The 125,770-nt window shown below is 38.4% G+C and overlaps 8 protein-coding genes and 3 pseudogenes across 10 annotated transcripts; 8 read left to right on the top strand and 3 right to left on the bottom strand.

The window, feature by feature from the left end:
• Positions 1-2,493: 2,493 nt before the first annotated feature.
• Positions 2,494-6,124, top strand: LOC145894876 (creatine kinase M-type-like). The gene is made up of 7 exons (XM_082983543.1): positions 2,494-2,631; positions 2,759-2,885; positions 3,648-3,890; positions 4,101-4,312; positions 4,535-4,606; positions 4,908-5,059; positions 5,533-6,124. The coding sequence occupies exons 1-7, from the start codon at positions 2,530-2,532 to the stop codon at positions 5,723-5,725; spliced, it is 1,101 nt and encodes a 366-aa protein (XP_082839669.1). The 5' UTR covers positions 2,494-2,529; the 3' UTR covers positions 5,726-6,124.
• Positions 6,125-15,477: 9,353 nt separating this feature from the next.
• LOC145893888 (E3 ubiquitin-protein ligase XIAP-like) lies at positions 15,478-24,106 on the bottom strand. 2 transcript variants are annotated; one of them, XM_082982261.1, is made up of 18 exons: positions 24,045-24,106; positions 23,532-23,855; positions 23,333-23,465; positions 22,658-22,834; positions 21,995-22,107; positions 21,558-21,601; positions 21,390-21,471; positions 21,278-21,336; positions 20,761-20,843; positions 20,178-20,363; positions 19,901-20,015; positions 19,667-19,820; positions 18,884-18,983; positions 18,018-18,195; positions 17,807-17,919; positions 16,907-17,031; positions 16,496-16,525; positions 15,478-16,351 (listed from the first exon to the last, which is right to left on the bottom strand). In XM_082982261.1, the coding sequence occupies exons 1-18, from the start codon at positions 24,094-24,096 to the stop codon at positions 16,158-16,160; spliced, it is 2,262 nt and encodes a 753-aa protein (XP_082838387.1). In that variant the 5' UTR covers positions 24,097-24,106; the 3' UTR covers positions 15,478-16,157. The 2 variants fall into 2 exon arrangements, with proteins under 2 accessions (XP_082838387.1, XP_082838386.1); XM_082982260.1 differs by having other exon boundaries at positions 23,333-23,855.
• A 5,744-nt stretch (positions 24,107-29,850) lies between these two features.
• LOC145895925 (uncharacterized) lies at positions 29,851-30,846 on the top strand (annotated as a pseudogene).
• Positions 30,847-32,344: 1,498 nt separating this feature from the next.
• Positions 32,345-35,089, bottom strand: LOC145894887 (uncharacterized). Of its 2 annotated transcripts, XR_014401580.1 has the most exons (6): positions 34,133-35,089; positions 33,925-34,080; positions 33,476-33,684; positions 33,314-33,395; positions 32,668-32,731; positions 32,345-32,476 (listed from the first exon to the last, which is right to left on the bottom strand). XR_014401580.1 is itself a non-coding variant. In XM_082983555.1 (4 exons), the coding sequence occupies exons 1-4, from the start codon at positions 34,192-34,194 to the stop codon at positions 33,331-33,333; spliced, it is 492 nt and encodes a 163-aa protein (XP_082839681.1). In that variant the 5' UTR covers positions 34,195-35,089; the 3' UTR covers positions 33,084-33,330. The 2 variants fall into 2 exon arrangements, 1 of the variants encoding a protein (XP_082839681.1); XM_082983555.1 differs by lacking the exons at positions 32,345-32,476; positions 32,668-32,731 and having other exon boundaries at positions 33,084-33,395.
• A 5,008-nt stretch (positions 35,090-40,097) lies between these two features.
• On the top strand, positions 40,098-43,540 carry LOC145895923 (uncharacterized). The gene is made up of 9 exons (XM_082984698.1): positions 40,098-40,230; positions 40,380-40,399; positions 40,737-40,820; positions 41,154-41,285; positions 41,916-41,989; positions 42,178-42,281; positions 42,621-42,635; positions 42,728-42,754; positions 43,485-43,540. The coding sequence occupies exons 1-9, from the start codon at positions 40,098-40,100 to the stop codon at positions 43,538-43,540; spliced, it is 645 nt and encodes a 214-aa protein (XP_082840824.1).
• A 1,346-nt stretch (positions 43,541-44,886) lies between these two features.
• LOC145895922 (ribonucleoside-diphosphate reductase subunit M2-like) lies at positions 44,887-46,098 on the top strand (annotated as a pseudogene).
• Positions 46,099-46,209: 111 nt separating this feature from the next.
• LOC145895921 (ribonucleoside-diphosphate reductase subunit M2-like) lies at positions 46,210-47,995 on the top strand (annotated as a pseudogene).
• A 16,875-nt stretch (positions 47,996-64,870) lies between these two features.
• LOC145895259 (cathepsin D-like) lies at positions 64,871-67,271 on the top strand. The gene is made up of 9 exons (XM_082984032.1): positions 64,871-65,000; positions 65,216-65,357; positions 65,412-65,535; positions 65,598-65,704; positions 65,760-65,944; positions 66,147-66,243; positions 66,383-66,556; positions 66,628-66,732; positions 67,081-67,271. Exons 1-9 carry the CDS (start codon positions 64,945-64,947, stop codon positions 67,240-67,242), a joined length of 1,152 nt encoding a protein of 383 aa, XP_082840158.1. The 5' UTR covers positions 64,871-64,944; the 3' UTR covers positions 67,243-67,271.
• A 2,247-nt stretch (positions 67,272-69,518) lies between these two features.
• On the top strand, positions 69,519-71,925 carry LOC145895288 (cathepsin D-like). The gene is made up of 9 exons (XM_082984067.1): positions 69,519-69,638; positions 69,854-69,995; positions 70,050-70,173; positions 70,236-70,342; positions 70,398-70,582; positions 70,785-70,881; positions 71,021-71,194; positions 71,266-71,370; positions 71,713-71,925. The coding sequence occupies exons 1-9, from the start codon at positions 69,583-69,585 to the stop codon at positions 71,869-71,871; spliced, it is 1,149 nt and encodes a 382-aa protein (XP_082840193.1). The 5' UTR covers positions 69,519-69,582; the 3' UTR covers positions 71,872-71,925.
• A 2,213-nt stretch (positions 71,926-74,138) lies between these two features.
• Positions 74,139-76,623, top strand: LOC145895276 (cathepsin D-like). The gene is made up of 9 exons (XM_082984054.1): positions 74,139-74,266; positions 74,482-74,623; positions 74,678-74,801; positions 74,863-74,969; positions 75,025-75,209; positions 75,422-75,518; positions 75,658-75,831; positions 75,903-76,007; positions 76,357-76,623. Exons 1-9 carry the CDS (start codon positions 74,211-74,213, stop codon positions 76,516-76,518), a joined length of 1,152 nt encoding a protein of 383 aa, XP_082840180.1. The 5' UTR covers positions 74,139-74,210; the 3' UTR covers positions 76,519-76,623.
• Positions 76,624-79,608: 2,985 nt separating this feature from the next.
• On the bottom strand, positions 79,609-81,248 carry LOC145895920 (G-protein coupled receptor GRL101-like). The gene is made up of 6 exons (XM_082984697.1): positions 81,219-81,248; positions 80,851-81,147; positions 80,514-80,694; positions 80,268-80,445; positions 79,986-80,197; positions 79,609-79,928 (listed from the first exon to the last, which is right to left on the bottom strand). Exons 1-6 carry the CDS (start codon positions 81,246-81,248, stop codon positions 79,609-79,611), a joined length of 1,218 nt encoding a protein of 405 aa, XP_082840823.1.
• Positions 81,249-125,770: the final 44,522 nt, after the last annotated feature.

Genomic DNA, 125,770 nt, shown 5'->3' with positions numbered 1-125,770 from the left:
ATGCGTTTTGCATCTTTTGAAAATTTGCAAAATAGTTGGGGTTTCAGACAGGTGTACGCACTGCTTTGACCTTTAGGATCTCACAGATTTCCACTTTATGGTATGGCTTCCGGCCAATCGTTGATCCGTTGGGTACCCAACTGAGTACCTATAAACAGGTTGAAACTGTGTGTACAACTGTCTACAGCTCACATTGATTATTATAGCTTTTTGCACATAAAATATTGGGGATGGTGACATTTCAAAGAAACCACTCGTAACATGCGAAATATCACGCCCACGACAATAATCCAGCCCTGTGATGTCTTTATGGGCCTAAAGTGAAGCATTTAGTATGTATATGTATAACATAACATAGTAGGTATAACACAGTAAGGTTAAAACCGTATTGATTGCAAAAAAACAACCTGTGAATATAAACAGTAACTGTGCGCGCGTATATGTTGTACGTGCGTCTAGCACAAGAAAACGACATGCTTTCCTGTGCGGATCGGGTTAAAACGTGCATATGTATATGTGACCATTCAGAAGGAGGACAAATCGTGATACGTTACCATAGCTGACCGCACAATCGTGTGCTTGTGATTAATCCGCTTGCCATCAGGGTTTCGGCGGAAGTTTATGACGTAACTCACGCGTCTACGAAATCTCAGTCAAACGTTTGCAGATTTTTTTGTGTTCAGCGAATGGCTTTGTGGCGTCAAAAAGAACGTTTGTATATCGTATGCGACCAGTTTTGTGAAAGGGTTAAACCTGAGGTACATTGCGAAAATTTCTTGTGATTTATGGAATCTGTGCAGCTTATCATATAGATCTGTCTTCCCAATATCACAGCTATAGTAAAGTTAGCGACAAAGCCATATTTCAGGAAGTATATATGTGCACAATTCAAGGGAATGTCGGCTTAAGTTTTTTACGAAAACGACAGCAAATTACTTTGGAAACATCATCAAGTGCAAACACTGACTCGACGTTACATTTGTTGCACGCTGTTGATGACATTTTCGTGACATTTCCGTCTGTTTTACCGCGTTGAAGAGAGCACGTTTTGAATTGCTGACATTTGGTGATGACGTTTGTGTAAAACGATCAAACCTTTTCCTGTTCCTCACATATTCTCCATAAAACAGCACAAATTAAAATTTAGTGTTATAATTGCAGTGGCGTTCGTTTGTTAAAAACAGCGTGACTGTGGTGCATGTTTCAGTGGTTTTAGAGCCTATAAAGGCCTTTTTGGTGTTGTTCGTACTCACCACAGGGACGGCATGAGTGCATTCAAACGAACGTAGGTTTACATCTGGCTGTTTTTAAACCAAGGTTTATTAACTAAGCGAATAAAACGAACAAAATTTTAAGGTTTTTTCGTAAAATGTTATCACGCATGACGTTTCGCTTTTTCGAGCTCTTACGTAACATTAACCCGAGCCTACGTCTGGAACTAATCTATTAGCTTGGAACTTAGATTATAGAGGGTAAAGGTATATTCCCTAGGGGGGTCAGGATCTCCGGATGCGCCAATGGCGTGGCATCTGTCAGCTGTCAAGCAAAGGGACTGCAGACTCTGCATGCAGGGCTTTGGAGCAACGCGTCAAATCACCAGATTAGTTGCCAGGTTCGGATAAAAAGGTTGTGTCAAAAGTTTAACGGAACTTGCACAGAATGAGGCGAGTCTAAAGAGAATTTAAGGAAAACGTACTGTATCTGCAAACCGAAGGAGCGACGTGACATAATTCAGTTGCACTATAAGTTTGACATACAGTAGAACTCAGCCATTGCAAAGTAGCATCGTATTTTGATATTATAACAATATCATGAGTGTACTGACATATAAACACAAGATGCTAAGAACTGTTCATATTTTCTATGCATAGAAATTTGCGTCACGCCCACAAAATGATAAGCGCACAACGCTAAGGAAGTGTTTACCCATCAACGCTTGTCTATTCTGTATATTGTTAAAATGTCTGGGGCGGGCAAAATGATAAACATTTGGTCTGCCAGTTTCTCGCAAAGGTGTTGGTTTGTGGAACCATTTGTGAATGGCTTATAGGACAAAATCTTAAAAAAAGCGTTTCTAAGGAAATGTTATGAGCAAATTTATGTGTGCCTTTTATTTTCCATAGATTGAGCTGTATTTGAGCGTAGGCCGTATGGGTTTGGATGAGCTCACAAACAAGTCAGATCAGTATAGAGCAACTGATTAGCTGCAGTCATTCACATTTGCATCAACCAAATCTGACGTATAATCATGTAAACGTATTGCTTTAAACGTCATGATTTCGTGCGTGCCTAACTGAAAACCCAAGTGATTGATTAATAAGCAACCAAAGCTATTTTAATGAAATGCAGCCAGCTTTAAAATAAAATTTTATGCACTTATCGAAGAAGGGATGGATTTTAAACTTTTATTGAAAGTGATAGGAAAGTGATTAAAAATGAAATTTATTTTCAAACTCTGGATGATGATTTTTGTGTCTTTTGCCCCGCAGCGTTGATAGGCGTAAAACCATTTGCTCGAATTGCACGACAATGTCGGAAGAAGCTTTGGCAAGCTTTCCTAATCTTTCAAAGCATCACAGCTTCATGAAACAGCACTTGAGCCGTGAACTGTACGCGAAATACTACGGTCAGGTAAAAGTTACTACAAAGTATGAAACAAATTTCCAATAAAGCTTGTACACCTGCTTGCTTAAACTTCACATACAAACCTGTATTCTAGAATAATTTTCACCAAATCAGAGTAACTATTTTGGTGCAGAAAACCGCTAATGGAGTGACATTGGACCATTGCATACAAACTGGAATAGACGATCCATCATTGGACGTAGGAATGGTAGCTGGGGATGCGGAGAGTTATACGAAGTTTAAAGAGGTTTTCTATCCAGGTTGGTGTGACTTTACAATTGTAAAGTTGAAATTCCCTCGCCGAGCATTCCAATGTCGTGAGCCACTTAGGTTAAACCACTTCGCGAAGGCTGCATCGAGCATTTAAATAATTTATTGGCAGACGCCAAGCAGCCGCTTGAGAACGCACCGTGGAATTCGCTGCCAATATTGACCTGAACAGGAAAACAGTGACGTAAATATCGAAATTTATACTCCGGCGTGTGGGCAGAAATGCTGTCCAATATTCAAGGACACGGCAATAATGTGTACATATTTTTTTAAGTTCGAGACAAAATAATCATTCAAAAAAAAAATTCTTATAAGCCTAGATATCACTCTCTGAGGTTAGTGCGTAGACCCAACAATAAATTATAGTGATTAAGTTAAAAAAAATACAGCTATAATTAATTTTAATTCAAAGTAACATGGTTTGTTCCCAGTTGATGCAAACATCTTTTGATATGAGCAATGAGGTCTTTAGCGTATAACTGTTTGGATTCACAAAGTATATTTTAAGGAAGGGACGCCTGAGAATATTATATTACTGAATAAGGTAATAGGAAGCCGGGGCAAAATTTGCCCTAAAACAGATAATAATTAAGTGAAGGTTACGGACGAGCTTCACGCTTAACAATAAAGTTAAGCACCACCTATTGAGGCTACTGTTCCATGTATTTGGTCTTTAATATATGGTAAACGTACAAGTTTGTCTATGGTTTGCTCATATTGTCATACGTTTTCATAAAACAATGTCCTTGCAGTTGTCAAGAGTTACCACAACGGTTACGATCCTTGCAAGGATACCCACCCTCTTCCTGATACACTGGATCCGGAAGCACTCCCTGACACTCCTCTAGATGACAAGTACATCATCTCCTCCAGGATGAGGATCGGAAGATCGATCGGGAATTTTGCATTTTCACCGAGCTGCACTAGGGCCCAGCGAAGGGCGGTGGAGAGCATTGCGAAAAAGGTGTTGGAAGGACTGAGTGGGGAGCTTAAAGGTAAGACGGGATGTTGCTTGTTTAAAGTAGGTTTGTGTACAACAATGTTGTTAACAAATCATCGTAATACACACAAGGATTTAAACGTATTTTGAACGGTAAAACACTTTAAAATTTATGCATTTTTTTATTTAAAGCCAATTGACAACCGCATGCTAAGTACGTATGTTGGGTGTGAGTGTATCATCAAATTAAGTGCGTTCACTACAGGTAAGTATCATCCCGTGTCCGGAATGACGAAAGAGGAGGAAGAGAAACTGGTCTCGGATCACTTCCTCTTCGCAAAACCCGCATCGGATTTCATGCGGAACGCTGGAATGGGACGTGATTGGTCGGATGCGAGAGGCATTTACTACAACCCTGAAAAGAGCTTCCTTGTGTGGGTCAACGAAGAGGATCACTTGAGAATCATATCCATGCAGGTAGTGTTGATGTCTTACTCTTACCTGCTTCCAATTGCACATAAAGGTACATACCCCACGCCATATAGAAGCTCTACAAAATGTAAAGAATCCTGTACTTAAACTGACACCTGAGTGTCACATGCGTTTCGATAAAGGTTATGTTACAAGGATATAAATAAGTATAATTGAGACGTGTTTATTAATAACACTGAGATTAAACGAATGTTTTTGATATTTCAGAAAGGTGCTGATTTCAAAACTGTTTTCAAGCGATTCTGTAACGGAGTCAACCAAATAAGGAAGCAGCTGAATGTGAGTTAACGAGTAAATTGCACTTATTTTACTTCGTATTTGTCCAACGGAAACCTAGGTGTCGGTTACAATTAATGAAACACATATCCCATAATCCTAAAGGCACATGCAATGAAAAATGTACTTAAAATGTGGAAGCAAATCATGCAGTGGCTCATTCCCGATCAGCCCAGGGTAAGAGTTCAAACCTCACCGGAAGCTTGATTTTAAATCTCGCTCCGTTTGTCAGGAAAAAATGGCTGATCTAGCTTGGCTGCAATACCAGTGAACCATATGATAATGTGAACGTTTTCCATTTCAGGCTCTTGGTCACGGATTTCAGTGCTCTCCTCAGCTTGGGTACGTTTGTACCTGTCCCACCAATCTGGGGACTTCCCTGAGATGCAGCGTCCATATCAAACTGACCAACTTGTGCCAGGATAAAAGGTTCAATGATATTGTCAAGAAACTCAGGTATTAAATGCTGGCAATCAACGTAATGTGTTTCTTAATGCGGCCGAGTGGTGATCTTGGCCGCAGATGGGCTCAGGTGTGCCGCGAAATATTTACCAGCTAACAATAATTTATAAAAAGTGTCGACCTATGTTGTTTAAAGTTGTAAATATTGTGAAGCGCATGCAAGTGTGTGTTTTTCAAACATTCACATTTAAATCAAAGCCATTTGTTGACCTAACCAAACCACGCTTCGTGTTAAACGCCGTTGTTGCGCGTTACTATGGAAACCATGCGAACGCGCGATCACTTTTTCTTAATAATTTATGATTTTTTTTAACAAAAGTTACCCACGCAGGATAAAAATGTGTGAAGTACTGCAATTTGGTTCTATCTGCTATTAATTGGAATGCCGTTAAAAGGAAATGCAAACTTTTGGAAAAATAACACAATGATATCAAAAATACATTCCTAGATTGGTTTATCGTTGACAGACTCGACAAGAGAGGAACAGCTGGAGAATATCGCGCCTCTGCAGGTCCGGATATATTCGATCTCTCCAACCTCGACCGACTCGGAAAGACTGAAAGTGAATTGGTGCAGTTGGTTTACAACGCAATCAAGCTGTTGATCCAGATGGAGAAGCGTCTTGAAGCCGGAAAGAGCATTGACGATTTGGTGCCTTAAAGAGTCTGCACTCATTTTCAAAAATGCACGTAAACGGTTTGTTTATTGTTCCGCGTACATAGTTCCTACGCATCGAATTATTGTTTTGTTCTGTAACGATGACAATGTTCCAAATTTGCACAACCCTATTTACCGCATTGAACATTTTTCGTCTGGTTTATGATTATATTTTCGTAGTATTAATGTTAACAGTATAGAACATTGATAGATAATGCATGTTCGTGTTATTGCATGTTATCATTACACAGAGTTTTCCTTTTACAAATGCGTGTATTTCAAAAGGACAATATAATATTATGAGTTAGATGTATGTGTATGCCGTGTCGATTACTGCTTTTATACTAAGATGTACTTGGATGGGTGTTGTCATTCACCGTGAATCTACAATATATACGCGTGATTGAATCTACCCTTGTATTTCAAAAGAGAATCTAATAGAAGTCAGCGGACGGAAATCTCTTTTTTCACAGCGTTCTTCCGCACGCTGTCGCTAGAGATCCGTTGTGTTTGTTTATAGTTGATAATCCGAGATAATCCGGGTTCGAATCCCGGTGTGGAGAAAATATACGTAACCTCTGTAGGGGGGCGGGCGGTTGGCGACATCGGTCAAGGTGACCTACATACCACGTGGAAAACCTGATCGGGATTATTGTTTTTTATTTCAAAATATTTCGGATTCCAGTCTTGTCATAAAATTATGACCGGTGTGGGTGCTTGATGGCAATTTGTTCGTTCGCACAATACCTGAGGTTTAAATGTCGGTTTAATGGGTTGATCAAGGCGCTTTATTGGTTTAGACTTGTGTTTGTAATCTCGAATAAGGTTCAATTGTTAATTCTCCGCTCGTTCTGAAGCATGTTAAGAAACGATGACGTAGGCAACTGACATTTTATTGCAAGGCACAAAACGACAAACATTGCTCTGTCACTAAAAACAAACAATGCGAAAATTGACAACTTAAAAAATCATAAGGTTGTGAGGAAAAATTATTCGCAAAAATTCACTTTCTGAATCAGTTTTTCCATCCGACGGGCGCGCTCAAAATTAAATCATCGTATTTTGTTCTGTTTTCTTGAAATGTTTAACCGTCTTTATGAGACAATAAAGTATGAGACGTCACCAGATTGTTCGTGTTTGCAGTCTGACGAGATTTAACGTCATACATATTTACGGGGAAACAGAATTTTAGATGCAAGGCAAATGTTTGTAGAGCAATTACTTCAAGGGGTACAATGGATGTTACCAGGAATCTGACGTTTAATCTTTGTTACAACTATTGGTGCATGTTAAATAAAAATGTCATGGCTTTTCGGTTGTGTAAAGGTTAGTTACGTTGTGAATGAAGATAGTACGCAATCGCGATGAGTTGCATGAAAAGATTGACGATCCAGCCGTAAATCTACCCACGCTATCAGCACTCAGAAAACAGTGTCGCAAGTTCTCAAGGATTTACTGTTGGTTGCGCCACCAACGATAAACTTCATCAACGACAATCGTCATATTAATTGGGTTTCGAATGGTTGTTAGATGTCGCAAGTTTCAGATAATTACAGATTTATTTGCCACAGTTGTTTTATCGTAATCCAATAAAAATGTGTTAATCATCAACTTTTACTATATATATACGTTATATGCACAGTTGTGGTTAACCGTCGTAAAAGTATCCTTTTTTTTCAGCAAACAGTAATACAATAATGTAACTTCTCCGCCTAAAAGGTGGACAATGACTCGTTTGAAAAATATTTTATGACTCAATTTTATGTGGCTTGATTCAGCCACTCGTGAAGCGTGACTCACCAAATTTACCCACCCAGAAAGTAAACTTTACAACACCTTCAGGCAAATATCGTTCTGACACATTTTAAAACCTTTAGCTAACTTGATATTAACACCTTACGACACCTTTTGTTTGTTTAACACGACAGGTGCATGACGCTGAACGTTGAACTTATCGTGTAAGCTACAGACAGATGGCCACTGTTTCGACCTAAAAGGTCTCATCAGTGGAGATGTTGTGACTTTCAGACGACTTTGCTGACCAAACTTGTCATTTGAAGTAATTCTGCAGACATTTTGTCTATTCAACATAATGCGTTCCACTTGTGTGTGGTAGCAACACTATTGTTGACACCGTTCATTGCAGAAACAGCGTGATGTATAATTTTACGGATCGCGAAAACAGTGAAAAGTTAATTAGCTCTGGGAGTCTAAAATAATCTTAGTGGTTTCACGCTCGGAAACCCACAGATAGATTTCAACAGAGTCATGATGAGAAAGTAAGCCTAGCTATGGCGCAACGCGAGTATTCATGCGGAATCAAGTATTAAATCCTTGTTAGACTTCAGAGAAATAGTGGGTGATGAAAAATATGAGGCACGAAATTTACCTTACTGGAACATGACTTTCGGAACTTTCCTCTTCTCACATTACCTGTGCAAACACGGCATGCGAACCAGTTCGGTTCAATGGAATTACCAAGAATCTCTTACCCAGTTTCACATAAACCATTATGTAAGCATTTCGGTTACCAACACAACAACACGAGTGTGAATGTGTCAAAAAGCATGGGATTACGAAACAATTCAAGAACTTTTTTTTCATGAGAACTGCATGGATCAGTGCAGCTTGGTGTGGCTACGGACGATCTAGACGGTTAAACTGCGGTTTCGTTTATGTTGTTTCATAACAACAATAATCCATTAAAATTTTACCACACGGTGTCGTTAAGCGATCGGCAGTATCAGACGAGATGCTCGACCCGAACAGAAGGAAGAAAAACCACATTTCGATTCCTGATCAGGACAACCTGCATTACAATGACAACTAAGGGCCTTCAATTACAAACATCGGTCGGTCTAGCATCTGGACCCATACATCAAGAAGAAGTCCTGGGCGGATTCTGTAAACCAGGGTTCGAATTCCGGCGCTATTTTAGCATGGGCAACAAAGCAACTTGGTTTAAAGGTTTGTTTACGGAGCTGAACTACCACGCAAGAAAAATATTAACTCGAACAGCCATTAGTTTTGATACAAAAAAGCTGTGGTTTTTAGTACCAAGAAAAATTTAAATGATGTTTACAAAGTGGCATGGAGTTGTTGCAATGTTTGAAGTTCACGTGATTTCATACGAGGGTTTCGGAGAAATCGGTCGCGAAATGTTTGCAAAGTGTATACAAAAGGACAAAGGTGATTTATTGCTTAACCTTATTTAACCTTAAACCTAGTTAACCGGGCAAGGGTCATACACTCCAACACATTTGCATAGTCGGTTGCGTTTTGCCTCTAATAAAAAAGTGTAAGATCAAAAGAATATTTGCAAAATCAAAGAACAGGAAAGCCGAAATAGATTTACAGATAAACGCAAAATACATGGTTTATTGCATAGTGTTAAATTCTAGAGATGACGATTTGTTCATATATTTGGGTGACTGAAAACTGAGAATAGGCTTTGACCACCAGCTGGTGGTATCATGATGAATTACTAATCTGACGTTCTTCCTGTGAAACACCTTTTGTTTAAAAGATTTTTTTCTGTATTATTCTGACGTATCGCCTGTACGAACGACTAGGCATCTTCACAGAATAAAACAAACACAGTAGCGATCCCAGAGGTCCTCGAGGACGAACAATCGTTCGTACTAGTCGAGCTCCTGTAGCTTATAAGCTGCTATAGTAGAGCGTTGGGCCTGGTTAGCACAGGGTCGTGAGTTCTTGATTTTTCAAATCTCACTCCGCCTTGTCAGGAAAAAGTGAGTTTTTTCTGATTTTCTGCACATTTGCATTGGTTTTGGACCAGAACGCAAACCACGACGGAGCGATGGCGTGTAGTGTTGTTAATTTTGGTTATTTTTCGTATCCGAGAAATTATCTGTGTACTTCTGTTCATGCGATTCAAACGACAACACTCGAATCGAACTCATTGGCTGACTGGTTTCCTCTTTCGCAAGTTTTCCGGCTTGCCACTTGGGTAGTATCGAGGGAAAGCACCCGGGAATGACCCGAGAATCTTACAAAGGGGATTTGGCGCTTGGATCTTACCAAGGAGATTTGGCGCTCAATGATTGGCGCTTGGAGGACGCTTGACTCGACCAATTGGAATTCGCCATCTGTTACCATGGTGGTTGTGACGTAAGCGACATTCTGTGATATGTAATATTTTCCCCTGGGAAGTCAACAGTCTGGGAAAGTATTGGTTAACCTCCATAAACATGACTTTACATAACCATGTAAGAATAAAACCAACCCTACAGCGTACGTAATGTCCTGTTGGTCAATAAATTTATGGTAGACTTTTAAAGCAATTAATCTGCAACAAAGTTAGAGGTCAATATATGGGTGAACACAGGTCGTACGATTGCGAACGTCAACGCATTTGTCTGATGATCTCATTTCTGCCAAATCTACCTTCACGTTTTTCGTGAACATACTTTTGTTAAGCTATCTTTGTGCAAAAATATCCTCATAAAATAACTTTTAGTTCGACTACTTGACGGAATCAGTTAAGACCTGGTGTTACTGTGACGCAAATAATTATAGTTGAAATCCTTTTTGTCGTGAAACGCGCAAATAGTTTTGAAACATTAGAGTTGTCAATGCAGGGCCAGATATTGTTAGTTTCTGATGAAGAAAGAGGGGTTAATTCTGTTAAAGGCACCAATAGACACCAAAACCAAGCCTTATTGAAAGGTGTGAGTTGTGAGAAGGGTTGGTATAACTGAATATCAAAAAAAGTGACGCGAAATCCGAATAATTTTTCGACTAGAAGTATTAAAACTGAAAACCAACATGCTCTCATAACATATTCAACGTTTTATCTCTGTTTCTGAACGCAGTTTTATGCAAAAGCAGAAAAAAGTTGGATATTCTGATACGTACCAGAGGTACTTTCCCGGGGGATGCACCTGGGAAAGCGTCGGTTGGCGCCGAAGAGTCTAGTCGAGTCAATAGGAGTGCATTCTGATCGGATGAGTTGACTATTCATCTCGCAGGTGTTGTTTGTTCGTTCTTCCATCAGTATACTGTATACTATTACCGATTGTTAGTAGATCGTGATTCAGATGTAATTAACCAGCATTAATAGCGTGCCTCGCGTGAATAACTTTGAACGCATTCATCTGCAATGAACACCAAACTTACTGCTTTCTGCAACTTATAAACCATTGAAATATTGAAAACTGGCAAACACTCAAACTTTAGCTGCAGTTATAAGTTATGAATACTTAATACAGTGTTATATCTAACATGAAGAAACACACAAAATAAGTTGCGATCAATGTTTAGTTTAATTACAGTTATAAGACATTAAAACTCTACAGTGGTATACCTAACTTGAAGAAAACCAGAAGCGCTATTTAGTGTGGCAGAAGTTACGACCACGTGTAAAAGACAACACGCGGTGCTGATTCGTGCAAATCACGCGGTGCCGCCACGTGTAAATCACGCGGGCATTTTTTCACAATCCCAAAAATGTTTACACGGCATATCAGTGCGTATAATTACAAGGTGACTGTAATACTTGCAGGTCGATACCAAACCATGTGAGGTTGTTTTATGTTTTATTCAAACGTAACTGGGGTTAATATCGTCAAAGCAACGACGCAATTACGACATTTATTACGCTTTTAAAGCCACGTAGTTAATTCAATTTGGCAGCAGGAAACAACTTTTCAACAAAAAAACGTTAGTTTAACTCCATCGGGGACTTCCCTTCAATAGATTCCCTGCCTCTTCGCACTGTTGTCTTTGGCGTTACGACGGTTGGGATTTTGAATTTGAGCCACAATTTCGCAAACAAGTAAAGTGAGGCAAAACAATAAAAACTATTCTTACAAATTAAGCAACGAAGTCAATTGTAAAATAATTTGATCACATTTTAATACTTGTATGTTTTACAGAGTATTCTATATGGCTCAAAGCCACACCAGCATTTGAACAACTTCGGTGACAAGGTTTCAATCATAGACAACGTCACTATGACATTCTAAAATCGCATTTTTTAATTTCGTGTAAATGGACTGGGTTTGGTGTTTGAATGTGTCGTGGGCACCGGGTAAATTCACAACGGACTAAAACGTTTACGTCGAATTCAAACTCAATAACTGCGCATTTTACCGGTAGTTGACTAACGGCCGTACACCAGTCGGGGAATACCCAGGGGAGTGTTGGTTGGGAAATAACGTTTTACCGCTGCCAGCCTTGTTAGGTCATTTTTACCATATTTTACCATATGCTTTTACGCAATCCACCCATCTGTATCTTGTAACATAAATGTTTGTTTGACTGCAATTTACAGTTATGCGGCTGCAAGGATAACACAGTGTCGTATCCAACATAGAACGTCGCCATTTGCAAAAGAAAAGAAGATGATTTTTCCACGTCTTTACGATACTGAATGACATCTCCGCGAATTCTACTCACTTACTGTGACCTAATTTGTAATAGCCATAAAATCCACATATTTTGAACTAAAATTTGAACAAAATACCAAAGACACAAGAAAGCGAAATGTTCAGTATTTACTAAGTTGAAACAGGTTCTATAGCATATGGTTTAATGTCGTCCCTTTTAATTGATTCCGGGATGTTTGCCCAAGAATCGGTTAGAGTGAGATCAAAGCAAGTTCCACGATAAAGTTCAGGTGTTGCCTGCGTTTTTACAATTACAGACTTTATAATTATAAGTGCAGAATGCAAGGGTTAAACACGTCAAAAGCAACGACAGGATTGCGTCATTTACGAATTCAACGCTACTTAATTAATAAACCAATCAAGGCAGCTTAGTTGCCAGGAAGTAACTTGTCAAACAAGGAAACGATACTTCGGTTCCACTGGAAAATTTCCTTTCACGAAAGCAACTTTTCTATTGCACTGTTGGTTTAGGGGTTTGGGAATTCATTAACTTACGTAAGGTGATTAAATTACAAACAGCCCGTTCCGCATAAAGCAAAACAAAACTTGAATGCGCTCTCTTGGGTTGGCACGGTTGTCCAATATTAACTTCCAGCATAGAAACCGTTACGAATATATTGCCAGGAATCATTTAATAAACCGTACTCATAGTCACGGTTGGTGTTTATTGTTGCTGTGTTTTTTGTTTATCTATTGTAGCATAGCAACATTTTAATCGCACTTCTCTATTATGGACAGAAAACCAAGAATCGATGACAAGTTTTCTATTGCGCAATGTGTGTTACGGCTCCTTTTGTTTTGTATCAGGTTGGAAAACAAACGACGTGTTTTCAGTATTGCCTTTATTAATTTCCCGAATCAATCAATTCATGAGCATGAGTTGAATTCCTGTATCCTGACATAAAAAGTTTACAAAACAAACCACGTTTGACCTTTCATGCTTAAACTTCCCCAACGCCCCGTTCAGTGGTACAGATCGACCCGGGGAAACCCCTAAAGGTTTTCGTCCCAAGTACTGCCCCCTATTTTTTCCCCCAACAAATCAACAAGTTAGTCAACACTTAACCTTAACTACACAAACATAATCTGCGACACAAACTCCCACACTGGATAAGACTTAAAAATTTGTTGTGTTCGGTTTTTTCATCGATACTTCGGTAACATTGGGGCGAGGTTGGCCGAAAGGACTTCATACAAGGATATAATTAAAGATTGATCAACAATTGTTACCAAAATGAGACTTCTAATATGAATAGTATAAACTTCCGGAGCTACGTACAGATGGCCTCTGTTTCGACCTATAAGGTCCCATTACCGTATATGACCATCACCTATAGCTCACAAAATGAGATTGCCTGTTTATTCCCGTTTTCAAGACGTGGCATATTCTATGATTTTATATGGCTTGGTTTCCGTTTAGATAAATTTCCCACACTTTTCCGTTGTTTGGTGGCTTTGGATCGCCCGAACACCTAGAAAGCTAATTTGCCGACATTTGCACTTAATTCGGGATTTTTGGTTCGTGAACGCAGAAGACACAAATAACTTTTCCGTTACGAAAACTTTTACAATTCTTTCCGAGACATTCAGTTCCGCCTTCCACAAACAAGTCAAAAGTCCAATTTTGATGTCATTTTCCAAGTTTCGGATGACGAGGTTGTTTCGGCGCAAGACACGCACTTACACAACCCTATTCTCCTGCTATGGTTTCGACGACAGTCGCATTGCTTTCGTGTTTGGTAATTGTCTTTTTAAGGTTTAGCTATTGACGACCAGTGGGCGCAAGTAGGTGGGCGTAAAAAAAGATCGTAACATAATAGTGACGTCATTTGGTCTGTAACATCTAAAAGAGCTTCCTACATTGAGGGTCAGGATTATCAATGTTGTATAGGTAAAGTCACAATACATTATTTGCCTTTGTTTCGAAATTTCGTTACAAAACCGTTCCGAGAAACGAAATTTCGTTACCAAATAGGAAAAATCGTTCTGGGAACATTATTTTCATGCAAAATTTTGTTACAGAAACACATGTTTATGTTCCCAAAATCACAATTTGGTATTTCTCCGTATGGATGGACCTATTTTGGTGCTCAAGGGATGACGGTGATTGTATATTTACCACAAAGTTTAAGTCTTTCCTTGGCCGTTTAGTCGGCAAATAATAATTAGTACACGTCGCCGTCTGGATTTATTAACCTACAGTAAACACTCCACTGAGCAACAAAGATTAATCAAACGTATTCTTGGTCATGGTTGGCTGTCGCTATGTACACATTACAAACAAACAAGACATAACGTAGCAACAGTTTCAATATTTGAAAGCCAGCAAGCAGCTACGTTGTTAGCAATCAGCCACGTTCCTATTTGTACTTCGTTGCCGAACAAAAAACCAAGAATAGACGACAACCACCAATCTGTTGTATGGTGAAGGTTGCGCCAGGGCTTCTCAAACTGTCGGTGGTGTCCAATTATGAGATCATGTATGTCTCACGAAGATAAAAACTTTTTGGGATTGTTGCATAATTTCACGTGTAGCATGTTATCCCGTTAGAATCGACCAGGATTTCTACCGACCGATGTTCCAATCAAGCATAGAAAGCTGGTTGAATGATATTTGGTTTATATATGTTACAGTTGTGGTCACCACTATAATACTTCCACATTTAAATTGCCGGAACATGGAATAATGATTGAAAAACTTTGGTTGTGTTAGAATCCTATGAATTTCGGTGATTCACTTGCACCTACGCTTTTTCAACTCCATACCATTTATGGAGAGGACGGTATTGTCGGATGACGTCAATCTGTCTGTAATTCTATGTCTGAAAAAACTTTTGGTTTAGTTTCCATAATCAGACAACTCAGTTGGTAGAGCGTTGGGTCTGGTTAGCCCAGGGTTGTGAGTTCAAACATCAACGGGAGCTTGATTTTTCAAATACGCTTCTGCTGGTCAGGTAAAAAATGGCTGATCTAGCTAGATTGCAATGCCTGCATGGGCTGCGAAGACTGTAAACCTAATGATTTCCATAATATTTCTGCTTGCATAACTTCTGAACGTTTCAACTTTCTGCAATTTCTTCTGCAAACTAACTTTTAGCTCGAAGCTTTGTATTGAAAAAGCTCTTTCTGGTGAGGTTTGGCGCTTCTTGGAAAAGTGATGCTTAACTTTGTTTTGAACCACGATGTCGGTGCAAGTGCCAACGTAGGAGGGTCTAATGCCATGTGATTCATGCATAGTTTCTTCTTAACATTATCTACTATTGTCAACGCTTCTAAGAGCAATTTGTTCCATATTTCTGTATATTGCAGCTGCTTGAAAACGACTTCCACGATTGTAATGTTTCGTCCACTTTTATTGACAAGCGACGACGAGTGGTTATATCGATATTAGGCGCACCCACATACACTGTACCCTGCATTACTGGTTGGGTAACTTGCGATCGCTCTCAATGCTTCGACATACATGTATATATATGTGCGTGTTTACGTCCTACTTTATGCCAAAATGTTCTTATTGGAAAAACATCTAATGACGCGAAAATGTCTTGAATCAGTTTAATTCAAATACCATTTTCTTTGATTAAAAATCTCCCTGTTGTTTATGAGATTTCCTTTTACGTCCACTTTTCCAAAGTTAATTGATTGATTTGAGAGAAGATGAACGATCGGCAAAACCACCAGTAATCTGCAGTAGTAAGCTAAATGTAAACAAATGCGAACGTCTTGCCCCGTTTTTATACAAGGTTTCACATATACGTAACAAAGTATGAATTTCAATCCCGCTACTTTGCGGTAAAAACGGATGCATCCCAACATCCACGAGTATTATACACACGATACTCTATGTACAAGCGGCGCATATCGGCCACGACTGTAAGCATTTACTATACATTGGGGCTCAACGTTCGCAGTTTACTCCACCCATAAGTTTAGCGCGAACCAACCTTGCACCCGCAAAACTGGGGATTCTCAACGCCCAGTTTTGCCTGTACCAAGGTTCGTAAGACGCAAGAAAGGTGGCCAGCTTATGTGATGTAGGCGCGGATCGTGTTTTCCACTCGTCTGTTGCATAAAGGGCATCTTTGAGGGTTACAGCTTGAGCAGCTGCTCAAATGACCGCAAGGGACAATCACCAGATCTGAGGGATTCGATTTGCAAATTCTACAAAGCCGTTCCGCTTGTAGTTCCTCGATGCGATCTTGCATGGATGGCGACATTTCTGTAACGTAAGTTTAACGTGGTCAGAAGGGTTAATGTACAAAAGAGTTTTTTGACATTTTGGTGCGATGCCATACAACAAATTAGGAACATAAATTTGTTTGAGTTAAACTTGACAAACTTTGTATATGATAAGTTGCATTACCTTCGTTTGTGCAATCCTGAGCGTTGTTTTCTGTAAAAAGTGAAAACAACAACATGATATTCTGTTACGTCACACAAATCGCCAAACAAATAAAAGCACAATAAAAGGGGTCAATCGTACTTTTCCTATCTTTAATATAGCTAATAAAGGTTTAGGTTAAGGTTGAGGATTAACTGGGCGCCTTTGTTTCGTAACGAGACTAAACTTTTTACGATTCAGTGCCTTCCACAATACCACGGAAACCTGTAAACGTCGCCTGAGGTAATTTTACCTGTTGTTATCCAGGCAGACAGTTTTAATCGTGCGCTTTCTGACAAAATTGATGTTTCTGACCAATCATTATTTGTATTTATTTTGTTGCAAAATAAATAAAACTATTTGGGTGTTTTTTTTTGCCAAACAGGCGATTACCTGAAGATCCGTAAATTGCCTCCATCTCGTCTTCAGCTTCGTTTTCTGAAGCGTTACTGTCTTCCTGCATGACGTCATCGAGGAGATCAGCGACTCTGGTGTACATTTCGTCATGATGGACACGCCTACAACAAATAAGATAACTTACTATACCATACCTTGGATGAAATCTGCAAATTGTCGAACAGAAATCACGCTTTGTTGACCATGCTGGCTTTGTTGTCCAAGAAAACATTCAAGCATCAATTTGTTAAACCACGCCCAGAATTGAATTTCAGAGGTGTTTTGTTTGTGAGGTTGTTACACGAAATTGACTTTTTTTGCAGAATCCGAAAGCGAAAGTGCTTGATGCCGATTTGTTGACCAAAACGATCTGTGGTTGCTATACCTACTGTAGGTATTATATTGATATATTGTGCTTCTGTTGAAGTTGTATTATTTGCCATATAATAAATCGAGGTTCACCTTAAGTGAAAAATGTCTAAGTTTGTTTTCTGTGACAACAAACGCCAGAGAGAACACAATACCACGGTTGTGTAGTGTTTGGTTAGCTATTGATTTGATACGTGATAGGGCACGCGAAAATATGATCCAGTTGCGCCATCCGACCACACAGTTACACCCAATTCCGTAAATACCATCGACTTTGAATGCATGTACATATACATAGTGCAGTATTTTAATCTTCAAAGTGGGATTCAGATTGCTGCACCACAGAGGAAGTATTGGGCGTTTGGGGTTTGGCAAAATAAAGGCGTGGTGGCTCTGATTGTGCCTTTGAATAATTCAGTCGTAATGGATATCACGAAAAAATAAGGTTGGTAAAAAGATACTTTGTTCATCATAAACTTGTTAGAACGATAGTTACCACGCACGCATGTATATTTCAACTTTACCAACGTTTTAATAAGTCTTCTTATAATTCGACGATCGAATCCCATTTCAACTGCAGCTTGTGCAACATCCGACTGCATCAACTCTTCCAAACGTTGCTCCTCTCTTCTTAAGTTTTCCTGTGCAGAAAAATTCATCAAATAAAGTCTGGTTATACGTGGGAAAAGGTATATTGTCTTCTTTCTCTCCACTGTAGGATTTACAAAGCACCCAATACCTGAGGGTCAACTATTTGAACTGGACTGTTGGATCTCCCATCAGAAAGTCCTCTGCTACTCTGATCCGGTGGAGGAACATCAAATCCTCCGCGCAGGAGTGGACGCGGGAGGTTGGGGAACATTGAAACCATTCGATGGACGAAATCCGGACCTTTCTTTTGGAGCAAAAACTCGCATCTATGAATAACGTAATGTTGCTTGAATTAAACTAAAACTTTTCCAGTTGTTTTCACAGGGGGAAAATGCATTGTACTGGAGTTCTCAAGCAAATGTAGTTTCTTAGGAACAGTCGGACTCACTGTTTAAAAATTTATCTCGTCATGTTATTAAATAAAGTGTTTTAACGTAGAAAATGTCTAATACAGAAGAATACATGCATTTCAGCCATACCTTGTGAGTCATAGTGTTATATATAAATATTTAACGAGTTATTAAGTTTTAAATATGCAGAATTTTTACACCATTGTAGTGTGAACTTTTCGTCTACGTCGGCTCATTCGTATTAATTTACCTAGTGTTGCGCTACACCAAATGTCCAGTAAGATTAACAGACATTGCTTTTAAAGTAGATTGAAACGTTAACTAAGCCATATGCTTTTAACACTAATGTGTAATTTTTGCAACGGCGTGTTGAGCAAATCGCCAATTTCCTGGTGAATCCCCATCTTTGTTCATTTCGGGACGTGAAAAGGCGGGGATGCTCCAGACGAAAATGCCCGGGGAAAATCAAATGCAATCTTATATGCAGATTAACAGCAGATTAAATGCGCGACGCTGCAAAGGTTTATGGCGAAACGTCGACAAAAATATTGAAATCGTGTTTTTCGTCTGACAAACACAGAACTATAATGCAAAATAAACTCACGTTGGGAACCACTTCGCGTGCTCGGTCCACGGTTCGTCTTCTGGCTCAAAGTTCTGCAAACCTCCATTGCAATACCAACATTTTACTCGATCTCGTTCCCCTGCGAACATTTGATAATGAAAGTGTTTCCATAATACATGTGTGGGATGTCGAAACTTCCTCCAATGTACTTTCAGTTTGGGAGTGGGTTTATTTATACTTGAAACAGGAAATGAAAGTGTTTCCCAAACAAATATCCGATGATTGCGCTTCGTTTGCGTGGTAAAATTACTTTCCGTTCCTTTAATGTTGAAATATCCATTTCCTCACGATATGTTTGCGCAACACACAACAATACGAACCATCTAATTAACATTTTGTTCGCTAAGAATATGCATTTCTACGTTTTTTCTAAAGCTAGGATTGCATTCACAAACAACCTTTCTTCGGACAGATGGTTGTGTGTATATTTGGCGTATCCCAATGACAGGGCAAGGTGAAGGTTGTACAAATATTATTGAAAGGAAGTACAATTAAAGGAAACAGACGCGACGATTGACGCAAACCCGAGATTTTGTTCGGTTTATATCGTTTGCCTCATTTTCCACTGATGCATTATTCCCCTTGTGCACACAATAACCACATAATAACAAGCAAACGCAACACAAAAGTATGTGTGCATGGGTCTGTGTAACTTCTTACCCAACAAGAATACGAAGCACCAATTTAACTGACTCTAATCATTAGTAAATAGCATATGTTTAAACAAACCATTAACCTTCTTTTCCTGTCCAAAAGACTTACCCAAGTAAAAGAATCCGGCTCTTGCAATTTGTCTTGGTGTTGCGTTGATGTTGTTTATTTCCCAACGTCTATCGAAGGTTTGAAGTCTTGCATCTACATTTCTCATGTGAGGACTTACGGGATAACGACATTGGAACATATTTTCAAGGTCACTCTGTAACATATTAAGGTATATTATTGCAAGTCGCACTTTCAGCGCTAAATGTAATAGCAATTAAAGTTTTGAATCCATACTCGTTCGTTCTCCGATGGATCTGGAGGTTCATGAAACACAATTTGATGTTGGGGTGCTGCAGATCTTTCTGCTTGACTGAGAGGAACATTTCGTTGTTCGGCGCCTTGGACCAATCTATAATATAATGAAACATATGGTTATCTACAGCAGGTGGTGCGAGAGTGACTTATATATGTTTAAATAAATTAGGGATTTTATTTGGAAGTCTTATTGGGAGCAGATACCCAAGTTTAACGTTCTAATTTCAATAACAGAGGTACATGTTTCTGTATCTACCTGCAGTGCGGAAAATGTCTCCTGTGTTCGTTGTTGACAACATCACCGTAATTCCAATTTCTCAAAACACCAGCACAAGAGAAACATTGAACTCGATCGAGGTTTCCAAGATAGAAGAAACCGGATCTTGCAAGATCGTTCGGACTCACTGTCGGTCTTTCTGACGGCCAGTGCTCGTAGGTTCGTCTGTGTTCAAATATGCAAATGTTTCGCAATATGGAAAAGCACTTTTTGAACAAACCAGGAGACATTGGTTTTCAATTTTGCTGGTATCAGTAAATGAATAGTAGCAAAAAGTTGATGAGGTATCGCAACCGTATACTGGAGGGAAGTCGCATAGCACCCTGTCTCATTTTTCGGTTGCAGTTCACTTGACCAAAAATACCAAAAAGAGGAACTGAGGTATGTAACGTTCAGAAGTGCATTTTGTTCAACAGTCATGGCGCAATGAAACCGAAACCACCACTGACGTTTTGGCGTCTGGGGAAATTCTGCGTGTGGGCCTTTACCAATTTACATATGCGTACATTACACTGATATACAGATGTATGTGTGGGATTGGTTTACATAAATAAATACTCACTGTCTTTCAGTCTCTTTCCTTAAGTCGAGATTCTTTAGGAAATTCTCGTGATATGCTGATGGAATGGTGGCGAATTCAATGCTCTGTAAATAGCATTAACGCTTTGTATATAAATAAGGATGCGGAGGCGAAGCTCTGAATAAAGCCTGTGGTCCCAAAAGATTTGGTAAGCCCGCATTTTGTTCTTTTAAGGAAATGTTATGACCAGACAAGGCTCGTCAAAAAGGTTAACTTGTAAGGTCAAGTACCGCTTTTGCCAAATTACAAAATCTTTTTACAAACTACAAAAGTTTATTCTATTTTTATGTTAAATATTGTTTAGGCGATAAATTTCAAAACAATGAGAGCAAGATATATGATCAACGTACACTTTTGTTGACACGGCTATAGCGTTACCATCGCCTATTGTGTGTTTTCCGTGACAATCAACACATGATGAAACACCGAAACCATGATCAATGGAAACGAAATTAACAGTAAAAAGTTTGACGAGGCAGTACATGTTCAATAAACTTACGCAAATTGAATTCGCTGCTTCTGTAGGTTTGGAGATGTATTTTGCTGTCTGCATGGGCCCTAAGTAAGTACTTTTTAGGAATTTATTCTTAAAATAGGATTGAAACGTTTACCTCCAGTGTGTCGTTGATTTTGACGGTGGGCGACATCAATTGGTGCTCCATCACTTACATCTTCCATTAAGTCAGGCTGCAACTAAAATCACAAACATACCAATTTGGTAACAGTAAATTTTGCGGTACGGATTTTGGGCAAAGAAAACATAGGCAATGGACACATACCGAGCTTTGGGGTCTTTGCCACAACCGAGCCACAGTATCAGAACCTACAAGCAAGATATTGCAACATTAGACCGTAGTATATGATAAAACTGTTACGTTTACATATAGTATGTAGAGCGTTTGAATTGTTTGCATAAATAACTTATTAATTATAGCACCGCAGCTATTTTAAAGTTAGCATAGGGTAAGCAGCTTATCTTATAATACATTGCACCATAGAGTTCCTATTAGTAGTTTGTAGAGCGTCTACGCAAATAATTAATTATTTATAGCACCGCAGTTGTTTTAAAGTTTGTATTGGATAATCAGCTTATCTTTAATACATTGCACCGTAGAGATGCTACTATTAGTACACGTATAGTGCACGTCTAAATTGGTTGGTTCCGCTCTAACTCGTATGAGGAAAATGCAGTTTGGCATTTACGTGCAGAACTTACCGACTTCGATATTACCGGAATTTTGACCTTTTATGAACAAACAATCGTTTCTGTGCCATTTCGAACTTTTAACGTCATCACCATACACCCAGTTTTCAACACAAAGTCCACAACTGTAGTAAAATAACAACAAAATCAAGAGGAATTGGTAATATTGACCAAACTTTACCAATTACAAGTCAACCTGTATTTCGCCACATTCACCGTATTTATTTAAAATAGTGTTTATTTGCCAGAAATAAGCCACGATGAACATTCCATACAAATAGTAAGATATAAAAGCTTACAAAGGTCTGAATTCGTATTTCCGATAGCTGGATTACATATATAAGCTAAACAAATTATTTCCATGACGTGTTTGCTAAATGCAAACTGCTGCAACAAAAGCCACGATCTGCAGACATGCTACTGCATGTGACACTTTAAAGTCCAAACATTACGGTCAAGTTACGCCAGGATTTCGCAACGTTATTTCCCTAAAGCTGACGTTGCAAATTGCCTCATCAAATTTTACAGCGATATTAAGCACTATTAGTTTGTTGCAACAATTTAGCGTGCTTACTCCATCGCCTGTCTGGAACCTTTAACCTACTGGGTTTTAAAATGCCGCTTAAGTGTTTGCAGATTGCAAAATAGAAAATATCCATAAAAAAGCAACAGAACCTGAAACACTTGACTCTATCTTTAAAACCGGTGTAGTAAAATCCCGATGAAGCCAGTAGTCTCGGGTTGGCAGGAATGTGTTCTGGATATTTAATGAACGTCGAAAGTCTGTAGGACTCACTTTCCGGGTTGCCAGGTGGAATGTAAATGCTTCTTTGTCCTGGCGGGTCACGTGCTCTGGTTTAAATGTAAACAAACAAAATATTGGTTGATGAGCGACTTCGTCAGGTCGTGGTTGTTGTTCTGCAATTGAATAAGCGGTACCAGAAAAACAGACAAAAAAGTTTGCAGTGAAACTTTGTTTTATTGCAAGTTTGGATCTTGTCATTTCGACATATCTCTGTGGATAGAAGAATAGCTGTGTTTTGTTTGAACTGCAAAGAGGCGCCCCTGGGCCGATAAAGATGTTTGTCTAGCTATGGTGTTGACCTGCGAACGAAACGAGAGAAGCGAGTGAAAAAGGCTCTCTCGCCTTTCTCGGTACCCAGTATAAAACGTGACTGGATATAATCGCTTACAAACGTTTCCCGAAGCATAGCGAAGCGAAGGATGTCTCCTTTAAAGGAAGCTAAACAGATGTTGCGTAATCCCCTTATATACATAGAGTTTATTTGTATGCAACTAATATTGTAAACTGAAATAGCCCTTTATTTTTTACCAGTTTACTAAACAAACCTGTCGTAAATTGCTCCATCGTGAGAAATCAAGTCCAATCCACTTTCGGCATAACTTGAAAATGTGCTTCTCGTCGTTGTTTGTTGGGGTTTACATGAAATATGTGATGTTGGAGTTGCAGGGTTTGCGATATCTGAAAGTTTGAAGAAACGTGTTGTGGATATCATAACAAATAATCCAACAATTTTTATTACTTTACCATTGAATTTGTCACCGAGAATATCTTGAAGTATTTCGAGTTTTGTTGAATACCAATTTCTTCCATGTTCCGCCAAACCAAGTTTCATTAAAACGTCATTGTTTAGAATATACACTAACGTAAATGCCACCATTCTGTCTCGATTTGTATCTGAAAATGTCATTTCTTCGAACTCGCCAAGGGAAAGACATTCTGCAGCGTAATACGAGGCCAGAATTATTTGCAATTTTTCTTCACTTCGGTTTTCAAAAGCTCGTTGTAACGAAGATTTGTCCCATTTCTTGGAAAGGAGTGTGTTTATATTCTCTCTCAGCTGTGCAGTGGCTAATAAGTAAAATAATTCGTTATTTTCTTTGAGATCGATTAACGTCTTGCATGTATTCGTGCAGTAACGGTTTTATTCTTGGCAATCTGTCATGTTTTCGCATTCGTTAACTTATGTATTTTGGTAATATTTGGGTTAGATGTTGTTCAGAAAACGTAACCAACGAAACTAAACACAGTTTGACTCACCAAAATGGTTGTTGTTATGCAAAAGGTCATAACGATTACGGTAATTCCTCATTACTTTGCTAGTGTTGGTATCTGCGGAAACACAAAACCCGAGCTGCTTGGGGGTCGATAAACCGTATTTCTAAAATGCACATTGGCGCTAATGCAGCTAATAAAAATATTGAAGCTTAGCGTCAATGGCGCCAGTAGTATTTGCTCTCTATAGCGTCATTAGCACCATCAGCATCAATAGCGCATTAAGCGCCAAGGTAGGAACACCCTCTGGCTCGTCTGGGGAAACCCCCTAAAGTTTATATTCTTCTGATACTTTTATTTCAGACAAATAAGTTGTCACGAGACTCAGCAGCTTCAACTCGACATCGTTCAGCAGGTTCTCCGTTATTAGTATCCTCATCCCGACAGGGAAACACGATAAAAAAAACCTGGGGAAACACCATGGTATTCGAAAACCGGTAGTTGCACAATGTAGCGCGTTTGGCGTCAGGCGTCAGGCGGCAAATTGCGTAATTAATTGCTATTATTGGCTTTTTGTTTAACATACAGTATTAGACTATGTACAAGTTATGAGCCATAATGAGCTGCAGACAGTTGTGTGCGCTCTATCGGCCTCTTAGATCTTATCAGTGCATCGAAACAATGCGCACAATTATGTACAGATTAGTATTAGTTTGTTATTTGCCAATCCTTACAAATGTTCAGGGATCCCTCTCTGTGTTCTAATAGTTGATGTTTCACAATCACTTGCTAATCATATAACTTAGTGTGAAAGACCTACAGTAATCCCCAAAAGATGTATGTTGATTGTTCAAGTAACGTTATTAGGTGCACTTGGGCCGCGCCCGGTCTTGCAATTCAATTCTAAGACCGTTTGTAAGTAATCGAAATGTATGTGTGTACACGAAAGAGAAATATGACCAGCCCAAAAGTGCATAATCATATTACTTTGTGAAAGATCTACAGAAATCCCGAAAAGATGTATGTTGATTGTTCAGGTAACGTTAATATGCAGTTTCAATTCAATTCTAAGACCGTTTGTAAGTGATCAAAACGTTAGTGTGTACACGAAAGAGAAATATGACCAACCCAAAGGTGAATGGTGTTGCTTTTAAACTGACTGAGACTAGCACGATAATACCATCACCACACCACTTTACTGTGGTTTTACATTAGCATACAAGTTTGTTCAAATCTTTGTCGAATCATTCAAGTTTTAATTAATTATTCGCTAAATATAATAAACCCGGAAAGGCCACACCTGTTCAACCTATTTTCACGTGCTTCGGAGCATTGCATTAACTATGTTCATATGTGATGAACCGTTCACACTTATGCGCACGCAACGGTTATTTTTCAACGGTGGCACCCCCGCAATAGTGTTGAAACAATTATTGCTTCTGTATGTGTGAAGCAGTAATTGTTTTCAACACATTTGCGAGGTGTAAAGTTCTCCCACGCGAAATGGTGCAACCTCCTGTATCAATCACCGTATGTGCAATACAAAGTGCGGATGCCATCACCTCACTTGACGTTTCCCTTGCCCTCGAGGCGGGTTATAATTCCCAGTTGTACTTTGACAAGTAATATGATTTGGTTTTCAAGTTGTAGCTGTAGCTTTACTTTTCTACCCATTTTCGTAACCGACATATTACTGACTATCACAATCCACTGACAAGTTTTTGTTATCGCTACATCTGTATCAATCCGTAGGAAAGCATGCGGCCATGCGATATTACTACTTATAACTGTGGATTGCAGTCGATGACACAGGATGGTTGCTCGGTATTATTATTCAGATGGACGGCTTAGGGTCTACAACGTATGTACTAGGTACATAGTTGATAAAAATAAGAGAAAAAGGTCCACAACAGAACTGTGTAAAAATCCATCGTACAAGCCCTGGAAATTACTTATTACGCATAAAACCGCCTTTTGTTGTCAACTATTAGTTTCTTGCTTGTTGATTGGGCATATATCCATGCGTTCCAAACAACGTGTAAAAGAAGAGGTCCAAAGAATCACACAATGCTTACTAAGCCCATGACAACAACTTCGTTCTAGTTCATTAAGATTACTGCTGGGGCCAAAATATACATATTTTTTTGGGGGGTTAGGTGTTTGTGGGACGATTTTGTAAACATCAAGTTCGGTTACCTTCATTACCTTCATCAAAAATACATCATTAAGTGCGCAATGTAATAATCCACAAACACATATTAGGGAAATGTGGAAGTTTAATGTAAATAACTTGTTCTGTCCAAACCGTGTAAATTTAGCTTGTCATAAATCGTGTAAACACAGTCCAGGTCAATCCAAAACATGCGTTAAACCATTTATATTAACATGAATTAAATAAATTATCGAAAGATACAAATCTCATAATATCCACAAGTCGCAAACATTTTTTTCCTTTATCGTCTTGACGACCGCCTAATAATGATATTCAAACATCGCAAATATCGATAAACATAAACTGATCAAAAACGCCGCTACAGCGACATCTAGTGTACATTTTTTTTTAAACAATGACCGCCCGGGGTGCGCTACCTTCCCAAATAAAACGGTTCAAAAACAGAGCCCAACTTATATACAAAGATGAGGAACTTATCGAACTGAACTTTTCTTCGTCACTAAAAAAAGCGAACATAGTAATGAATCTTTGGGCGACCAGAGGATTAACTCTTCTCGGTAACATAACGATAGCCAAGAGTCTCATTATACCCCTAATGACGTATAAGCTGTGCGTTCTACCAGTGATCAACCTAAAAAATGTATTTGTAAAATCGACCGAGCCTTATCTTGGGAAGGAACTAAAAGAGTTACTCTATGTAAAAGCTGATACATAATGAGAACTATATATGTTGGTTCTAAAATTTAAAGCGCTTAGGGAACTATTTTGCGAGGAAACACAAAATGTAACTAGTCTTCAAACTCCATTCTTACACCAAGACAGATTGGAGGCACTCTTTAATTCGACGGTCGGCCCATCTAGTACAATTTTGAAGAGCCCCTTATGCTGTGGGGAATATTTGAAATATGATGCTCTACAAAATTTACTACAAAATTTGGTCTTGACCCAACTACAGTAGATTTTAGTTTCTCAAGCTACTCAAATTATTTCGAAAGTAAAAGCTCAAAGAAACATTTCTGCTGCTTGGAATTAAAAAATAAAAACACAGCTCATAGTAGTGTATGGCACAGAAGCATTTCTGAATCAAATCATGTGTATTTTGTGAAGAAAACGACCACACAGATTACATACAAACGATATAGAACTTTTAAAGACAGATGCGCAATGAATTTGCAACTGTGAATACGTTAATAATCTCCAGTATGCCGATGCCACCAGCGAAACACTGACAGACGTAATATAAGACTTGCATTGGTTGAATTGTGTTAAACGCGCAGATAATAAAATCTGATTTATGCCGCTAAGGCGACATGTGGCGTATAATCTACTTCAAAACGATTGCCACGCGTAGCGTTGTAACCTCGCACGCTAAATGGAACAAAACCTGATAGGGGTTCGTGGCCAGGATATCTTGCGGTTTGGTTAAAAGTCGCATTCTAACAATATTAATATACGGCGTGTCAATTAATAGGCCGCAATTATTTGTGTCTTTCTGTCGGTTTATTTCCCACACTTGGTAAGTTGTTAAATTTAAAAAAAATGCACACAAATTAGTGATGACCTTGTACGTGTTGTATTTCGTCATGGAATTACCGAAAAAAAAGTTGGTTGTCTCGCAAAATATCTCAAGTGTCATATTCGATCTAACAACTGGTTTTTGTCAAATAATTTATTGAAATTCAAAAACAAAACAAGAATTTTAAAATTGAAATTCAAAAACAAATTTGTTGTATATGAAACTCAGGGAATGTTTACATGGTGGTTGTATGAAGGTCACAAAATGTGTCAAAAATATATTAGAGGAAAGAAGTTTCAGAACTGGAAAAAGAAGCGGAGAAAAACGAAATACAATGCGACGAAACAAATACAAATAGCTGAATTTCTTATTAAAAATCTGAGAAGAAAGCAAGAAAAGAAGCGTTAAACGCCAATAGCACATTTTATCGAAAGTAAAAAGTTTTTTGCAAAATTGGGCCAAAAAACTGAAAAACTGAAAAATAAAGTTTCGGTAATTTTTGCATGACTCGAATTTGGATCTTTTATATGGTGCATGTCCATAGCGCCCTCTATATGTCCATAGCGCATAGCGCCCTCTATAACAGGCCTGGACACCGGGGTTAGCACACTTACACCTAACTTGAAAGTCGGACGCAGATTCGACGTAAGCCTGGTTTGTGCGTTCACAAAGGCTATTGTCGTGCGTCGGTGCATCAGTGCTGCTGATGATTTCTACTAGCTGAGTTTGTACTTCGCTGTGTGGGCACTTTTGGCATTATTTGCTGCATAACACATTGGAATTTTTGTAAATAAAATTAATCGTTCAGTGAAGAAGTTAAATAAGTCCAAAATAAATTTAAAAAAATGTGTTAAATGCTGCAATTAACATTTTTATGCGCAACTGGTATGCAGTGCCTTAACAATAACTTGCTTTGTTGCATAAAATCGCTGAGGACGCAGTGCTGTATGTGTAGAAGAAGTAATGTCTTAAAATTAAACTTACGAACGAATCCGGTTAAGCGTGTGTTTTTTTTATTTTTTAAGAAAACACGGTTAATCTCGTATAATGCCATTACTTTAAAAGCTATTCCGTTTCCAGCTTATTTTAGCTTCTTCTGCTAATTTATAAACTTTCTGTAAAAGTATGTTCTTGTGGAAAAAGCCTTTAGATTTGTCAGGAATATCCTCAGAAATCATGAAATACCTCGGCATTGGCACACAATGCCGAAACGACCGACAGACTATAACTTTTTCCGCAAAAATGCATGTTATTTCTAGCACGAAATCCGTTGGATGTGGAGAAAAACTTGCATCAACATTTAAGAACATTACCGAAAGATTATTGCCTTATATAGGTAAACCAGCCAACACAAAACATAAAGAATATGTTACAAGCAGAACGCTTCTCAAACTCTACCTAAAAAATAAGCAGATACCAGCTGCCCTCTGCTTTGCAATCCTACACGTGTACAGTTTTACCAGTTGCGCATAAAAATGTTAATTGCAGCATTTACCACTTTTTTTGATTTCTTTGACTTATTTAACTTCTTCACTGAACGATTAATTTTATTTACAAATATTCCAATGTGTTATGCAGCAAATAATGCCCAAAGTGCCCACACAGCGATGTATAAACTCAGCTAGTAGAAATCATCAGCAGCACTGATGCACCGACGCACGACAATAGCCTTTGTAAACGCACAAACCAGGCTTACGTCGAATCTGCGTCCGACTTTCAAGTTAGGTGTAAGTGTGCTAACCGGACACCGGTCGCGCTCGTTTCAAAACTGGAGGCGGATGTGTTTCAACTGGTTTCTGCGGTCGTGCGGGACTTGTAGACAGTTTTTGGCGTGTTATTGCTCGGATAATCACATGAAATAGTTTTTGCTGTGTTATTGATAGGTTAATGCGTGTGAAACGTAGGAATGTATGAAAATTACGCTAATTTTGAGTTAGCGGACGTTTGCGAGACTCGTCCAGCAAGGTCAAAAAGTTGTGTTTGTGTACATTTAGGTCCCTGTTGGGCTTTCAGAAGTTTGTGCTAAGTTTGTTTATATTAATTATTGCAAAAGAGGTCAGCTGCCTATTTAAACATTTTTGTTTATAGATTATTATGATAATTAAACATGCCAATATTTCCAGTGCACTTAGTGTTCGAATAGAAACAGTAGATGAGAAATTATGGACACCATCACACAGTCAGGTTCTGGTTAGGATGATGGCTGAATGGGTAGATGTTCATCTATGATATTATTGTCACTGTTTCAAAATATCATGTTGAATCACTATTCCTTCAGAAACTTGCATTCATGGGAAATATTTAATAATATCAATACATGTATAACATACATGAAAATTATATGTATGCAGGATTTATTAAAAAAAACATTGGTAGAAAGTGTTGTAGAAGTGGATATGATGCAGGAGATAAAACTACAGTTTTTCGTTTACCAAGAGATAGAGCAGAGAGGTTGAGATGGCTACATGCTATAGCAAGGGACAATATTCCAGACAAACCAGACATTGATGTATGTGAAAGACACTGGCTGCAAGGTTATGAAAAAGTTTTGTCCTATGGCAGGTACTGCCCAGTATTTGCATGTGTCCCTAAAAGTTTATTCCAACCACCACCAGCATACCTAGAACCACAAAAAAGCCATGTCAGGCCAAAGAAATGCTGTAGTTGATGAACTCGATGAATTCACAAAACAGGACAAATTACCTGGTGACATGAATGATTTGGTTGAAGCTTTAAACGTACATTCCTTTTCTGTTTCTACAATTTCATTTGAAAGTGATGATTCTCTCACTATTCAGTCAAAAAAATTTGTAGCCGGCATACCTTTGTTTGTCATCAAAGTTTTCAAGAATTTTGTGCATGGATGTTTCCACCTTGGCATAAAAATTTATATTCCATCTTTGGCTAGCAACAAAATTTTCACATTGGACAGATGGTCAAGAATACAAGAGGCAGTTAATTACCTAAGCAATGTTGAGGAAAGTCATTTAAGCAAAGTTTTCACTGAATACAGAAATTCAATGGCAGCAGTCAGTTGGTAAAATGTGTTTCGCTGAGGCATTTGTCAGAGCATTTGAATATTTTTCTTGAGAACACTATTTAAAGTTGAGGAAAGTGTCTTTAGTTACTCAGTCAAAGCTGAATTATGTTTCTGTGTATCCTCGACCTATTAAGCGCCGAAATGTGCAAACTTGTTTAAGGGTATTTTGTGATGATACTATATTCGCATTGGAAACTCAGTGCAGTCGCTGGTTGTGTGGCAGAAAAAGAATCAGTTGTATTGAAGCGGGTGCTTCGTAACGTGTATTTTTCTGAATGAGCGTCGTTGCCAGAAAACGCTTAATTGTTTCGAGACGCGCAGAAAAAGGCAATACCAAAAGCAAAACTTATCACGCTTCAGTGAATTCAAGGGTGGCATCCGCCACATTACTCCCCCCCAGAAGCGGGATGTTGTTTTTTTGGCGCCCTCTTTTACGAGCTTGCCCAACAGGTACCGGTTTGGAGCAGTCAACAATAGCAGGTTTAAGGCGATCAATCGAAATGGAATGTTCAACACCTGAAATGTTTATCACAAAATACTTTTCGTGACGAGCAGACACTTTAAAAGGACCATCATACGGTGGCGAAAGTGGAGGGCGATATCCATCTTTACGCACGAAAACATATGTGCAATTGCGTAACGAAGGTGGCACAAATACACGAGTTCGACAATGGCGCGACATTGGCTGCGGTAATGTTTGAATCGCACGACGAAGAGTTTGTACAAACTCGGAATACTTGATAGACGTGTCTGCAGCAGCAGGAAAATCCCCAGGATGGGAAATGGTTGAGCCGTAAACGAGTTCCGCGCTTGACGTGGTGAGATCTTCTTTTGGCATGTTACGTATGCCAAGCAGAACCCAGGGCAGCTCGTCAATCCAATTTGGATTAGCCGATCTAGCCATCAGACTGCTTTTGAGTTGAAGGTGAAATCGCTCCACCAATCCGTTAGTCTGTGGGTGGAACGCTGTAGTGCAGTGGTGTTTAATTCCCATGAGCTGGCAAATGTTCTTCCACAATTCAGATGTAAACTGCGGGCCTCTGTCAGACGATATTTCCGTTGGGATCCCGAAGCGGGCAATCCAATGAAATATAAACGCTCTTGCGCAAGTGACGGTTGTCGCATCAGACATTGGAATGGCTTCTGGCCATCGTGTAAAGCGGTCGACGATGGTAAGCAAGTATCTACTTCCTTGTGATGGCGGCAGAGGGCCAACAATATCAATATTAACGTGTATTTTTCTGAATGAGCGTCGTTGCCAGAAAACGCTTAATTGTTTCGAGACGCGCAGAAAAAGGCAATACTAAAAGCAAAACGTATCACGCTTCAGTGAATTCAAGGGTGGCATCCGCCACAGTATCATTTTATGAAATCCAAGCCATGGCGTACATTTCTGGATACATTGTTCGAAAAGATGACTTCAACCTGGATGATACCTACAGTTATTATGAAAAATATGGTTCATATACGCAGCATTTAAACAGAGGTGGCCTCTAAATACCCAATGATATGGCATGTTAATGGTCTGTAGTTTGTTATTTGATGTTTTGACGATTTAAACCAAAAGTCTGCACTCAGCAGTATTTTTGAAATCGTCAGTGACTCCTACATATATAAAATGAAAGCAGATCACTGTGACATACTCAGCAACATCCTTTAAAATGACCTGAGTATTTTGGATCAACATATGCCCTTTTGGGATTTCAACAGCATTTCATTGAAATTTGTAATACTGAAATATTTGTCACCTGTAACAAAAATATTTCTTATATGTAACACTGCAATGTGTAATACTGAAATATTTGTAATATGTATATAACACACTTTTACTGCCTGTCTAATTGACAAATTTACAATCTTTACTATCAAGCAGGTATAATAGAGCTCCTGGCGAAAGGTCATGCTTAGTCAAAAAACCTAATGATCGCAAAGAGATTACCTCATGGGTGCGATTGGAAAATCTCAAATTTTGTAAATCCTTTTTTTTTCATGTCCTGTATGACCTGTATGAAAATTTCTGTGCATTAAACAATGTTTTACCGTTTACAATTTTAGCAAAAAAAATAAACTCAAATAAGTGTGTCTATATATGTGTCTTCATACAAAAGTTTTAGCAGTGAACAAGTTATGCACTACTGCAGTTAGCCTTTTGTCTCGACTTTGTCGATCTGTCCTGCTGTCCTACCTAATACATCACTTCTCAAGGTTTTTTTTGTTAAAGCAGGACAGAGGCTCTTCCTTGAGATCAATATTAGGATTTTGGGACAAAAACAAAAAATAAAATTGAAGAAAGGGACCTAAATGTACACAAACACACCTTTTTGACCTTGCTGGACAAGTCTCGCAAACGCCCGCTAACTGAATGTAAGCGTAAATTTAATATTTTTTTTCGTTTCACACGCAATAACCTATCAATAACACAGCAAAAACTATTTCATGTGATTATCTGAGCAATAACACGCCAAAAACTGTCTACAAGTCCCGCACGACCGTACGAACCAGTTGAAACACATCCGCCTCCAGTTTTGAAACGAGCGCGACCGGTGTCCAGGCCTGTTATAGAGGGCGCTATGTGCATGTCCCACCTGCTAGTGAGTTGGAACTAGTTATACACACACAAGATCCCAGTGTTTGAAAAGTTGTTAGTCGTGGTTTCCAAGGGTGGTTCTATGTATCAAGTAATATCCGTTAGAACCTATGGCCAATATTTAAATGAAACAAGGGCATAAGTTAAAACAGTGACATACTTGGTAAATATACTTGAGATTGTAGTATTGTGCTTGTGTTGCCTAAGATTTCAACGACGATTTTTTTGCCCTCGATTTTGGAATTTCTGAAACTTCTAAACTTAAATTGAAATTCCAATCTTTCTGTATTATTGTCCGAAGTTTCTCTGATGGGATCATCAACTTCAACTTCAGAGCTTGATATTTTAACAGTGAGGGGTTCATTTTTCCTAAAATTTATTTAGACGTTATTGAGAAACTAAAACGTTGACTGTAAAAAATGGCTTAATTGTCTGTGGTTCAACTTTTGGGATTTCCATCCGCAGCTACTCAAAACGTACATAAATCAACATTGGCAAAGAGGACATAAGATCTCGATATCGTATATTTTCAGGACTACCCGAAAACTACATATTGGAGACATTACATGTGTTTCAAATAGAGCAACAAAATAAAGTGATGTATTTTACCGTATTTCAATGGTGCAATTGTAGAAATCCTTGCCATCGTCTTCAGTTTTTTTCAAGTGCGGTTTTAGCAAGAGCATGGAGATAACAAGTTCTTCAGGGCCTTCAAGACGTTCCCTGGCCACCAACAAGACTTGTTTTGTTTCCAAGCACCTATTACTAAACAACAACTAAAATTACTAAACAAGCTGTCACAAACACAGTAACTTACCTTAAGTTGTCGGTCATGTTTTCAAGCTTCTCTGAAGTATAGTAGCCAGCAGGTATAAGCATCAAATAAATTTAAGCAAAACACCTAAACTTGAAGGTTAAATTTACTGTGTACATAAACAAAGGTTTATTGAAACAAGGATTTTCTCACGTAATTACTGATAAAATTAAATACATACATTATTCCAGGCCAGTGCTTTTCAACCACAGTAGGACCAACCGCACTGGGGTGGGTATGAAAATCTTTTGTGTAGATAGCGAACATGGTGCGGATGATGCATTTTTGAACTAAGGTTCAGGTTTGGGCTTCGGGTTAAAAAAATCTGGTTCGGGCAAAATGTTCTGGTTCGTGTTGCATTTTCGGTTTGAGACTGAGATAATTAACCCTGTGTTTGATAATTCATCGGAACAGTTTTTTTTTAATTTACAATCGAAGAAATTTTGAACAGAACACAATATATAATTTATCTACAACAAAAATACCTATAGCAAAATTGCAACAGGCGGTAAACAGGAAATGTATTAATGTGATGTTTCTCACGTGTTCCAAACATTCTATCAGTTTAGAAGTATTTACCGGTCTGTTATTACTCGTTATTTACATACTGCGGTTGCTAAAAATGAAAACTGATTTGATTGGTCGGTCGTACGAAGGAATGTGCGGACAGTCTTTAAAAAGGTTGAAGAGCACTGTTCTGGAAGATGTAAACAGTATAGCAATGGTAGTGGCTATTATTAATCAATAGCGAACGCTTTGCCCGTTTGTGTACACAGATTTTGGAACACATCATTATGACGTAATTGTTACTATCCACGCATTTGCGGTAAAAAGGGTAAGCCAGAAAACGTGAAAGATTTTTCATTTACAATAGTCTATCTCCAAGTTGTTTTTTTACACATTGGGCTCAGCGTTCACAGATTACGCCACCGGCAGATTGTACGCCAACAAACCTGTTAAACCTGCAAAACTGGGGATTCTCAACGCCCAGTTTTGCCTGTTCTAAGGTTCGTAAGACGCAAAAAAGGTGGCCAGCTTACTTTATGTAGGCGCGGATCGTGTTTTCCACTCGTCTGCTGCGTGAAGGGCATCGTGACCGCATGGGACAACCGCAAGATGAGAAGTTCGGCTTGTGGTTCCTGATGCTTGCATGGATGGCGAAGTTTCTGTAAAGTGTGGTAAAAGGGTTTAAGGAGGAAAAGCGTCAAAACATTTGTTACATTTTAAGCTCAAATTGTTGGACCACTAACTGATGAAATCACATTACCTTCGCAATGTCGCATCATTTAGTTTGATGACTAATTATGAGTGATTCACACAGTTGTTTAAGTTCATCTTACAAACTTGAAATTCGTAATTAAACAGGCAAATTTCAATTTCTTTGCTAGTGTTGCATATCAGTGTGTCAAATTACTTGACGTCAATCATCAAGGTCAACTATTATTGCCAAAAACCCATGGTAAAAAAAATATTTATACTTCTCGGTTGACGTAAGTTATTTCATTTGTCATGAATAAATATTTTCGGTGTCGCCATGGACAAACGTAAAATAACAATTCTTTCACTACACGTGAATCGACACATCTCTGATTTTGTTTTCTCTGATAACAAATGTACGGCGAAGCGATGACACCGCGGCTGGGTGAATAACATAATAGGTAACATACAAAAATGATTGCGCTTTGCTTTTTATTCACGCTGCTGAATTACAGTTGCAAGACCGGAATATGTTGTTAAAATCTGGGGTTAAATGACAAATAACGCGTCAAAATCTTCGCATTTTTTGTAATAACCTTGAAATATTAACGAAAATTTCATAGTTCCGACGCCTGAAACTCTGAAAGAGAGAATCAGCAACACCATTACCACAAAAATCAACGCAGAGGTGCTGTCAAGATATGAATAAAAATTTAAAAGTCGAAATTTGTCAATGTTGCTGACATAAATCTGCCCAGAACTGGGCTTTCGCGAGTGGCCCTATATGCTAGACGTACACCCGCAACCCAGTCAATAAATGTCATTGATTTTGTTTTCAAGCTTATGCACAAGAGGCATAATTTTGAACATACCAATTTGTGATGTCCCACTTTAAAACTACTGGGGGTAAAATATATCAACTGTGCCAACCTTTGAAGTCCTCTTGTTATAAAATGAAGTATTTTACATCTGCCACTTTGAAAAGATGCGATCACATCAATTGCGAACAGCGTTATCATCTTCATTAACTGTGATAAAATATAACACTTCTCGCAATTTCTTTTATCAAAAGCGACAAATACCATGTTTAGTGTTACTCAAGCCACCACAAATGGTTACATGAAAAGTAACCGATACTTCACCTGAAACGAATCATAATATAAGTGGTTATTTGGGTTCATGTCTTGTTTTGTTGTTCGAATTTGAGCAATAAACCTGCAGCTTGTTTGTAAACCAAACTACTAAGCATGCGAGTTTATGTGGCTTATAATTCAGCGATGTCCAACCCGCGGCACAATTAAAAGATTTTTGCCCACCTATCTGATTATACAAATGTCAATTTAAATCTCATGCTGCAAAAAAGCTACATACTACAAACAATATTAAGTTCTTGTTATTCAATTCGTTGTAACTTTTACTGCAGTACTTCATACTTTCATTTGCCTAACGTTCACTTGTGACTTCCTGATCGCTTCGATCGAACTTTTTAAAGCGAAAACGGAGCATTCGGTCCCGGGGGAAAGAAACGGGGAAAACCCGGGTACAAATGTACACCCACGCGTCGCTCGCGTGATCAGGAAAATATAAACTCAAGTAAACAAGGCCTTAGCATTGCATTTGCACAGACATTTGACGAGTACCGCGACCAAACTTTAAACTTGTTGACGTTTTCACTTGACCTTTTAAGCGATTTACAACATTTTTTTTGACTTTCGCTCTGTACTTCGTTTTATTCTGTTTAAACCACAAAACCTGTAAAAAAAACTGACACAGCTGTTATGAAAGGTAGTTGGCATTTCACATTTGCGTATGGGCTTTTGGTTGGTGTAAACCGATCGAACCTAGTAAAACTCTGGTATAATAATTTCCTTTGATACAGAATGCTGTTAATGCCTCAGTTCATTGCAGCCTAAAAGTTTCGTGCAACATTGCATTGCCGCCGTAACATACCCATTATTTCACACTACGATACTCAATTTCTCTTTCACACCGGTTTGTACAACTGAATAAAGGTTCGCAAGCAGTGAATTTGTATTTAGTGTATGCTTCTTTTAAGCCACAGGTTTGACGTAAAGCAACTGACCCGTGGGTGTCAAACTGCGGGCAAACACATAAAACTGTGGGTGTTCACGACAGATATCGTCATTCTTTTACGTCACAACTAAGTCCCATCCTATATCTTCCTTTTATCCGGTAGAAAGCAACGAAACAAATTTAAACAGGGCATTTTTCTTTGTTTCACAGATTTACAGCTGCTTTCGCGTTTGTTCAGACAACTTTGAGTCACACATGACCAACCACCCAGAAACTGACGTGATAATACAGAGTGGCGTTGGTGTGGAGATGAGTCTGCGGTGCCTGTAGCCTCACCATATATAACCACTTTACACACCAAGACAGATTTAACGTGAAGCTAAATCGATTTTAGATTGGTTTTCGTTGCAAAACCTCCAGTATAAATTTGAAACTATATGACAGCGCGACTTTCAGTCTTGTCAATCATGCTGGATATCAAGTATTGTCAAACATGCTGGATATGAAATGCCGCACGCTGTCTTTCATATCCAGCGGTCAACGTACGATAAAATAATCATAAAACTGATGACAATTACTGTAAAGAAGGTGTTTTTGTATTTTTGTTCATTTGCATTGAGATTAGACCTGAACGCAAAGACGTCGGCGCGATTAACACGCGAAGCTGCTTATTTTGCGATTTCTTTACACGTGATAAATTTTCTGTTCAATTTGGTGTTAAACCGAACCCGACGACAATACGTCAGCGGTGGGATTCAGACGGTTTGCACAGCTTCGTAATTTGATGACCTACGCGAACCGGTTGTTCCAGTTGTTATGTGTAGGCCTATGTTTCACTTCAAGCATTGTATCCCCGCTGTTACTATGGAACCGGATGCTAAACTATTAGAATCCCACCACCGCAATACGCCAAATACACTGAATGGGGTTTATGGTTAAAGTTATACGTGACCACGGCTGCGCTCCTAAAAATGAGAAATAAATCAAACGTTAACCATATAAAGTCGAAATTGGTTGGGATAATGTTTTTTTCGGTTCTCTTCCCGCAATGCTGCTTTGCATGGAATCGGCAGAAAAACAAACTTGCAAAAATTTCTTGGCATTTATGCAAGTTTAGCTAGAACCTTTGGGTAGATTGGAGGGTAAATAACCGGGGAACACCCAAACAAGCTTCCCGGGGGATCACGAGCAACGTTTTGCGGTCCAGACATAGCTTTTGCCGAAACTGTACAGAAGACCAGGATGCCCACAGAGTCGGGCCACTCTTTTCTAGGCAATCTACTCCACATGAGCTGAATAAGCGCATGCGGCACTGGTTGCATATATTAAATCCACTAAAATACCGATCACTTTCAAATTCTTGCATTGCTGTTTTCAAACAAAGACCAAAAAAGAATTCCTGATATTTTTTCTAGTTGAAAATCGTTTCACAATGTATCTATTAACATTTATATCTGCATTAATCACAGTTTTAAAACGCTTTTTTTTGCAATTACAAGAGGTAGAGTTTTTGGAAGTACCAGGGGTACTTTCCCGGGGGTTGCACATGAACAACCACCTGTTGGCGCCGAACAGTCTACCCACACTTTAAACTGCATTCCAATCATATCAAATAGCAATTTCTGTCTGAGAAGTCGTTAGTCAACCCTGTCGTTTTAAGTCACGCATGCGTGCACAGACCGTGTTTGGATGTTACTGATGGCAAGAAGGAAAAACAAGTCGACTATAGCTTGCATAATGCCACGCACATCAATGTGCAATAAACACCAAACCCAAAGGAAAAACTAACCAAATACTGTGCTGTACCTGACAGGAACAAAACCACAAGTGCTTTCTGATGCTCGTTGACCGCGAGTGTTTAGCAAAATAATATGTTGGAGTTAGACCAAAATAAGATTATTTGCTTTCAATATCACTTAATTTATAAATTAATAGCAGCAGCTTGTAAGTATATAACTTGACACAAAGGAAACGATACTTTAGTTTTGCAGGGGAATCACCTTCCTTCAAAGCTGATTCCTACTGCTTCGCGCTGAGGGTTTTGGCTAAGGTTTTGGGTTTCAATTAACTGACGAAAGAAGTTAAAACAAATTACCAAGGAGCCTGTTTGGCAGCACAAGTTGACGTGGTAAGGGAAGCAAGGAATTGATAACAGAACACTTACACTATACCAAAAGGAGGATTCAATAAAATCACATTTTTATAGAAGAAATTCAGATAAAAAGATAGTTGTCACCACGAGAATCCCAGAATCATCGCCAGTTCAGTCAGTTTTTAAGCAGGAAACTGGAATAATATCGGGTGAGTAGAGGAAGAAAATATCGATGTATATATATATCTGTATAACTGCCACAACATAAAATTTTATCTCGAAAGAAACTTTTCAGCTAATTACCAGAAAAAAATACTAGTAGACCTAACTATGACCCTAGATCCTGGGTCGCATTGGCTTTTGAAAAAGGAGTGCCTGCTCACCCGCCATCTCAGAATCCTAAGACGATTAAACATTCAACACAACAATACCTACATTACGCCATGCCGAAGCTTACTTTCTCATTATGACTATGTGGAAACCTGTTATTGGGTTACGAGCATGAAACCACAAGTATTTTAGACTTCTAGAGCTAACTTACTTTTCACAGTTTTCGCGATCAGTAAAATCATACAGCACGCTGTTTTTTCAATGAACAGCGAGAACAGTTGTGTTGCTACTTCAGGTAACTATAATTTAATCGCAATGAATAACACTAATAATATTGAACAAGCGAACCAGTGGTGCCGATGTTTGAAAAACGTTAACCGGGAAAGTGTTTCCGTGGAGTGGATACTTAAAGCAGAGGCAGTGCGTGATGGTGCCGAGTTTGAAGTTGGTGAGCCTCGCGACAGAGATTTTTCCTCCTAATGATTCAGAACGCGAAACAGCTCGAAATTTTCTATTTCTGCAGATACCAACACTAGAATAGTAATAAGGAAATACAGTCATTGTCTATTGCATAACTACACATTTCCAAATCAACAGGAGGACCGAACTTAATTTGGGTATGTTCATTGAACATATATAAATGTGACAAAATTTTGACAGTTATTTTTATTTCCAATGATGATGGTTTCGGTGTTTTGTTAATGTAATGAGAATGATGTGAAAATGCAAATGCACTGCGCTGTTGAACAGTACATCAGGTGACATGGTTATATCAGGGTGATAAAAGGCAATCTTACGCAAATACAAGCAAAGTTTGTCTTTATGCGCTGCGGTATTGTGTCTCGTTTGGTCCGCCACCTCCTTATAAGAACAAAATGTCACATAATAGTCGCAATTCCGATTGTCGCCTCTACGTATCTTTATTTATTTACAACACGTTTATAATATTTAAAGAGCAGAAACTTCCACACCATCCTAACTGCATATCAAAGGAATTTACAGAAAAATCACCACCAAAAGAAAAGAGATGGAAAGAATGTGAGTATTTATTTATGTAAACCAATCTTACACCAACATCCGAATATCGGTATATTTTACATGTAAATTTGGAAAGACCAACGGCAGAATTTCAGCAGTTAAAAAATGCGTACATACTTCTGTGTTAGACATTTTCTATATTGAAACAATTTCTTAAATAAAAAACGGGATACAAATTTAAACAGTGATCCCGACTGTTCACCAGAAACAACATTTGCATCTGAATTCCAGTAAAATGCAATTTTCTATGTCGTTGCTTCGGAGGTAACACCTGGAAACAGTTTAATTAAAGCAACATTACGTCGTTCTTGGTGTGAGTTTTTGCTCCAAAAGAAAGGTCCGGATTTCGTCAATCGAATGGTTTCAATGTTCCCCAACCTCTTCTATGTTCCTCCGCCGGATCAGAGTAACAGAGGACTTTCTGATAGGAAATCCAACAGTCCAGTTCAAATTGTTGAACCTCAGGTATTGGGTTCTTTGTAAATCCTATAGTGGCGAAATAGAAGACGTGCAACCTGTTTTTTTACATTTTTGGCATGATAAATTTCACACTCAATGCACGATGTGATCTATTCTACATACCCCATGGCACCAGGGGATCATGTTGAGTTTTCTACATGCATTTGAATTGTTAGTACGAATGAAATAAAACAACACTAACCCTGATAATTGCACCGATCGGACATCGAGAATAATTTTTTCAGTTTGAAAATAATTTTTGTATATCATTTAACTCACGCTTTCTTGTTATGCTTTACATCCATCAGACCAAAAGTAAAACAGAGTAGCTAATTTATAAGTCAAGATAGTCTCTACTTGTCTGCTTTGGTAACATAGCTGGCTTTGTATTTAACAAAACGGCCTCCATGTTTGGTAGGACGGAAATTGTATGTGTGTTTGTGTTTGGTGTGTCATTTCCTTGCAAGGGAAACGGGCGAGACGACGGTGCATACACATAACTTACGCCATGAACATTACATGTGCACACTCTCTTGTTATGCTTTACATGTCTCGCTTTGGGATCTTGCTTAACTTATAACCTTATATATTGTCTGATGTAGCTCTGTCTGTACAGCTTACTTCTATTAAATTTAGGAAGACAAGATTAAGTTTCCACACCCACTCCATGCAAATGACGATGGGAAAATGAATATTTGTTTCGTTTACAAGTAAGTAAACTTAATCGGTGAAATGCGTGATGGGTATTTCTACCAATGCATTGACATCTACCATATTCGAAAATTTGTCTATGCGAGAAACATTGTAATGCACAAATGCTTTCTGAATAATCATTTTGGTCACGTCTCACCAATCGTTCGTTCACTAGGGAACATTACAAATGTAAAATACAATGTAGGATTTGGGATTGCGCGCTATTCGGATGTTCCATGATGTTGGATTCAATCATGTGTCGATCGGAATTGGAAGAAACAAATGAGGAACAAATGACAACAACCACAGGTATAAATAAACGTTAATCCTTTTTAAGTTTTATACTATAGACTTTACACTACCGGCATTTTAATCATAAGGTTTCCATTGCATTATTATTTTGCTAGGTTTTGATTATCATTGTGCAAAACAAAAAGTTAAGATATGTTTAGATTTAAATGGATTTAGCAGTGGAAACCGATTTTGTGCATAGCAATGAAAATATCTCAAATTTAACGAAATGTTGTTAATTTGTATGTTCTTTGAGTAAATGACGTTGCACTTATTTAACCAACTGTTGAACATGTATTACTATAAACCTTACCATTTTAAAACTTTAATGAATTTCAATTTATTGTGGTTTTTCAGGTTTGCAACCCCAAGGTAATACAATGAATGAAGGTACTTATTTTGCAAGAATTTTTCCCTGAAAATGCAATGATTAAAACGAAATCAACAAGAAAGTTTGTATGCAGATCTTACTGAGCCCTGTGGAAACGTCTGTAAAATATGCAAGCGATTTCCTATCGATCTCACATTGCAACCATGTTCTCATACATGCTGCTGTGTCCGTTGCGAACCAAATAATTGTCCAGTTTGTGGTAAAAGAGTCCGTGGCAGAATCTGCTCACAGACACAATGACAAACTATGAACACAAAGGTAACCTAATATTCCCATACAATATTTCCTAATCTGCATCAAACATAATTATTCATTGTTATTCTTTGTTATATTTTGCACCAAATTATAATTACAGAGCGTACATGAGCATATGGTATTATATGTGTTAATCGCTTCGCTTGTCCTTGCAAATCCAATGTCGTCGTATTTTGAAAGTTAATCAATGTAGATTTGTTTACGTACTTTTATTCTAATTTGTGTTTAGATTTGTTTAGCCTTGGCTTGGTGCTGAATAATGTGTTTTGTAAGAAAACACATTATTCATTTTGTTTTGATTTTTTTTTCAACGCCAAGAAACTAACTAATCTCTGACAAGCATCCACTTACAAACTTTCACGCAGGATGGTGGAGCAGGCAAGGCGGTACCCCTGCTTTTATCCTAGATTCGATTTTATGGCGGATGAGTCAAAGCGGTGGAGAAACTTTCAAACTGGGTTTTAGCCATTTCATAGCCCACGACCGCAGTAAAAGCAACAATTACAATATCAAATTACTCCGTGTCAAAACACACCTTTATTTTTAAAATAACTTGTGTTTTTGCTTGGTCACAGTGATTTCAAGTCAGAACGCCGATGGTTGTTTGTTTATGATCTGTCGCTGTGTGTGATTGTTAATTTGGCTGACGCAGGTCATAAAAATCACTCGAGCGATTCAAACTTGGTATTCCAAACGAATTGATTGGACGTTCAACAGAGTTCACACTGTGTTTTCGAGCTGGACGATCAGTTTATAACGATGGAAGTTGAAGCCGACTCTGATCAAAATATAACAAAAAATCACACACCAAAAAAGTACAATCACTTTATAACGATGGAAGTTGAAGCCGACTCTGATCAAAATATAACAAAAAATCACACACCAAAAATGTACAATCACTTTATAAGGATGATGTTTATAACTTTTTTTTTTAAACCGAGCATGACGTGCTGATACATTTGGCCGATTGCTAATCTCGAGTGCAGTACGATGGTATGAAAAGGAAAATTGTTAATTGATCTCTTCTCTCTAATCTGTAGAGGGCGTGGACACGGATGTTTGGCTCTTTCGATTTGCCTGGGAACATTTCATGTACCTTTTCAGGCTTCTGATTGGTTTATTTCCATCCGAAGCACCGCACAATGCATTTGGAGCTGAGTAATTGGTACACGGGGGCTGCGTATCGCTGGTATAGGTTTGTTCGCATTAATAAGTGTTTGACTGGTAAAAAATGTGCGATAATATTATTTATTTTTAAATAATGGAAAGAAAGTTCCCAGCGAAAAGAGGGTAGTTAAAAAAAAGAAACTCCCAAGCGTATAACAGGGTAGGTGGAAGCGTTGTAATTAGCTTCGTAATAAAACAACGAAAGAAAAGTTCCCCAGCGAAAACAGGGCAGGTGAAAAAGTAAGCTCGCAAGCGAACAAGAGGGTAGGTGGATGCGTTGTAATTAGCTTTAGGTGCATGCGTTCTAATTAACATCACAGCGACATGCGAACCAAACTTGATATTACAAATGGAAGTTCAAAGAAGAGTGCACACTGCGTATTGTTTAACGATGAAAGTTAGAGCACACGCTGTGCTAGTCTTGACGCGGCGCTGAGGGAAAATTGTGAGTTGTTTTTTATGTCTAATCCGGAGCGGGGGTGGGCACGTGGCGGGAGTTTTTCTTCGACCCGGCTGGGAGCTTTTCACGCACCTTTTCAGACTGTTGATTGGTTTGTGGGGTTATAGTGAAAGCACGCGCTGTTTTATTTATGTTTATTTGGTCCAGCCGAAGCACCGCACAATGCGTTTCGAGCTGGACTATCATGCTTCGTAAAAGAACCAGTTAAAAAGAGAGTAGGGGAAGAGTTATATGCCGCCTTGTAATAGTACAACGAAAGAACAACCACCAGCGAAAAAAGCACTGGTGAAAAAATAAGCTCCCAACAAGCAAGTACATGGTAGCTGCATAGCGTGATGAAGACCAACATAATGGCATGCAACTCTAATATTCCTTGCGAAGTTCAAGTCAACAAAATCAACGAGTTGAAACAAGAAACGGTAAGTTAGTTTACTCTTAAACTTGCTACTTTAGTTTTTTTTGTAAATCTCATGCTGTAGTAAAAACTAAACGGACTTAAAACATAACTACAATTTAGATGTTGTTTATTGTTTTGTAGAGCGACAGGGATATTGGGCCATTGCTTCGTGACAACCCACGACGATTTGTCATCTTTCCTATTCAATATCATGACATATGGAGAATGTTCAAGAAAAGCAGAGGCTCCCTTTTGAACAGTGGAATAGGTGCAAAATTCTTTGCCGCTTCCGACGGGATTGTTAATGAGAATCTCGTAAGTTACTCAAATACTACAAACAACTTTCAACAAGCTTGTATGGTTCGGTAAAATGAATTGTTACAATTAGGTCGAACGTTTCGCTCAAGAAATACAAGTGACTGAAGCCAGATTTTTCTATGGCTTCCAAATTGCAATTGAGAATATTCATTCCGAGATGTACTCTCTTTTGATCAATACTTATGCACGAGACAGTGAAGAGAGGTAGGTAGTTTAGATATTTCATATTAACAATATGATAATTTTTTCAATAAATGTTGCTCTGTTTTGTGAATTACTAATAGGCATTTTTTTTATGTTGACATGTTCTGCAACACCACCATAGTTTTGTAAGCCTAACATCAATCGTCAACCTTTTATCTAAAAATTACATTTGGTTTAACTATATTTTTTACAGGGAGTACCTGTTCAACGCGATCGAAACTATGCCATGTGTTCGCAAGAAGGCTGAGTGGGCCCTCAAATGGATAAATTAGCAACAGTCAACCTGTGCAGAGCGAGTGATTGCATTCGCTGCGGTGGAAGGCATTTTCTTCAGTGATTCCTTTGCTGCAATATTCTGGCTGAAAAAACGAGGCCTCATACATGGTCTTACCTTTTCCAATGAACTCATCAGCCGTGATGAGGTTTGTATAAATTGTAAAGGCAACCATGTCAAGGGGATATGTGGTTGTCGAAAATGCCCATACCCAGCGATGCGGCGTTGACCTTATTTCTGTGTTCATATTGTAATGTTTCTGAGAAATGTCGTTCTGCTAACTTTTGAATAATTTAAAACGTGCTTTTTTGTTTCTTGCAGGGCTTGCATTGTAATTTTGCCTGCTTGAGGAGATGCAGTTTGCATTGAACAGGCAAGTTTCACCTAACACACAGCTCCGCATCCATGCTTTCCAACCTACAATGTTAGTCATACAAACAAAAAAACGCTTACAGAATCCAAAATCCGCACCAAAGTGTAATGGACATAATTGATGCAAATAAATTTATTCGGGAGAAAAGCATGCATCAGAATAGTTTTGTAAATTGCTGTTATTTTATATTACTTGAGCCAAACGTCACTCAAATAACGTAGTTTGTGAAAGGCGAACTAACACACATCATCGGGTTGTAACGCGTCTGTTTGGTTTACAGGAGTTTTTGTCCGAAAAATTGTGTTTAACATGTTTTTACTATTGTGTCTTAAGAAAATGTATTTCGGTGAAATTTGGGCCATTGCTTCGTGACAACCCACGACGATTTGTCATCTTTCCTATTCAATATCATGACATATGGAGAATGTTCAAGAAAAGCAGAGGCTCCCTTTTGAACAGTGGAATAGGTGCAAAATTCTTTGCTGCTTCCGACGGGATTGTTAATGAGAATCTCGTAAGTTACTCAAATACTACAAACAACTTTCAACAAGCTTGTATGGTTCGGTAAAATGAATTGTTACAATTAGGTCGAACGTTTCGCTCAAGAAATACAAGTGACTGAAGCCAGATTTTTCTATGGCTTCCAAATTGCAATTGAGAATATTCATTCCGAGATGTACTCTCTTTTGATCAATACTTATGCACGAGACAGTGAAGAGAGGTAGGTAGTTTAGATATTTCATATTAACAATATGATAATTTTTTCAATAAATGTTGCTCTGTTTTGTGAATTACTAATAGGCATTTTTTTATGTTGACATGTTCTGCAACACCACCATAGTTTTGTAAGCCTAACATCAATCGTCAACCTTTTATCTAAAAATTACATTTGGTTTAACTATATTTTTTACAGGGAGTACCTGTTCAACGCGATCGAAACTATGCCATGTGTTCGCAAGAAGGCTGAGTGGGCCCTCAAATGGATAAATTAGCAACAGTCAACCTGTGCAGAGCGAGTGATTGCATTCGCTGCGGTGGAAGGCATTTTCTTCAGTGATTCCTTTGCTGCAATATTCTGGCTGAAAAAACGAGGCCTCATACATGGTCTTACCTTTTCCAATGAACTCATCAGCCGTGATGAGGTTTGTATAAATTGTAAAGGCAACCATGTCAAGGGGATATGTGGTTGTCGAAAATGCCCATACCCAGCGATGCGGCGTTGACCTTATTTCTGTGTTCCTATTGTAATGTTTCTGAGAAATGTCGTTTTGCTAACTTTTGAATAATTTAAAACGTGCTTTTTTGTTTCTTGCAGGGCTTGCATTGTAATTTTGCCTGCTTGAGGAGATGCAGTTTGCATTGAACAGGCAAGTTTCACCTAACACACAGCTCCGCATCCATGCTTTCCAACCTACAATGTTAGTCATACAAACAAAAAAACGCTTACAGAATCCAAAATCCGCACCAAAGTGTAATGGACATAATTGATGCAAATAAATTTATTCGGGAGAAAAGCATGCATCAGAATAGTTTTGTAAATTGCTGTTATTTTATATTACTTGAGCCAAACGTCACTCAAATAACGTAGTTTGTGAAAGGCGAACTAACACACAACATCGGGTTGTAACGCGTCTGTTTGGTTTACAGGAGTTTTTGTCCGAAAAATTGTGTTTAACATGTTTTTACTATTGTGTCTTAAGAAAATGTATTTCTGTGAATTTGTGATGCAATATATGAAAATTACCGAATTGTACATTTTAGGTTTTCAAATCCGAAAACCCGTTCGATTTCATGGAGTTGATCTCACTCGAGGGAAAAATCAACTTCTTGGAAAAGCGCGTCGGCGAATGTCAGAAAGCTGGTGTGATGGCAAAAGCGGAAGACATGAAATAGATGCAGACTTTGACGCCAGATGCAGACTTTTACGCGTAAACCGTGAAAATATGCGACCGGGAAATATTGCGACATTCGCACACGCGTGAACCGTGAAATATTGCAACATATATTTACTCGCTCGAGTCAAAACAACCTTCAACCTCCGCCACCTCGTTGTTTTCCACCTGTTTTTACATTTGCTTTGCCCCACGAACTTTCTTGCAAGTCTGCCATAAACCATTTATGTAAACAGTAATTATAAAACAAACTGTCGAAAGATACAAAGCTGATAATATCCACAAGTCGCAAACATATCCTCCCTTTATCACCTTGACGACCGCCTAATGATGATATTTGAATATCGCGCATATCAATAACACAAACTGATCAAAAACGCCGCTACAGCGACATCTAGTGTACATTTTTTTTCTAAACAATGACCGTCCGAGGCGCGCAAATAAAACGGTTCAAAAACAGAGCCCAACTTAAATACAATGAAAAAAAAAAAGCGCCCGACCCACATATCAAAATGAAAACCTAAATTGGGATTCGTGCCCAGACATCCTGGGTTCAAATCCCGGTGTGGTAAAAAAACTTGTATAGAAAGATGAGAAACTTATCGAACTGAAGTTCTCTTCGTCATTAGAAAAAAACGAATAGTAATGAACCTTCGGGCGACCAGAGGAATAACCCTTCTCAGTAAGATAACTATAGCCAAGAGTCTCATTATACCCCTATTGACATATAAACTGTGCGTCCTACCAGTAATCATCCAAAAAAAATGCATTTGTAAAATCGACCGAGTCCTATTTAAATTTAAATGGGGCTCATCTTGGGAAGGAACCAAAAGAGTTACTCTATGTAAAAGCTGATACATATTGAGAACTATATGTTGGCTCTAAAATTTAAAGCGCTTAGGGAATTATTTTGCAAGGGAACATAAAATGTAACTTGTCTTCAAACTTCACTCTTACACCCAGAGAGATTAAAGGCACTCTTTAATTCGACGGTCGACCCATCTAGTAAAATTTTGAAGAGCCCTTTATGCTGTATCGTAAACATTGCGAAATCAATCCTGTGCAAAAACCCCAACCACGCATGCAACTGGCTTATGAAAAAAACACAGTAAACCCTTTTATTTCGAAAATTTTATCGACGCGAGAGCAGCGACCTGCTACACCAAAATGGGGAATATTTGAAATATGATGCACTTGCTACAAAATTTGGTCTTGACCCAAATACAGTAGATTTAAGTTTCTCAATCTAATAGCAAGCATTCCCGAGGAGTGGGACTACAAAAAAGACAATTTAAAAAATATCTTGAGACATTGCGAGAGCGCGAAGGCTTTGCATTCTTGGCTACCAACTGACTTCAACCCAAACCACAAGCTGTACAGTATTTTTCTCCTTCGCAGTTACTGTTCGGTATACATCACAACAACACTATTTTTGAATGCTTTTTGAACAGCGCTCTTCTTTGTGACGGTTTGTAATTTACAGATGTAAATACGCTAATAGGCGACAAATAACGGAATTTGTATATATGTTGCAAACAACAAGAGCCATTGATTTAAACATCGCCGAAACACCGAACTAGATTATTACACAAGTGGTCATACCCTGCTTGACGTGTAGCCTTTTCACATGTAACTTGACTTATTTTGCTCATTTCTCGCAATTATCTTTACCCTTGCCTCTAGGGGTAAAGATAATTGCGAGAAATGAGCAAAAGAAGTCCTTTTTTATAATATTAGAAAAAAAACAGAGCCAAACTTAAACCAATGCGATGACACAAAGCGTTCAGCACCACTGCGTAATTTTTAATTTTCGTTTTCTGTTTTTTCTGCACAATTTCCCACCGCACAACCTTTCCGCATGATTGTTTTGAAAATGCAGGATATCGAGGCTGAACCCAACTTGGTGTAGTTTTGTTGTTTAGTTACTAGAGCGTTACGTCACAATGTAATATACTTTCAAGTTTCTCCCTGATATTTTTTTTAATAAATAGCAATCTTCAAAATGAAAAGTTAATGAGAGTTTATTTTAAAGAAAATAAAAAACCTCGAAGGTTGCATGACCGCTAAGAAAGGTTTCTGAACTCACATAAAAAAAGAACAACAGAGCAAATTTCATAATCTCAATCACTACAAGCAGTTATAACACAATGGAAAACGAATCAAAAAAATGGAAATGAAAAGTTACCAAACTATTTACAGATATCAGGATTGTGGAAATCAATTCAAGTGCGTAAATAATCTGAAAACCAATGAAGAAATGGTTACAAGCAGTTGAAGTTGACGAAACATATTGACTAAAAATTGTGCTGATTTTATGCAGGCAAATGTTGTGAATAGCAATGAAACATACCAAAATATTACCTAGGTAGGTTTTAACAGTTTTGAAAAGCAAAGAATAAACAAAAACATACAAGAAAATGTTCTAAGAAAAGAACGCTATGTTTCGCTGGACACAATTATTTACAATGCAACGACATACACGATGAGCTAATTCTACTGACGAAAAGAACATAATTTTAGTCCCTAACAAACAAATATAAACCGCAGCAGGGAATGCATATGTACAAAGGTGCTGATATTTTCGGGAGTTCATCCTAAGAAGGTTCGGCGGTTTTCCTGACGCCTTGGTCCGCATGCATTATATGGTGTCTCGTACAACTGCCTGGCATTGAACCTCGCACTGTTGTTATGTGGGCAGTAACTGTTTGTGTGGGCGTTGTCTCCGGTAGCCCCACAGAATGGACACACATAGCTGGTAAAATAGCAATGATCTTATTAAATTTTAGAATATTGCCAAAGATTTGCTCAGTTTTTTCATGTTGAACTGGTGCGCTGGTTTGACAAAAACCAAGAATAACTTTTTGCCGTTTCACTTTACTAAATGGGAAAAATAAAAATGTTACCAATAAGCATCTGGTCTCGTTGAGCCTTGATTCAAAGACAAAATTGGGACCTGGTCAAAAGTGTTATGAAAAACAGTGGTCTGCTAGACTTACCTTCTCAAAATTGGGCAAGTCACTCTGTTGCTTGAGTCTCGCAATTGATGGCTAGTGTGCACCTCTGTCGGTTCACCATTTCGAAAGCAGAAACTGCACATCAAGTTACTTGTCTGGCTTACCTAAAACAACAAATTTTAAAAAAAGGTAGGAAACTATTATTCCATAGATAACTATTTAAAATTATTATAAAGACGCTATGTCAACATTTACCACTTACACTATATAATTTATATACACACATACACATGGTGAGTATTTTGTCACAAAGCAAATTTATTTTGAATATTATTTCTTTGCACAAATTGTAAAAATTAAATCAAACAACGCTGCGTTGGAAATTTCACTATTCCAATATTTTTCTGGAATCATTATTAAAATATAAATTTTATGAATCAAATCAAAAAAAATTAAATTTAAAACTGAAATACAGTTAGAGAAAGATCTTAAGTGTGATCTGAGCTGGTAAATGTAGCTTGTAACGATTATTTTGAAAGTAAAAGCTCAAAGAAACATTGCTGCTGCTTGCAATTAAAAAATAAAAACACAGCTCACAGCAGTGTATGGCACAGAAGCAGGGAGAGTCATAAAATACTGAGGCTGATATGCAAAATGCACATGCGGGGGTACCGGAGTGCAAGTTGGTGGTTGTTGAAGATGAAGGTTTGAGCAAGTTGGCCTTTAGACACAAAAAAGATTATTTCTGAATTAAATCATGTGTATTTTGTGCATAAACACAGCCACACAGATGATACGCAAAAGATATAGAACGGCATTGGCACCGATAAAACCATAGAGGTTATTATGTCATAAAGCAACAAGGCTACTCACCAATGTCGTGGGACAACATAACGTGGCTGCAGTAAGCTATAATACATATTACAGGGTTAGAACTAATGGTTGATGGTATGTTACGTTTTTTGATGCTGAAACAAAGATACCAGAAAACCAAAAGCAGATCAGAATTACTGGAGCAATTTGGAACATATAAAACTATATATACATATATATATATATATGTCTAAATTATTTTTTTTCAATTTCAAAACCTAATAAGGAGAAAAACTATTGTACTAGCACTTGCATATATGATACAGAAGAAGTGCAAACAGTTCATTATATCCACTAGATCACCTAAAACTTACAGCACAAACTTTGCATAACTTTTTTGCTAACTATCGCAGAGGTATAAAATCTAATTTGTAATGCAGTTAGTATATCCACGGACCGCTCGTCATGGTGAAGCAAACGAACAATGATGGTAAAATGTGTGTAAGTTATATTTCTCCATGACGATTTACCAGTTGGAGCCACTAACAATATTATGTTACCAACTGGATGGACAAGTACACAACTGGTATTCATCACTGCATGAATATAAAACATGTTGCATTCTTAAATTATGGCCAATAAATTTTCCCCTACAATTACAAGTGCCACAGGCCGGTACCAGTCCGTGCATTGGTGGTTGGGGAGCCCTGAACTAAGGTATTGAATGTGCCAAATATTATGTAACTGAGCAGGATGGCATTAGTGTATTGGTAAAAAATAACAACTATATGAAACTATGATGTTTGCATACCGCATATAGCTGTCGTCACATATCATTGGAACACTGGGCAGCCATACAGCCGATGGCGGACCAAACTGCACAGACCTGATAAAGTAATAAGCTCTATTCAATTATTTTACTCATTATTAACCAGCTTTAGTTATATATATACTACAAACTACTCCCTGTTTCCAACTGATATACATCGAAATAAAAAATTCATTCACTTATTTGTCACAAACTTAAATCTGGCAAAACTGACTTGTTGCTTTCAAAAGTGATTTTTTATATATATACCTGCCACCCAAATGCATGTTCTGAGGTACACTATTAACTCTGTGATACGACTGCAGTGAAGGTTGGAGACTTTCTCGACTTGCCCAAGGCCGCATTCGAGGCCTTGTTTGTGTCTGTCTCTCTCTTTGTGGTGGGCGCCAACGACTCTGCTGAACTTCTGGTCTAACATACTTGTACTGGTCTTGCTCAGAAACTGGTGTTGGGGTAGCTAATTGACTTTGCTGATCAACCTGGTAATTGATGTCTGTTTAATTATGCTAAAATTGCAATGTTAATCATATTTGTCATGTAACACAACACAATAAACAACCGTGTACTGAGCATATTCACACCAAAATGTAAATATTACCAACAATACAACTTACCTTGGTCGTGCCGCTGTCTTTGAGACTCATTTCGTTTGTGTCATCCATATTTTTTGAATATACAAAACCACATTAAAGCTACTTGAATTAAATTATTATAATTAAGGAACAAAACAATAGCAATATCATGAATAAATGTTATTTATATTACTGCAAGTATTAGGTTATAACCTAAAACAAAGAGTGCACAAAAAACAGGAAAAAAACGCCAACGGAAAAATTGTCGCCATTTCGTACGATAGGTTTGTCCGCTGTAACACCTTTCCACAGGATTTCAAAATATTTAAACCAAGCGTCCATCAATGACCAAACCCAGCTCCAGTCGGAAATCCTAATTCTGATGTCGATTGAGAGAGCATCAAAACGATTGCCACGAGGAAAACTTTTTGTGGCGACATAAAGAACGGCGGGAAGGCATAGAAATGTCTGTGGTGTTGACTAATCGGATTTTTCAGCCCATCCAAAAACTGGTTCTTCAAAATCGATTAAAAACAGAAGCACTGAATACACTCTAAATTATGCAAAATTAATTATTGCCTGTATACGAAATTTAACCTATGTAGCCTATCTCCTAAAGATAAGGCCCGCTGATAAAAATAAATATGTTTCTTTGGCCTAGTGAAAAGCACCCAAACCATAATTTGACAAACGTTCATCAAAGTGCAACATGTGACTTGAATCTCCATCAGAGACAGCATATGCAACACTGCCGAAAATATCTCCACAAAATGTTTTGACAAATGATTTTCAATCCGTATCATCATGCAGCAAACTGGGCTACGGGATATAGGCCTATAGGCTACTCACACTTTGTTATGAATTATCTTTTGAAGATGGACTTGGCACAATATCACAATTCGTTAAGACTGAAATGATCCATGTTTAGAGGCCAATGTTGACAAACTTACACGGTAGTTAAAGAAATGGAATGTGGTGTAAATGCGGGCATGAATCTACTGTAACATACGTCACAGAAAGCAGTGCTTGTATTGCGTAATGTTTTGCGTGTGTAACATACGTCACAGAAACCAGTGCTTGCATTGCGTAATGTTTTGCGCGCAGCTTTGCACATGTACTGCATAATCCCACAATGTGACCCAAATGATTGAGCCATCGAATATTCTCGAGTAAAGTGATTCATTTAACATCCTGTTTACCACATAAAATGTCCTCCTATGCTTATGTCACATCACACCTATGTTCTTGTATTATATTACTTCAAGCGCCTCATGATATCACGTGACATTATTGACCAATCAGCTCTCATAATGGAGAGCGTTAAAAAGCCCAGGTTAGACCGGTAAATTCATTCTAATCCATTCTAATCCATTCTAATTCATTCTAACTGATTCTATTTGCTGCCATTCTATTTGCTGGCATCCTAACAACGTTGTATTGAAAGTTGTAATGTACCGTCGTAATGAAGAAGATAACAGAAATGAATACAAGTATTCGGGAAGAGATCTTGGTTCTGGGTGCTTTATAGAACGGGGCAGAAGCAGGTTTAACCATCAAAGAGACTCAATAACCGCTCAGGCCATCGAGACCCTGTTAAATATCTCTGAGACCCTTAGAGTTATTTACAATAGTGCCCCGTTTTCGGCAACTCCCTTGAGATCAGAGAGAAGAAGCAGACGTGTTTCACCAGCCAGTACACCAAGATACCCGGCAAACCGACGACGCAGCCCGTACAACTCCAGGCGACCAACACGCCAAACCAGAAGCCCAGGTGACAATCTGTCTCCAACTTCTCAAATATTTTTTGACCAGGAACTCTAGCTCTATTCCCGGCCGCGCAACCACTCAACCTTGGCCCCCCTCTTGGCAAGCGCACTTAGGCGCCGAAGACAATCATCTGGAAGCAAGGAACCTTCTACACCTCCCCCACGCAACATCAGGACCAAATCACGTTCACCACTTGGACCAGCGGACTCGTTTCCACAACAAGGAAGACGCCCCACTCAACATCTTGGAACCCAACAGCACAGCGAAGGAGATCGGAACAACCCCAGCAATTCTGCCCAACGAGAGGTAGAATACCTTCGACAATAACAAAAACGAATAATTCAAAAACTATAATCGCTCGCACACGCATTTAATTGTATATTGATAACCGAATTTTTATTGCATGATCATTTTTTTTAATGTGCATATTGTGTTTTACCCGTTTGAAAGCCTAATAGCTCCCATAAGACCTAGGTCGCTAGGGAAATTTTTATAAACTTACATACTTTAGCGGCAATTATTTGTCCGGCATAACGGCTTGTCACTACCAATAGGAAACCATAATAATTACAGACTGCTAACGCAAAAGCCTGTTGTTTTTGGCAATTACAAATTAACGCAAACGCCTGTTGTTTCGGCATTTGCAACCCATTTTCCCCAAGCCAGCATATTGCTCCAGTCGCCATTTTTTTATCAACCTTTGTGTTGGGTTTGAACCCAACAAACTTGTAACAACCACGTTGAGTAAATTCATAAAGGAAGCCACTTTTTCGCCCGTAAGTAAGCGCACACGCAGTAAAACAGTAACCCCATTATCCCCAAGCCAAACCGTCGCCATGTCAACAAGCGAAGCAGCAATTCCCATAATTTCGCCGCGTAGTGTGTCATCGGAAACAAATCAGTTAATTTCCCCGGCGCACAATCACGATAACGCCGCAAATGAAGCGCAACTACAGCCAATGGTAAAACAAAATTTCCAGCTCGCTAGATTTTGGCCAAATGCCCAAAGCCATACGCAATACTTCCAATATGCCGACAGACAATTTCAGAAAAAGGCAATTACATCCGATTCTGACAAATTTGATTTTTTGTTGAAAAGTTTTTCGAAAGAGCAAACGTCCCAGTTCCAGAATTTAATTTCGCAGGCCTCTGTAACTGATACGCCGTATACTACCCTTAAGAAGGCAATAATTAAGCAAGCTACCGGATTGGGCGCCCAAATTTGGCAGACGGACATTTCAAACCTTATCCAACTCCCCAACGAATTCCCAAGTGTTTATTTAAATCGTTTGGCAAACGCCTGTGCTGAAAACCCGCATACTAATCAATTAGCACGAAAATTAGTGTTAAACGAATTTCTGCAACGCATGCCGACAGAAATTCAAACCTTGATTAAGTCACAAAATCCTGATACTTCGCTAGAAGACATTGGAATTTTAGCAGATCGAATTTCAAATACCAACCCCAATGCGCCAAGCGACCTCACGCAGCCAAACGAAATGCAACGTTTAACAAGTCAACTACAGGAATTGTTAACTACGTTTCAATCTTCAGCGACAGGACAGGGAACGCAAAAACCGCATTATTCAGATCGCCAAAATCATCAATCTTACAACAGGCAAGCACAACCGTTCAGGCGTAACGCATTTCAGCCACGTAATACAGCACCGCAACGCGCGACCGGAAGCTCTTATCAGCTGTTTCAGCAGCCGCAGCAGTACAGTACGTCACAGCAGCCGAGCAAGCCATTTTCGGGATATCCCCCAAATAGACAGCGTTATAACTCAGACTTATGTTTTTATCACGCGCGTTTCGGTCCTCGTGCAAACAAATGCACCCTCCCTTTCCAATGGAAAGGCAATTAACAAGACATCCCTCCTTGTACATAATTGTATTATTAACCATGTTATGGTGCACTGGCACAACTAACCTTGATTTCAATTTGCGTGTTTGTTCGCCGCAACAAGTTGCGGAATACGAGATATTCCCCCGGAAACCTGCCATCGCCACCTGCTCAATATGACCAAAAAATGCCATGTTAATGGTTTCCGCCTTGATAGAAATTTAAAGGAAATTCCAGCCATATCATGTCCCGCTGTAGAAATAATTACTACAGACACTTATTACTTTTTTGGAGCACAAACATCCCACTCCATGCGATTTTGTCCAGCCCAATTATCAGGCACTATTACGCCCGCCTGCTAAGGCAATGCCGACTGCTATTGGTTTTTACCGAAACGATTTAAATGATCAATTACGATCAAGTTTCCAACACCTGAATGCCGATGTATCCCACCTAGAATGTCAACTGCAATCTTATCTCTCGTTGCTACTTGCAACTAACGTGCGCATTAACCTCTCTCTTACTTTATCATTACTCACGGGACAACAGAAAGCAGCCATTACTGGAGAAACTATCACAGAGATAGGCTGCACGTACCGAAATGTACGCCTACTACGCTCCTTACAATATAATAATGTATTTGCCACACGTCCTTTGTTCACCGAATTAGCCTGGCCAGCTAACTCGAAGCAAACCGTTTGGCAGCTGTACTCTAACGGAGAATTACACTCAAAGGTACAGTTTGAAGAGCGCTACCAACCTAATAGGATTTTCCACTTTAACATACAAGGAAAAACCTACCGGTTTATTAATTGTACAATGTCCCACGTTGATACGAATATCAACCAATTAACCCCGCAATTGCTTCCTATAAATAAGTCGATTAAGTAAGATAACTTATCGAAGCTTCCAACATTCTATAGAATGTCCCTATAGGAACCCCTCATTACCCGCTGAGGGATCTAGACTCAATTCTTGCGTCACTGGCACAGACCAAACGGCAGAATGAACGCTTAGACTCGTATTTTGGAGGCAAAAGGACTTCTCCAAAACGTCGGATGTGGCAAACTTGCGCATCTTCAAGCAGCATCCATTCAGTACTTAAACAAACGTTATTAATGACACTCTCCTCTATAACAGACCCATTTTGGAGCAGTATTTTGGCTATTTTAGTCATTTTATCCTTAATTTGGGGTGTCATATTAACAGGCTTTGCAATTAAGCATGTCTGGCTACGCCTATGCCCACGTGTAAGACCAACTATTGCTCATTATATAGCACGGGCTCGGACAAACTTAAATCCCTTTAATATGAATGCACCAGGTAACGAACCTGAAGCAGCAGTACAAAACGAGGCTGAAAATAATCCCTTGCATGAATTGTACCCTGATTTACAAAATGTAAATGCCCAGCAAGAACCAGCCGCACCTCCCACTGCATAGGCGCATGGCCCTATCCATAAATCTTCTCGCATTATTATCACCCCCACGACATGGTAATGACCCTTTGTGTATTTGCATGTCATTGCACATTTGTTGTGACTTTTCCTTGTGCACCATTATAACCGAGATTTCTCTATTAATAACTTACCAAATTTGCGTATTATATCATTTTTTTCTCGCACCTACCATTTGCATTTTACTCGTTCAATCGCATTAACAATTTTTTAATCGCCCACAGCTGATGTTATATTCATCAGCTGCAAATCTGGGGGGAAGTATTTGTAACATACGTCACAGAAAGCAGTGCTTGTATTGCGTAATGTTTTGCGTGTGTAACATACGTCACAGAAACCAGTGCTTGCATTGCGTAATGTTTTGCGCGCAGCTTTGCACATGTACTGCATAATCCCACAATGTGACCCAAATGATTGAGCCATCGAATATTCTCGAGTAAAGTGATTCATTTAACATCCTGTTTACCACATAAAATGTCCTCCTATGCTTATGTCACATCACACCTATGTTCTTGTATTATATTACTTCAAGCGCCTCATGATATCACGTGACATTATTGACCAATCAGCTCTCATAATGGAGAGCGTTAAAAAGCCCAGGTTAGACCGGTAAATTCATTCTAATCCATTCTAATCCATTCTAATTCATTCTAACTGATTCTATTTGCTGCCATTCTATTTGCTGGCATCCTAACAACGTTGTATTGAAAGTTGTAATGTACCGTCGTAATGAAGAAGATAACAGAAATGAATACAAGTATTCGGGAAGAGATCTTGGTTCTGGGTGCTTTATAGAACGGGGCAGAAGCAGGTTTAACCATCAAAGAGACTCAATAACCGCTCAGGCCATCGAGACCCTGTTAAATATCTCTGAGACCCTTAGAGTTATTTACAATAGTGCCCCGTTTTCGGCAACTCCCTTGAGATCAGAGAGAAGAAGCAGACGTGTTTCACCAGCCAGTACACCAAGATACCCGGCAAACCGACGACGCAGCCCGTACAACTCCAGGCGACCAACACGCCAAACCAGAAGCCCAGGTGACAATCTGTCTCCAACTTCTCAAATATTTTTTGACCAGGAACTCTAGCTCTATTCCCGGCCGCGCAACCACTCAACCTTGGCCCCCCTCTTGGCAAGCGCACTTAGGCGCCGAAGACAATCATCTGGAAGCAAGGAACCTTCTACACCTCCCCCACGCAACATCAGGACCAAATCACGTTCACCACTTGGACCAGCGGACTCGTTTCCACAACAAGGAAGACGCCCCACTCAACATCTTGGAACCCAACAGCACAGCGAAGGAGATCGGAACAACCCCAGCAATTCTGCCCAACGAGAGGTAGAATACCTTCGACAATAACAAAAACGAATAATTCAAAAACTATAATCGCTCGCACACGCATTTAATTGTATATTGATAACCGAATTTTTATTGCATGATCATTTTTTTTAATGTGCATATTGTGTTTTACCCGTTTGAAAGCCTAATAGCTCCCATAAGACCTAGGTCGCTAGGGAAATTTTTATAAACTTACATACTTTAGCGGCAATTATTTGTCCGGCATAACGGCTTGTCACTACCAATAGGAAACCATAATAATTACAGACTGCTAACGCAAAAGCCTGTTGTTTTTGGCAATTACAAATTAACGCAAACGCCTGTTGTTTCGGCATTTGCAACCCATTTTCCCCAAGCCAGCATATTGCTCCAGTCGCCATTTTTTTATCAACCTTTGTGTTGGGTTTGAACCCAACAAACTTGTAACAACCACGTTGAGTAAATTCATAAAGGAAGCCACTTTTTCGCCCGTAAGTAAGCGCACACGCAGTAAAACAGTAACCCCATTATCCCCAAGCCAAACCGTCGCCATGTCAACAAGCGAAGCAGCAATTCCCATAATTTCGCCGCGTAGTGTGTCATCGGAAACAAATCAGTTAATTTCCCCGGCGCACAATCACGATAACGCCGCAAATGAAGCGCAACTACAGCCAATGGTAAAACAAAATTTCCAGCTCGCTAGATTTTGGCCAAATGCCCAAAGCCATACGCAATACTTCCAATATGCCGACAGACAATTTCAGAAAAAGGCAATTACATCCGATTCTGACAAATTTGATTTTTTGTTGAAAAGTTTTTCGAAAGAGCAAACGTCCCAGTTCCAGAATTTAATTTCGCAGGCCTCTGTAACTGATACGCCGTATACTACCCTTAAGAAGGCAATAATTAAGCAAGCTACCGGATTGGGCGCCCAAATTTGGCAGACGGACATTTCAAACCTTATCCAACTCCCCAACGAATTCCCAAGTGTTTATTTAAATCGTTTGGCAAACGCCTGTGCTGAAAACCCGCATACTAATCAATTAGCACGAAAATTAGTGTTAAACGAATTTCTGCAACGCATGCCGACAGAAATTCAAACCTTGATTAAGTCACAAAATCCTGATACTTCGCTAGAAGACATTGGAATTTTAGCAGATCGAATTTCAAATACCAACCCCAATGCGCCAAGCGACCTCACGCAGCCAAACGAAATGCAACGTTTAACAAGTCAACTACAGGAATTGTTAACTACGTTTCAATCTTCAGCGACAGGACAGGGAACGCAAAAACCGCATTATTCAGATCGCCAAAATCATCAATCTTACAACAGGCAAGCACAACCGTTCAGGCGTAACGCATTTCAGCCACGTAATACAGCACCGCAACGCGCGACCGGAAGCTCTTATCAGCTGTTTCAGCAGCCGCAGCAGTACAGTACGTCACAGCAGCCGAGCAAGCCATTTTCGGGATATCCCCCAAATAGACAGCGTTATAACTCAGACTTATGTTTTTATCACGCGCGTTTCGGTCCTCGTGCAAACAAATGCACCCTCCCTTTCCAATGGAAAGGCAATTAACAAGACATCCCTCCTTGTACATAATTGTATTATTAACCATGTTATGGTGCACTGGCACAACTAACCTTGATTTCAATTTGCGTGTTTGTTCGCCGCAACAAGTTGCGGAATACGAGATATTCCCCCGGAAACCTGCCATCGCCACCTGCTCAATATGACCAAAAAATGCCATGTTAATGGTTTCCGCCTTGATAGAAATTTAAAGGAAATTCCAGCCATATCATGTCCCGCTGTAGAAATAATTACTACAGACACTTATTACTTTTTTGGAGCACAAACATCCCACTCCATGCGATTTTGTCCAGCCCAATTATCAGGCACTATTACGCCCGCCTGCTAAGGCAATGCCGACTGCTATTGGTTTTTACCGAAACGATTTAAATGATCAATTACGATCAAGTTTCCAACACCTGAATGCCGATGTATCCCACCTAGAATGTCAACTGCAATCTTATCTCTCGTTGCTACTTGCAACTAACGTGCGCATTAACCTCTCTCTTACTTTATCATTACTCACGGGACAACAGAAAGCAGCCATTACTGGAGAAACTATCACAGAGATAGGCTGCACGTACCGAAATGTACGCCTACTACGCTCCTTACAATATAATAATGTATTTGCCACACGTCCTTTGTTCACCGAATTAGCCTGGCCAGCTAACTCGAAGCAAACCGTTTGGCAGCTGTACTCTAACGGAGAATTACACTCAAAGGTACAGTTTGAAGAGCGCTACCAACCTAATAGGATTTTCCACTTTAACATACAAGGAAAAACCTACCGGTTTATTAATTGTACAATGTCCCACGTTGATACGAATATCAACCAATTAACCCCGCAATTGCTTCCTATAAATAAGTCGATTAAGTAAGATAACTTATCGAAGCTTCCAACATTCTATAGAATGTCCCTATAGGAACCCCTCATTACCCGCTGAGGGATCTAGACTCAATTCTTGCGTCACTGGCACAGACCAAACGGCAGAATGAACGCTTAGACTCGTATTTTGGAGGCAAAAGGACTTCTCCAAAACGTCGGATGTGGCAAACTTGCGCATCTTCAAGCAGCATCCATTCAGTACTTAAACAAACGTTATTAATGACACTCTCCTCTATAACAGACCCATTTTGGAGCAGTATTTTGGCTATTTTAGTCATTTTATCCTTAATTTGGGGTGTCATATTAACAGGCTTTGCAATTAAGCATGTCTGGCTACGCCTATGCCCACGTGTAAGACCAACTATTGCTCATTATATAGCACGGGCTCGGACAAACTTAAATCCCTTTAATATGAATGCACCAGGTAACGAACCTGAAGCAGCAGTACAAAACGAGGCTGAAAATAATCCCTTGCATGAATTGTACCCTGATTTACAAAATGTAAATGCCCAGCAAGAACCAGCCGCACCTCCCACTGCATAGGCGCATGGCCCTATCCATAAATCTTCTCGCATTATTATCACCCCCACGACATGGTAATGACCCTTTGTGTATTTGCATGTCATTGCACATTTGTTGTGACTTTTCCTTGTGCACCATTATAACCGAGATTTCTCTATTAATAACTTACCAAATTTGCGTATTATATCATTTTTTTCTCGCACCTACCATTTGCATTTTACTCGTTCAATCGCATTAACAATTTTTTAATCGCCCACAGCTGATGTTATATTCATCAGCTGCAAATCTGGGGGGAAGTATTTGTAACATACGTCACAGAAAGCAGTGCTTGTATTGCGTAATGTTTTGCGTGTGTAACATACGTCACAGAAACCAGTGCTTGTATTGCGTAATGTTTTGCGCGCAGCTTTGCACATGTACTGCATAATCCCACAATGTGATCCAAATGATTGAGCCATCGAATATTCTCGAGTAAAGTGATTCATTCAACATCCTGTTTACCACATAAAATGTCCTCCTATGCTTATGTCACATCACACCTATGTTCTTGTATTATATTACTTCAAGCGCCTCATGATATCACGTGACATTATTGACCAATCAGCTCTCATAATGGAGAGCGTTAAAAAGCCCAGGTTAGACCGGTAAATTCATTCTAATCCATTCTAATCCATTCTAATCCATTCTAATTCATTCTAACTGATTCTATTTGCTGCCATTCTATTTGCTGGCATCCTAACAACGTTGTATTGAAAGTTGTAATGTACCGTCGTAATGAAGAAGATAACAGAAATGAATACAAGTATTCGGGAAGAGATCTTGGTTCTGGGTGAACGAACGGGGCAGAAGCAGGTTTAACCATCAAAGAGACTCAATAACCGCTCAGGCCATCGGGACCCTGTTAAATATCTCTGAGACCCTTAGAGTTATTTACACTACCACGTTTCCGAAACAAAGTTTACTGAGGGTCAAACACACCACAACCAAGTTAGATTCGGTCTGTTGCTTATTACTTGAGTTATGTAAATCACAACAATGTCCACGATATATAACGTAAAAACAAATTCGTCTAATGTAATAATTTATCTGACAATTGTAGCATATCTTAGCAATTTTGTTGCTACAACGTAAGATATACGTAAGAATATAACTTGGAGTTGGAACAAAAACCTAATATTTTTTTACACCACCTTGTTTGAAAGTTTATCAGAACATGGGTGTATAAGTTGTAATCATGGCATATCATTCACACTATTCCTGCCATGCGTTCTATACTGAAATAAACGGTTTCTTTCGATGCAAAACTTCACACAATTAAAAATGCGTGACGCCGTTTTCCCAACATCCTGCTTTCATCCGACCATATAGTTACAAGTAGTTTCGTTACTCGTTTTATAGTTAAAGCGAAACATGTTGCTTACCAGGGTTTAGCCGTTTCACGGCTATTGCTTTATTGAGGCATTGATTCTTTGCATTTTTCCATGTAGACATCGCTTTAAAGTCACCAACCAGTTGTCGCATTCCCTTCTGTCATACTATGGATTTATTCAAGTATTTATATGAACAACCCTTAAGATTTGACCTCGTACACCTCCTCGGAGCAGGTCTCGCACCCACAACACCACTGGTTAATGCTCTTGAATTCTCATAAAAACAAACAATCGCTTTTGTGCTTTTCCTTTTTGTTGATTTTGATTCAAATTCGATTTCTGATATTCTAGACAAATTTAAATTTCTGAGGTATCCTGTAGTTCTGATGTCACACCCATCATTGTGAAAAATTGGGGGAATGGGCAACTGACACGATAACCTCAAGACTTACATTGAACTATTTTGTTTTGCATATTCTTTATTCATTGGCGTTCAAATTCTCCTTGTGCAAAATAAATCGAAGTTAGCTTCACAAAAGATGTTAATTTTAAGCAGGGGACCTCAGACTATAACTTTATGAAAGTGGTACACCATGCACTACATTAAAAGCGAAAAAAAACTGCTTGAAGCAGTTTGACGCCCGCATTGGAAAAACAGCGCAATCAAAAACTTCTCTGAAAAGTGACACAATTTTAAAAAGTAAATGTTTCCAGTACGTTAGTACGTTGACGTTTCGGGTGGAACAAAATGCGTCAAATGCACTTCGTGCGGTTTGCAGGGCTGTCGTGTTATCAGAATATTAAGTAAAGTTGCTTCTTCAATATCGAAACTTCTTCAAAATCGTTCGTTCTATTGTTGTAAAGGAATTCTTCGATATTGTATAGACGGAACTTTGCACAAACAACTATTGCGTGACGCCATCTTTCCGGACTCCTACCATGTCTAAACCATTCTACTCAGTTTCGCTGCTCTTCACTTTTGCAGGGTTGTCGATAGTTAGTTGCTTTCTTGTGTGAGTTTATAACAGTTTTCAACAAGATTGGAAAGATGAAGAAAAAAATTTCGATGTTATTTTTGTTGGCAACACTTTCCAGTGCTCACATGTGAGTGTGCGTCATCTTGAAATCAGTTAACTGTGTTTTACATGTTGACAGTTTTGACGACAGCAAAACTTATTGATCTTTTAAACTTTAACGCATTTGTCGATCAGATTATCTTACCCAAGAAAACCATTTACAAGTGCTTGTGCAAAATGTAAAATATTACTTGTTTGTTGTATCATTCTTATCTCGAGGTCTAATGTATGGCATTTTTGAAGAATAAATCTTCAACGCCACGAGACTTTCAGCCAAAGTTTAATGGAAAGAAAGTCAATTGTCAACGAATTCCAGAAACGAAACGACAAACTTCTGTTTGCCTCAAAGGCCGCTGGTTCCGTGCTTCTGCAAAACTATTATAACGTAATATCTCACGTATAAAAGCACAACTTACCTTAATAGAATATTCTATATTAGTTGTTTTACTTGGGAGAAATTGGAATAGGAACCCCTCCACAAATATTTATCGTCGTTTTTGATACATTGAAGGAATTCGCTTGGGTGCCCTCGGTTAAATGTGAAACAAACAGGGTTGCATGCTGTGAGTATAACATGGTCGACACGCTTTTGCGTTGTCTCAAAATTACAAGTTTTTTTTCGTAGCCAAGCATCACAAATATAACAGTGCTGCCTCTTCAACATATGTTAAAAGTGGAAAGAATATCTCGACGGATGACTTTGCAGGAATTTGTAGTCAAGATGTGATCTCTGTAACACACTGGGTAAGTTTTTCATCATTAAAGGTAAACCTTAATATTTTTTCAGGTTGGGGGTGTGAGTGTGAATCAGACCTTTGTTGAGATGATTGAAACTCCATATGGTCTTCAAGACAATTGGTATGACGGAATAGTTGGAATGAATTTCCCACGTGGGAACTATACACCTATGTTCAATCACATGTTTCAAAAGGGGATAGTTACAAAAAATCAGTTCTCATTCTATTTCAACAGGTAAATTAGTTGTAAAATTGTGCTTGATTTGTTTGTATTATTTCAACAAAAAAGGGCGTTCGTCGCGGTCAGAAACTTGATCAAACTATTCTTTTGAAAAAGCAACAATGTTTGTCTTGTTATTTGAATCTGGGAATCATTAATTGCGTTGCAAATGACAATTTTTTTTCCTGTCCTTCCTATTAAACCTGTCACAATTTAGAGATTTGTCTCTACCAGATGGTGGAGAATTATATCTGGGTGGAGTGAACCCTGCAAGATTCACTGGAAAGTTTAACTACCATAAAGTTGTTGGAAAGGTAAGTTAATTGCCCATTTGCACATCATAAAAACTAACGGAAACCTTTTTTCTCTTTTGTTTCCAATCCACTCGGCGCACGCAAGCTGATATGTCTCACCATGTCTTTCAATTTGATTATAAATTATGTTGACTTTCAGAATAAATGGCAAATTTCCTTGGATGGTATAAGTGTTGGAGATAAGGCTGGTACCAAAGCTTGTGTCGGTGGTTGTCTGACAATGATTGGTTCAGGCAATAACGTTTTTGTTGGTCCTACAAGTGAAGTCGCGATGATCGCCAAGGCTGTTGGAGCTATTAGAACTTCCATTGATGTAAAGTTTAAAATAAAAATATTTGCTACGTGCAGTTTAAGAGCTTACCTAAACTATATTGTTCGTTGCAGATTCAATATGCGGTGAATTGTGGCGACAAGCATCGAATGCCGAATATAACATTCACTCTCTCTGGCATCAAATACGTTCTCACACCCGAGGAGTACGTCATAACGGTTGGTTTAAATTAGTATATTCATCAATTTTTTCACTCCGTGAAAAGCGAAATATTTTTGAGGACAATATCAATTCGACGTACGACACTGCTGCAACAACACTGGTTTCTTAAACCATGCTTTGCATTTAAACGTATAAAGTATACCTTTTTTCCAACCCTATATTATAGGTCTAATAAAAGCTGTGACGACTAAATGCTGAAATTGTCACCATTACTATTGCAAAAGTCTGATCGATACAAGAAACTGTCAACCGCTGAAGTATTGTGTTTATCTCAGGGCGCCTTTATCTAATGTTAAATTGTGCTCACGGTATTACTAAGTAGACATTTTATTGCTTGATGACAGCTTTCGGTGAATTGCTTCTTGGGATTTTTCGGCGAAAACATCATGTCAGAAGATGGTCCATTGTGGATCTTTGGTGTCATGTTTATGAGAAATTACTACACAACTTTCGATATCGCCAACAACCGTGTTGGATTTGCAACATTGGCACCGGATTCTAAATGATCGTAATCAAGCCCAACATGAGCAGCAGTAACCACTTGAAAGCTGTGTCGTTGATATACACATGAAAAGAAATATATAATCAAGTGTAAATAATAGATTTCCATTGCAAGTGTTTTTTCTTGTTTCGCTGATTATGTGTGTGTTGTAAAATATACTTAATCAACAAACTGTAATAATCTTCTGTTCATTTGAGCATGGAGTTGACACTTTTCATTGTGTTGAGATTTTCATCAACTTTATTCCAGTAGAACAATTGCACTTACAGGAAGGTTGCCCGTTACAAAAGTTTCTTACTACCAAAAGTGATTAAACATGCATTTCTTGTCATACCCCCATTCCATACCTGAATATCATTTGTTTACTGAACAGTGTACAGTAGTAAGCTATTTTACCTCAAAACTTTGGTGAGGTGAGTTCTCGCTTTTTCAGTTATCACTGCCACGTCATCCCTTTTAACGCCAGGCTTTCCAATAACTAGAAAACCTTGGACAAAACACAAAAAATATGATTAATGATCACGTGTGGTCAACAACCTGATGGCGTAATAATCATTCTGTATGAAACGACTGCATATATGTAGGCAGCATTTAATAACTCCAACCATTACTACATTGTTAGAACGCTATTTTTCATCATAATACATTTTATATGAGGTTATGTTGAAAATACGAATATCTTTATCTGAAGCCTACCTTGTTCGTGTACGAGTGCTGTAGTATTTCCATATTGGGACGCACGCATTAATTACTGACTCAAATTAGACTTTTAAAGTCAAATGAAGAAAACATTTACAGGAGTTGGTGATAGAATGGCGCGGATTAAACCGTTGGTGTGTATTGTGTTGACTTCTTTCGATTTAAAATTATGCAGCGTAATGTTGAAGAATTCGTCCAAAATTAAATTTTCACTTTGCCTGAGTTTCAGCTCCGCTTTCCCGCAGATTTTCGTTTCAACACTCGGTCTCCCTCTTCAACAGCGTGACGACTGATTTCCTGCTCAGCGTTCAAATATTTCCATAATCATGACGTTGCAACCATGGTTGCAAGTTGATTGACAGCTTCGTGCGCGGCGCTCCTCGCTGGCCAGTCTGGCAAATTTAATGTTGGCTTCTTGACTGGATAACCCTTAAGGTTTTATCGGTGCCCATGACATTTATATTTATTGTTTATGTTCAAGTGCTTTTGTGCAAAATAAAAATGATTCGATCAACATTCGGGTTTGGATGAATAAAAAAAACATTTGGCGAATCCCGGACTTACAGAATACCCGACAAATTTGAGAGATAAACATGACATTTAAATAAGCACAGAAATAATGGCGGTTGGTCAGGTATTTGATTATGATGTCACAGAGAATTGGAGCAGCAATCCGCTTACTTCCTTCATTTACGCCAAACTTCAAAATTTTCGGTTTTATGATTTCTTTTAGTGAATCAACCATGAAACAAACAACGTTTTAGCACATAAAACAGCTGTTTGATGTCTTCTTTGGTCCTGGATGCAACCTACCTTTGTTTCAGAGGTAATCCTTATGAAAAGATTTTTGTTACAGCCATTTGGTCTCCACTTTCCGTTATGGTTTCGAGCTTTACAACGGAGTCGATTGAACACCGGACAACGTTAGTCAGCCCTCCTCAGTTTCGGGGACGTTTTGTTGATGAATCATTCGTTGCCATGCAACAGGACGACGAGCAGTCGCTGCTCTCGCATCTCAGCTCTGTTGAACCAAGTCCACAATGGAGTGCGAGCAAGGTAGTAGGTTATCTTGTTTCGATGTTTTTGTTCGAAGAGAAGAGAGGGCAACCGTTTCCACAAGAGTATGCAACAAATTAACTCATTCCGACAGATATTTGCACTCGATCGCCCACTGGCGTGTTTTTCACCGTACACTGACGCTGAATCATTGATAACAAATGGCGTAAAGCGATAACAAGAGGTGGGTTACGCTAATATAGCGCAAACAATTATTCCCGTTTTTTTCTCGAACGTAACCGTGGCTTGTCGAAGAGGTGTGTTGTGGGTGAAACACAGGTGTAATACACACACTTTTACCCTCTCAACACGGTTTGCAGGGCTGTCGTGTTATCAGAATATTAAGTAAAGTTGCTTCTTCAATATCGAAACTTCTTCAAAATCGTTCGTTCTATTGTTGTAAAGGAATTCTTCGATATTGTATAGACGGAACTTCGCACAAACAACTATTGCGTGACGCCATCTTTCCGGACTCCTACCATGTCTAAACCATTCTACTCAGTTTCGCTGCTCTTCACTTTTGCAGGGTTGTCGATAGTTAGTTGCTTTCTTGTGTAAGTTTATAAGAGTTTTCAACAAGATTGGAAAGATGAAGAAAAAAATTTTGATGTTATTTTTGTTGGCAACACTTTGCAGTGCTCACATGTGAGTGTGATTCATCTTGAAATCAGTTAACTATGTTTTACATGTTTACAGTTTTGACGACAGCAAAACTTATTGATCTTTTAAACTTTAACGCATTTGTCGATCAGATTATCTTACCCAAGAAAACCATTTACTAGTGCATGTGCAAAATGTAAAATATTACTTGTTTGTTGTATCATTCTTATCTCGAGGTCTAATGTATGGCATTTTTGAAGAATAAATCTTCAACGCCACGAGACTTTCAGCCAAAGTTTAATGGAAAGAAAGTCAATTGTCAACGAATTCCAGAAACGAAACGACAAACTTCTGTTTGCCTCAAAGGCCGCTGGTTCCGTGCTTCTGCAAAACTATTATAACGTAATATCTCACGTATAAAAGCACAACTTACCTTAATAGAATATTCTATATTAGTTGTTTTACTTGGGAGAAATTGGAATAGGAACCCCTCCACAAATATTTATCGTCGTTTTTGATACATTGAAGGAATTCGCTTGGGTGCCCTCGGTTAAATGTGACACAAACAGGGTTGCATGCTGTGAGTATAACATGGTCGACACGCTTTTGCGTTGTCTCAAAATTACAAGTTTTTTTTCGTAGCCAAGCATCACAAATATAACAGTGCTGCCTCTTCAACATATGTTAAAAGTGGAAAGAATATCTCGACGGATGACTTTGCAGGAATTTGTAGTCAAGATGTGATCTCTGTAACACACTGGGTAAGTTTTTCATCATTGAAGGTAAACCTTAATATTTTTTCAGGTTGGGGGTGTGAGTGTGAATCAGACCTTTGTTGAGATGATTGAAACTCCATATGGTCTTCAAGACTATTGGTATGACGGAATAGTTGGAATGAATTCCCCACGTGGGAACTATACACCTATGTTCAATCACATGTTTCAAAAGGGGATAGTTACAAAAAATCAGTTCTCATTCTATTTCAACAGGTAAATTAGTTGTAAAATTGTGCTTGATTTGTTTGTATTATTTCAACGAAAAAGGGCGTTCGTCGCGGTCAGAAACTTGATCAAACTATTCTTTTGAAAAAGCAACAATGTTTGTCTTGTTATTTGAATCTGGGAATCATTAATTGCGTTGCAAATGACAATTTTTTTTCCTGTCCTTCCTATTAAACCTGTCACAATTTAGAGATTTGTCTCTACCAGATGGTGGAGAATTATATCTGGGTGGAGTGAACCCTGCAAGATTCACTGGAAAGTTTAACTACCATAAAGTTGTTGGAAAGGTAAGTTAATTGCCCATTTGCACATCATAAAAACTAACGGAAACCTTTTTTCTCTTTTGTTTCCAATCCACTCGGCGCACGCAAGCTGATATGTCTCACCATGTCTTTCAATTTGATTATAAATTATGTTGACTTTCAGAATAAATGGCAAATTTCCTTGGATGGTATAAGTGTTGGAGATAAGGCTGGTACCAAAGCTTGTGTCGGTGGTTGTCTGACAATGATTGGTTCAGGCAATAACGTTTTTGTTGGTCCTACAAGTGAAGTCGCGATGATCGCCAAGGCTGTTGGAGCTATTAGAACTTCCATGCATGTAAAGTTTAAAATAAAAATATTTGCTACGTGCAGTTTAAGAGCTTACCTAAACTATATTGTTCGTTGCAGATTCAATATGCGGTGAATTGTGGCGACAAGCATCGAATGCCGAATATAACATTCATTCTCTCCGGCATCAAATACGTTCTCACACCCGAGGAGTACGTCATAACGGTTGGTTTAAATTAGTATATTCATCAATTTTTTCACTCCGTGAAAAGCGAAATTTTTTTGAGGACAATATCAATTCGACGTACGACACTGCTGCAACAACACTGGTTTCTTAAACCATGCTTTGCACTTAAACGTATGAAGTATACCTTTTTTCCAACCCTATATTATAGGTCTAATAAAATCTGTGACAACTAAATGCTGAAATTGTTACTATTGCAAAAGTCTGATCGATACAAGAAACTGTCAACCGCTGAAGTATTGTGTTTATCTCAGGGCGCCTTTATCTAATGTTAAATTGTGCTCACGGTATTACTAAGTAGACATTTTATTCCTTGATGACAGCTTTCGGATTGCTTCTTGGGATTTTTCGGCGAAAACATCATGTCAGAAGATGGCCCATTGTGGATCTTTGGTGTCGTGTTTATGAGAAATTACTACACAACTTTCGATATCGCCAACAACCGTGTTGGATTCGCAACATTGGCACCGGATTCTAAATGATCGTAATCAAGCCCAACATGAGCAGCAGTAACCACTTGAAAGCTGTGTCGTTGATATACAAATGAAAAGAAATATATAATCAAGTGTAATTAATAGATTTCCATTGCAAGTGATTTTTCTTGTTTCGCTGATTATGTGTCTGTTGTAAAATATACTTAATCAACAAACTGTAATAATCTTCTGTTCATTTGAGCATGGAGTTGACACTTTTCATTGTGTTGAGATTTTCATCAACTTTATTCCAGTAGAACAATTGCACTTACAGGAAGGTTGCCCGTTACAAAAGTTTCTTACTACCAAAAGTGATTAAACATGCATTTCTTGTCATACCCACATTCCATACCTGAATATCATTTGTTTACTGAACAGTGTACAGTAGTAAGCTATTTTACCTCAAAACTTTGGTGAGGTGAGTTCTCGCTTTTTCAGTTATCACTGCCACGTCATCCCTTTTAACGCCAGGCTTTCCAATAACTAGAAAACCTTGGACAAAACACAAAAAATATGATTAATAATCACGTGTGGTCAACAACCTGATGACGTAATAATCATTCTGTATCAAACGACTGCATATATGTAGGCAGCATTTAATAACTCCAACTATTACTATATTGTTAGAACGCTATTTTTCATCATAATACATTTTATATGAGGTTATGTTGAAAATACGAATATCTTTATCTGAAGCCTACCTTGTTCGTGTACGAGTGCTGTAGTATTTCCATATTGGGACGCACGCATTAATTACTGACTCAAATTAGACTTTTAAAGTCAAATGAAGAAAATATTTACAGGAGTTGGTGATAGAATGGCGCGGATTAAACCGTTGGTGTGTATTGTGTTGACTTCTTTCGATTTAAAATTATGCAGCGTAATGTTGAAGAATTCGTCCAAAATTAAGTTTTCACTTTGCCTGAGTTTCAGCTCCGCTTTCCCGCAGATTTTCGTTTCAACACTCGGTCTCTCTCTTCAACAGCGTGACGACTGATTTCCTGCTCAGCGTTCAAATCTTTCCATAATCATGACGTTGCAACCATGGTTGCAAGTTGATTGACAGCTTCGTGCGCGGCGCTCCTCGCTGGCCAGTCTGGCAAATTTAATGTTGGCTTCTTGACTGGATAACCCTTATGGTTTTATCGGTGCCCATGACATTTATATTGATTGTGTATGTTCAAGTACTTTTGTGCAAAATAAAAATGATTCGATCAACATTCGGGTTTGGATGAATATTAAAACATTTGGCGAATCCCGGACTTACAGAATACCCGACAAATTTGAGAGATAAACATGACATTTAAATAAGCACAGAAATAATGGCGGTTGGTCAGGTATTTGATTATGATGTCACAGAGAATTGGAGCAGCAATTCGCTTACTTCCTTCATTTACGCCAAACTTCAAAATTTTCGGTTTTATGATTTCTTTTAGTGAATCAACCATCAAACAAACAGCGTTTTAGCACATAAAACAGCTGTTTGATGTCTTCTTTGGTCCTGGATGCAACCTACCTTTGTTTCAGAGGTAATCCTTATGAAAAGATTTTTGTTACAGCCATTTGGTCTCCACTTTCCGTTATGGTTTCGAGCTTTACAACGGAGTCGATTGAACACCGGACAACGTTAGTCAGCCCTCCTCAGTTTTGGGGACGTTTTGTTGATGAATCATTCGTTGCCATGCAACAGGACGACGAGCAGTCGCTGCTCTCGCATCTCAGCTCTGTTGAACCAAGTCCACAATGGAGTGCGAGCAAGGTAGTAGGTTGTCTTGTTTCGATGTTTTTGTTCGAAGAGAAGAGAGGGCAACCGTTTCCACAAGAGTATGCAACAAATTAACTCATTCCGACAGATATTTGCACTCGATCGCCCACTGGCGTGTTTTTCACCGTACACTGACGCTGAATCATTGATAACAAATGGCGTAAAGCGATAACAAGAGGTGGGTTACGCTAATATAGCGCAAACAATTATTCCCGTTTTTTTCTCGAACGTAACCGTGGCTTGTCGAAGAGGTGTGTTGTGGGTGAAACACAGGTGTAATACACACACTTTTACCCTCTCAACACGGTTTGCAGGGCTGTCGTGTTATCAGAATATTAAGTAAAGTTGCTTCTTCAATATCGAAACTTCTTCAAAATCGTTCGTTCTATTGTTGTAAAGGAATTCTTCGATATTGTATAGACGGAACTTCGCACAAACAACTATTGCGTGACGCCATCTTTCCGGACTCCTACCATGTCTAAACCATTCTACTCAGTTTCGCTGCTCTTCACTTTTGCAGGGTTGTCGATAGTTAGTTGCTTTCTTGTGTAAGTTTATAAGAGTTTTCAACAAGATTGGTAAGATGAAGAAAAAAATTTTGATGTTATTTTTGTTGACAACACTTTGCAGTGCTCACATGTGAGTGTGATTCATCTTGAAATCAGTTAACTATGTTTTACATGTTTACAGTTTTGACGACAGCAAAACTTATTGATCTTTTAAACTTTAACGCATTTGTCGATCAGATTATCTTACCCAAGAAAACCATTTACTAGTGCATGTGCAAAATGTAAAATATTACTTGTTTGTTGTATGGTTCTCATCTCGAGGTCTAATGTATGGCATTTTTGAAGAATAAACCTTCAACGCCACGAGACTTTCAGCCAAAGTTTAATGGAAAGAAAGTCAATTGTCAACGAATTCCAGAAACGAAACGACAAACTTCTATTCGCCTCAAAGGCCGCTGGTTCCGTGCTTCTTCAAAACTATCATAACGTAATATCTCATGTATAAAAACACAACTTACCTTAATAGAATATTCTATATTAGATGCTTTACTTGGGAGAAATTGGAATAGGAACCCCTCCACAAATATTTATCGTCCTTTTTGATACATTGAGGGAATTCGCTTGGGTGCCCGCGGTTAAATGTGACACAAACAGGGTTGCATGCTGTGAGTATAACATGGTCGACACGCTTGTGCGTTGTCTCAAAATTACAAGTTTATTTTGCAGCCAACCATCACAAATATAACAGTGCTGACTCTTCAACATATGTTAAAATCGGAAAGAATATCTCGACGGATGACTTTACAGGAATTTGTAGTCAAGATGTGATCTCTGTAACACACTGGGTAAGTTTTTCATCATTAAAGGTAAACCATAATATTTTTTCAGGTTGGGGGTGTGAGTGTGAATCAGACCTTTGTTGAGATGATTGAAACTCCATATGGTCTTCGAGACGATTGGTTTGACGGAATAGTTGGAATGAATTTCCCACGTGGGAACTATACACCTATGTTCAATCACATGTTTCAAAAGGGGATAGTTACAAAAAATCAGTTCTCATTCTATCTTAACAGGTAAATTAGTTGCGAAATTGTGCTTGAATAATTTCAACAAAAAAGGCGTTCGTCGCGGTCAGAAACTCGGACAAGCTATTCGTTTTAAAGGCTTTTTTTAATCATTGTATGTAATAATCCTGCTTTGGTTATTCGAATCCGAGAATTATTAATTGCATTGCAAACGACCTATTTATTTTCCTGTCCTTCCTATTGAACCTATCATAATTTAGGGATTTGTCACTACCAGATGGTGGAGAGTTATATCTGGGTGGTGTGAACCCTGCGAGATTCACTGGAAAGTTTAACTACCATAAAGTTGTTGGAAAGGTAAGTTAATTGCCCATTTGCACATCATAAAAACTAACGGAAACCCTTTTTCTCTTTTGTTACCAATCCACTCGGCGCACGCAAGCTGATATGTCTCACCATGTCTTTCAATTTGATTATAAATTATGTTGACTTTCAGAATAACTGGCAAATTTCCTTGGATGGTATAAGTGTTGGAGATAAGGCTGGTACCAAAGCTTGTGTCGGTGGTTGTCTGACAATGATTGGTTCAGGCGATAACGTTTTTGTTGGTCCTACAAGTGAAGTCGCGATGATCGCCAAGGCTGTTGGAGCTATTAGAACTTCCATGGATGTAAGGTTTAAAATAAAAATATTTGCTACGTGCGGTTTAAGAGCTTACCTAAACTATATTATTCGTTGCAGATTCAATATGCGGTGAATTGTGGGGACAAGCATCGAATGCCGAATATAACATTCACTCTCTCCGGCATCAATTACGTTCTCACACCCGAGGAGTACGTCATAACGGTTGGTTTAAACTAGTATATTCCTAAAAATTTTTCACTCCGTGAAAAGCGAAGTTTTTTTTATTACAATATCAATTCGACATGCGACACTGCTGCAACAACACTGGTTTTATAAACCATGCTTTGCACTTAAACATATGAAGTATACCTTCATTCCAACCTTATATTATGGGTCTAATAAAATCTGTGACGACTAAATGCTGAAATTGTCACCATTACTATTGCATAAGTCTTTTCGATACAAGAAACTGTCAACCGCTAAAGTATTGTGTTTATCTTAGGGCGTCTTTATCTAATGTTAAATTGTGCTTACGGTATTACTAAGTAGATATTTCATTCCTTGATGACAGCTTTCGGTGAATTGCTTCTTGGGATTTTTCGGCGAAAACATCATGTCAGAAGATGGTCCATTGTGGATCTTTGGTGTCATGTTTATGAGAAATTACTACACAACTTTCGATATCGCCAACAACCGTGTTGGATTCGCAACATTGGCACCGGATTCTAAATGATCGTAATCAAGCCCAACATGAGCAGCAGTAACCACTTGAAAGCTGTGTCGTTGATATACACATGAAAAGAAATATATAATCAAGTGTAATTAATAGATTTCCATTGCAAGTGATTTTTCTTGTTTCGCTGATTATGTGTCTGTTGTAAAATAAACTTAATCAACAAACTGTAATAATCTTCTGTTCATTTGAGCATGGAGTTGACACTTTTCATTCTGTTGAGATTTTCATCAACTTTATTCCAGTAGAACAATTGCACTTACAGGAAGGTTGCCCGTTACAAAAGTTTCTTACTACCAAAAGTGATTAAACATGCATTTCTTGTCATACCCACATTCCATACCTGAATATCATTTGTTTACTGAACAGTGTACAGTAGTAAGCTATTTTACCTCAAAACTTTGGTGAGGTGAGTTCTCGCTTTTTCAGTTATCACTGCCACGTCATCCCTTTTAACGCCAGGCTTTCCAATAACTAGAAAACCTTGGACAAAACACAAAAAATATGATTAATGATCACGTGTGGTCAACAACCTGATGGCGTAATAATCATTCTGTATCAAACGACTGCATATATGTAGGCAGCATTTAATAACTCCAACCATTACTATATTGTTAGAACGCTATTTTTCATCATAATACATTTTATATGAGGTTATGTTGAAAATACGAATATCTTTATCTGAAGCCTACCTTGTTCGTGTACGAGTGCTGTAGTATTTCCATATTGGGACGCACGCATTAATTACTGACTCAAATTAGACTTTTAAAGTCAAATGAAGAAAATATTTACAGGAGTTGGTGATAGAATGGCGCGGATTAAACCGTTGGTGTGTATTGTGTTGACTTCTTTCGATTTAAAATTATGCAGCGTAATGTTGAAGAATTCGTCCAAAATTAAATTTTCACTTTGCCTGAGTTTCAGCTCCGCTTTCCCGCAGATTTTCGTTTCAACACTCGGTCTCCCTCTTCAACAGCGTGACGACTGATTTCCTGCTCAGCGTTCAAATATTTCCATAATCATGACGTTGCAACCATGGTTGCAAGTTGATTGACAGCTTCGTGCGCGGCGCTCCTCGCTGGCCAGTCTGGCAAATTTAATGTTGGCTTCTTGACTGGATAGCCCTTATGGTTTTATCTGTGCCCATGACATTTATATTTATTGTTTATGTTCAAGTACTTTTGTGCAAAATAAAAATGATTCGATCAACATTCGGGTTTGGATGAATATTAAAACATTTGGCGAATCCCGGACTTACAGAATACCCGACAAATTTGAGAGATAAACATGACATTTAAATAAGCACAGAAATAATGGCGGTTGGTCAGGTATTTGATTATGATGTCACAGAGAATTGGAGCAGCAATCCGCTTACTTCCTTCATTTACGCCAAACTTCAAAATTTTCGGTTTTATGATTTCTTTTAGTGAATCAACCATCAAACAAACAGCGTTTTAGCACATAAAACAGCTGTTTGATGTCTTCTTTGGTCCTGGATGCAACCTACCTTTGTTTCAGAGGTAATCCTTATGAAAAGATTTTTGTTACAGCCATTTGGTCTCCACTTTCCGTTATGGTTTCGAGCTTTACAACGGAGTCGATTGAACACCGGACAACGTTAGTCAGCCCTCCTCAGTTTTGGGGACGTTTTGTTGATGAATCATTCGTTGCCATGCAACAGGACGACGAGCAGTCGCTGCTCTCGCATCTCAGCTCTGTTGAACCAAGTCCACAATGGAGTGCGAGCAAGGTAGTAGGTTATCTTGTTTCGATGTTTTTGTTCGAAGAGAAGAGGGGGCAACCCTTTCCACAAGAGTATGCAACAAATTAACTCATTCCGACAGATATTTGCACTCGATCGCCCACTGGCGTGTTTTTCACCGTACACTGACGCTGAATCATTGATAACAAATGGCGTAAAGCGATAACAAGAGGTGGGTTACGCTAATATAGCGCAAACAATTATTCCCGCTTTTTTTCTCGAACGTAACCGTGGCTTGTCGAGGAGGTGTGTTGAGGTCGAAACACGGGTATAGTTGCTTTGCGACCAAGCACAGAAAAGAACCTGTTTTAATTTCGTCATGACGACAATTCAAACAAGAACCAACTCTAACAGGTGAGGAATTCTTCAACAAACTCACGAAGTGTGGTTGGAACTTGTACCTCATCACAATTCACAAGTTCAAGAATACACACACTTTTACCCTCTCAACACTGTGTTTATTGATAACAACAACAAGTAGCACAAACTATGCGCAATCAGCAAACATTCAACAAAACGATTAAATTTTCGTGAAAGTATAAATTAGCCACGAACGAACCAGTTGATATTGAGTGCCAAACAGTAATTGATTGTTAGAAAAAAAATCTTCAAACAAAAAATCTTGCTGCTGGACATTTGATGCAATGTTAACGATAGAATGTGAAATATGATGCGATTTACACAGAGAGTTTGTCCTGCCAAGAATTTTACGACATATTGTTTGAAGTAAAATATAATTATCTTTGATATACAAAATACACAGGGCGAAGTTTATGTACAAGGCGTGTGAGAGAGGGTTTTGAGGGGGTGTTTTAAACTCTTTTTTTTTGTGATATTTGAAGGTAGCAGATTAATTTTTCATCTGTCGATATAGTTTCTTTTGCATGAGTTGATTGCATGGAATGTTTAAAACATCATAATATCATATTTGCAAGTAAACATTGATCCAGAAACAAAAAACAACAAAAAAGTCACTGGAAGCAAAGGAATGTGGACGACGAGTCCGATCCACTCATCACGTGACTCATACTATGGTACATAAAATGAAGAGCCACAAAATACAACTAAAAACCAAACTAAGCAAACGGAGTGAGTACACCAACCAAAATTCACGTATTTTCGTTCTTTTGTTTGGGTCTGACGTCAAAGATATTACTTTGTCCTACTTGTGAGATTTTTAAATGGAAAGTTGTAACTTGACATATCAATTTTATGTTCTAATTACTTTGCCATCTCAAAGTAAATAGGATTCTACACATGGAAGGTTCGCGTGACGTCAGAAACAAGACTCGGTTCTATCCATTCGATGCAAGGAATGCAAGGTTTATTTACAGATCGGTTTCTGCTTCACCCACATGTAAGTTTTCTCGGTTAGCAACCACAACCACATTTTCCTGTTGTTCTTCCTGTGATTGGCGTCTGAAAACGGCGCGTAGGCCATCCCGGACTCTATCATAAAGTAGTTTCGGTGCGTTGGAGTAGATGAGTGGATTTAGAGAGCTGTTGATGGGGAGCAGGATAATTGCTGACACAGCGTACATCACTGGAGGCATAGGGAATCCGCTAAAGTTTACAAATGCCATGATGGAAATTGGAACCCAGCAGAGAAAATCGGTAATTATCAGTCGAAGGATTTTCTTTTGCATTTCTGCCGAAACAAACGGCATTAATGGTATAATATGTCTGCAAATACGAATGTGCTTACCTTTGTTTTGTGTTGCCGCCCTTCCATCTCGTGGCCTCTCGTTCACTTGCCTGGCACTGGCAGTTGATTTCTTATAAATCCAAATATACGTAATTGCAACGAACATGAAGGCCAGGAAGTTAAATGTAATGATGGCGATTGAATATCCCCATGCCTTGTCGTTGGTCGTTACATACAGTTTGCTGATGCAAACACTGCTGCTGCTGTAATATCTACACATAAAAAAATTTGTGGCGATAAAGTTTCACGCAAAAAAAAGACTTTGAGCGAAGGAAAACGAACCCCAAATATCCAGAAATATCAAATAGCTCAGTGTAATTGTAATCCTCAAGAATATCCATAAAATCCATCCAAGAATTCGCATTATTCACTCGCATGAGGGCAGTGTTGAGTACTTGGGAATCGTTGGTTGTGAAGTTGTGTTGGAAAGTTACAAATCGACCCATGAAGTTATTCATGCCTGTATACGCAACGATTTAATGTCATTCGAAAGTGGTTTTACCAGCAACATCTACGACAATATCTTACTAGAAAAGTCGACTGCAACACTGTCAAAAAACGGATTCTCATTCATCAAAGCTTTGGTTTCAAACAAATGTTGAAGTTGAGTTGTGAGTGGAATAAAAGTAATTATAAACGAGAATGCCCAGGAGAGGATAATGGAAAGGATAACAGTTTTTATTTTCGGTTTCAAGGATGCATCGAATGGCTGAAACACAAGAGAAACCGACTGGCAATTGTTTTCCCTTTCTTTACCCTGTTGTTCCAAAGTTAAGAAAAAGTGCAAAATTTCAACAATGATGAGGCATCCGGTCTAACGAAGTTGGCAATAGCTGACTTAACCAAATACAATTGTTTCACTTACGTTTTTCACAGCATACAGTCGGAATATGGTCAACAGAACCATTGTAAACACCGATGTTTCGCTTGAAAGCAAAACCAATATCCCCATAGTGGTGCAACTTCCGCTTGATCTCCACATAAGATCATTGGCACAATAAGATCCGGAGTATCTGACACCAGCGGCTCCCAGCATGATCAGATAAACTCCCATGAGTAGATCGGAAGCGGATAGATTCAAAACGAGCAGATGGTTTGTGCGAAATGCAGCAGATTGTGATTGTGTCGTCGCCAACGTTTTGCCTTCCATCACCATGACAACCTCAAAACAAATTGGAGCAATGTGTAAACACGTGTTCTTATTGCGCCTAGACAAAACTTAGTTTAATTTACCAAATTTCCGACAATGGCGAGCATCCCCATTATCCACACAATGGCTCGTAGAAATGGGTTCGCAATCAACTCGTATCGTGATGAAAATATGTTTTCGTTGATCACTTTTGTATTTGTTGGGCACTCGTCTGACCAATCAGAGCAGTCGCCGACTCCATTGAATTTCTATGTGGAGTAAATTAAAGAAAACTTTGTAGTTAAGTTGGTTATATTGGCGTCCGTAAACAACACATTGCGAAATTACTGTCTTGCATATAATTTGCGAACATCGGAACTATGGAAATTTGACAAAAAATATGTACTGCAAGATGCATGTGTAGTTTTGGGTACGTGGAAGGCGTGTGACGCGCTAATTGGCCAGAAAGCTGGTGACAAAAATAAAAACTAATTAGTAAACTGGCAGTTCTCATCTGGTGGCAAACGTTGAGGTGTGCTTGTGTGATTTGGTGTAAAGAACATGATTTGTGAAGTGGGTCGTAATTGAATTAATGTTGTTTGGTGTTGGTCCTTTTAACATTGGGTGTTTCTATATAATTTTTTACTTTGACGTCAGTTTATTTAATTATAAAAGTAGCCACCTGTGTAGTTTGGGTCCCAACATTTGTTTTGACGGTGAGCCGTTAGTGCAGGGTGAACTGAGCGTTTACTATGGTTGGGGTTGGAGGCCCGGGTTAGTACATGGATCAGATTGGGAGTAAACGGTTGGTTTAGATCAGAGATTCTCAAACATTTTTAGTGCTAAATTATAAACCTTAAGTTCATAAGGCTTAATTTAGACCTATTTTGTGACCGAATCGCACATTTTATCCCGCGACGATCAACTTTAAAAGTTTGGTGCCAAAACAACGGAGAAAAGGTCTTCCTAAATCGGTTCTAAAACTTCCATACCCGCCCTCCCAATAACTTGAGACCTAATTCGGGATCGCTGAATTAATTTCGGTCACAATAGTAACATGCACGGAATCAAAACATCTTTGCCACAGGACACAAAACTTTAAATATTGTTAACATGTGTTTACCTTCTCCTTCTTAACGAACAATGGATCTTTATTTTCGCAATAAAACCTTCCGTCATTTGTGCAGTTTATTTCGTCACTTTGATCATCGCAGTTAATTGTGAGGTCACAAACATCCGATTTGTTGACAGAAATCTGTCGCAAAAGTCTGTAAACTACTTAAACCGACTTTGTGGTTAACTGTGTGCAAAAGATTCAACAAAGGGCATTATGACAAACAATACTGAACAACAGACACCGATACCTATTTGCTTTTTATCGCTAAAATAACGCTTCGAAGTGATTTTTTTCCAAACTCTTGTAATTAAGGTCTGAATTTTTTTGTGGTTTTGTTGACAACAAATAACTTTACTTTGGCTCCATTTAACGCTGGACAGTAGAATCTTCCTTCCTTTGAGCACAATTCTTCTGGATATTCGTCACTTTCATCCTTGCAATCGATGAAACCGTCGCATACTTTGGACATAGGATTATTGAGAAGTCCGTGTTTTGTGTCGCAGTGTTTCCGATGTTTGCAAAGTTGAGGATCTTCATCGTGGTCGAAGGATCGACGTGTGTCAAGATGTTTGATCCGCATATCGCAATCTCGCCTCCCATCGCACAGTAGTTTGTTGTCGAGATTCCACCTCATCCATTCCTGTGTAAAACACATCACGTGGTTCCTGGTATGTTTTTGTGCGAACGATTTGTTGCTCATGCTGGAAGGAATATTTTTGTTATTATTTTAAACGAATCTTTTTTTAGTTATTGTAAGTCTTGTCAGGATTTCCTGGCTGTTACATGAGGTTTTATCATGAGTTTTGAAGCAGGTATCGCCACAAAATCTGTGAATCAGGTGGCGACAGACCAGCAGGGACTGTAAACTTTCGTAACAAACTCAATTTGTCAGGTAACAGTGCCCATGTGGGACACCTACAAACGTCCAACGACACATCGACAGCAACAGACGTCATGACAGCAAACTTGTTGGAGACTTTTTATACATGGGAATGTGAAAACTATGTGATTGTCATGCATTAAGATGTTTATTTTTTAAGTTTTGTTGAAGTTTTTGCTTCAACCAGGTAAAAAACAAAGAAAACAGCTTGACGAACAAACAATTTGTGACCAAACTCTTAAACGTGTGGAATTAGACGACGAAATTGACTTTTCACGCGACTCCTCTTCTAAACTCTCGTTGGAAAGGTTTCGCAGTTTTCTCAGCATTTTACAATATTCTTTCCGCCGTGGTCGCAGTACTTTAAGTATCCACAAAATGGATATGTGTGCTGTTATTTTTGTGCCAATTGTCAAAAATGTGTGTATTACATATCAGTATACTGTACTATAGTACATGCCGTGTTGGGTGGTTTAGTGCAACCCAAATACCACATAAATTCCAGCCATTTCAACGTTGCACAGGAAACGTCTGGGGAACTCGGTACAAACACGAGTTCCAAATGTTAACGACCTTGAAGGTATTTCTTTAGTAATGTAATAGGATTTTGTAAATAATTATTATCACGTTTAAGTGAAGTCTTGCACGGCGAAAGCCATATCTACCCTAGAGAAGCCGAATGCCACGCGCTTTGCAGGAATTAGTTGATGTTTTGTAGCAACGAAGTAGGTGTAGTGTGGTTATTGTGCATGATGTCACTGAATGTTCCCCACCAGTATATAACAACTTCTGTACAACGTAATCTTTGCACAAGCACTTAAAGTGCATATGACACGGTCATGGCAACTTTGCGTAAAACTACTACAACCAACTTATATCCAAAGTTTTTCGGTTCTACGTCAACTAAACAATGTAGAAAACTGCACGGAAACTGGTTGATTTTAGTGGTTGATTGTGGCGAATTGAATGAATCATTTATGACTCGAACTCGTAGGCAACACCACTGCAACGCAAAATGTGGTACTATGACAGAAAAATTGCGTTGCATAATCCGTTAATTTGGTCGGCCTTTCCTGGCGGTTTTTGCCAGCCTCAAAATTCAATAAACCCACTTCTATCTTTTGTTGTGAGTGGACAAAACGACAATGCTAAACTGACGGTTTGTCTCTGTCGTGTTTTCAAAAGTTCATGTATCACGTTAACAATCATAAATGCCTATAACAACAAGAACACCTTGTCCCAGTAACTGTTGTATTTCAGGTAACAAATATTCACGTTTGGCGAAGTAAGCCAAAATCTTTGTAAGTTCGTGTAATAACTGCGTTCGACTGCGTAAACATTGTTGCAAACGTTTGTTTAAACAGGAGTTTGTCCAGCAAGTGAGTAAGTACATTGTGTTGGTAAGAACCTACAAATGTACGTAAACATCTAAACCATTTTCATTAAGTCTGGTAAACTTATTTCCGACTAAACAATAAGTTATGTGTATAAGCTGCAGACAGATGGCCACTGTTTCGACCTAAAAGGTCTCATCAGTGCAGCTGGTGTGACTATCAGACAACTTTGCTGACCAAACGGCCAAGCAAAGACTTCCACTTTGTGGTGGCTATACAGTCACCGTCACCCGTTGGGCACCAAACTAGGTGCAACCTTACGGAGCAAACAAGGTGGAAACACTACGGCCAAGCAAGCTCAACCAATAGTGCCGTCAGGCCCCGTGTCACAATAATCATATGATAAGCAATGTGGAGCCAATAATGTATTCTCAATAAGTTATGCATTCTCACTTACCGCACACGTCCACCTCCCCTGTATGTAGTTGGTTGTTGTGGTTGTGGTTGTTGAACAGTTGTTCTTCACTTCCTCATCCACACTGAAAATATTTGAATGTTTCGCGTTTATTTATTATAATTAAAAATTCCAATTGAATGCAGATGAGATTTACTTGCGACTCCTGCAGCAATTAAACAAACGTTTTTAAACCTCACACATGGGAATTCAGCTCAGAACTGACCTAAAATTACGAAAAGACGCTTAACCTCCAAACACGTACTGCAGGGCAGCTGAGGAACAGACAAACATATTGAAACCACTTTAACCCAACAACTAAAACTGTCAATTTGATAATATGCAAATTTCCTGTGGTTGGTCGCCCATTATTGAAACACTGTTGCGTCACCAAGGTTGCCCGCTTGTAGTGCCCAGATATGCGATGACTTGCATTTAAAGTCTTTTTCGACTACAATACTTTGTATTCAAGTTCTAAAACGCCTTTTTGGTGTCATGACAGTAAACGAATGAGTATTTTCCCACAGCGGCGAAATACATCATTTTAAACTGCATTATTCATGAGTCATGGCAATGAAAACAAGTCAGGCCAATGAAAACAAGTCATGTAGTACTTACAGACACTTACCACACCTTACACCATTGCAAGTCATAGATTTCTGGTGACGCATTGGATGTCAGTGGTTTCAATCCAAAGAATAAACTAATGCTTTGTCACTTACTAATGAAACTTGCCACAATCTTTGGTTTTCCCAGGTTGACAAAAACATTCGTCACTTTTGTCCGGACAGTCGATGACGTCATCACATACACGTGACCTTGCGATGATCATAGGGTCATTTGTACATTGGAAACATGAACGATGATTAAAGGTCCCCAAACTTCGAATATCTCTGCAAATTACACAAGTCAATTCCGTCTTATCTCAACGAAAGGAATTTTTAACCAACCACAACAGTTTACAAATACCTGACATCTCCATTCTCCGAGGTGTAACACAAATCAGATTTATCATCACAATCTGCAATGCCGTCCCATAGAAACATCTGCGGAAGATCGCAATTCCTGCCATTCCGAACACATTTGAATCCATGTCCATTATTCCAGTGTTGGAAAGCTGGACAGTCATTGCAAGGATCGCCATCACAAACAGTCGAACGTTTCCAACAAGCTGAATTTGGACACTGGAAGTGGGAGGGGCAGATGTACTCACATGGGGAATTCCCCCGACAATGAGCAAGCTTGTCGCAGATTTCATTTTTTGAGTTACAGGAAAAGTTGGCTGCACCCAATGTGTTGTAGCAGACTCCATTATTGTCGAAACAATTACAACGTGGTTTTGAACTAAATAAAATTAATAGTTATTTGCATCAACGAAATAAAAGGTATTTTTATAACTACAAAAATACCATATATTGTTGTTGCTACACTGCTGATGGAATTTCCCATTACAAATGCATTCATCACTCATATCAGGGCAATCTATGACCTCATCACAAACACTTGACCTTGAGATGATCATAGGGTCATTTGTACATTGGAAACACAGTCGTTCGTTCAGAGATGAAGAAGTACGAATATCTCTGCAATAACAAATTTGTTTATTGATGCCATACTTTGCCCATAAGCAGGCAGTTAAAGCTGTTCATTTTATTATTATAACCATTAATATAAACAACAAAGTTCATATGACTAAAATTATGTTTTACTCTAAAACGTTTCTTTTTTTTCGTTTTCATTGCAATAGGAAGGATGACGCCAGTAGAAACACTGATCCAATGGCGTTAAAAGAAAATATGATATATAGTAAGATAAGGAACACATTGGGAGAGGGAGGTCTGGGGCAATGCTGGCAAGTACGCATATGCAAAACACAATCAAAAACGAAATACCTGACATTTCCATTCTCCGAGGTGTAACACAAATCAGATTTATCATCACAATCAGAAATGTCATCCCATAGAAACATTTGCGGAAGATTGCAATTCCTACCATTCCGAACACATTTGAATCCATATCCATTATTCCAGTGTTGGAAAGCTGGAATGTCATTGCAAATATCGCCATCGCAAACAGTCGAACGACACTGGGAGTGGAAGGGGCAGATGTCACATAGTGTTTTGCCAACACATTGGATTATTCCTTTGCAAAACTCTTCCACTCTTAGGGCGCATACTTTCTTTGAATCCCAAGAGTCAAACTTGTTGTCGCAACTGTAACAAAAGTAATCTATTACGTCATATAACAAAAGTTTTGGGAGATTTGTGTTAGTTAATGTTTAAACATGAAGAGTCGTCATGGCTGATAATCAGTAAATGTTAAGTTTGGTTTTAAATAAAACAGATTAATGCCAATTAGTCATGCACGACTGGGTATGCAGATATGTGAATAACAAAACGCAACCTACGGCTTTAAAAAAATTTTGCCTTACATCTGCTGAAAAATAACTAACAGAAAGAAAATTGGAACCAATATTATAAATACTGTGAGCCGCAAACAGTTGACCATCCGGCCAGGCAAATACTTCTTCTTTGTGGTGACTATACAGCCACCGTCATCCGTTGGGCACCAAACTAGGTACATCCATACGGAGAAAACAAGGTGGGGAAAACTATTGGAGTCAGGTAATTATTCGTGTAACTCTGTCAAGCAATGCTAAATTTCTCAAATCTTTAGGGAAGATTTCTATTCCTTCGAAAGGATTTCGACAAATGTCAATGAACGAAAAGCAGACGCAGGTGTAAAACCACAGCAAAACCGTAGATAAGAGCAAGACAGACGCCTGACTCGTATCTTAACCTGGGTTCAAATCCCGGTGTGGTAAAAAACGATACCGCCCAGGGGTTCCTACTGAAGCACCCACGCAACCAGTTGCCACAAGTCAACCATGCGGGACAACGGCATTACCGAAATGCGGTCCCACAAACGGAAGAAAACATCGTACTGCCACACTACATACGCAACATCAGGAAAGCAACTAAAATGTCTGTGTGGCAAAGTACATTCAAAAAACCAAGTCCATGCCGTTGTAACAACACAAACTATACCTGTCACGCGATACAACCCGTTCTATCCCGTGTTAAAAACACCCTGAACTCCATCCTCAATAACAAATTTTCATATTTCGATACCCCCGTTTATTTAAACTCCCCTGTCGCTAGAACTCCCCTGTCAAACGATCCATACTCCGCAACCTTTGTAGCACTATTAAACACGTCCCTCAACCATACCATTTGGAAGACCCGTAATCGAATCAAACATGACACCCGCCCGTTGCTTAATATACCCCAATACATGACCCGGACCCTGAAACGCACTATGCACTTTCGCTTAACTGTGCAACGGAACAGGTCAAATGCCGACCTCGAAGGTGTCTTGGCCGACGTCGTCAGTTCCTTTAATCAACCTTCTCTCCACCCCATTCCTACATCAACAAAACTTAATCCAGTATCATTACTTAATTTGTTTTTTTTTTGCTCTTCACGTTTAACATAGCTTACTTTTTTCTGACGTTTTTTTTCTCTTATCCTCTTTACTCTTCTCCCACATTTTTCTTTTAATACGTTTTTTTCTTTTTTTGCCATCGTTTATATGATTTCTGTTTCCATTGCTTTGTGTAAATTTTTGTGTGATATTCGTTGTGGCGGATTGGTTTTCCAGAATACAAAAATACACAGTGGCCATCTGTCTGCAGCTCACAGCATTCATATTATTGGCTCCACTTTGCTTGTGTATAAGATAAGCAACGCCTGCTAAAAATCTTTAACATGACACTTACTAGTGGGTATACACTTTTCGTGCGCTATAATAGTCAATTCCTTTCCACATGTATGGTCATAATGCCACGTTTCACGTAACAATGCCACGTGTTGCGTAACATTACCACGTTTTGGTAACAATGCTCAATTTAAAAACAATGTGTTAAACAGGCGAACATGAAACTTTCAGTTTTCTCGGTAAAATATGAAAAAAGATTGACGATTACGTTTATTTGAAATTTTGTAAAGTCAACGCAAACTGTGATGCGATCGACGTGTTGGCCACCTCTGATATAAGCCTTTACTTATCTTAGATTCACTCTTTGCCCCACCCACTGGCTTCTTACCTCAACAACATTATTGTTACATGTGAGTGTTTCGCAATCAATAATTCCCATGAAATATTAAAGTAAAAACACTTCTAAACGCGTGTGGTTTTAAAACTCTCTTATTTGACCCGACTTTATTATAAACTGTTCAAAATTCGTTATTTTAATAAAAGTCAAACCCTGATAACATCGTCTATTGATTGGTCAACACTAATACAACGAATTTAGGGAACATATTTAAGTGCTTTCACCTCATGTAAGGACTGGTGAGGTTTTCAGGATAAGTGGAAAAGTTGGCCAGTTTCTCATCACTTCCGTCCATGCAATGGGGAACACGATAATAATCATCACAAAACCACCAAGCCCACACCTTCCTCCCATCATCGCAAGTGAACTCTGCACAAAACACATGAACGTAAATCGAATTGAAATCCATCAAAATCTGTAAAACGAACCAATGTATTAAATTAATTTAGAGTTTATGATTTGCAACAAAATACTTACCTTCGCCAAGTTCATACCCTGCTGAAGCAATTGTGATGAAGGAGAGCAGGATTCCAACCACCTTCAACCAATACCTGACAAAAACACAAAGAGTTTATATCTTACAATAATATATTTCTCTTATTCAGGGAAATGACGTCATCATGGAATTTAGTGGAGTTTTACAAACTTTATGTCCAAGGAACACTGCAACGTTAAGTTAACTGGCAATCGCCAAAATTTCGTTGGCTTTTTAGATCAACTGTCGTCACTTTTTTCGTTTTTATTCTCATCCGCTTGTTGCCCAAACGCTTAGAATAAATATTTAGTAGTTTTCGCCAAATCTCGACAGCTCACGGAACCATTCATATTTTTTGATAAAGCTTATTCAAAGGGTTTTATTGTCATTTTAGGAAAACAAAAGTTTAATCTCCACACTGGTTCAACCATATGTCTGATTTAAATACTTTAAACCACGTTTAGTTTACTCCAGCCGATCCGTCGGGATTCCATCGCCTACAAAAAGCGGGCAAATATTGTAAGCGACCGTTTATAACCAGCTGTCAGATTATGACCAGGCATAATTTTTGTGAGATATTAAGAAACCAAAATTTCGCCCCGGGCTCACAATGCGCCTGGAGAAGCGTGAGACACCGTGCAAGTCAATAACACCTGTTAACTCGATCACAGACCAGACCGAGTTTAACCTTACTCCATAAACTGTAGCCCCAACCATGCTAAGACTTGCATAGAAATAACAAATCAAAATTTAAACTTGTGTATAAGCTGCACTGATGAGACCTTTTATGTCGAAACATTGGCCATCTGTCTGCAGTTAAAACACAATTCATATTATTGGCTCCACATTGCTTAACATAAAATTTAAACGTCCACGCTTAGACGGGGTTGATATTTATGTTCATTTTTATCCCGCGCAAAAATTATGCTAATTTATTGTTTTTTCGACAAAAATGTGGCTATATTTCACCATGTATAGAATTTAAATAGCTCACAAACCTTGCTCCCATTTTTCGTCTGTCGGACTCTTTCCTGATCCGTCTCAAATCCTCTCTCTGATCAACCAACGACTTTTGCAGCAACACAAAATGTTTTGAGTTGTTACAGTTTAAGAAATCCTCGCAAAGTAACCAGAATTCAATATTTTTATCTGATATATTGTTTGTTGACGTGGATTCGTAACAACCAATCTACGCATACCTGTATAATGTTGAAAAAGTTGTTCGCAAATTAGCTAGCCTATAGATCACAGCAAAATATCCAACTCCAACGAAAACATTTTCCCTAGGGAAATACCAATATATCAATGTATATTGTTAAGTATGATGCCCAGTCTATATTCATGCAACCTTACTATTGTCCTTAGATTTGCTTTCGTGGTAAACATCCCCAGCGATTAAATATAGACAGGCATTGTTACGCAAATAATATGGATATTCTGCATTGTTCCTTTTACCGTCCCTATTCATTATGACGATATTTGCTTTTTCTTTGCACTTCCTATTGTCCCAACACGAGACTGAGGCTGGGGCACAAGGGCCACACGGTCGGGCATTGCGCGGCTTCCATACGATTGTCTTTCTACAAACTAATATCACGTGACGCAATATTTATTCACGGCGTAATTGTGTTTTGCTTACTTACGAACGCAACTCTGCCTCACTAATAAGAAACTTCTTACTTCAAGTAAATGGGACTGAACTTGGGGTCACAAGTCATGTTTGTTACCCTTCGGGCTAAACTTAGATTTCGTCTGGGACAATTTGGATTTATTCCATCAATGGTTTCATCGACCCGTGATATTTTGTGTTCATATTTGTTGTTCAACAGCGTAGTTAGCGCGAAAAACAAAAATGATGGGATTTGTGAATATAAATTTCATGATTCAGTTAAAAATGTAATCGTGCAAGATATTGTGTAGATTTGATTAAACAAGTCGTTCCCAAAGTGGGCGCAATCGTACGGGGGGCGCTGGAGACCAAATGGGCGATTGGCGGGCGCTAGGAAATAAATGAGCGCTTTGTGACAGGGGAAATTTTCTCTTATAGCGTAAGTCAGTGTTTCCCAACCGGTGGTACGTGTACAACTAGTAGTAGGCGACCGCATTCCAGGTGGTACGTGAGCATCTTTCCGTAATTTGCGGGTATAGTTCGAATTTAATAAATCGTAACTGATTTCAAAATTTCGGATAGTTCATCCCCTATGTTACTTTGTAACACTCAACTAGGTGGTACACAACGAAATTGTTTTACCTCCAAGTGGTACGCAACCACAAAAAGGTTGGGAATCACTGCCCAAATGATTCAGTCCAATCTTTGTATAATATGCTACTGCAAAAAGGGCTTTTCTCGCATGCTGAACTGGAAGTAAAAATGAGGATTTTCGGTGGTATGGTTTACTTGTTGTTAACCAGAGTTTGGTATTCAAATATTAGAAATCAGACAAAAATGGTGTCATTCTACCAACCTCACCCATCGCATTAATTGACAAGCAACAATAAATTCGTTATGTTTTTTGTCTGTTCTGTTGGGCGTTGTTAAATGACTAATGTGTTTGAAGGGCGGTACTTAAAAAAAGTTTGAGAAACACTGGATTAAACAAATCGCTTGCAATGTCAATGAACATATGTTTAACTCAATGCACGCTGGTAAAAACCAATCAAATTGTTTGACGACCATCGAATCCAATATTTTTTTTTAATGACCACTTGTGGTCAACAACCTAATGGCGTAATATAACGTCGTTGTGTCAAACGACTGCATATATGTAGGCTGCAAAATAAATAAATACGAATATCTTTATGTGAGGCCCACCTCGCTCGTATACTAGAGTGCTGTAATATTTGCATGTTGAGACGCACGCATCAACTACTGACTCAAATTAGACAATCAAACGGATGTTTCAAGTTAATTTGCAATAGAGGCACAGCCAGGAAGTGGTCTAACGGGCCAAATTATTGAAATAACTTGCCATTATTCCTTTGATGATCTAAAACATAAGATTGTTGGATTCAAAACAATGTTTATTTACGGACGACGCTTGGAATATAGTTTCCAAATTTTCGGTCAAAATTAACCTGCGCGCCATTTTCAAGGCAATAGCGCGCCCTGTGTTGTGAACACCTGTATAAAGTACAAAGATAATGTTGCTGTTCCTGCCAGGCATATTATGTTTTAATAGTTCGTTTTTCACATAAAACTGTAACTCATATTTACCAAGGCTTCGCTTGCTATCCAGCTAAGATTTCATAGGCTAATGGTTCAGCACACAACCAACACCAAGAAAACGTACCAACACGAAAAAATAACTCTAACTCCGCTTATGATATCACGTGATGTTATAAAAAAGGATGGAAATAACAGTTACAGCAAGTTGTTTTAAGCACTGGCAAATATACGCACTGTTTCCTATCATTAACACAGCGATTGTTCTTGTGGATATGGATCGCTTCTAGAAAAAGGCGCTTTGTGTGATCCACCTCCCTTTCAAGAACCCCGTCCTTGTCGAAGGCAATCCGATGACCTTTTAAGGCAGCATGCTTGGCCAACGCTGTCTTCCTTGCGACTTTTGATGCATAAATTAAGCCCTTCTGCAATGTCCTCGCGAGACAGAAGCATTCGCTCTTCAAGATTTTCGTTTTTTTGTAAACGGTTCATGAGTTTTTTTTGATTTACAATGATTTAAAGTTAGAGGCTCTTTAACATATGCAGATATGTTCCCAGCAAACATGGTGGCCTAATGGTTTTAATGTTCTCGTTTGTGGCACACGCTTTTATTGCAACTACCTATTATCTGCTTTTACAGATGATTGCAACAGAAGCAAATCAACTTTTCTCAAAAGCAAACTTGTCCACATTCTGCTGCCCACAAAATTATTTGAAGTCGGGCCTACATTGATAGCACATGTGATAATAAATAACTGTGACAAGTGTTTGTTAAAATGTTGCAGAACAGACGTGTTTGTGCGCTTTTAGGAATATACAGCAATATTCCACAAAACGTTTTCTGCTTGTATTTTGTTAACCCAAGTACTTATTATGAGTCTCCATTTAAATACCTGATAAATATATGATAATTTTGCAAAGTTGTAGAAATGACGTAGTTTATAGCAACCACTATACATAAACAGAATTAGTCCACACACACAGGGTTTTTTGCTTCCCAATGCTTTGCATGTTTTATCATATAGATGACGTAATGAAAAAACGCTGGGATAAGATAATGTTCACTCAAAATACAAACACCAAGGTCTTCTTCCAAATGGAAATTGTGGGGTTATACATAAATGGAACCCAAGCTGCGCTATAGGCATCCTATTTCTGTGAATACAGTATTATGTTCTAATTGATCACTTCCCGTACGTCTGGTGAATAAATTTCAAATCATCACAGGCATGGCTTTCGTTTGGCAAAAACTGCGAGTTCCAAGCGGAGACAGGCGAGTCGATCTTCTGGTTTTTTTGGTAAAGTGCGGGATTTGGAAGGAATTCAACCATCTTTCTCATGTTGATGATTGCATTGACCACGATGTCCTCGTAGTAAAGAACGATTTTCTTTTTTTTAACAACACTCTCTGGTGGTATGTTAACACTCCCTGGTGGTTTGTTAACACTCTCTGGTGGTATGTTAACACTCTCTGGTGGTATGTTGACACTCCCTGGTGGTATGTTAACACTCTCTGGTGGTATGTTAACACTCCCTGGTGGTATGTTAACACTCTCTGGTGGTATGTTAACACTCCCGGGTGGTATGTTAACACTCCCTGGTGGTATGTTAACACTCTCTGGTGGTATGTTAACACTCTCTGGTGGTATGTTAACACTCCCTGGTGGTATGTTAACACTCCCTGGTGGTATGTTAACACTCCCTGGTGGTTTGTTAACACTCTCTGGTGGTATGTTAACACTCTCTGGTGGTATGTTAACACTCTCTGGTGGTATGTTAACACTCTCTGGTGGTATGTTAACACTCCCTGGTGGTATGTTAACACTCCCTGGTGGTATGTTAACACTCTCTGGTGGTATGTTAACACTCCCGGGTGGTATGTTAACACTCCCTGGTGGTATGTTAACACTCCCTGGTGGTATGTTAACACTCTCTGGTGGTATGTTAACACTCCCGGGTGGTATGTTAACACTCCCTGGTGGTATGTTAACACTCCCTGGTAGTATGGTTAACACTCCCTGGTGGTATGTTAACACTCTCTGGTGGTATGTTAACACTCCCGGGTGGTATGTTAACACTCCCTGGTGGTTTGTTAACACTCTCTGGTGGTATGTTAACACTCCCTGGTGGTATGTTAACACTCCCTGGTGGTATGTTAACACTCTCTGGTGGTATGTTAACACTCTCTGGTGGTTTGTTAACACTCCCTGGTGGTTTGTTAACACTCCCTGGTGGTATGTTAACGCTCCCTGGTGGTATGTTAACGCTCCCTGGTGGTATGTTAACACTCTCTGGTGGTTTGTTAACACTCTCTGGTGGTATGTTAACACTCTCTGGTGGTATGTTAACACTCTCTGGTGGTATGTTAACACTCTCTGGTGGTTTGTTAACACTCTCTGGTGGTTTGTTAACCGGATGTTCATTTTTATGCCAATCTTTCTACGTTGAGTTCTGCGGATGAAAGCAGGAATTGCGTGTAAAGAATGCATGTGTTTTGCGTTATCAGCTTATTAACATAGAACTGCCATGATGCTTTAGATGCAACCTTCTTTGATCTCATCTTCATGTAACATGCCTTTCGACTTTGTCTTCTGAGTCCGGTAGTTGACTGCAGACAAAATCGACTTGTACGGGTTTCTGAATATCATGATAAATAATTTTTCCTATATGTAAGCGAGTTTGTATCTAGAAGGTTGCGTACTTTGACCACATAATGTTTTGTTAGGTATGAGCACTTTCCAACACATTGGTAGCAAATTAAATGATTTCATGTGAATTAAGATTGTATTCAAAGATTAACCAACAACGGACATTGGGGATGGAGTAAATGACCTTGAATAGCCAAAGCTAAAATGCCTATCATCACAAACACCAGTTTTGTTGGCGTTGATGTTGTTAAATTTTCCTTTCTGAAATTGCAGATCATGAATGTTGGGTTGGTTGTCTTTTCGTGCAGAAACCTATGCCGTTCTCACCAGACAAAATCTGTTGTGGAGCTGGCTGGTTTGTGTTTTGCTTTAAGTTAAGAGAGATACTTTGAACTACTAGGTTGAGAACCTTTATTCAAACACGCAACGTGTACAATGGCATCTGTTCATCTGTCCAAGCCATTTATGAGTTTTGATGGTTTATATAGAGACAACAGAATTGCTGTGATACATTATCAACTTTTTTTGCTATTTGTTGTTAATTTGCTATTAGTTGGTTTGTTTATGGTCATTTGTTTGTTTGAATGTCTGCATGCTTGTCTCATTTTATTGCTGTTGATTTTCAGGTTGTAGTTCTGTGTGTTTGTTTGTATTTGTGGCTTTTTAATCCCAGTAGTGACTTTTTTTTATTTTAGTAGACTGGTTAGGGCTTCAAATTTTTTTAACACTTTCTTGATTCAAGGATTTTTTGCATTAATTAATAGAGATCAGTAGTTGCTATGCATAGCCATCAGAAAATGTGAAACTGGCTGGTCATGGCATGGGTGTAACTTAGAACTCTTCGTCATTTGTTTATTATCTACATGTTGTTGGAAGTCACAGTTAAGATTGGTGAATCCCAACGTTTTGTGGTCATGTACCCCTGTGTTAAATTTGACGGAAGCTTTTATGACAAACTAAATTGTATATTTGTTAAAATATCAGAATCACAAATATGTTTAATTTCATAGAAAAGTAAACCGAAACAAACATAATTTTGCGGCAATATTTTGTGTGCTTTTGTTCGTTTACAGACCGCCCAAAATCCATCCCACATCCATCTTTGGGGTTCATGAGCAACATTTGAATTTTAAAGTTTTCCTTTTTGCAAAAAATATTTCGGTCATCGATAAATTTCTTCCTCCTAGGTCATTCAATATTTTCCGTTCTTTATTGATTCATGGTGGCATGCTTTGAAACTTCCCTGGTATGCAGATATTTCCTAAAGGAAATTATTTGGAACACAAAACTAATAAATTTAAATATATCCATTATATTTGTGACTGTAGACAAAAAAGATTAGAGGCAATATTTTTGTTTTGTTTCAGGTGACCAATTGTTGGCAAGAAGTAACTTTTTGTTATACTTTCGCAGCTTAAATTGTAGGAAATATGTTTGCTTGCAGGCTAATTTTTTTCCAAATCTTCAACACCTAAAAATACAAATGCGTTTTACCTGTGGGAAAGTTCCCATTAGTGGGAAATTATATGGTGTTTGTGGGTAATTAGTGGGCACCAAGTGTACGAAGGTAGTAATTATGTTCTGTATCCACCTAAAAATGTCTAAAGTGTATAACAGATATAGCGCAAATGCAATGATTAAATTCTACGGTAAAATTTAAACACAAGTGGGAAAAAAGGATTCCCTTCACAAAAAAATGGGGAAATGAGAGAAAAAAGGTTAAGAACAACCACTCTATTATAATGCTGATCGCCCAGATGAACCAAATCTTTATTTTATTTGAGAGTGGGCTAATTAGTGTACCTGGTGGAACCATTTTAGTGGCAAAAACCATTGCGAAATGGACAGGACTAATTTGTTCTTTGAAAGTGGCTTGCGACCATAATAAATGAACAAAGAAACACACATCAAATATTGCAAAACGTGATTCATATGCGATTGCCAAAGTTACCGGCAAAACGCTAATTTACAATCAACGGTGTAACGTAATTTTACGTTACATAGCAACGTTTGCATTCATGGAAATATGAACTATGGTCACATAGCCAGTTTCGTCATCAACGTCCGGAATCTCTTTCCATGGGATTTTGTGTTAAGGCATTTTAGGTAGCGTCTTGTCCAGCATCTCATTTCAAAATGTATAGCAACGGTTGCTTTCTCACGCGATTTGATCTCGTTACTAATTTCTACGCAACAGCTGTGTTTTTATGTGATTTTATTGGCCAGCTTAAATGTGTCGCCTTAGAGAAGTCCTTCATTGTTTTGTGTGAGAGTGCGTCTTTTGTTAACTGTTTGCTGACCGTTAGTCCTTGGATCGCCTTTCTTTCTACAACACTTCGTTCGCTTTGTTTCTCTCCGGTTTAAATAATGAAACTTTCCGTGTGCGTTTAGCTGAGGTGGAGCGGGGCAGTGCAGCGGTACTGTGCTCTCCTCAGTTCGTAAATTCACTTAGTTTGGCGTTGGTATAATTGCGCATGTCAATTTCGTATTCAAAATTGTTCGTGGTAAATAAATATTGTTGGAATGTTTGCATCAAGTTTCAAGTAAAGTCAGGTTAGGAAAACACAACAATTAGAACTCACGTGCGATCTATTGCCAAATGCGCTAATCAAATAGGATTCCCATCGATCATAAATAATATTGTTAAGACCCGATTCGAGACTAATAAATGACATAAAAGATACGCAACATACGAATTGGCGCCCCGAGTGAGTGGCTTTAAGGCATCAAAATTCGAATTGATGCCCACGAGCGATCTTTTGCATTTTTGCAGAAGTGCTGTTGTGTTTTTTGTCAGTCAGAGTTTTCAGTTTGATCAATTTCAGGTTTGGACAGTTTGTTTTTCTTTTGAATTTGTTGTGTCGACTTATTTAAGATAAATTCTAAACTGCTCTTAGCATGTTTTGTGCATGTGAAACGTTAATTGTTAATAAGCATACGCCTGACGTTAGTGGCCATGTCGATATTATTTTTATTGAGTTTATAATGTTCAGAGCAACGTCTGCACGTAAAAAGGTGACAGGTGAATTTGAAAGTGTTGTTTTGATTTAATTAAATCATGTACGAAACGTTAGTTAATTTTTTAAACGGATGTGACTGATGGCAATTTAGGGTTGATTGTGGAGATTGGTCATAGCATTGTCTGCTTAGAAGTCCTCACGGAGGCATGACGTCAGTAAAAGGGCCTGACACGTTGTTTTCATTGGCGCTGACGAGGTCGCAGTCGGTTTGTGAATTTGGTTGCTTTTGTCCCTTTTTAGGAGAAATCCTCGTGCTAGTTTAGGGTTGTTATGGCTATTTGAAGCATGAGATTACTAATTGACCACGTTCATGTTTAATTTTTTGAGTATTGATAGTTGACATGAGTTTAATGCGAATCGAAATCAGCACTTTTGCATATGTCATATCTTTGTCAGCAATGTTATGTTTGGATGAGCATTAAAAATATTGTTGTGGAATTTTTTATAAAACTTTGTGGTGAAATTGTGATGATTGTGGCAGAATGATTGTTGTGACTGTGGATAATTTTGTTGAAATTGTGTTGAATTGTTGTCATTTCAGTTGTTGACGTAAGGTTTGGTGGTGACATTGTGGTTATACATAGTGTCAAAGAAAATTTGTACATAAGGTAGAAACAAGTAGATATAGTTCCATTGTGAGTGCCGTCGTCGTCGTAGATCGAAAATGTTCCGACAGTAGGGACGACAGGTATACAGTGATGCGTCATGGATATGGCAGGATCATGCTTTCGGTTGACACTTCCCGTTAGATGATGAATTAAAGTATATTTATCCGCCTTATGGTTGTTTGATGCCATTATCTCGGGCGAGGCCAGTCTCGGTGGATGGCTTATTATTTAAATGACCTCCTCATACGTGACAATAATTGGCAACAAAAAATTCGAGGAGAGTCATGCGGCCGTTAACTTATGAATACCTGCAGACAGGAAGTCTGGCAGAAGAAATCGCGCATCAAGGCATATAATGTCTTTCCTGGCCAGGCTTGTAAATTTTTGTGCACATGTAAATACATAGTTTGTGAAACATCGCCGCGAATGTTCCCTTGAGGGGCCTAATCGTTTTTTTGCGGGTAGCCTGATCACCTATCTGTTACAACGAAGCAAGACCTTGGGTCCAAAGGATCGTATACATCCTCAGCCAAGGAAACCGGGCACAAAAAGTAAAAAAAAAAATTAAAACAAATATTAAAAAAAATTAAAACTTTAGTCGCATGATGAACATGTCAATGATAAATGTCATTTTTTTTCTCTTGCAAAATTTTTTGGGGGGTTTGATTTCGTGGTTTGTTCCCTGTGAAACAATTATGTAAATTCAAACTTAAAAAGCTTCCCTTGCGCTGTCACTTGTGGTAACGGCACATGACTGAACGCAATTGTTTCAGATTTTTTTCAGATTATCATGAGACCTGGTTGACTGCAGCATTTTTCTATGAACGTTCAACACCTCCTGGTTCGACGGACCGCTTGTTATGAAAATAGCAAACAACTGGGAACGAGACAAAATAAGAGTTGCACCTTCAATGGTCCATAGTAACATCGTTAATGTTATGAACAAATTACTGATTCTGTTTTTCTGTATTCGGTTGCATTAATTGAGGACCATTGATTTAAACTATTGTTTCAACACTTTTGCGTTTTAAACACTAATGATTGACATTTTTCATTTATTGCTGTTAAATTTTTGTTTCCATATTTCACTATTGTTTAAAATTTCATTTCTTAATGTTTCTTTTGTTCATGTAATCGTTGATTCTTAATTACAAACTTTATTATGTATGTTCAGCATTAGTATGGCCATAACAAAAAGAGGCCATGACAATTTTTTAACAATTTTCTACGATATTTTTTTTTAATGGACTTAAGTTTCTGATTTTGTAACTGTGTTTTCAACTTACATTTCCAAATAAGTTACTTTCTACTTCTTTTGTGCATGGGCATTGTGATTCATTTGGTAATTTTCTTGTTTGTTTTTAGAAGCTACAATACATTTTGAGATGCGTAAGCTCAAGGATGAGTTTACGGTGCGCCTGGACAAGCTGTGCAGTTCGAATAAGATGCAAAATTGGCTAGGATTGCAAATTGGTTGTGCGTGTTAGTGTCATCATTCACCCAGAGCGATCTTGCTTTGGAAGACTTGAGAGTTTCCGACGTTACCCTGGCTTGTGACCACTGTCGATTCGATATGACAAACAAAAAGCATCGGCTATGATCAACGATATTCAACAGACACCCCGACATGCATTTCGATGAGGACATTTCGTCCCCGAAGAAAGTCACCGCACATACAAGATGTTATCGACGGCATATTTCGATAACGCGACGTGTTTGTTGGACAAAACACTGCTGATTCGCCATTGCGAATGGTTCGGCAGCTGCAAGAATTCTCATCATGTTGGGCAGTTGCAAAGAGACATTTTCGATCCAACAAAGACAGATCCAACTACACAAGTGGTGTGCCACGACAAAAAAAGGCACCATTTCAAAAGGGGGAAATAATGTAACGTAATTTTACGTTACATAGCAACGTTTGCATTCTTGGAAATATGAACTATGGTCACATAACAGCCAGTTTCGTCATCAACGTCCGGAATCTCTTTCCATGGGTTTTTGGGTTAAGGCATTCATAGGTAGCGTCTTGTCCAGCATCTCATTTCAAAATGTATAGTAACGGTTGCTTTCTCACGTGATTAGATCTCGTTACTAGTTTCTACGCAACAGCTGTGTTTTTATGTGATTTTATTGGCCAGCTTAAATGTGTCGCCTTAGAGAAGTCCTTCATTGTTTTGTGTGAGAGTGCGTCTTTTGTTAACTGTTTGCTGACCGTTAGTCCTTGGATCGCCTTTCTTTCTACAACACTTCGTTCGCTTTGTTTCTCTCCGGTTTAAATAATGAAACTTTCCGTGTGCGTTTAGCTGAGGTGGAGCGGGGCAGTGCAGCGGTACTGTGCTCTCCTCAGTTCGTAAATTCACTTAGTTTGGCGTTGGTATAATTGCGCATGTCAATTTCGTATTCAAAATTGTTCGTGGTAAATAAATATTGTTGGAATGTTTGCATCAAGTTTCAAGTAAAGTCAGGTTAGGAAAACACAACAATTAGAACTCACGTGCGATCTATTGTCAAATGCGCTAATCAAATAGGATTCCCATCGATCATAAATAATATTGTTAAGACCCGATTCGAGACTAATAAATGACATAAAAGATACGCAACAGGGAACTTCGGCAAGGTTAAAATTTAATTTTTCACAAAAACAACATTACACTGCATCTTTTTAAAGGGAAGAAGTCAACAAAACATTCACCGACTGTTTTAATCAGCGCCATTGTGTTCACAAATCCCGTAAATAATTTTGGGGTTGACCATAAATATCCCCACACAATCCCATAGGATAAATTATTGTGAATAAATTTTGAAAACCATCAAAACCAAGCTTTAAGCACGGTATAGTGATGTCTTGCGCCCGATCCGGGTACCCGGACCCGGCCGGATATGGACCAATTTTCAATACCCGGACCCGGCCGGATAATACACTTAATTTTACCGGATAGTTGGGAAAGCATTTTTGTCCTAAAAACCCTCAAACATTTCGCAAATTACTCGTTTTTGGGACCCAGTCTGTGATACTCGCCGACTTCAGATTTTTCTGTTATTTGTTATTAAGGTTTTTCCTGACTTGTTATACCATATTATTTGTTCCACACATGATAAGATAACTTAACATAGCATTCTGTTTGGCAATCAAACATTTTTGCCATTGCTGATAAAATACACGAATCGGTTTTAACAAACTGCCGGATCCAAATTATCCGGCCGGATTTGATTGATAACTATCCGGATCTGGCCGGGCCTGATAATTTGGAACTGGGAACATCACTAGCATGGTACCTATTTATTATTGCTTGTTTTTAAGATTTGTTGGATAGAAAATGAGTGTTTTAAGTCAGCGTTTGATGAGTGCGTCTCAATGTGTCAATATTACAACACTCTGGCATATGAGCGAGGTGGGTTTCATATTAAGATATTCGTATTTCCAACATAAAAATCCTTCAATTGACAAATGATGAGGATATGGTGGCCTATACATTTTTCCATAAGAAAAAAAAATTCGTTTCGAATTTCGTTTTCCCGAAACAAATTTTGTTTTGAAATAATCAATTTTGTTTCCAAAAGCAAAATTCGAAACAGAGTTCAAAACGAATTTCAGAAAAGGTGGTTATGGTCAAAAACGAAATTCGAAACAAATTTTTTGTAAAAACTTTTTTTTAAAAGTGAATATCGCTTGATGGAAACAAAGAGCTGATATTTAATATAATGACGTCAGTATTCAAAAACATATTTTTGTAAACAAATTTTGTTAACAAATCAAAGACCGTTTTGAAATGCCCAAATTTTGAAGTATCAAAAATGAAACTGTGAAAACAAAATTTGTTTTCGAAACAAAATTCGTTTACAAATGCCTTTAGTACGTTACTCACTATGTTGTAAACAGTGGGAAACAAATTATGTTTTCGAAACAAAATTCGTTTACAAATGCCTTTGGATCGTTACTATCTATGTTGCCCATAGCGGAAACAAAATTTGTTTTCGAAACAAAATTCGTTCACAAATGCCTTTGGATCGTTACTATCTATGTTGCCCATAGCGGAAACAAAATTTGTTTTCGAAACAAAATTCGTTCACAAATGCTTTTGGATCGTTACTATCTATGTTGCCCATAGCAGGAAAAAAAAATTGTTTTCGAAACAAAATTCGTTTACAAATGCCTTTGGATAGTTACTATCTATATTGCCCATAGCGGGAAACAAAATTCGTTTTCGGAACAAAATTCGTTTACAAATGCCTTTGGTTCGTTACTCACCATGATGTCTATACCGGGAAACAAAAATTCGTTTTCGAAACAAAATTCGTTTACAAACGCCTTTGGATCGTTACTATCTATGTTGCCCATAGCGGGAAACAAAATTCGTTTTCGAAACAAAATTCGTTTACAAATGCCTTTGGATCGTTACTATCTATGTTGCCCATAGCGGGAAACAAAATTCGTTTTCGAAACAAAATTCGTTTACAAATGCCTTTGGATCGTTACTATCTATGTTGCCCATAGCGGGAAACAAAATTTGTTTTCGAAACAAAATTCGTTTACAAATGCCTTTGTATCGCTACTATCTATGTTGCCCATAGCGGGAAACAAAATTTGTTTTCGAAACAAAATTCGTTTACAAATGCCTTTGTATCGTTTCTATCTATGTTGCCCATAGCGGGAAACAAAATTCGTTTTCGAAACAAAATTCGTTTACAAATGCCTTTGGATCGTTACTCACCATGATGTCTATACTGGGAAACAAAAATTCGTTTTCGAAACAAAATTCGTTTACAAACGCCTTTGGATGGTTACTATCTATGTTGCCCATAGCGGGAAACAAAATTCGTTTTCGAAACAAAATTCGTTTACAAATGCCTTTGGATCGTTACTATCTATGTTGCCCATAGCGGGAAACAAAATTCGTTTTCGAAACAAAATTCGTTTACAAATGCCTTTGGATCGTTACTATCTATGCTGCCCATAGCGGGAAACAAAATTCGTTTTCGAAACAAAATTCGTTTACAAATGCCTTTGGATCGTTGCTATCTATGTTGCCCATAGCGGGAAACAAAATTCGTTTCCGAAACAAAATTCGTTTACAAATGCCTTTGGATCGTTACTATCTATGTTGCCCATAGCGGGAAACAAAATTCGTTTTCGAAACAAAATTCGTTTACAAATGCCTTTGGATCGTTACTATCTATGTTGCCCATAGCGGGAAACAAAATTCGTTTTCGAAACAAAATTCGTTTACAAATGCCTTTGGATCGTTACTATCTATGTTGCCCATAGCGGGAAACAAAATTTGTTTTCGAAACAAAATTCGTTTACAAATGCCTTTGGATCGTTACTATCTATGTTGCCCATAGCGGGAAACAAAATTCGTTTTCGAAACAAAATTCGTTTACAAATGCCTTTGGATCGTTACTATCTATGTTGCCCATAGCGGGAAACAAAATTCGTTTACAAATGCCTTTGGATCGTTACTATCTATGTTGCCCATAGCGGGAAACAAAATTTGTTTTCGAAACAAAATTCGTTTACAAATGCCTTTGTATCGTTACTATCTATGTTGCCCATAGCGGGAAACAAAATTTGTTTTCGAAACAAAATTCGTTTACAAATGCCTTTGGATCGTTTCTATCTATGTTGCCCATAGCGGGAAACAAAATTCGTTTTCGAAACAAAATTCGTTTACAAATGCCTTTGGATCGTTACTATCTATGTTGCCCATAGCGGGAAACAAAATTCGTTTTCGAAACAAAATTCGTTTCAGGCGAAATATATTTTTCTCTAAATAAATCGATCTGAGCTGTCTGAAGATCGCTGTGTTTGAATTTTAATACATTATTACGTTTTCAAATGACTTTGATCCGTTACTCACAATGTTGTACATAGTGGGAAACATAATTGAACATTTTTATATCAAGCGACTTGAAATTTTGCACACAAATACTAAATGCCAGCACAAAACAAGCAGTGAAAACCAAATTGGCCTATGTCTTTTAGTATTTTATTCGCGACCGAAAACGCATGTTTGGCACTACGGTTGCCAAGGATCGGCGAAATTAACTCAAATTGAGAGTTGCCCGCCTGCAATTTGAACATTTTTATATCAAGCGACTTGAAATTTTGCACATAAATACTAGATGCCAGTACAAAACGAGCAGAGCAAACCAAATTGGCCTATATCCTTTAGTTTTTTATTCGCGACCGAAAACGCATGTTTGGCACTATGGTTGCCAAGGATCGGCGAAATTAACTCAAATTGAGAGTTGCCCGCCTGCAATTTGAACATTTTTATATCAAGCGACTTGAAATTTTGCACATAAATACTAGATGCCAGTGCAAAACGAGCAGTGAAAACCAAATTGGCCTATGTCCTTTAGCTTTTTATACGCCACCGAAAACGCATGTTTGACTGTATGGTGGCTAAGGTTCGTCGAATTTAACTCAAATTGACAGTTGCCCGCTTGTAATTTGAACATTTTTACTTCAAGCGACTTGAAATTTTGCACACAAATACTGGATGCCAGTACAAAACGAGCAGAGCAAACCAAATTGGCCTATATCCTTTAGTTTTTTATTCGCGACCGAAAACGCATGTTTGGCACTATGGTTGCCAAGGATCGGCGAAATTAACTCAAATTGAGAGTTGCCCGCCTGCAATTTGAACATTTTTATATCAAGCGACTTGAAATTTTGCACATAAATACTAGATGCCAGTGCAAAACGAGCAGTGAAAACCAAATTGGCCTATGTCCTTTAGTTTTTTATTCGCGACCAAAAACGCATGTTTGACTGTATGGTGGCTAAGGTTCGTCGAATTTAACTCAAGTTGACAGTTGCCCGCTTGTAATTTGAACATTTTTATTTCAAGCGACTTGAAATTTTGCACACAAATACTAGATGCCAGTGCAAAACGAACAATAAAAACCAAATTGGCCTATGTCTTTTAGTTTTTTATTCGCGACCGAAAACGCATGTTTGGCACTATGGTTGCCAAGGATCGGCGAAATTAACTCAAATTGAGAGTTGCCCGCTTGCAATTTGAACATTTTTATGTCAAGCGACTTGAAATTTTGCACACAAATACTAGATGCTAGTGCAAAACGAGCAGTGAATACCAAATTGGCCTATGTCCTTTAGCTTTTTATACGCGACCGAAAACGCATGTTTGACTGTATGGTGGCTAAGGTTCGTCGAATTTAACTCAAATTGACAGTTGCCCGCCTGCAATTTGAACATTTTTATATCAAGCGACTTGAAATTTTGAACACAAATACTAGATGCCAGTGCAAAACCAACAAGAAAAACCAAATTGGCCTATGTCTTTTAGTTTTATATTCGCGACCGAAAACGCATGTTTGACACTATGGTGGCTAAGGTTCGTCGAAATTAACACAAATTGACAGTTGCCCGCTTGTAATTTGAACATTTTTATATCCAGCGACTTGAAATTTTGCACACAAATACTAGATGCCAGTACAAAACGTGCAGTGAAAACCAAATTGGCCTATATTCTTTAGTTTTATATTCGCGACCGAAAACGCATGTTTGACGCTATGGTGGCTCAGGTTCGGCGAAATTTACTCAAATTGACAGTTGCCCGCTTGCAATTTGAACATTTTTATATCAAGCGACTTGAAATTTTGCACACAAATACTACATGCCAGTACAAAACGAGCAGTGAAAACCAAATTGGCCTATGTCCTTTAGTTTTATATTCGCGACCGAAAACGCATGTTTGACGCTATGGTGGCTAAGGTTCGTCGATTTTTACTCAAATTGACAGTTGCCCGCTTGCAATTTGAACATTTTTATATCAAGCGACTTGAAATTTTGCACACAAATACTAGATGCCAGTACAAAACGAGCAGAGCAAACCAAATTGGCCTATATCCTGTAGTTTTATATTCGCGACCAAAAACGCATGTTTGACGCTATGGTGGCTAAGGTTCGTCGATTTTTACTCAAATTGACAGTTGCCCGCTTGCAATTTGAACATTTTTATATCAAGCGACTTGAAATTTTGCACACAAATACTACATGCCAGTACAAAACGAGCATTGAAAACCAAATTGACCTATGTCCTTTAGTTTTATATTCGCGACCGAAAACGCATGTTTGACGCTATGGTGGCTAAGGTTCGTCGATTTTTACTCAAATTGACAGTTGCCCGCTTGCAATTTGAACATTTTTATATCAAGCGACTTGAAATTTTGCACACAAATACTACATGCCAGTACAAAACGAGCAGAGCAAACCAAATTGGCCTATATCCTGTAGTTTTATATTCGCGACCGAAAACGCATGTTTGACACTATGGTGGCTAAGGTTCGTCGATTTTTACTCAAATTGACAGTTGCCCGCTTGCAATTTGAACATTTTTATATCAAGCGACTTGAAATTTTGCACACAAATACTACATGCCAGTACAAAACGAGCAGAGCAAACCAAATTGGCCTATATCCTTTAGTTTTTTACTCGCGACCGAAAACGCATGTTTGGCACTATGGTTGCCAAGGATCGGTGAAATTAACTCAAATTGAGAGTTGCCCGCCTGCAATTTGAACATTTTTATGTCAAGCGACTTGAAATTTTGCACACAAATACTAGATGCCAGTGCAAAACGAGCAGTGAAAACCAAATTGGCCTATGTCCTTTAGCTTTTTATACGCGACCGAAAACACATGTTTGACTGTATGGTGGCTAAGGTTCGTCGAATTTAACTCAAATTGACAGTTGCCCGCCTGCAATTTGAACATTTTTATATCAAGCGACTTGAAATTTTGAACACAAATACTAGATGCCAGTGCAAAACCAACAAGAAAAACCAAATTGGCCTATGTCTTTTAGTTTTATATTCGCGACCGAAAACGCATGTTTGACACTATGGTGGCTAAGGTTCGTCGAAATTAACACAAATTGACAGTTGCCCGCTTGTAATTTGAACATTTTTATATCCAGCGACTTGAAATTTTGCACACAAATACTAGATGCCAGTACAAAACGTGCAGTGAAAACCAAATTGGCCTATATCCTTTAGTTTTATATTCGCGACCGAAAACGCATGTTTGACGCTATGGTGGCTCAGGTTCGGCGAAATTTACTCAAATTGACAGTTGCCCGCTTGCAATTTGAACATTTTTATATCAAGCGACTTGAAATTTTGCACACAAATACTACATGCCAGTACAAAACGAGCAGTGAAAACCAAATTGGCCTATGTCCTTTAGTTTTATATTCGCGACCGAAAACGCATGTTTGACGCTATGGTGGCTAAGGTTCGTCGATTTTTACTCAAATTGACAGTTGCCCGCTTGCAATTTGAACATTTTTATATCAAGCGACTTGAAATTTTGCACACAAATACTAGATGCCAGTACAAAACGAGCAGAGCAAACCAAATTGGCCTATATCCTGTAGTTTTATATTCGCGACCGAAAACGCATGTTTGACGCTATGGTGGCTAAGGTTCGTCGATTTTTACTCAAATTGACAGTTGCCCGCTTGCAATTTGAACATTTTTATATCAAGCGACTTGAAATTTTGCACACAAATACTACATGCCAGTACAAAACGAGCAGTGAAAACCGAATTCGCGTATGTCTTTTAGTTTTTGATTCCTGGGCGAAAAGGCATGTTTCAAACTCTATCGGGCTAGGGTTCGGCGGATTTAACTAATTTTGCCAGTTGTCCGCCTGCTATTTAAACATTATTAAATCAAGCGACTTGATATTTTACACACATATATTACAGCCTAGTCCGAAACGAGCTGTAAAAACCGAATTCGCGTATGTCTTTTAGTTTTTAATTCCTGGGCGAAAAGGCATGTTTCAAACTCTATCGGGCTAGGGTTCGGCGGATTTAACTAATTTTGCCAGTTGTCCACCTGCTATTTAAACATTTTTGAATCAAGCGACTTGATATTTTTTACACATATATTACAGCCTAGTCCAAAACGAGCTGTAAAAACCGAATTCGCGTATGTCTTTTAGTTTTTAATTCCTGGGCGAAAAGGCATGTTTCAAACTCTATCGGGCTAGGGTTCGGCGGATTTAGCTAATTTTGCCACTTGTCCGCCTGCTATTTAAACATTTTTCAATCAAGCGACTTGATATTTTTTACACATATATTAGAGCCTAGTCCGAAACGAGCTGTAAAAACCGAATTCGCGTATGTCTTTTAGTTTTTAATTCCTGGGCGAAAAGGCATGTTTCAAACTCTATCGGGCTAGGGTTCGGCGGATTTAACTAAATTTGCCACTTGCCCGCCTGCTATTTAAACATTTTTGAATAAAGTGACTTGATATTTTACACACATATATTACAGCCTAGTCCGAAACGAGCTGTAAAAACCGAATTCGCGTATGTCTTTTAGTTTTTAATTCCCGGTCGAAAACGCACGTTTTAAACTACGACGCTCGGTTTGGGCGGATTTAACTAAATTTGCCACTTGTCCGCCTGCTAATTAAACATTTTTAAGTTTAGCGACTTGATATTTTACACACAAATATTACAGCCTAATCCGAAACGATCTGTAAAAACCGAATTCGCGTATGTCTTTTAGTTTTTAATTCCTGGGCGAAAACGCATGTTTCAAACTCTATCGGGCTAGGGTTCGGCGGATTTAACTACATTTGCCACTTGTCCGCCTGCTATTTAAACATTTTTAAATCAAGCGACTTGATATTTTGCACACATATATTACAGCCTAGTCCGAAAAGAGCTGTAAAAACCAAATTCGCGTATGTCTTTTAGTTTTTAATTCCTGGGCGAAAAGGCATGTTTCAAACTCTATCGGGCTAGGGTTCGGCGGATTTAACTACATTTGCCACTTGTCCGCCTGCTATTTAAACATTTTTAATCAAGCGACTTGATATTTTACACACATATATTACAGCCTAGTCCGAAACGAGCTGTAAAAACCAAATTCGCGTATGTCTTTTAGTTTTTGATTCCTGGGCGAAAAGGCATGTTTCAAACTCTATCGGGCTAGGGTTCGGCGGATTTAACTAATTTTGCCAGTTGTCCACCTGCTAATTACACATTTTTAAATCAAGCGACTTGATTTTTTGTAAACATATATTACAGCCTAGTCCGAAACGAGCTGTAAAAACCGAATTCGCGTATGTCTTTTAGTTTTTAATTCCTGGGCGAAAACGCACGTTTTGAACTACGACGCTCGGTTTGGGCGGATTTAACTAAATTTGCCACATGTCCGCCTGCTAATTAAACATTTTTAAGTTTAGCGACTTGATATTTTACACACATATATTACAGCGTAGTCCGAAACGAGCTGTAAAAACCAAATTCGCGTATGTCTTTTAGTTTTTGATTCCTGGGCGAAAAGGCATGTTTAAAACTCTATCGGGCTAGGGTTCGGCGGATTTAACTAATTTTGCCAGTTGTCCGCCTGCTATTTAAACATTTTTAAATCAAGCGACTTGATTTTTTTTAAACATATATTACAGCCTAGTCCGAAACGAGCTGTAAAAACCGAATTCGCGTATGTCTTTTAGTTTTTAATTCCTGGGCGAAAACGCACGTTTTAAACTACGACGCTCGGTTTGGGCGGATTTAACTAAATTTGCCACTTGTCCGCCTGCTAATTAAACATTTTTAAGTTTAGCGAGTTGATATTTTACACACAAATATTACAGCCTAGTCCGAAACGAGCTGTTAAAACCGAATTCGCGTATGTCTTTTAGTTTTTAATTCCTGGGCGAAAAGGCATGTTTCAAACTCTATCGGGCTAGGGTTCGGCGGATTTAACTAATTTTGCCAGTTGTCCGCCTGCTATTTAAACATTTTTAAATCCAGCGACTCGATATTTTTTACACATATATTAGAGCCTAGTCCGAAACGAGCTGTAAAAACCGAATTCGCGTATGTCTTTTAGTTTTTAATTCCTGGGCGAAAACGCATGTTTCAAACTCTATCGGGCTAGGGTTCGGCGGATTTAACTACATTTGCCACTTGTCCGCCTGCTATTTAAACATTTTTAAATCAAGCGACTTGATATTTTGCACACATATATTACAGCCTAGTCCGAAAAGAGCTGTAAAAACCAAATTCGCGTATGTCTTTTAGTTTTTAATTCCTGGGCGAAAAGGCATGTTTCAAACTCGATCGGGCTAGGGTTCGGCGGATTTAACTACATTTGCCACTTGTCCGCCTGCTATTTAAACATTTTTAAATCAAGCGACTTGATATTTTGCACACATATATTACAGCCTAGTCCGAAAAGAGCTGTAAAAACCAAATTCGCGTATGTCTTTTAGTTTTTAATTCCTGGGCGAAAAGGCATGTTTCAAACTCTATCGGGCTAGGGTTCGGCGGATTTAACTAAATTTGCCACTTGTCCGCCTGCTATTTAAACATTTTTAAATCAAGCGACTTGATATTTTACACACATATATTACAGTCTAGTCCGAAACGAGCTGTAAAAACCAAATTCGCGTATGTCTTTTAGTTTTTGATTCCTGGGCGAAAAGGCATGTTTCAAACTCTATCGGGCTAGGGTTCGGCGGATTTAACTAATTTTGCCAGTTGTCCGCCTGCTATTTAAACATTTTTAAGTTTAGCGACTTGATATTTTACACACAAATATTACAGCCTAGTCCGAAACGAGCTGTTAAAACCGAATTCGCGTATGTCTTTTAGTTTTTAATTCCTGGGCGAAAAGGCATGTTTCAAACTCTATCGGGCTAGGGTTCGGCGGATTTAACTAATTTTGCCAGTTGTCCGCCTGCTATTTAAACATTTTTAAATCAAGCGACTTGATATTTTTTACACATATATTAGAGCCTAGTCCGAAACGAGCTGTAAAAACCGAATTCGCGTATGTCTTTTAGTTTTTAATTCCTGGGCGAAAAGGCATGTTTCAAACTCTATCGGGCTAGGGTTCGGCGGATTTAACTAAATTTGCCACTTGCCCGCCTGCTATTTAAACATTTTTGAATAAAGTGACTTGATATTTTACACACATATATTACAGCCTAGTCCGAAACGAGCTGTAAAAACCGAATTCGCGTATGTCTTTTAGTTTTTAATTCCCGGTCGAAAACGCACGTTTTAAACTACGACGCTCGGTTTGGGCGGATTTAACTAAATTTGCCACTTGTCCGCCTGCTAATTAAACATTTTTAAGTTTAGCGACTTGATATTTTACACACATATATTACAGCCTAGTCCGAAACGAGCTGTAAAAACCAAATTCGCGTATGTCTTTTAGTTTTTGATTTCTGGGCGAAAAGGCATGTTTCAAACTCTATCGGGCTAGGGTTCGGCGGATTTAACTAATTTTGCCAGTTGTCCACCTGCTATTTAAACATTTTTAAATCAAGCGACTTGATTTTTTTTAAACATATATTACAGCCTAGTCCGAAACGAGCTGTAAAAACCGAATTCGCGTATGTCTTTTAGTTTTTAATTCCTGGGCGAAAACGCACGTTTTAAACTACGACGCTCGGTTTGGGCGGATTTAACTAAATTTGCCACTTGTCCGCCTGCTAATTAAACATTTTTAAGTTTAGCGACTTGATATTTTACACACAAATATTACAGCCTAGTCCGAAACGAGCTGTAAAAACCGAATTCGCGTATGTCTTTTAGTTTTTAATTCCTGGGCGAAAAGGCATGTTTCAAACTCTATCGGGCTAGGGTTCGGCGGATTTAACTAATTTTGCCAGTTGACCGCCTGCTATTTAAACATTTTTGAATCAAGCGACTTGATATTTTACACACAAATATTACAGCCTAGTCCGAAACGAGCTGTAAAAACCGAATTCGCGTATGTCTTTTAGTTTTTAATTCCTGGGCGAAAAGGCATGTTTCAAACTCTATCGGGCTAGGGTTCGGCGGATTTAACTAATTTTGCCAGTTGTCCGCCTGCTATTTAAACATTTTTAAATCAAGCGACTTGATTTTTTTTAAACATATATTACAGCCTAGTCCGAAACGAGCTGTAAAAACCGAATTCGCGTATGTCTTTTAGTTTTTAATTCCTGGGCGAAAACGCACGTTTTAAACTACGAAGCTCGGTTTGGGCGGATTTAACTAAATTTGCCACTTGTCCGCCTGCTAATTAAACATTTTTAAGTTTAGCGACTTGATATTTTACACACAAATATTACAGCCTAGTCCGAAACGAGCTGTAAAAACCGAATTCGCGTATGTCGTTTAGCTTTTAATTCCTGAGCGAAAAGGCATGTTTCAAACTCTATCGGGCTAGGGTTCGGCGGATTTAACTAAATTTGCCACTTGTCCGCCTGCTATTTAAACATTTTTAAATCAAGCGACTTGATATTTTACACACATATATTAGATCCTAGTCCGAAACGATCTGTAAAAACCAAATTCGCGTTTGTCTTGTAGTTTTTAATTCCTGGGCGAAAAGGCATGTTTCAAACTCTATCGGGCTAGGGTTCGGCGGATTTAACTAATTTTGCCAGTTGTCCGCCTGCTATTTAAACATTTTTAAATCAAGCGACTTGATATTTTTTACACAAATATTACAGCCTAGTCCGAAACGGCCTGTAAAAACCGAATTCGCGTATGTCTTTTAGTTTTTAATTCCTGGGCGAAAAGGCATGTTTCAAACTCTATCGGGCTAGGGTTCGGCGGATTTAACTAATTTTGCCAGTTGTCCGCCTGCTATTTAAACATTTTTAAATCAAGCGACTTGATATTTTGCACACATATATTACAGCCTAGTCCGAAACGAGCTGTAAAAACCGAATTCGCGTATGTCTTTTAGTTTTTAATTCCTGGGCGAAAAGGCATGTTTCAAACTCTATCGGGCTAGGGTTCGGCGGATTTAACTAATTTTGCCAGTTGTCCACCTGCTATTTAAACATTTTTGAATCAAGCGACTTGATATTTTTTACACATATATTACAGCCTAGTCCGAAACGAGCTGTAAAAACCGAATTCGCGTATGTCTTTTAGTTTTTAATTCCTGGGCGAAAAGGCATGTTTCAAACTCTATCGGGCTAGGGTTCGGCGGATTTAACTAAATTTGCCACTTGCCCGCCTGCTAATTAAACATTTTTAAATCAAGTGACTTGATATTTTACACACATATATTACAGCCTAGTCCGAAACGAGCTGTAAAAACCGAATTTGCCTATGTCTTTTAGTTTTTAATTCCCGGTCGAAAACGCACGTTTTAAACTACGACGCTGGGTTTGGGCGGATTTAACTAAATTTGCCACTTGTCCGCCTGCTAATTAAACATTTTTAAGTTTAGCGACTTGATATATTACACACAAATATTACAGCCTAATCCGAAACGATCTGTAAAAACCGAATTCGCGTATGTCTTTTAGTTTTTAATTCCTGGGCGAAAAGGCATGTTTCAAACTCTATCGGGCTAGGGTTCGGCGGATTTAACTAATTTTGCCAGTTGTCCGCCTGCTATTTAAACATTTTTAAATCAAGCGACTTGATATTTTGCACACATATATTACAGCCTAGTCCGAAAAGAGCTGTTAAAACCGAATTCGCGTATGTCTTTTAGTTTTTAATTCCTGGGCGAAAAGGCATGTTTCAAACTCTATCGGGCTAGGGTTCGGCGGATTTAACTAATTTTGCCAGTTGTCCACCTGCTATTTAAACATTTTTGAATCAACCGACTTGATATTTTTTACACATATATTACAGCCTAGTCCAAAACGAGCTGTAAAAACCGAATTCGCGTATGTCTTTTAGTTTTTAATTCCTGGGCGAAAAGGCATGTTTCAAACTCTATCGGGCTAGGGTTCGGCGGATTTAACTAATTTTGCCACTTGCCCGCCTGCTATTTAAACATTTTTAAATCAAGTGACTTGATATTTTACACACATATATTACAGCCTAGTCCGAAACGAGCTGTAAAAACCGAATTTGCCTATGTCTTTTAGTTTTTAATTCCCGGTCGAAAACGCACGTTTTAAACTACGACGCTGGGTTTGGGCGGATTTAACTAAATTTGCCACTTGTCCGCCTGCTAATTAAACATTTTTAAGTTTAGCGACTTGATATATTACACACAAATATTACAGCCTAATCCGAAACGATCTGTAAAAACCGAATTCGCGTATGTCTTTTAGTTTTTAATTCCTGGGCGAAAAGGCATGTTTCAAACTCTATCGGGCTAGGGTTCGGCGGATTTAACTAATTTTGCCAGTTGTCCACCTGCTATTTAAACATTTTTGAATCAACCGACTTGATATTTTTTACACATATATTACAGCCTAGTCCAAAACGAGCTGTAAAAACCGAATTCGCGTATGTCTTTTAGTTTTTAATTCCCGGTCGAAAACGCACGTTTTAAACTACGACGCTGGGTTTGGGCGGATTTAACTAAATTTGCCACTTGTCCGCCTGCTAATTAAACATTTTTAAGTTTAGCGACTTGATATATTACACACAAATATTACAGCCTAATCCGAAACGATCTGTAAAAACCGAATTCGCGTATGTCTTTTAGTTTTTAATTCCTGGGCGAAAAGGCATGTTTCAAACTCTATCGGGCTAGGGTTCGGCGGATTTAACTAATTTTGCCAGTTGTCCGCCTGCTATTTAAACATTTTTAAATCAAGCGACTTGATATTTTGCACACATATATTACAGCCTAGTCCGAAAAGAGCTGTTAAAACCGAATTCGCGTATGTCTTTTAATTTTTAATTCCTGGGCGAAAACGCACGTTTTAAACTATATCGGGCTAGGGTTCGGCGGATTTAACTGAATTTGCCACTTGTCCGCCTGCTATTTGAACATTTTTAAATTTAGCGACTTGATATTTTACACACATATATTAGAGCCTAGTCGGAAAGGCGCTGTGAAAACCAAATTCGCGTATGTCTTTTAGTTTTTAATTCCTGGGCGAAAACGCATGTTTTAAACTATGGCGCCATAGTTGGGCGGATTTAACTAATTTTGCCACTTGTCCGCCTGCTATTTTGACATTTTCAATTCATGGCAATTGATATTTTGCACCAAAATACTAAATGCCACTACAAAACGGGCAGTGAAAACCAAATTAGCTTATGTCCTGTATTTTTTTATTTCTGGGCGAAAACGCATATTTGAAACGGTGGTTGCTAAGGTATGATGTCCACTGTGAAATTCTAATGGTTGGCCAACTTTGCTATATTTTTTGAAATCAATTGAGACATGAAGATTTAAACACAAATTGTTTTTCCCGCTATGGTCACTACAGTGAGTGACGGTTCAAAGGCATTCGCAAACGAATTTTGTTTCGAAAACAAATTTTGTTTCTCACTATGTACAACATAGTGAGTAACTTACCAAAGGCCTTTGTAAACGAATTTTGTTTCGAAAACAAATTTTGTTTCCCGCTATGCGCAACATAGATAGTAACTTACCAAAGGCATTTGTAAACGAATTTTGTTTCGAAAACAAATTTTGTTTCCCACCATGTACAACATAGTGAGTAACTTACCAAAGGCCTCTGTAAACGGATTTTGTTTTGAAAACAAATTTTGTTTTATACTATGTACAACATAGTGAGTGACTTGCGAAAAGTATTTGTAAACGAATTTTGTTTCGAAAACAAATTTTGTTTCATACTATGTACAACACAGTGAGTGACGTACCGAAGGCATTTGTGAACGAATTTTGTTTCGAAAACAAATTTTGATTCATGCTATATTAACGATGCTTTTATGCAACTTTTTGCATCTTTGAACAGATCTTTGAGTTTTCACAGAATATAGGTATATAGACGTATATAGCCGTAACCTACAATTACTGAGGCGTTTGAACTTGACGTAAGTCAAAAAACATTTTGCTTCAATATATGCCGTACTTATTTACTCGTATTTCACACAGTGTTTGTTTCGTATGATAGTGGAAGAAAATCTAGTGTGTTTTGGATTAATTCCTGTGACATGTCCCAACGGATTTAGTTTGATAAATTAATTGTTAAAGATTTTGGAACAGTCCTTTATATCCCCGGCCCCACTATTTCACGTTTGAACCCACATTGTCCAATTTATCCGATAGTGTTGATTCAAATAGCTCTGTAGACACCTGAAAAAATGGCATTTTTATTCCCTAATATGTTACAGCACGTTTGCGTAACGCTTCGAATTTCAAATATGGCCCTCTACCCCATCATGTGGCTGGAAGTCGACCAACAAATTTTGTTCACAAAATTCGTTTACAAAATTCGTTTACAAAATTCCAATTTTGTTTCCCACCATTACATAGGAAAACCTTTTCAACGTTAGTAATGATTGAGGAATTTTAATGCACCTAATAACTCATTTGAAACAACGCGTCTTAATCTGCCAGGATGTTGACCAGACGTGGGTAAGAAAATGGATTAGGAAATGCCAGTTATAAATGTCAGGTGGCAAAAAATCCATGTCATTTGTATAAAAATGTCTGTCTATGTTTGGTTGCTGCCGAGATTTATATTTTGGAAATCATATCCAAGCCCTAATTTGGAAGATTGCTTCTTTCCCATATGCCTTTAAATCAGCATGTTCCTATACAACATATTTATATATATGCGTTGTTGGGTTTGTTGTGGTGTGCACTAAATGATCTTTCCACTGTTTTGCTATAGATACAGGGGTATGAGATTGTATGTGTTTTGTCCGCTTCACAAACCGACACTATATTTGGGATATGTTATAATACTGACAAGACGCTGCGAAGGCCGACAAACCGATGATTAAGATTGATATTAAAGTTTGTCACTGGCGTGCTTTGTCCGGCGCATGCATGGCTCACCTTGCGACCACAATCGCGGCTATTACGTCACACAATTTTCGCCCAGCCACCTGAAAAATATATGAAGAGGCAAACTTTCAAGGTCCACATGCATTGACACCTACTATGACGACATAAGGTGTTGGTTTCCCCCTTACAATCACATACTTCCATTGAACAACAAATCGTCACAAAGAAGCAAAGAAAATTCAAAAAGTTTTGTTGTGAGTGAGACCATAGAAATTAACACTTCATCCTTAGGTCTAAGTTGTCCGCTCCTAACTGGCTAAGTTTTGAACATCACCAACTCACAGATAACTTTTAGCGTCACGCATGGCACGCATCGTTGTTATTGCTTGTCTTTGATTCCTTAATTTTGCCAGAATCCCGCCCTCTACTGAACATGGTCTTTCAATCACCGACACCAATTTATTGGGATAGGAAGCTGATAATTTGAAAACAGAACATTTCTGATGTCGACTCGTGTAGTTTTCCAGTTGACCAGCTGATTTCAATCAGAAACTTTCCCTTTTAAATTATTGTGTTTCAGAGTTGTTGGATAGAACACGAGTGTTTTTAGCAGTGTTTGATGCGTGCATCTCAATGTGTCAATATTACAACACACTGGCATACGAACGAGGTGGGCTTCACCATCAAGATATTCGTATTTCCAAAACGAAAAAATCCTTTAATTGACAAACGATGAGGAAAACCTTTTCAACGTTAGTAATGATTGGGAATTTTTAATGCAACCAATAATTCATCTGACACAACGACGTCTTAATTTGCCAGGATGTTCACCAGACGAGGGCAAGAAAATGAATTAGGAAATGTCAGTTATGAATATCAGGCGGTAAAAGAAATTCATGTCATTTGTATAAAAATGTCTGTCTATGTTTGGTTGCTGCCAAGATTTATATTTTGGAAAGCGCATCCAAACCTTAAAAGCGCAAGATTGCTTACGTAGAAAAAGTGGTTTTTAATCTTTCTGAAAAACATTCGTGGGTTTGACAAATATTTTTGATGTAGGGTTAGAATATTTTATTAATTAGGGTTTTTTGCTAAAAAATTCGTCAAACTTCAGGCAGGGGGTTACAATATTTTATTAGTTAGGGTTCGAGCAGGTACGAGAGTAAAATGAAATGTTGAATTCCTTATTATTTTTTTAAAGACAAAATGTCCCTTTAAGAGATGGTTTATAGAGAAAGCTGACTTTGTGAATAATTACACAAATTACTTTGGAATAATATGGCTTTTTTGCACATATATTAAAACATTTTGTTTTGCAATTGTTGATTGATCAGAGGTTGGATTTACGACAGGGTTGGATCCGTCTTGTTGATTTCAGACTAAACATGGGAGCAAGGTTTGTTAGACCAAAGACAATATAGGAACATGACAATGAAAGATAGAAACTCTTTGTGTTTTATCAGGTATTGGATGGAGGTGGTTGTTGCTGGAATCCTGATCTCACTCACTTCAGCTCAAAGTATGCATTTTGTTTTTACTTAATTTTTTATTCAGCTACCGTTTAAGGGTGACCCAATGATAATCTCTCTTAATCTATTAAAATAAGGTTCGGGTGAGAAAACTTGGAATCATGCAGCTTTGGACTGCGGCACTGATCTCTACAAGTAAAATCAAATAAATTTTGCACGAGAATTTCTATGTGCACACGAACAATAATCATGATGCATAAATGGCCTCATAGTTCTGGGGAATAACCGTGTGTTCCAAGTCTGGCGAACGAGGGCAAAATCCACCAGCTTTAAACCTGGAATTTCCACCGATCCTGGAGGCATTTGTTATCGGTTCGTGCGGGAAGAACAGAATATTCGATTAATTTACATAAAACAAAACAAGTTATTGATTTCTCACGTTTCATTCACGCAACAACGAACACAGGTTGCAGACGAACTTCAGCTAGGGATATTTGTTGTTATTCCACTTTGTATTGGGGGTGTCCTAAAGATAGGTTTGGTTATTACATACAAACAGGAGTTAATCACAAACAACCATGGATTGTTTTACGATTATTAGCTGAAGAGCAAGAAAAGCCCTCGGGTTCTAAGACAAAGACTTTTTTTAGTTTTTCACTAAATTTAAATTTTAAATATCATATACTTGGGTTTTTAAATGTTGCTGAATGATTTTAAATCGATTAATGTTCATGTGTTTTATGCAGTGTTCACTTGCGATGGTGGGAGGGAGGTGGGGGCTATGTGGTTTTGTGATGATGATTCGGTTAGTACCGATTGCAGGGACGGAAGTGATGAGAAACCCGCCAACTTTACCACTTATCCTGAAAACCCAACCAGTCCTTACATCAGGTGAAAACACTTCAATATGTTCCCTACATTCGTGTTAGCTGAGATGTCCAAGAAGTAATGGTCGAGCGTAAAACACCCAAGCAGTTTCAAAAACCCACATGTTGAGATATGTTGTTTCTTGTATTATTTTATGATGTTTTTGTTGCTGCCAGGCATAATCTGTACTTCTGGCAAAGATAAAACGTAACTTTATTCACCGACGTTTCGCCTGTTATTCAACAAGGCTTCCTCAAGGTAATTGTATTATTTTAATACAAATGAAGATTGCGGAACAACCACTCAGAAAAAATTCATAGCAACAAAAAACACATTTAAAATAAAGGAACGCTAGAGGCGCCCTCCGCATGCGTTCAAAGTCGTTGCCGGACACAAGGTATACAAAATCATAAAAGAACATGGAAGGCTGAACACCACGATTCAATCTGGATATGCTTTGTAGGTTTTTATTAAAGTGTAAAATGTCCCTGATTGAGGTGAAACTTTCTTTGGTGAAACAACATTTCACATCACCATCTCATTTCCCCTGGCTCCGTTCAAATACTAGCCTTAAAATCATTGAATAATGTCGTAAACAACACAAAGGTGTAAATCTCCCAGGCTTTTTAGGTTCTCGCCCTAAATGCTATTTTTCTGACGCAGCAAGCATTGACTAATTGTTTCTTATCCAGTTTACCTTATAGTTTGACTGAATCTAGATGTAATTGTCCGGTTAGGCTTTTGTTGAAATGAATGCAACACGGAAATTTGTGTTGCATTCATTTCAACAAAAATGAATGCAACACAAATTGCAAATAAATAAAAAACAAAAATATAGCTTAAAACGACCACATCTTTAAGATACAACTGAAGGTAATCGTGTGGGAGCGACAAACATGTTGTGTTACGTCATAGAAGGTACGCGGGCCTTAGTATTAAAATAAACGCAACAATTGGACATAGTCCAGAAATGCTTAAAACTTGAAGATCCAAAAAAGAGCGAAGATTTTAAATTGCCAGGATTTTCCGAAAGGTTAAAAAAACTTCGTCAAGGAAACGATTACGAAACATTTTGTTGATTCCGTCCGCACTTTTGATAGAATGTGATAGAATCCAGATTTTCACCAATTCTACATGCGTTAGTTCTTCGACATTTGGTGCAAATGGATTTTGGATTCAAAGTTCGCCCCCTTTGGAAAATGGTGTCAAATACTTTCCGACAAATTCCTTAAGTGTCGCTCAATGCTCTTTTTGAAAAGGCCTGATAATTAGTTTTTAAACATGACAAAACTGTCACCTAAATAGCGAACTTGCCATAACGTACGTGTTAGAATAACTAAACCAAGATTTTTTGCCATGCAAAAACACAGACAGTTGTTTTCGCAAATTCATACTCTCATAACTCCCTATGACAGCCGTGAAGTTCGTGCTAGAAGTCGACAGCTTGTGCTTTATCAACAGTTACTATGGTAAATACATATTTACAAATATCTGCAAGCTTAAAATAACTTCCTTCACAATGCTCATGACGTGATGTGACGCCTATAACACATGTGCTTTAAGTTAACCCCGTTGCTATCCACTTCTTATGATGTCATAAACATTCACTGTGGTTACAATGGAAACGAGTTGGCAGCATTTGGTACAAGTTTGTTGGTCAAGGTCTTATAATTGCAAATACTTGTTTTGTATATTTTTATTTTGTTTTATCTGTATTTTTCAACCTCTGTATGTTTTGTTATTATAAAGTTGTTGGTTGTAGGTTGTGTTGTTATTCACACATCAACTTCCAACCTCTGCATACCCAGTCATGCATTGATAGTTTGGCCTTATTCTGATTTGTTTGAAACCAAACCTACAACATTTACAGAATATTAGTTTTGACGGCTCTTCATGTTTCAACATTTACAAACGCGATATGTCGCGAAACTAATGTTATATGACGTAATACATTACTTTTGTTACAGTTGCGACAACACGTTTGATTTCTGGGATTCAAATAAAGTATGCGCCCTAAGAGTGAAGGAGTTTTGCAAAGGAGAGATCCAATGTGTTGGAAAAACGCTGTGTGACATCTGCCCCTCCCACTTCCAGTGTCCGAATTCAGGTTGTTGGAAACGTTCGACTGTTTGTGATGGCGATCCTTGCAATGACTGTCCAGCTTTCCAACACTGGAATAATGGACATGGATTTAAATGTGTTCGGAATGGCAGGAATTGCAATCTTCCGCAAATGTTTCTATGGGACGGCATTTCTGATTGTGATGATAAATCTGATTTGTGTTACACCTCGGAGAATGGAGATGTCAGGTATTTCGTTTTTGATTGTGTTTTGCATATGCGTACTTGCCAGCATTGACCCAGACTCAACTATCCCTCTGTGCTCCTGTTCTTACGATACATTACATTTTCTTTTCAACGCCATTGGATAGGTGTGTTTACGGGCATCATTCTTCCTATTGCAGTGAAAACGAAACGTTTGCAGAGTTAAAAATAATTTTAGTCATATGAACTTTATTGTCAATATTAATGGTTATAAATAATAAAATGAACAGCCTTAACTGCTTGCTTGTGGCAAAATATGGCATCCATAAACAAATTTGTTATTGTAGAGATATTCGTACTTCTTCATCCCTGAACGAACGACTGTGTTTCCAATGTACAAATTACCCTATGATCATTTCAAGGTCAAGTGTTTGTAATGACGTCATAGATTGTCCTGATATGAGTGATGAAGCCAGTTGCAATAGGAAATTCCCTCGGCAGAGCAACAATAACAATATAGGGTATTTTTGTAGTTTTGAAAAGACCTTTTATTTTGTTGATGCAAATAATGTATTAATCTTATTTAGTTCAAAACCACGTTGTAATTGTTTCGACAATAATGGAGTCTGTTACAACACATTGTATCAAGCCAACATTTCCTGTATCTCAAAAAATGAAATCTGCGACAAGCTTGCTCATTGTCTGGGGAATTCACCATGTGAGTACCTCTGTCCCTCCCACTTCCAGTGTCCGAATTCAGATTGTTGGAAACGTTCGACTGTTTGTGATGGCGATCCTTGCAATGACTGTCCAGCTTTCCAACACTGGAATAATGGACATGGATTCAAATGTGTTCGGAATGGCAGGAATTGCGATCTTCCGCAGATGTTTCTATGGGACGGCATTGCCGATTGTGATGATAAATCTGATTTGTGTTACACCTCGGAGAATGGAGACGCCAGGTATTTGTAAACTGTTGTGGTTGGTTGAAAATTCCTTTCGCTGAGATAAGATAGAATTGACTGGTGTCATTTGCAGAGACATTCGAAGTTTGGGGACCTTTAATCATCGTTCATGCTTCCAATGTACAAATGACCCTATGACCATCTCAAGGTCAAGTGTGTGTGATGACGTCATCGACTGTCCCGATAAAAGTGACGACTGTTTTTGTCAAACTGGGAAAACCAAAGATTGTGGCAAGTTTCATTAGTAAGTGATAAGGCATTAGTTGCAATAGTGTAAGGTGTGGTAAGGGTCTGTAAATACTACATGACTTGTTTTCATTGGCATGATTCGTAAACTAATGCAGGTGTTAAGGATGTGTTTCGCCAATGCAGGAAAATACCCATTCCTTTACTGTCATGACATCATAAAGACGTTTTAGACCTTGAATACAAAGTATTGCAGTCGAAAAAGACTTTAAATGCAAATTATCGCATATCTGGGCACTACAAGCAAGCAACCTTTATGACGCAACAGTGTTTTACTATTGGGCGACCAATCATAGGAAATTTGCATAATACTAAATTGACAGTTTTTGTTGTTGGGTTAAAGTGGTTTCAATTTGTTTGTCTGTTCCTCAGCTACCCTGTTTTGAAAACCAATTATAGGATAAAGCGAATCTTCGGTATTGTTTATATTTCTTGACATACTATTGATGTTATGACAAGATGTTGTAACAAATCCAGTTTGAGGCATTTTTGCTTTAGTGAAGTGCAGCAGGTGTTTGGAGGTTAAACTTCTTTTCGTAATTTTGGGTCAGTTTTGAGCTGAATTCCCATATATGGGTTTAAAAAAGGTTTGTTTAGTTACTACATAAATCGCAAGTAAATCTCATCTGCATTCAATTGGAGTTTTTAATTATAATAAATAAACGCGAAACATTCAAATATTTCCAGTGTTGATGAGAAAGTGAAGAACAACAGCTCAACAACCACAACCGCAACAACCAACGGCATACAGGGGAGTTGGATGTGTCAAGTAAGTTATTGTTTGGTCGGAAATAAGTTTACCAAACGTAATGAAAATGGTTTAGATGTTTACGTACATTTGTAGGTTCATACCAACACAATGTACTTAACTACTTGCTGTACAAACTCCAGTTTAAACAAAAGTTTACAACAATGTTTACGCAGTCGAACGCAATTATTACACGAACTTACAAAGATTTTGACTTATTTCGTCAAACGTAAATATTTGTTACCTCAATGGTTTGGTTTCTGTAGTTTTCTAAACTACTGTGGAACAAACCAACAATCAGAGACATGATGCGAGTTACAACCAATGTTGTGGTTTTGCATTTCACTTGTTCGTTTCAAAGCGAACTAATCCACGAAAAACAATGGAAATATTGTTTAATAAGATGCTTCATTCTTATATGATCAAAGAACTTCACACTGCGCAGAAGTTTAAGTGTATAAATAACTCTAAGGGTCTCAGAGATATTTAACAGTGTCCCGATGGCCTGAGCGGTTATTGGGTCACTTCGATTGTTAAATCTGCTTCTGCCTCGTTCTCACCAGCAAACCGTTGTATCCGAATAAACAGTTTATTATCAGGCTGTGGGAATAAATCCCAAGCCGTCGAATAGCTTGTAGAATCTCCGTAATAATAGCAGTGTAACAGTAATACGATAGAACAAGTAGAATCAAATAGAATCAAATAGAATGAATTTACCGGTCTAAACTGGACTTTTTAAAGCTCTCCATACTGAGAGCTGATTGGTCAATAATGTCACGTGATATCACGAACCGCTCGAAGTAATATAACACAAGAACATAGGTGTGATGTGACCTAAGCATAGGAGAACATTTTATGTGGTAAACAGGATGTTGAATGAATCAGTTTACTCGAGAATATTCGATGGCTAAATCATTTGGGTTACATTATGGGATTATGCAGTACATGTGCAAAGCTGCACGCAAAACATTACGCAATTCAAGCACTGGTTTCTGTAACGTATGTTACAAGTGCTTGTAGAAAGATTACGTTGTACAGACGTTGTTATATACTGCTGGGCAACATTCAGTGACATCATACACAATAACCACACTACACCTACTTCTTTGCTACAAAACACAGGGTTCAACTAATTCCTCCAAAGCGCGTTGCATTCGCCTGCTCTATGGTGGATATGACTTCCGCCGCATCTCAATTGGCCATTATCTTCACGGACGATGTACGAACCCGGTGTCTCATGAGGTTGAGTCACTTCGTAATACCGAACTTCACCGTCGTAGCCGACAAAGATCCCCGTAACATTGTTGCGGAATTGTTTGAATACTTTTATCGCGAGTTATAACCTCTTAGATATTTCAGTCTGATTCCTTATCATCATGGAAGATTGTTCGCTCTCTTTGACACATTGCACATTTGTTAACTGTTTGTAATGTTCTTAAATCTCTAAAGCTCGGAGATTGGAATTCCATCCCATTGTTTAAAACCAACTATGGGATGTGGTGGCGAGTAAAACTAACTTCGCATGCAAAATTGCTCATTCTGAAACGTAGAAAAAAATATTGCAAAGTTTTATTTTTTTTAAATTGGAACAAGACTTCATTTATACGTGAT

The sequence above is a fragment of the Ascidia mentula genome, chromosome 3 (assembly GCF_947561715.1).
Source record: "Ascidia mentula chromosome 3, kaAscMent1.1, whole genome shotgun sequence".
NCBI classification, from domain to species: Eukaryota; Metazoa; Chordata; class Ascidiacea; order Phlebobranchia; family Ascidiidae; genus Ascidia; species Ascidia mentula.
The sequence above is the reverse complement of the archived record's forward strand: the minus strand, read 5'-3'. Positions and strand labels throughout refer to the sequence as shown.

Bases quoted from the DNA above. Each gene is read 5' to 3' on its own strand.
- LOC145894887 (XM_082983555.1), bottom strand. From the start codon at position 34,194: ATGCTTATACCTGCTGGCTACTATACTTCAGAGAAGCTTGAAAACATG. The intron at 34,081-34,132 runs GTAAGTTACTGT...GTTGTTGTTTAG, and splicing joins AACATGACCGACAACTTAAG to TAATAGGTGCTTGGAAACAA. The intron at 33,396-33,475 runs GTATGTCACTGT...CTTGATACATAG, and splicing joins ATCTCAAGTATATTTACCAA to AACCACCCTTGGAAACCACG.
- LOC145895920 (XM_082984697.1), bottom strand. From the start codon at position 81,248: ATGGGGATGCTCGCCATTGTCGGAAATTTG. The intron at 80,695-80,850 runs GTAAGTGAAACA...CTTGTGTTTCAG, and splicing joins GACTGTATGCTGTGAAAAAC to CCATTCGATGCATCCTTGAA. The intron at 79,929-79,985 runs GTAAGCACATTC...TTGTTTCGGCAG, and splicing joins GGCGGCAACACAAAACAAAG to AAATGCAAAAGAAAATCCTT.
- LOC145895276 (XM_082984054.1), top strand. From the start codon at position 74,211: ATGAAGAAAAAAATTTTGATGTTATTTTTGTTGACAACACTTTGCAGT. The intron at 74,802-74,862 runs GTGAGTATAACA...TTTATTTTGCAG, and splicing joins CACAAACAGGGTTGCATGCT to CCAACCATCACAAATATAAC. The intron at 75,832-75,902 runs GTAAGGTTTAAA...TATTCGTTGCAG, and splicing joins CTATTAGAACTTCCATGGAT to ATTCAATATGCGGTGAATTG.
- LOC145895259 (XM_082984032.1), top strand. From the start codon at position 64,945: ATGAAGAAAAAAATTTCGATGTTATTTTTGTTGGCAACACTTTCCAGT. The intron at 65,536-65,597 runs GTGAGTATAACA...TTTTTTTCGTAG, and splicing joins AACAAACAGGGTTGCATGCT to CCAAGCATCACAAATATAAC. The intron at 66,557-66,627 runs GTAAAGTTTAAA...TGTTCGTTGCAG, and splicing joins CTATTAGAACTTCCATTGAT to ATTCAATATGCGGTGAATTG.
- LOC145893888 (XM_082982260.1), bottom strand. From the start codon at position 24,096: ATGAGGAATTACCGTAATCGTTATGACCTTTTGCATAACAACAACCAT. The intron at 21,472-21,557 runs GTATGTGTCCAT...TTGTGATTTTAG, and splicing joins GGCAAAGACCCCAAAGCTCG to TTGCAGCCTGACTTAATGGA. The intron at 20,364-20,760 runs GTGAGTATTTAT...ATTTGAACACAG, and splicing joins AGGAAAGAGACTGAAAGACA to ACGAACCTACGAGCACTGGC.
- LOC145894876 (XM_082983543.1), top strand. From the start codon at position 2,530: ATGTCGGAAGAAGCTTTGGCAAGCTTTCCTAATCTTTCAAAGCATCAC. The intron at 3,891-4,100 runs GTAAGACGGGAT...CGTTCACTACAG, and splicing joins ACTGAGTGGGGAGCTTAAAG to GTAAGTATCATCCCGTGTCC. The intron at 5,060-5,532 runs GTATTAAATGCT...TATCGTTGACAG, and splicing joins GATATTGTCAAGAAACTCAG to ACTCGACAAGAGAGGAACAG.
- LOC145895923 (XM_082984698.1), top strand. From the start codon at position 40,098: ATGAATAACACTAATAATATTGAACAAGCGAACCAGTGGTGCCGATGT. The intron at 40,400-40,736 runs GTATGTTCATTG...TAATATTTAAAG, and splicing joins GAGGACCGAACTTAATTTGG to AGCAGAAACTTCCACACCAT. The intron at 42,755-43,484 runs GTAAAATATGCA...GCTTGGTCACAG, and splicing joins TGAGCCCTGTGGAAACGTCT to TGATTTCAAGTCAGAACGCC.
- LOC145895288 (XM_082984067.1), top strand. From the start codon at position 69,583: ATGAAGAAAAAAATTTTGATGTTATTTTTGTTGGCAACACTTTGCAGT. The intron at 70,882-71,020 runs GTAAGTTAATTG...GTTGACTTTCAG, and splicing joins ACCATAAAGTTGTTGGAAAG to AATAAATGGCAAATTTCCTT. The intron at 71,371-71,712 runs GTTGGTTTAAAT...CCTTGATGACAG, and splicing joins CCGAGGAGTACGTCATAACG to CTTTCGGATTGCTTCTTGGG.